Genomic DNA, 144,179 nt, shown 5'->3' on the forward strand with positions numbered 1-144,179 from the left:
ATTAAGTCAATATCCCAAATTATTAAGGAAAATGATTGGGCGAAGGAGAGAAATTACACTTGATTTAAGCCTTTTAGCAGGAAAGCAAAGGCCAATTTTTGCCTTAACATTTCACATTACACATGGAACTAGAGTGAAACAGTCCTGTCTATTACGTTCCTTCATTTTGCTAAAACCTAATTTGTTGACAGAAGTGCTGTTATAATTGTAACATATGGTCAGGACTATTGTTTTCCATTTGAGTTCAAAATTAAAAATCTAAAATAAGGGCGTTCTCATCTATTGAATTCTCAAGAATACTTTGTAGAAACTGGTTATTTTTTATACAGTGACTTCTCACAGACACATTTTTTTCTACCCAGCCCCCAAAGCAACAGAGCTCTCTCAACATTTCTTATATTGCTGTCTTCTATGCATTTTGTCTTGTTTTCACAACACATTTAGGACTCACAAATCTGGGACAACTTCTAGAATTTCTCTTTAAATCCCAAAAGCCAAACTGTTAATACACAACTGCTAGGCTGTATTCCCAGAGCTCTTTCCCCTGGGATTTATTAGTGCTCTGATTTTTTTATTTATTTTATTTTTTTTTAATATAACTGTATTTGATACTTCTGCAGATGTTTTTTGTTGTTATTGTTACATCACAAACATTCCAATATATTCTTTGCCATTATAACCAGTCCTCCAGTTTGTTATTGTTTTTGTGTTTGTTGTTATTGTTGTTGTTTTAAAAGGACAAATAATACTGATTTTTGTCTCCTAAGTTGTTGGCACAATACCTTAATTCTTTAATCATTCTCAAAACTGGATGCAGGAGATAGCTAATGCAAGATAGCTAAGTGTAAGATAGCTAATAAAATACCACCTTATAATTGTAAAGCTAATATGAGGGTTGCAACAACTGTCCTAATAACACACTCTCCCCCTCCTCCTTATGTAATGGTACCTGATTTTGTGACCACTCAACATTCAAGCAATGCACAATACAAATACTGTTTTTCTCATGCTATGAGACAACTAATGGAAAGATGAATCCTGATAAACAAATTAAATTGATTCTTCCATCCAGATTACTTTATCTTAAACAGTGAAATAAATATAATGCTATATATGTCATATAACTACTATAGAATGTAAAATTATTACAAAGAACTGAAGATTACTGTTTTATTAATACCATGTTGCAGGGAAGGTACTTTCAATTTCAATTTCATCTCAAATGAAATCAGGCTGGTATTGAAATGGAACTTCACTAGTTTATTTACTGTCTATATCAAGATATGCTAAACCTACAGAGTTAATATTCAATTTGCTTAATGCAAAAAATTTAGAAAAAGATAAGTGTAATACAGAAACTTATTATTCCAAAATATAAAACCAAAACACACTGATCAGAAGTTGCATTTGAACTGTATTTAAGCTTGTCATGTAATGGATTTAAAAACTGGTTTTCTTCTGAGACAAACATCATAAATATAGTATTTGACACAATTCTGCCTTTCTACCATAGGTTCTCTCCTTTTCTAATACTAATGATTATCAAGGTATGCACAACTGAGACTTTCTAAAAATATATATTTTTTGAATATATTGGTTGCCTACTTTGTGATAGAATGAAATTAAGCAGTGAACCCACACCAACATTTCATTGCAGAGATGGTATTGATAGGTGGCTTGACAACATCAGCCTCAGAAAACAGAATTACTTTGTTGTAAAAGCGCAAATGACATTATTTGGATCTAGACATAAAAACACACTAGCCTGTTCAGCAAGTGCTAGTGAACTGAGCAAATCTCTGATGACAAATGCTTGATGGTTGTTTCTGTCCTTTTCTTCTCTGAATCACAGAAGATAGTTAGAACATAGGATACCGAGAACATTTTGCGCTGCTTGATTCTTCCGTTGTAGCATACTTGCCTGGCAGAGTGGGAGCACTTATAAAAATCAATGTTTCACATATTTTCTGTATACTTTCTTTGAGCAGAAGGCAAAGACTTGCTGTCTTTCATGGTGAGTTCATTCTCTTTCATCTGTTGCCTGTAGAAGGTACAGAAGGAGCATGTTCCCATTCCCCAACCGAAGATGAACTGGTTATGGTGTACTTTGAGTATAGCTGATTTACTTTTCAATGGCTCCTTTGGGGCTCTCCTACCACTGCTGCTTTGCATCAAAATCTCACTTCAGGTAAGCAAACACTTAGAGGTCACTCATAAGAGCTCATTATTTGTGTGTGTATTTAGGTCTCATCGTACTCTGCAAAGTCTTCATTAAATGCTTTCTGGTTCATTCTAGTAGCATCTGGTGTAGCTGAATACCTGGGCTGAAAACCGCTACCTTCTAGAATTTTAAACAAGATTTATTTATTTATTTATTTTCCCCAAAATTGACATTTTACTGTTATCCCTTCTCCTTAACAGAACTAAAAAATTTGTTTCATGATTATTGTGTCTGAGTTAAGTCTGAGTTAAAAGCAAATGCAATAAACTACCAGCACCAAATGGCCTCTATTATGTATCTTTAGTTTACCCTACCTCTGCGGATCTGAGCAGTCTGAACAATGCTATTTTATGATACATTATCAGAAGGAAAGAAACTAACTACAATTTTCATGCAGAATAATGAAAGAAATAGAATATGAGTAGATCAGAAAAGAATTACCACAAAAAGTAGTGGTAGGTAGAAGACACTAATGTAGTGGATTTCTTTCAGGGTTTGGAGTTCTTAATATTCCTCACTCTTAACTGCCACTCTTTCCACCTGGTAATGAAGTGTGGGTGTTTTACCCTGCTGAGCAGCTGAACTGCACCACAACCACTCTCTCACTCCTCCTCGTCAAAGAAAATGGTGCAGAAAATAGAATGAAAGGGCTACCAAAACCTCGACATATAAACCCAATAAACAAGGAAAAAAACAGAGGTACTTTAAGATCTCAGGTAAAAACAGATAGGAAAACAAATTATATCATTCTGAATTAAGACATATTTCTTAGTAAAGGAAACATCACCATACAAAGATAAATGTTTCAAGAGATATCAAGGTTTTAATAAGACAACTATTAAGGTATGGCTTATGAGGTTTGGTAGTTAGGAAAGGCAGTCTATGAAAGACTGTTTTTTAATGAGATTGAATGAGAGAAAAAAAAAATAGCAACTGTTTTACATTGGAAAAAGCTGTCCAAACAACAGAAGAAAACATTTACTGGCACACAACATAATGTGCGAAAAGAGGTGTAACCAGGATGATGACAGGTATAACAAAGATAAGGGTAAAATAGATTTTGGCACCACCCAAGATCAGAGCAATAAAAGAGGCATTTGGAAAGCCCAGATGCATGTAGCTTCATAGCACATACAGATTGTTCAGCCGGGTACAAAGCACATCATATCTACAAGAATGCTACACAGGAAAAAAAAAATGCATACAATTTGGCAAAAGTTCAGAGCAGAGAAATTCAGCAATAATGCAACATTCTTTTATAGCTACAGTCCAGGATCAAGAAAGAAGTAGCGAAAAACTATTTATAAGCCATTTTATACATACAGAAGTATACTTAAAATTTTTATTATATATAAGAAAGAAAGAGCATACAAAAAGAAGTCCTTTCACCATGACTATACCAAAATTTTTTGCATCATCACAACTATATGAAATATTAGGAAATACATAAAGGAAAATGTCAAAATGTAGATATTTAATAAAAACATGTACAGAACCGATACCGCGACAGAAGGATGTAAAATCATTGCATCTTAATTAAAGCAAAATTAGAAGAGACTGTTTAATCTTATGAAATAGCTCAGTGCAAAGAAAATAAAGTTCTTCGTGGTGTCTGAAGGTAGATCATATGATCAAGGCATATGTGCATGCAGTTACAGGACTACATGCACCATTAAAACTGCCATTAGCAATAATGTATAAGCAAAAGAAAAAAGCCCTGTGGATCATGGCTTACATGAATATAATGAACAAGGTGGTGAACTCACTGCAGTGTATTGCCTCAATTACTGTACAAGAAAATGGAGAGGCTGTTGTGATGCTTTTAAAAGCCGGAAAAGAATAATGAGGAATGCTAAAATATGCCTGCTACAAATGATGTCATCGTTGATCTTTCCAGTTCTTACACATTTCATGTACTAGGTGCTCAACCTGGATAGCAGGAGGTCAGCCCAAGCAGAGATTAGTGACACAGTTTTCCGCTCTCTGGAAGACAGCAGTTCAAGAAATGATTTTTATCATAACAGTTGCCCATGAGATTTTTAAGGAAAGTTAAATGATATACTAACAGGATTGTTCAGAACTAGCCGTTATGAATGTCTGAAACAGCAAAATTATGGCAAAATCTTAATGTCGCAGGCAAAAATATGAGGAGGTGCAACCTAGAACAGAATTACAGTTAACAGAGAACAGGTGTGGGTAAGTTAACCATTTTGATTATGTCTAAGAACAGAGGAGTACCTACTTCTGAGTAACGAGAGTTAGTGTTATAAGCAATTAGAAATATTTTTCTTTCTTATAAGAGCTGAAGAACATAATGAAGATGATAACTTAGGCAGAAGTCTAGAGCACCTTGTGTGGGAAAGAAGTAAATGATACTGGGATCACAGTCCGAATGATTTCACAGAGGATGTTTACCACACATTTTCAACAACAACAAAAAAAGGTCATTTACTTGTTTTGCTGTAGTATCACTGGTTCAACACCCCTGCTCAAGCAGGGACAGCTAAAGCTGGTTGCCCTGGAGCATGTCTAGATGTTGTTTATTTTTTTTTAAGATCTCCAAGTTGAGAGACTCCACAATTTTTCTTGGTAGCCTGTTCCAGTGCTCAGTCACCCGCACAGTAAAGCCCTGATGTTCAGACGGGACCTCCTGTGTTCCAGTTTGTGCCCATCACCTCTTGTCCTGGCACTAGGCTCCACTGAAAAGAGGCTGGCTCTGCTCTCTTTACACCCTCCCTTCAGGTATTTATAGACATGCATAAGATTCCACCGGAGCTGTCTTTTCTCCTGACTGAACAGTCCCAGCTCTCTCAGCTTTTTCTCATAGGAGAGGTGCTTCAGTCTCTTCATCATATGTGTGGGCCTACATTGGACTGTCTTCAGCATGTTTGCTTCTCCCAGGTACTGCAGCCTGGACATGGCATTCCATGTGTGGCCTCACCAATGCTGAGTAGAGGGGAAGGATCCTTCAGCCTCCTGGCAACACTTTTCCCAATGCAGCCCAGGAGGCTGTTGGCTTTTGATGCTACAAGGACACACTGCTGGCTCCTGTTCAACTTGGTGTCCACCAGGACCTCCAAGTCCTTTTCTGCAGAGCTGCTTTCCAGCTGGGTGGCCACTGGCATGTACTGGTATCTGGGGTTGTTCCTCTCCTTGCACTTCATAGAATCACTGAATGGTTTGCGTTGGAACATACCTTGAAGACCATCTCCCAGGAGAAGGACATCTTATAGCAGGTCAGGTTGCCCTGATCTAGCCCTTTCTGAACTCCATGAGGCTCCTGTTAGCCCATTTCTGATATTTAATATCCAAAAACAAGGTACAAAAGAAATGGAAGACTTAGATGAGCATGCACATGCCACAGTGGCTATGAATAATGTGGCAAAGAGCTTATCTGCCAGAATTTTTTTTCTCCTCATGCAAGCTACTTTTTTTTTTTTTTTTTTTTTTTTTTTTTTTCCCGCAAATCTTGCTTCTCTTAGAAATAAAACATAGAGAAAGAGTGAATAAGATATGAAACCCATGTAACAGATCTTTTAAAAGAAACAGCCTTAGGAGTAAATTTCCTTGTGGATGAAAGTGGCCTTAACTTTTAACTGTGGAGCAAACAGGGTAAAAGAGAAAGCCACAATTCAGAAGAAAGCCTCCAGAGCTTCTGAAAACATTTTGTGATACATGTGTTGATTGATAGTTTGCTTGTTTATTTCTTCATACTTTAGTCCAAATTCAAATAAAATAAAAAAAAAAAGAAATAATAATAATAATAATATTAAAAAGAAATAGCTACAGCTATACTGAGGTAAGGAGTGCAATGATAATTTCAATGTGCCTAACAGAAATTGGCAAGTAATATATTGGAGCACTAAGGAAGCCAGCACCTACTTAGCAACATGCTAATCAGAACCATGGTGAGTCACATCAAGGACATATTCACTAAATGTGGTATTTGTGACAAACTATTTCCCAAAATAGATTTTGCTTCTATAGGTCTTCAGCTGTATGCATTTTAATGAGCCGAAGGCTTAAATAATTAATAATTCCTTAACAGTCTGCTACGGTTTGTGCTTTAAATCAGGACCCGCTAAGTCAGAGGTAAGAAGTACATTAAAGCCATGTAAAGTCTACTGTGGTCAGTGGCAGCTTAATATGATTGTTGAGTAAATGGAATAACACCAGTCGTATTAAATAAAAATGAGTGGACAGTAATTTGGGCAAAACCATGAATATCTCAGTGCGGTTGCAATACTAGGAACATGACTTAGTTGTGAAAATACTGCTTGTTATTCTGACCCAGTAAATAAGGAAAATGTGCCTGCAACAAGTTGTGCCAGAGTGAGGATGCAGCTCAGTTACAGCCTCTTTGCACAATCCTCTGACGTCCCTTCATCTGTGTCAAGAGGTACAAGAAGTAAGGAATTGAATTGCACAGCAGAGGGCAAAGGTACTAAAATGTCCTAGTGCTTCAATTATGTGGATATTAATTTTGGCATCTACCTTTTCTTCTTAATAATTGACAGATGCTGACAGGTCACAGAGCTGGTGGTTTCAGAGCTGTTACTCTGACGTTGGTTCCCAGCTGATAAACACCTACTGGACTAACTTCGTGAGACTGCCATGTGCATGTAGACAGCAGAGTGGACATGTGTAAAAAATCCTGTTTATTTTACTGTTGGAGAGTAGGCGTAAGCACTTTAACTGTGAAGTTTAAAAGTTCGGACTCATGATTTTTACACATTTGTGAAAAGTAAAGCTAGTACTTACTGGACAGTTCCTCGACCAAGCTGTTTTTCAAGCTTTGTATAGATTGCAGTAGCAGGAAAACAATCAGTCCTTAAGATTTGTGGTTTTTTTTGGACAGTAAGAACTGTTTTGGAGTTTTTTCCCAGGTAAACAGATAACCTAAGCTGCTTTCTATACCATGTATTTCCATCTGTTCTGTCCTCCTCGTTTTATTACATCCTAGTGAATTTCACTGGAGAAAACAATATATTGTTATGTGCAGGTTTGAGTTTCAACGATAGGATAAATTGTGGATAATTTTACACTTCCTACGTTATTATAGACCTGGTGAGAAACCAGTGTTTAGACATACAGTAAGCCTTTCTATATTGAAAACCAGAGGGAATTGGTATACTTTAGGAAAAAATACTGTTGTTTTTTTATAAAACATCAAATGTTTATTTAATCAGGTACCGGGGGGAATACGACTTTTTCCAAGAAAGGTACATTGTGTTTTATACCATTTGTATAATAGAGCTACCTTTTTGTCTGAAGTTCTGTATGCTGTAGAGGGACTTTAAATATATTTTTGGCTTTACAGGCAAAGGTAGGGATTATTTTGCTCCAGGTCATTCAATAAAGATTACACTCCTACATATTGTTCTGTGTCAAAGTTGTGTGTGTCTGCCTGTTTCACAACAGATGGCTGCATTTCAGTATTTTTTTATAGAAGATGTATATAGAAGGTTGAAATAAAACATTCATTGTAATCCAACTTTTTGCAGTTGCTTGTATGTTTTAGTTGTATCTGTCAAGTTTGATGTCATGCAGGAGATTTTAAAAATACATTTCTGTAAATTTGTTTCTGGTTCTTGTTACTGCTGGGTCAGATTTATTTGGAGGGGTAGTACAGCGAATGTAAATCAAGTATATTTTATATTGTAAGGCATCGAACATTTTTTATGAGACATTCCAGTCTGTGAAATATAACAAGATGCAACATACCTTAATAGATGGCCCTTCCGTTCTGAGGGTGAAAGAGCACATGTAATTCTCAGAAGGGAACCTTAACCCCTGCTTCTAAGCACTGAGTGAGTGATTTCTCATGTTAAGCTTTTTTTTGGAGTTTTTTTCTCCATTTTGCAAGGACATGACTAAGATGCATTACAAACCTATTTTGCATGAAATACAAATGGGAGATTATTCAATTATTGTCACAGAAAAAAAAAAAAAAAGATTGTTTCAGTGGTCTTTTAACTGTAGCTGATCATGTCAAAATGATTACAAAATTTAGTATTAGGATTTCGGCATCAGTGATTTTGTATTTTTGTTTTGCCCTTGTGCTGTGTTACTGAGGAGAATGGCTGTTCTCATTTACTCTGGGTTTTTGTCACCAAAGACTCGTTGATAAAACACCTAAGGTCTAACGAGGAGGCTTATGTAAAGTCTCAAAGCTAAAGATCAAAGTGAATAATGATGTAATATACCAAGTGCATTCACTAAAAAAACAGGAAAATAGGCTTGAGTCTCTCGAACTTGCTTTCTCTTACCTGTGAAATGGGCCGCTACTGAACCACAAACTCACTTAAGGTCGTGTAATTCAGCGGTATGATTTTCTAGCTAGTATTTATGAAGTGCTTTGTGCGAGAGAAACAAATACAAAACGCTGGATAAACAGAACGAACGGTGTTCGGGGAGGAAAAAAAAAAAAAAAAAGTTAAAAATCGTGCCTTCTGTTCTCATTTAAAGAGCAAAATCTCGCCGTTCTTGGCTCCTTTAAGGGAGGACGCTGCCCTCACCAGCCGCCCTCAGGGGGCTGAGGATAGCAGGTCCTGAGGCGGGGAATGGGGTCAGACATCCCCTCAGGGGAGCTCTGCCGTGGGGGTTTCAAGGGGACAGACCGCCCCTCGAAGCCCCTTAAAACCCCTCACGACCCCTCAGAGCCCCTCAAAACCCCTCAGAGGCCCTCACGACGCCTCAGAGACCCTCACTGTCCCCTCAGAGACCCTCACTGTCCCCTCAGAGCCCCTCATTGTCCCCTCAATACCCCTCACAGCCCCCTCAATACCCCTCACCATCCCTCAGAAACCCTCATAGCCCCTCAAAAAACCCTCACAGATCCTGAAAACCCCTCACAGCCCCCCAAAACCCTTCATAGCCCCCACCTCCCCTCAGAGACCCCACCCCGCCCGCCCCGCCCCAGCCCAACCCCCGCAGCACGGAGGGGCGGGACAGACCAGAAGGGGCGGGGCTCTCGGACGCGCAGCCACCAATCCTTAGCCGCGGCGCCCCCCTAACTGACAGCCCAAGCCAGCCAATAGCAACCGGCGCCCCCATAGGCGGGGCGGAACACGAGGGGGCGGAACCGGTACCGCCCGTTGGGAGGAGCGGGGGCGGAGCAACGGTCCACGAGGGGGCGTGGCTTAACGGATTATGGGCGAGGATAAAGGGGCGTGGCCTCGGCGGGGGTATTTAAACCTGGCGCGGCGGGGCTCGCCCGCTCAGTCGGCGCAGCGCGGTGGCAGGTGTGGGTCTGGGCGCTGCGCCAGCAGCCTCCGTTATTATTATTTTTTTATTTTAAATTAATTAATTCCCCCCGATTTTTCTCCTTGGGGGCCAGCGCGCTTTGAACTGCTTCCTCCCCCCCAGCCCTAGCAGTGCGTCTCCATTAAAGGGATTTGTCCGTGCCCGGAGCAGGACCGGGGGAGGGGGGCTCGGCGCCCCTTCCCTCCCCGCTCTCGGCCGGGGGCTCGCGGCGCTGCCCTCTGGATGCGTCCCCGCAGCCCCTGGCGGGAGGCGGCCGGGGTTGGGAAGCGCTGCCTCCGAGGATTTACCGCCGCCCGGGACGCAGCCCCGCACCGCCGCCTCCTCCTCTTCTTCCTCCTCCTTCCCCGCTGGGGCTCCGGCTCCCCGTGCCTTCGGCATGGACGAGAAGTACCTGCCCGAGCTGATGGCCGAGAAGGACTCCCTGGACCCGTCCTTCACGCACGCCCTGCGCCTGGTCAACCAAGGTGAGGGGCGGCGGGGGGGGCGGCCCCTGCCGCGCTGCTCGAACTTTCCGCCGGGGTTCCCCACTTATCCGTGTCGCCTCCCTCGCTGCCAGAGCTCCCGAGGGGGGGGTTTGGGGACCCCCCCCTTTCAGCCCTCCTTGGGGTCTGTGGGGCTGGGGGGTCACGGTGGTGATCCCCCAAAGATGGGGGTGCTCGGCCGGACCCGCTCCGTCTCCCTGAGCGGCTGTAAATCCGGCACCGATATCCCCAATTCTCAGCTTTCCTTCAGAGATAGATTTCAGGCCACCAGAGACGGTCACTGGTTGATTTATCCCAAGCCGAGTTGCATAGGACGGCTTTGGGGTTTAGGAGCTTCTGTTTGTGTTAGAAGTTGGCTTCCCTGTTAAATGCCCCAAATGCTTTCCTAGTTTATCTTGCCTGGGGTGTTTCTGCATAATAAATAGTTTACAGTTCATAGATGCGTGATCCTTTTTCAAAAGGACACTATAATCTATATCTTTGCCCATGAGCTTATGGCTCTAAGTATTGGCTGTACCTTAATACTTCAGTTATTTCATTGATTTTTTGAAAACATTCTCTGTTTCAATTATATACCTCCAGATAATCAAACAAAATGCGTTTTTGGTCATGTAGCTCCAGATAATCAGATGTGATTTTGTGTCCTCTGCATCTGGCATGTCACATAAGCTGTAAAGTGCTGGTTCTTTGTTTCAGTAAAGTCCCATGTGACTTACACTCTAATGCCTCATGTAAATTTGGAAATGGGTAATTAGCAGGTGACTTTCAAGTGCAGCTCTGTAGATAGACACTTAATAGAGTGCTTGGGATGGTCAAGTGAAATATGTTATGTTAGATCAGCATATAACCTAAGCAAAATCAAATGATTTTTGCTTCAACTGAAGTGATTGCAGAGCTGTACTCCAGTACTTCACATCACAGGAACAAGTCTCAATCAATGCTGCTTTTAATGCATTGACATACTTTTTGATGTGTAATGGACTGCAAATGCCAATCTCTAAATCTGATGGGGGATCAACTGTTGTGTGAAATACTGTGGAGTTACAGGTAGCTGTCAGTTTCAGCTGTGGAATGCATATGCCATGTGATTTGTAGCTGTGTGCCCTTGGGCTGTTGGTATTTTGCATGTTTTTCCTGATTCTGAATTTGGAAATGTGCCACTGATAGTGGGAGAAAGGGGATTGGATTAACAAACAGATGTTTGTTTGCTATAAGTGCTAAGCTTGATGGCTAAGAATTTAAGGCTGCAAATTACTGAAGTTACTTTCAGTTAGTAATAGTGGATTTTTTAACATGTACAGATTGTAAATCGTAATTACTAAGAAGTTACAGAAGTATGTATATTATTTCAAACAGTGTTTATGGAAGTATATAATGGAAGTATATGATTCTACAACTATTACTAGAGTCATGACTCTGTGGGACACTGAGCTTTTGCAATTCCCACTGAAATTAAATCAAAGGGCAGGAACTCCGCTTGCTTTTTGTTTAATATCTGGTATCTGCATGCATACTTCCAGTACCAAAAATTGGTGTTCCCTGGGAAAAATTTAGATGACATCGATCCAACCTCTATTCTAGTCTTTATTTTTTTTGCTTAGTTAAGACAGTATTGTCTTAAACTGGAAGCATTTTGCCTGTCAAGTAAAATTATTAAACAGGACAGTATCAAACAGTTGTAGTTTAAGATTTCTGTAACTTCTATGAAATCCTCCTAGGCAGATGTACAGTCAAAGAATCAAAGGTAAATTGTCTGTGTAATAGAAGGAGGAGATGCATGAATAAGAAGATGCTTTACAGCCCCCATTGTCTTCACAAAACTTTATCAGTGTCTGGTTCATTCGTCTCAATTGTTATTTGCAGGTAAATTAATGCAATTAGTAGGAAAGTATATGTAATTTTAGTTTGCATTTTGTATGTCAGGTTCAGTGAGTTCTATGACAGTTTAATAAGGCAAATGAAATGGTTTGTCTATTTTCTAAAACCTAGCTTGTGTAGCTCTTCAGCTTAGAGTGAAGCATGCTTCAGTGCCTTCTCCTAGTTGTAGGAGATCTTACCAAAGGCTTTAAGTGCTTAAAATAACTGGCTTAATTATGTAATGGTGTTTCTGATGTCTTAATACCATTGTTTACTGCCTGCATTTACTTTAACTGAAATACTGTAGATAAGCCAACTTTCTGGAGAAACGTTGGATTGATTTGTATGAATTGTGTGGTTGAACCAGCAAATCCTTCTGAGGTGCTGAAGCAGCTGAAGTATGTGCTCTTAGACAAAAGAGCAACATCACTAAAATTTCTACTCTACCCATGTTGGAATTTGGCTTCTAGGGAGAAGTGGTCCTGTGTATAGAGTTCCAAAAATTTGTTAATTATAGCTTTTGCACAAGTGGACACATTTGCATATTATACTTACAATTACAAATTATAATTTGGATACATACAAATTGCATAATTGTAAATGATACAGGAAAAATAGAGCTTGACATGCTTTCTAGTTTCAAGGTAGTCATCTGAAAAAGAGCAATGATGAGATGACTAGGATGCTGCAAGAGTATTCTTTATGGACAGTATTGTTAATCTCTTCGGGAATTGAGGTAACTGTTTCCTTTCCCTAATAAGACCTTTCAGCATCTTCAAAGCTTTAAAATCAAAGATAAGTATCCTTCATTGCCCTGGTATAGTACTGATTTTTCTTGCTCAAAACTGTTCAAGCATTTGGAGACTTGCCTTTTTGGGATGCAGTCCATTGCTGAAATTGTTTTAAAGAATCAATGACATATTTAATGTTTAAATTTTAGAGCAGTAGTAATCTTATGAAGGAGACTAGACTGTATCCTTTCCTGCTTCAAATGAGGTTTACTTGTATACTTGAACAGTAAGTCCCTTTAAAAAGGACTTATTTTTATCTGTACATGATTAAGCATGTTACAGGTCAGAAGCAGACTTCTTCTGCATGTGCAATAATATGCAATAAGATGTCCATGCTAATAGGATTAATCTGCAGCTGGTACCAGACAGTGGGTGCTGGAATGTTATGTCCAGTTACTGTCTTAAAGGTTCTGTAGATGCAGAATCTTGACAAGGATAAAGTTCTCTGAATTAGCAAAAATATAGTAATGTGTATTTTTCCAATTCATAACTGTCAGGTACTCTGCTTTACATAAAAATTTTCTGTATGTAGAAGTGATACTTCTGAGATCAAACCAACTCTTTATCACTGCGAGGCACTGAGCAGCTTTTCAATGTTTTTGATAGCTATTGACATTCTGGATTGCATGTGAATGTTGGTAAGTGCTCAAGTGTAATATAGATTGTAATAACTTAGTTCACAAGTGATGATATAAAATGCAGAAAGATTGGTAAGAAGAGTTACTTTATTGTCATCATTCTCTTTTAGACCTGTGCGTGGTATTGACAAGTATTTTGTGAATGTTGAGTAAAGGATGTGAGATCATATGATAGAAGTTCACTGTGAAAACATGTCAATACCAGGCATGTTTTGTGATGGAAGACATGAGAGCTGATGTCTGGCACTTGCTTTGTATGATGGTAAATGTGTAGGTGAAAGAAACTCTAAGGTTAGGGCAGCTGAAATTTCTACATTAGGAGGTAGAGTCCCAGTATATAACCTGAAAGATGGGTTTTACTTCTATATAGACTGGCCTTGTATAATTCTTCTGATCTCATTTTAGTTATTTTGAGACTGAAGGTAGTGCTTCAGTCACCAAGGCTACCCTTAAACTCTCCTCAAGAACAAGACATAGAGGAATAACAAGCCCTCTGATCAGTAGATGGCTGTATGTGCTAGCTGTATGATGTTGGGTCCCTTTGCTGAGCCATGTGACCAGTTCTGATTAGTACAGGTTTGCTGGAATTTGTGCTCAAAACTTCAAAAGTAGGAGTTTGGTAAACAAACATCTCCTAAAACAGTACCTCCTTAAATGTCAAGGAAGGACTGTAAAAAGTATTGTTCCATTGTGGAAAATAGAAACCTGATTTTTTAAGCAGACAAGATAGCATTGTAAAAATAAAGTAAGGATGTAATAAAGGTTCCATAGATATTAACTTTGAATCAATCCCTTTAGGGATATGAAGGTTGCCAGGTGCTTACTAAGGATTTTCTTTAAGTTTTCATAAATAGAATTCTAATTTTCACAAATCTAAAAGGTGTATTTGATTGCATGTATTGAAATAACATACATAGCTTGTGATATAACTCTGTTAGTGAATAATCTTGCTTTAAGGGCAAATGTGGGGTGGGACAGACATGCATGGTGCCTCCAGTTCCCAGTCCCTCATGGAGTTACACATCCACTACTGCTGTACAACCTCACATTTGCATTCACTTCTCACTGCATTCTCACACATGAGCGAAGAAATAACTCATTTGAGGTGTCCTGCTCTTGGAGGCTGGCAAAATGCTTTTTGAAGGTTGTAAGCATTTTGTAAAGCAAATGAAAAGCTGGAGGGATTTTAAATGTTTCAAGTAGCTTTAAGAGTTAATTCTGTAATACACCCTTCAGACTGAAAGATTTCTTCAAAGTCCCTTTAAGTTGTCATTCCTGGAGGTTAACTAGAAAGCAAAAACTGCTGTTATCTTCTCGTAATCAGACTTCAAAACCCTGCAAGCTTTCATAGACTACTGTTATTTTGCAGGCATAATGCACTGAGAAATTTGTGACAGTAATATGAATGGATGTAGCTTGATGGCAGCCCAGTAAAACCAGACAGGGCTGACCTAGGTTGTTTTGTTAATATAGCTTGAAAAAAGAATTTGAAGCAATCATTGGGGTGGTTGTCCCTCATGTCTTGGTCAGGCCATATATTCTATGCTCTGTAACACCTCATAAGCTGACACTTGTAGCTGCCTCACTGCTTTACTCTAGTGAAATGGCATGGGGAAAGTAAGTCATAGAGCTTGTGAACAATTAGATTCTTAGTCTCTTAAAAGTCTGGAGAAATGGTTTATCAGGCATTCAAGTCATGTTAACAGGGAAGCTGCAAAATGCAGCTTAAGATAATCATGCATACTTCACCCTGGGCTCATCTGCTCTGAAGCATGACTCTAGCCTGCAGCTGCTCACCGATGATCACACTGAGCCCAAAGCTGACTTCTAATTCACTTGCACACTTACTTTGGCAGTCAATGAGAGAGATCAAATTTAAAGGTTTCAAATTTAAGCTGACATGGTTTGTCACTTTCAATCCTTTTCGACACCAGCCATGCAAATTAAAACTCTAACCTTCTGAACACTTATTTACTGGCGAAATTGCAAAGTCACAGCACTGAATGGCTTCTCCTCTGGCCCATGGCTTGCTTGACTCTACTTGTGTGCTCTTAGAATTTATGCATGTGATGTCTCTGCCTCCTGAATTACCTCCATCTGACTTGAACTTGAAGTGTAATTGAGAAATAAGGTAGTGCTTTGATTTAAGAGTTGGTTATTGGGGTTCAGAGTTGAGCAACCTCTGTAAAGGGTTTGATGTGGTACTGCATGCCTTTTTAATTAATATTAAGCAGTTCCAGTAAAAAGCATGTTTAAATGGATTAACTGGTACCTGACATAACTAATAGGTTCTGGTAAATTGACTGTTATCTGAGCTCTACAGGAGTCTTGCAGGCTTAATGTTTGTTATTAATAGTGATAGAGAATGATAAAGGACAAGTACACTGGGTAAGTGGCATATCTTGATAAAGTAGGGGCTGTTGATCTGCTTGACCGGCATAGGCTTGGGGAAGAGTGGCTGGAAAGCTGCCCAGCAGAAAATGACCTAGGGGTGCTGGCCAACAGACAGCTGGCTGAACATGAGCCAGCAGTGTGCCCAGGTGGCCAAGAAGGCCTACGGCATCCTGAGTTGTTTGGGCATGTGCAGAGAATAGAAATGAAGCTGGTGAAGAGACTAGAAAACAAGAGATGCTGATGTGGCACTAAAGGATGTGATTTAATGATGGGACTTGGTGGGTCAGGTTTATGGGTGGACTTGATGATCATGAAGATCTTTTCAAACCTAGATGATCCTATGATCTGCAGAGATAGGGACCTGAAAAGTAAGAAGGAAAGTCTCCAAGTGCATCACTAGGTAGAAAATCCATATGGCCCTGTAACTAAGGTCATATGGACTAAAATGTCAGTCTTATGACATTCTAGGTACAGAATTTTGAACATCTTTATCTTCAAGAATATCATGGAAAGCTCTGCAAAATGCTTTGTAAGCTTGATAAAAGGTCTGTAGGCTGCTTGTTAGCCTGATTCATTTGTGAAAGTGATCATTAACCTGTGGCTTGAGTGCATAACTACCTCCACAGAGGTAAATAAAGGTTCTTAAGAGGTCCTTTGAAGTTACTGTGCAATATGTAGCAAAGAGTGCAAGTGGAAAGTAAAGCACAATACTAAAACTTTGGATGATTAGCTGTTAAATCAAGTATAGGAAATACAAGACTTTTCTCTTGACATATTTGATTCAAAGTGAGGTGTGCGCTGTTCCCTCGGGTCCTGTCAGTATCCCCAGAGAGCAGAGAGCTCAGTGCTTGCCCCTCCACTCCCCTCATGAGGGAGCTGCAGGCCGCCATGAGGCCTCCCCTCAGCCTGGGTTGAACAAACCAAGGGACCTCAACCACTTCTCATATGACTTACCCTCCAGACCCTTCAACCTTGTAGCCCTCCTTTATCACTCTCTAACAATCTTATCCTATGCATCATAGTGGTAGGCTAGATATTTATAACAAAGATGAAGCTGAAGAGTAACAACTAGAGGTTGGAAGGAAAATACTTTAAGCTGAGGAAGTGGTTGTGCCAGCAGAGGTTTAGATTGGGTATCAAGGAGAATTTCTTTCCAGAAGGGGTGGTTAGATGCTGGAACATACTGCATAGTCTAGTGGTTGCCATCCCTAGAAGTATTTAAGGAATGTGTAGATCTTGTGCTTAGGGACATAGTCTAGTAGTGGACTTGGCAGTTAGTGGATGGCTGGGCTCGATGATCTTATGGGTCTTGTCCAAACTAAATTCTGACTTCTGTGCCTTAAGCTGAGCTGTCTCAGCAGTTGAGCAGTGCCTGTTTTGTTCTCCTTGCCTGTTTTGTTCTTCTTGCCTATTTTAAAACATTCCTTTGCTAGAACTCATCTTTCTCATATTTATTTACTGTTCTTATGGCATGTGTTGTCTTTTAATTGTTTTACCTTATTGTCATGGTAAGATTCATAGGAAACTGAAAAGTTAAATTTCTGTCCTTCCTATTCTCCATTTCCAGTTGCTGTTTTGCTGGCTGCCTTCCATTTCTTATTTGATATGTTTATCAGACTTGGCTTCAGCTATCAGCTCAGCAGAAACGAAGTTGCAAGGCAGCAGCAAACAAACGTCAGTTCAATGCTTGTAGTTGGTAATCTTTAATTTTTGGCCTATCTAGGTGTTCTTTTGTAGGTTTTCAGGAAGGATTCCTTGACAAAATATTTGGAAACCTAAATCAGGAATAATTTCAGTAAACCTATTGCTCTTGCACTTAACAATTTCCCCTTTAGAAGTTTGGCTGTGCTGATCTTAGTGTAATATAGTGACAATGAAAAATCTGAAGTTGCAAATCCTTTGAGGATTTACTATTTTCCTTCAACTTTATTAATCCACTTGGAGTGTACAATAGGAATAACCAGTAAGGGAAGGTGCCTTTTCATGGATAAAACAGAATCTAGTGAAAATTGCTGCTGTTGCTCTGACACTGAAGATCCTGCTGCATTCATTGGATGCTCGGAAAGTAAATGCATTTGTAGTCTCAACTGTCTCTGATCATCCAGGCGCAGTAACAGTATTCCTGAAGGAAAGTTCTTTTGAAAGCAGGAAGTTTTTAGATTTCTTCAGCTGTATTTTCTGCTTTTTTTGGGGGGTAGTAGTGGTGCTTCTGAAATGTACAGATACCAAAGAACTGCTCTTAACACAGGAATTCTTCCTTTACAGTATATTCTTGTGTTAACTGATAATGGACAAAACTTTTCCTTACTGGTTCCTTTTGATCTGTATCCCCCTAGGAGGTGGCCAGCCAGAGTGTGCAGTAAAGCAATGATCTCTGGTCAGCAGCTCAGTTTCCATTCTCTGAGCTCCTCAACTGTCAGGTACTGAGGATCTATGATTTTTATTTCTTAGCAGAAGAAAGAAAAGCAATGATGTACCCTCCTATGTGCAGACCTGAATGATACAGCTTGGAGTAAATTGGTGTGAAAAGTTGCCCTTTTATCTTTCACCCTTCTACAAACTTAAGTGATATATTTCAATTTTGCAGCAGTGAAAAACTGAGGTTCATCATAATGTCTGTTTAGTTCTTTCATATTTTTTTGCTGTGCTTAAGTATAGCCCACACAACCAAATTTGGCCCAAAACACTTTTCCCTCCTAGAACTGCCTTCAAATGGTTTGAGCAAATTTCTTACCATATTTGCATAGTTACAAAAGTTCTGAAGCCCAGAGTGCTTTTCACTGTACTAATTACCTGACTGCTTCCAGCCTGCTTTGGTTTTAGGAGCAACATCTGATTTCTGTGGAGAAGGGCACATCACAGCTGACTTTTCCTGTGCCTTACAGGGGCTCCCCAAAACTTTTGTGGTAGGTGTTGGGGTTTCCTAAAACAAAACAGTTTATGAATCATTTGACCTTCTTGCTTAGATCCTGGTTGTTTGGAAGAGAACTTGCATCACTTCCAGTTTGAAGATCCATAGTAACTAGGTTGTGGTGATGTTTCTGGCTCTAGTTAAACTTCCTAGAGCTATTCTAATAATAGTCTGGACAAAGACTGTGGGGTGAAATGTGGTCCTGAAGACTAAAAAGGACTAGTGTGACCCAATTTATCTGGTCTAACAAATTGTTCTTAAAGATTCTTTTCACTTACTATATACACTTGACCTTTTTATTACACCATGCATTCATGGTCTGGAGGAATACGATTTTTTTTCTGGCCAACTGTATAAAAGCATGTAACAGGGTTTAACAGCGTTAAAGCTTACTGTATCTGTTCTTTAAGTTCTCACAGGTACCTGTTAAGGTCATATGAAGCAAGCTTCAGCAATGACAAGAGTATACTAAAATACTTGAGGGAAGGGATGTATTTCTGAGACTTCTTTCAGCCTTATTTTCTTGTGAATTTGGATATCAGGTAATTATGAAGTATTAATTGGAGCAGAATGAGCAGAAGTGTCCCACAATGGGATTTTCTGTCAGATTCCTACAGAGGATCTTAGTGATTTTTGAAATTAAGACAACTTCTGGATACTATCCTTCTGTCAAACACTGCTGTGATAGTGGTAGGTCACTAAGTACTAGAGTCATCATGTGGTTTTTACTTGTAGGTTTTTCTGAAGGGCTTTTCAGACATTTTTCTGAAATACAGCCTGTATCTTCAGCATGACAGCAGTGCTGTAGCTCTCATACTGACAATGTGTCAGCAGGGGGAGCCGGCATTCAGCCTAACGAGCATCTGCTGCTGTGTTGAAACAGAACTGTTGGGAAATGATGTTGCTCCCTTTTGAAGAAAGCTGGTAGCTGCTTCTGTGGGAGCTGTACCTGGCTGCTGTATGTATTCAGTGTTCATTAGGCATAGGGACTTTGTAGCCAAGCATTGTCTGCTTCTTGAAATGCAGGTCCCTCCTGCTGAAAATGATATACTGTAAAATGTAATATTAAATGATTCTCTAAGCTTCAGTCTTAACATGTGAATATGAAAAGTTGAAGGCTTAAAGGCTTCAACTGGTAACTGACCTGTTTGAAAACAGTATTTGCATCTGACTGTTTTGCCATCCCAGAGGTTTTCCTTTTTACTGCTTGTTGCTTAATCAGAAGCTTAGGCTTGTGTGTGCTGTAATTGTAGTAGAGCTGCCTTTGGGCTCAGGGTTTCCAAATGCAATTAAGATGTAGATGGAAACAAATAGATTTGGCCTGTACTGTTCTCCTGATGCATTCCTTAACTAGTGAGACCCAGGATGGTTTGGTAAGTGTTGAGTTTTAAAAGTAACACTTCACTAAGCCTTTAAACTGTAAGCTCTTAGAATATAGCAATTATCACTGATTAAATGGAGAACGCAGGGCAACTATCATATTCATAAGTCACTTATTCATAGATGCACTTAAGAAATTTATGCACCTCCTGAAATAATAGGCCTTGTTTGGAACACTAAGTAATAGCTCACATAGATTAATACAAGGTTAATTAAAAATGCTGATATGTATTTCATTATCGCATAAGTGGCAAAGAGATGGTTGAGGTCAGCTCTGTGAAGAACTCTAGACAAATTATCACTTTGAAATTAATGCTTCAGATAGAAGGAAAAAGATACAATGTGATCTCAAGTAAATTTCTTCAATGGGTAAGCTCAACATTGTTAATGTAATCTATTTTCTGTCTTTAAGTAGCTAGTAGCTCCTCAAGGCATTGATTCCTTTTGTCTATGTGTTCATGGCAATGGCCAGAGTTTTCAGTGGCTGTTTGCGTAGGCTAGAAGGCTCCCTGTTATACTGGCTTGCATGAAGATGCTGAGAAGTTAGCTGCTCTCTATGCTAAGACAGAACCCGCCCAGTATCTGAGCTGGTTTTTGTACTGGTTAAATTAATGGAAAAGTTGGAGTCGGACAGTTGCCTTTCCTGCTTGGATGCAGTGGGAAATAGAACTTTGCTTCAATCTGTACAGTACTTCCAGAATCCCTTGCTTAATTAGATATTATTGTATTAGTGATATCTGGCTGTAGCTCAAACTTGTAGTTTGCGGTGAGTAAATTTTTCAGAAGTAGCATTTATTATTCATAAGTCCTTGCAAATGGTGCTAATCATGTAGATAAGGCTTGTCAGCATTTGTGTGAGGCACTTTGGGCTCCTCATTTGGAAATTTTTGGTGCTGTTATCAAAGATTTGAAGCTTTTGTATAGTCACCTGAAGGAGAATAGCTGAGAGGAGAACAAACCTAGTCCCTCTTCCATTCAGGTTTGGCACTTGAAAACATGGCTGTAGATAACTTGTCAGTAATGGATGTCAAGCTGTGTTGTAATAAAACAAATGCTAGAGAAAGGGTTATTTTCCCTTCATTTTATTGATGACTAATTAGCTATTTGAGCTGTATAAATTAGTCAATCAGCTGTTGGTAATAACCCTTTTCCCCTCTCACCTTATAGCATTTCATCCTCATGACAGCCATCCTGACATGGGAGAAACTTGTGTGCAACTAATTGAAATACTAACGGAATAGTGAATGTGATTTCAAGCTAGGGCATGAAATGAAGAAATAAGAGCAGATGGCCCCTTCAGAAAAATAGATTAAAGAGAATGGATGCTTCTGGCCAGCTACATAGTTAATCCCTTGCTTCCTGTCAAGAGGTACTGCCAATAGATGGTTATTATGCAAGGGGTAAAATGGAAGCTATATGAATTTAATGGAAAAGAAAAATGCTTTTCCTATCTCAGCTCTTTCAGATAATTTAGTGTTCATATTTTTGAGAGCTGTAGTAAATTGGAATAATAACCTATTAAATAATGTGTATTGCTTCAGAAGTGAATGCTATCAAAAGAGCAGCCCTGAGAATGGAGTTTTGTTCATGTACTGTAGAGATTGCGTAATGTCTCTGATATTTTCTTGCTCTGAAACACTGACCATTAGGTCTTTATACCCCCAGTTGGGGATTTAGAAATGTTTATGGCTATTTCTGCTGATGGCTTGATGAGAAGTTAAACTTTTCCCTGGTTAAATGTTCTTTCCAGTTTTAGTATTAATGGACAGTCAGATCCTGTTCAGTTCACTTAAGCACTTTTATTTCTTGGGTTTATATTAAATAGTATGTTTTTAGTTACTGTTTTTAACTAAATCAGTTATCTTTGCACTTGCTCAATGAATCAAGATACGGAAGTGATGTGAAACATTAATTTGTATATCAATACCTACAAGAACAATTCTTCATGAATGCATTTGTAGAATGAAGTGTGATTGATTGTTTTGGTCTTTAGTTCTCAAACATTTTCTGAATGTTTTGCTTCCCATGCATGATACAACAATCTGCCATATTGAGTGTTTACTGTTTCCTTTCAGCTACCATTCATCCTCTGGCTTCCCAGACCCTGCATTTCTTGGGCAGCTACACTTTTCAAATGCAGCCCCTTTTTCCACTCACATCTAGATAATACTTTGATTCTATGTTTTTAGAAATAGAAGCACCAAACTTCCCATTTGGAAACATCTTAAATGAAACTGAACCAAGAGTAATGATGCCTCAGGTTCTTGGTGTTGGTGCTTTTCATAATGTTGGCAGGAAGAAATGGACCAGGAACTTGACTATATGGGTTTATGAAGGCAGGGTAGGCATCTGGTCAGTTGAAGCTTCTGCATTTTCCCAGCATTACTCACTAGATATCTCAAACCAGTGTAATCAGTTTAGCTTTGATCTCTCTCACCTTCAGTGTGGATATACTTCGCTGGTTGTGAATTGTTCCACTAAACTGTCACCTGTCTTGTACATCACATGTGAGAATTACTAGCATAAAGGAAAAAAACATGAGTCATTACCAGGGAAAAAGTTGTAGTGGTGAGGAAAACAAGGTTTTGCATTTAGCTGGATTGAAACCCAAATGATATAATTCCTGAAATTGATCACATGACTGTGCAAGATAATGTGTTTTCTGAAAGTGGTAAACTGAGGTGCATCAGACTTTCTACTTCTGTATAAGTGCTTGGTTTTAAATTGCTTTAAAATAAAGACTGATTGATTTAATACCTTGACTGCTTAGTACTTGGTCAGAACTCCATGTATATACTTTGCTTCTTGCAGCTGTCACATGACTGCATATTGGGGAGAAATCAGACCTCAGATTTCTAAAGTAACTTCTGTTAATAAGCAAACTTACTAACCTGAAATGGCTTTTCCTATAATTTGTTTTATAGAGAACTGCTTAGATTTACTTCAAAACATGAAGACACTTTAGATAAAAATACATAGAGCAAATACAGCTATACCATAAATGCTACTAAAAGTGTTTTAAAACTTTGTTTACAAAATCTTTCAATTTACTTTAGTTAAAGCTTACTGGCAGAAATTGCTAGCTACTTCAGATACTTATGCAGGTATAAAACATTGTGTTGTACTCCTTCAGTCTTAAGTCTTGAAAATTATAAATACTCTGCTAGGGGAATGCTAGAAGTACTAGTTTTATTTTCTTAAACTTGGATAGATGCCATAAAAAAGGAAGATCACTTTCTTTAGTGGAGGCATAGCATAGATAAGCAGGTGTTCCTACAGGGAATAGACTTTTCACAGGCTTGTATCTTGCTTTTTTTTTTGCTGGGAAACTAATGAACAGATGTTGGTGCCCTCCCTTGTGAGAACTGCAGCTGAAGTGAGTCCATAAGCTGAACTTTCAGGTTTGCTATGGTTGTAGAGGAATCCTATATCTTTGTCAAAAACTTCATGAAGTGGCTCAACTCATTGTTACTCTCAAAAAATATTTGGAACAATTGACTGCGGTAGTGATCTGCTTCTCTAATATGTTTCTTCATACACAAATGTTTGGGAATGCCTGATGTTAAGTATGTGGAAGGGATCTTAATGATTCCTCTTCTGCTTGTTAGTTTTTAAGTTGGATGCTAAGTTTTTTCAACACTGAATTTATGTTCAAGCTGATACAACTTAAAACTTTTTGAATTTTAAGTCCTTTTCCTTTGGGTAGCAGATATATAAACTACCTTTGTATGTTGTAACTGCCAAGCATGTTTCTTCAGGTATTCATACTGTAACCTGTGCCTTCCAGGCAAAGATGGAAAAAATAAAGGTAACTTGGCTTTACTGCAGCAAAGGTCAGTAAGAAATAATAAATAAAATAAAATAGTTTTGCTTATTTTGTCTTCTGACAATAGTAACAATGGCCTTTTGAAGGAGTAGAGGTGATTAAGTTAATCAGAATGGTATACTAGAATTAGTTGCCTTCTGCATGTAGAAGTTAGCCTCTGAATGCTTGTTTTCTTATGTATTTAGACCAGAATACATAAATGCTCTAGGACTTTAACTTTATCATGAGGGTAGTCAAATGCTGGGCTGGGCTTCCTAGTGAGGTGGTTAATACCCCATGCTTGTCAGTGCTCAAGAGGTGTTTGGATAATGCCCTTAGTGTTGTAACTTCTGGCTAACCTTGATGTCATCAGGCAGTTGGACTAGATCCTCATATGTTACAACTGAACTACTCCTTTGAACAGTAGGTTGACTCAACAGATATACATAAAGATTACACCAGCATAAGACTTTTTGAACACCTTATAGGTACTGAAGTGGTAGCATTCACTTCCATAGTTTATTTGAGCAGTGTAATATCACAATGTAGGTATTTTCCTTTGACCTCAGTGATGTGGTAGTTCTCACTGGATTTTATTAACAACCTTATTTACTATGCCTTCTGAAACTGAAGAGTGACTTGAAGAGGAGAAATGTTCATATAGCTTTGAACAAGAGTGCAGTCTCAACAAGAATAAGCCTTAATATGCTTCAACATGAAGATAAATGAGTATTGGAATGGTTTACGCGGAGGTGGTGAAAAGGCAGCTGTTGAAGGCAGGTTTTAAGGCATGTCTGCAGGTATCATTGGGTTCAATAGTACTTCTAGTAAGGTACAGATTATGCTTGCTGGTACTGATTATGTTGAATCTAACAAGCATGAGTTTTCTGAAGTCCAAACACTCAAATGTCCACTACAACTGATTTTTGCTGAATTCAGTGGAAGAACTTAAATGCATTACATGTGCTTGTGACAGCTTCATCTGTTCTGCTCCCTAATACTTTGAAGCATGAACAATGGCAAGCTTTTGTGATTTCACACTGGCTCACTAAGCTCTACCGCAGTGCTCACTCCTCCTCTCAACACAACAAGAGGACAAAATAAGATGAAGAAAAGCGCCTGGTTTGAAATGAGGACAGATCACTAACCAATTACAATCTGTAATTGGGCTGCAATGTGGAGATCTGCTCCATGTGGGACCCATGGCCTGCAGGGGGACTGCTGCTGCGTGCCTGGAGCACCTCCTGCCACCCTGCTGCACTCGCCTTGGGGGTTGCAGGGATGGTTCTGTCTCATTTTTCTCACTCTTCCCAGCTGCTGTTGCACAGCAGTTTTTTTCTCCTTAAATCTGCTTTCACAGAGGCACAAATAACATCACTTACTGGTTCAACTCTGGCCAGCAGCGGGTCCCTTTGGAGCTGTCTGAAACTGGCCCGTGTCAAACATGGGGCAGCTGCTGGGCTCTTTTCATAGAGACCACCCCTGCAGCCCCCTGCTACAAAAACCTTGCCACATAATCCCAATACAGTTTTTTAAAAGTTGTTTAGTTTAGAAAACATGTTCTTCTGGGAAATGTTTGGAGGAGATGGGTGACTTGGGCATATACTTTCAACCATGCAAAGCAGTGTAATGATGGGGCTATAGACTGATGGGCACTGGGTTTGTCTGAATCTGTCTAGACTATTTGAATATATATAATCAACTGTAGTATGAGCTTCCAGTGTACTTTTAGGTATCAAATATGGCTTTCTGGGCTATAGTACCATAGAATTATAGAATGGTTCAGGTTGGAAGGGTCTTATCCCTGTCCATAGCAAGGAGGTTGGAACTACATCTTTATATCTTCCCATCTGACATTTATATATTCCCATATCTGACCAGGGACAGGTCATCCATAATCTCTCTAGCAACCTGTTCTAGTGCCTCACCACCCTCTAAAGAATTTATCCCTAAGTTTTACTCTATACCCTCTTTCGGTTTAAAGCTATTATGCCTTGTCCTGGCAAGTCCTTTTCCACCTTTCCTGTAGGTGCCCTTTAACTACTGGAAGACTGCTGTAAGGTCTTGCTGGATCCTTTTCTCCAGGCTGAACAACCCCAACTCTCTGTCCTTGTATGAGAGGTGCTTGAGCCCTCTTTGACTTTGCTCTGATAGTTCCATGTCCTTCCTGTGCTGGAGGCCCTAGAACTGAATGCAGATGGGGTCTCACAACAGCAGAGCAGAAGGACAAACACATACCTTGACTTCATAACTACACTTCTGATGCAGCCCGGTGTATTATGATATGTTTGATATGTTTGGTTTTCTGGGCTGCAGGCATATGCTGTTGCCTCACATCCAATTTTTCATCCACTAACACCCTCCAAGTCCTTTGCAGAACTACTCTCAACCCCCCTCCTTGCACAGTCTGTACTGATGTTTGGTGTTGCCAAGTGCAAGGACCTTGCATTTGGCCTCAAACCTCATGAAGTTCACATAGGCCCACCTCTCATGCTTGTCCAGATCCCTCTGGATGGCATCCCTTCCCTCCAGTGTGTCAACTGCACCACACAAGTTGGTGTCATCAGGAAATGTGCTTAGGGTGTATTCAATCCTGCTGTCAATGTCCCTTCAAAGATATTAAAAAATAATCCTGGTATAGACACCTGAGGGGCACCACTGCTCACTGATCTCCACCTGGACATCAAGCCTCTGCCACAGCTTCTCAAATATGATAGATATGAGTGACTTCATCTGCAAGTTCCTTCAAGACCCTTGGATGTATCTCATTGGGTTGTATGTACTTGTGCATATTCAGGCTCCTTGGTTGGTCTCAAACCAGATCTTCCACAATGAGTGCTTCATCATTCTGCCAGGCCTTACCTTTGTGTTCTGTGAAGTGGGTGGTGTGGCTACAGCACATGCTGGTAAAGAGTGAAGTAAAAACGTTGAGTTCCTCAACCTTTTCCATGTGCCAGAGAATTCCATAGGAAATAAATTTTGGAGGGGGGTATAGAATGGACTGGAATTCATTAGAACTAATGTTTTTTTAAATACCAAGTATCAATAAGATACCTTTATATTGCTGAATTAAATATTACCAGTGTGAAGTTTCACCATAGCCTTCTGTCAGTTGGGATGGAGGGTGCTGGCGAAGCTCTAAAATTGCTGAAAATGACTTAAAGTAGGGGAAGATAATGTTACTTTGTCTTGTTGATGACTGCATAAATCTTGCTTAATGCTATGTTAAGTTGTATATTTGAATAATTGTCAATTACACAAAACATAGGGGTAGAGGATAGCCTACTAAGATGTATGCTTTGGTAGTGTAGGTATTTTTCCAGTATTAAATGTGGTTTGTATGAATCTGTCAGCAGACTGTAGTGGTCTTTGTTAGTCCTCTCCAACTTTAAATATGAGACCTGCTAGTGCTTGTCTCTCTGCTTTAGGCTTCATTAACTGGATATGCTATGGCTAGATAGTAACTGTTTTGACTTGCCAATATTTTTGAAGTGTGATGCATGCATATTAAGAACTGCGGGTTGTATCCACTTCTCAAGTGAGACCTAAATTATACTTTCCTTTCTTGTGAATGGTGCTGAAGGAATCAGTGGAAAAAAAGCGTATTCAATTAAGGTTTTATGTACAAAGTGAGGAAGAAAAGATGTAGGCTCTTGATGACTCACCAAGATGACAAGTTAAATCTTGCATGAATACGATCGGGTAACCCTTACACATGTAAATGTGAGAATTGGAACACCTTTTTGTAAGGACTCAATATAGAATATTAATCCAATTTTGTTTGTGTTCTATGCCATAAGCCTTATGCGACCTGTTTGCTTGATACCCCCTACAAAATAAAATTACAGATTTTCATTTGAAATCTGCACTTGTTATAGCTTTATATCTACTGCAAATAATTGTTTCCCTGTGCTGCCTTTGGAGGGAACTATACTAGGTTGATGAAGAAGTCTTCTAAACCTAAACATCACTTGATATTAATGCATATATTTTATTCTTAGTGTACTCTAGTTCAGAAGGCTTCCAGAGCTCTGTCTTTTGTTAGGAGTTATTTGTGGGCTACCTGTGCTGTTACATGAAAAACAACAACAAAAAATGTATTTACTGGATGTAGTAGATGAATATAAGACAGCAAGGGTCACTTCTCAGACACCTTCTACTTAGTGATCCACTTAGAGGACAGGATCACAGAATACCTGACAAAACCTCAAAGTCAAATCCCCTGCTCTAAACAGAACAAATACCAGTGTTGCCATTATTTAGAAAGCAAAGTTAGGCATTTTTGAAGCAGGAAGGAACATAGGAGTAATTGGTTTTGTCCTGGTAGGGTACAGCATCCCAGTTTGAAATGTGTGTGGGGGGTACAAAGTATTGTTTAACCCACATGTATATTCAAGCTACTTTTGTAATTTCTTATGAAATCATGGAACAAATGAGCTGATGTTTTTGTAGCTAATGGATTACTGAACTTGCAATGTACGATTGACAAGCGTTCCTGAAAGAAAATTGTCAACAGTGGGTAAATCGTATGGGAACTTTTAGCACTTCATTATACACATGCGTTCCAAGGCTCTATTCACAATGAGATAAATAGTAATTTTCAGTGAAGTAGGATGGAAATATAGGGCTGAAGCTTATGTTTACATCTTTTTTTCCTGAGAGGCTGAATGAACATCTGTTAATATCTTAGATGTTACTTCTCTTATGACAGTTCCTACATTAGTATTTTCAACTATTGCTAGTATTAATCAGTCTTAACAGAATCTAGTGTAGGCATTTCTGATGTAAAGGTGTTCAATTAGTTTTGAATTGCTTAAAGAAAAAGGCCTATTCAAAATATTTGTCATATTGGTGACTGAAAAGTATTTTCAGATCAGTGCAGACAGCAGTACTCCGACTGTAAAACTGAATTTACGATGCCTGTAAATGCAATTTATATCAAAATTGGTTTAAGTCCTTCAATGTGGATATTCATAATTTGAGTATGTTGAATATTGCAGACGTTCTAGCATGAACCACTCATTTTATTGTAAATTCAAATCAGATTTGTTGTCCTTTGCTTCTGCAAAGGCAGTGGCATATAAAAGACAGTTATTCTGAATTCAACTGTTGTAATGTGCATTTGTTAAAATAAATTTTTTACACATTGTTCATGCTAACTATTTGTTTTTATATCAATTCCAAATTAGAACATACTGTTGTGGGTAAACTTGTATTTAAAAATGCCTTTTGTTTTTGAAGTATTGAGATGATGTCTGAGGAAACTAGGTGGAATTCTCTGAAATGAATGCAGAAGAATGTGTGTGGGTACAGTAGTAGAGCAGCTGCATTAAACACCAGAAGTTTCATTCAATTTTTCATTCAAGTCTTTTATAACTATTCAGGTTAGATCTAGATATAACCATACCACAAATATTTGTTCATTATTTTTAAGTCTCTGAGGGTAGTTTTGATTACTCTACTTCTCTAATTTGCATTTCTCATGAAAATGAGACAGTATTTGCTTTGGTAAAAGTGTGGGTGGGAAAGATCTGTCCAAGCATTTATTTACATCAGGAAACTCTTGATTGTTGATTATTAAGTGTTTTATTTTTTTAAAAAAGTATTTTATTTACTTTATCTGTCTAGCATAAAAGGTGTATAATCTGAAGCATGGTCAAGATCCTTTTACAGTGTCAATGAGATTAAGCCCTCAAACAATTATAACTATTGTTGGTTTTGTTGTCCTGCCATACTGCACTGTGGACTTAGCAGAATAAGTCATGGTAGGGCTTGTGAGCATTAAATCAACACCTGGCTTTACAGACTTCCTATGGCTTCATTTTAGTGCAGGACTTTTAACTGCCAGCATTTTCAGAATTGGTGAGCTTCAAATGTGAATCTCCTGAGATACAAGTGTGGATTTTGTTGCTGGAAATCTTACAAATAAGAAAAACAGTATGGAATGCTGGAGAACTTTATGGTATAAATGTAGTCCTTTAATCCCAAAGACTGTTCAGAAGTGGTTACTGATGCTCTGTACTGGAATAATTGTAGAAAGCTTGAAACTGAACAGATATTGTCCTTGTTCTTCAAAGAAAAACTGTTCTGAAATTTTTCTAAATCTGACTTAGAATCTACCTTTTTGCTTTGGAAGCTAGCCTTTTCTTAAGGCTTGGGTGTATTCCTTAAAGGGGGTTAAAAAAATAAAATCATAAAACCACAATCTAGTATGCAAAAGTGTTTTTGTAGTACCATTGGTTTTACTGTTCTCTTAATGTGAGAGCATACCGAATGTCCATACCATCAGTTCATCTGGCCAGTAGCAGAGATTTCTTTCAAGAAGTATCTAATGGTACTTTCCCAGTACCTCCTTCAAGCTCCTGGCAATAATTTGTCTAATGCAGCCCAGGGTATCGTTGTCCTCCTTAGCAGCAAGGACACACTCCTGGCTCATGTTCAGCTTGGACTGGGACTCCCATGTCCTTTTCTGCAGAGCTGCTTTCCGGATGGGTAGTCACCAGCATGTACTGATACCTGGACCACTCTGTCCCTACGTGCTGGACTTTGCAGTTCTCATGATTGAATTTCACAAGGTTCCCATCAGCGCATTTCTCCAGCCTTCCAAGATCACTCTGGAAGCTGCATGACCCTGTGGTGTATCAGGTGCTCCTCCCAGTTTTGTCATCAGCAAACTTAAGGGTGTGCTCTGCCCTATCATCCAGACCAATCACTAAACTAGATCTGACACTCCCTTCTAATGCAAACCATTCTGTTTCTAGGTTTAACAAACCCGTGTCCAGTAATGACTCCTGAGGTATGCTGAACATTACTGGCTTCCAACTAGACTTTGTGCCAAAAGGTCCTGGCCATTCAGTCAGTTCTCAATGCACCCCTTTTTTCCCTGTTCAGTCCATACACCAGCAGTTACGAGGCTCTTATGGATTCCCTTTGGTGAATATATGCTGACTACTGATGATTTTCATGCCTTTCATGTGCCTGACAATGGTTTCCAGGATTAGCAGCTCCATCAAAATAATAAAGCAAAATATATTGCTGCTGTTGTACTGCTAGTAACTTCCAAAACAGCTTCAGTATATTATACCATTGCCCTTTATTTAGGAACATTTGTAATATTATTCTTAAAATATTTGCATTTTGAAAATGAATATGAAAATTATTTCCAGTGAAACTGCTGTAGTTCTGTCAACACCATATGTTTTATGAAGTCATGATTGTTTTGATGTCCTAGTTCAGCCTTGAGTTATTTATTTACTCTTCCATCTGAAATAGAAAATCAGTATGAAATCACTTAAATTCATCATAGTGTTTTGGGTTGAAGTGCAACTTTAAAGGCTGTCTAAATCCTCTGCAATGGGCAAGTACAACCTCCCACCAGCCCAGGTTGCCCAAAGCTCCACCCAGCCTGGCCTTAAACACCTTCAGGGATGGGGCATCCACAGCTTCTCTGGGCAGCCTGTACCAGCACCTCAGCACACTGTCTGTGTGAAAAATTTCCTCTTAACACTAAACTAAATTTCCACTCTTTTAGTTAAAGACAACTAGTCCTTGTCCTATCACTACACCCTCCTGACAAATGGTCCCTCCACAGCTCTTTCGTAGCCCCCTTTAGGTAATGGAAGGCTGCTGTCAGGTCTCCCCAGAGCATTCTCTTCTCCAGGCTGAACAACCCCAACTCCCTCAGCCCATCTTCAAAAGAGAGCTGCTCCAGCCCTCTGAGCATCCTCATGGTCCTTCTCTGGACTTGCTCTAATACTTCCATGTTCTGGGGGCCCCAGGGCTGAATGCAGGGCTCCAGGTGGGGTCTCACAAGAGCAGAGTAGAGGGGGACAATCCCTTCCTTTGCCCTGCTGGCCATGCTGCTTTTGATGCAGGCTTAGTGCCTCTAAGACCTCTCAATCTGAGGGGAAAAAAAAAGTACATTTTCTTAAGGATTTCCAGACAAACTTAGCTTGTTCTCATTTCTGTTGATCTTGTTTAGTAAACATCGTATTAAGGATAAATGCAATAAACATTTGTTTACTCTGGCATTTGATCTTGCATTGATTTACAAATTGATTTACACCAGACAAGTACAGAGAGCACTTCATTCTGCATTAAGCGCAGGTACTTGCATTGGTTTAGCAGAGTGACCTGGAATCCTGGCTTGTAGTTCTCCTGTAGGAAGATTAATTCTACCTTGAGATTAACATGAAACAATTCTACTTCGTCATTATCTGATACATCTAGCAATATTGTTTGGTGAATTAACTGGGGAGTAATCATTGCTTAAATCTCTCTGCTATGATTAAATGTAAAGGAGAAAAATCCCTGCAGTTATTTCTTCATCCAGCTAAATTCCTGGACTATTGCATTAGCTGCATCCTTGGTCTGAGAACATGGGATTTTAATCTCTAGCATTAAGGGAAGCTTTAATCACATGTACATTTACTATTTGTGATCTAGGAGATGTTGTTGCTTCATATAGCTAAGCAGTAGAGAATGTGATCTAAGGATTAGGAAAAAGCAAATCTTTGTCTGACCTTGAAAATCTGATTGGATTTCTTATGTGATCTGAGAATTTTCCCTAATTATCTAAAACTGGATGTATGTGAATGATAGAATCATATTTGTACAGCTCATTTGATATCTATGCTTAATTCTAATGCTTAATATTTCATATTCATCTTAGGTTTGAGTGCAATGAAATGAAGAGGAAAAAATCTGATTTTTGGTCACAAGATAACTTTTGTCAGTATTTCAGCGAATGTGCATGAAGTCTTAAGTTGGTTTGATAAACATAAGAATAATAGAAAATTCTTATTTTGTAGTTTTATGCCAGTGCTCATAGCTATGGCTGCTCAGAAGGAAAGTCATTTGGATTTGAAATAAATTCGGGGAAAATTGTGCTCTAGTTTGCTAGCAGTTGATTGGTAGTCTCATGAGTCTTGGTAGCTTTTTCAATCAAATAGAAGCTTTAAACAGTGGGAGTTCATGTAAATAAATGGTTCTTAAAATGGTTAAAGTATACAGCTATCTGAGGTATGTAGATGGATCTTCAGACTAATGAAAGGATTTCTTTCAAAATTTGACTTGGCTGCTTCAAGTTAAGTCACCACTGAAACAAGCAAGACTTTCCATGACCTTTTAAATTTTTGTATTAAGTAAATCAAAATATGACAGAATTAAGTGAATATAATATTGAGGTTGCCATCAACAAAACCTTCAAGTACCAGAATCAAATGATTATGTAAGCTAAAATTTAGGAAATGCAAGTACAGTGTATTGAAGTAATTATCCAGCGGTGTAACTTGAGGAATGTTCATGAGATGTTGTTAGGACCCTACTCTTAACTCTCTAAATAGTTTAATCTTGGCAAGTCTAAGAGCTGGATGTTCCTGAAACAAAGCTCATTCAGTTGTGTAATGCTTTTTAACATTTTGCATGAAAGTCCCTGAACCAGGGTTCACTCATAAATTGACAATTCTCACTTGGCATTTACAGATGTTAGAAATTGTAACTCTGTGAAAATAAACTTTCAAGTGGGCAGGGTAGGGTTGCAGTGTGTATATACTGTTGTGTACAACAGTGTATGGCACAACAGAACAGATCTTGTGTAAGTCTGTTTATTGGGACTCTCCTCTGCACTGATCTGTTTCAAAACTAAATCAATACACTGTGCTGTAGTAATTGGGATCTTGATTGGAGTCAAACTATGTTCTGCTTTTCTGAAGAACTTCTAGTCCTGATCTTAAACTTTGCTGTAATTACATCGCTTCATCCATAGGAGTAGTTCTATTTTTATTACAGTTGCAACATTTAGCGACATTTTATACCAAAATATACTAAAGAACCTCTTACACTTCTGACTGCGTAGTTTTGAGCTTTGAATATTTATATTTAGTGCTGCAGCTTGTACACTATTAAAAATCAATGTCAATTTTTTTGTTTTGCGTATCCAATCTTGTCTCCCAGGAAATATGAGACCTTTGTCATTGCCCTTGTTATATCAGGAAGCAGAGGGTATTAGAAGTAGCTTACTTGTATTAATTTGATATTACACTCCAGGTTTGTATTTGCAGTTCAGAAATTTGGATTTAACATGTCACCTGCTTTCTGTGAGTGGGAATATCATACCTTATAAAGTTTTAGTCTTAAAATCCATTTTCAGATGAAGTTAATATAACTTTACATCAATCTAATTGCTCATAATTCTCCAGTTCATAAAGTGACACCTACAAAAACCATAGTAATTCAGTTGTTCCTGGGATTCAGCTGTTAAAATCATTCATACATTCCTCAGCTGTTGTCAATCTGTGGGGCTGTGGACTGAGCGATTTGGAGGTTTTTCTTATGTGTGTGCTACAACATAAAGGTAACTTTAAAGAAAGGCTGCTTTACAGAATATGGATCCTCCAGAATGTTTATGCTGCTAGAATGCATATGATTAAGTTTTTCTAGGGACTTGCCAAGAAGATTTAAAATCATAACTGGGGAGGACTGTTCTTTCAGAAGTCTTCAACTTAGTCTGAGTGCACAGAAGAGCTAGTGAAGAAATGAGAAAAGACCTGTGAGGTGCAACTGAGAAAACTGGGGTGAATTAGCCTGGAGAAAAGGCTGAGGGGAGACATTATCATGTCCTACAAGTACCTGGAAGGAGGTTGTAATGGGGGAGGGTGTTGGTATCTTAGGTGGCAAGTGATAGGATGCAAAGAAATGGTCTCAAGTTGTGTCAAGGTAGGTTTAGGTTGGACATGAGGAGGAATTTATTTGTGGAGAAGGTGGTTAAGTATTAGAATGGGCTTCTTGGGGAAGTAGCGGAGACCCCATCCTTGGAAGCATTTAAGAGATGTGTGGACATGGCACTAAGGGAAATTGGTGCTGTTACTTTACAGGTCAGGTTGATGCTTGGACTTGATGATCTTGCAGGTCTTTTCCAATCCAGACTTCTGTTACAGGCTCATATGCAATAAAGAATAAAAATAAACTCCAAGCTTGTGATAAATACCACTAAATTGTACTGAAGTAGAATACAAGGTTGCTTACTTTTGCTAAGAGTTTAAAGGTATAGTTGAAGATGGCTGTGGAGGACAAATGCTAAATGCCCATAGAAGAACTTCCATAGTACTTCTAACATTGGGTTTTTCTATGCCCTGTGTTTAACAGATTTGAACCTCTGACTAGCTGGACTCCAATCTAGTAAAGACCTCAAGCAACACTTCTTTAGTATTTGTATGCCCCTTTTATTCTACCACCTGTGAAATGAAATAATCAATTTTTCATTAGCACAATGGAGAGTCAATATTGGCAGGAACTAGAATCAAGAATCAATCCTTTGTATATGTGAAGTATCTTTTGAACGAGCATGATCATGCATCCCGAGTTCCTTTTCGTTGCATTCCTTCTGAAACGTATTCCTGTCATCTTGGCTCATACCTAGAAATCTGAGATTAGTGTTTTACCAAGGTGCTTTAATTGCATTGCTAAGATTTCAAAAGCTTGAATTGACACTTAGTATGCAGTAGATGACCATCATACAACTGTGTGCTTTACAGCTTATAGAAAGTTCTATATATTTTATATGGGAGAAAATAGTCAAGTATTAAACTATGCTGTAAGTTTTTGAACTTGAAAGGACTGAAAGTGTCTTGCTTGATCCATTTTAAGATCCATTTTAATACATAAGCATATTCTGAATATTAAGTTAAAAGTTCATTTAAAACACTTGCAATGCTAATTGAAAGTGCTGATATGAACATAAATATTAAACACTAAAAGAAAAACATGGTTTGCTCCATTCACCTGTGTAATGTGTATTAATTATGTATTATGTCACTAATATTATACTATAAGGTATTATTTTTAAAGTTACTATTTATAATTTATATAGACTTTAAAGATTCTCAGTTTTCAGCTTTTAATATTAAACTGAGAAAATAACAGACATTTTTCCTTTAACAGAAATTGAAAAATTCCAGAAAGGGGAAGGAAAGGAAGAAGAAAAATATATTGACGTAGTCATCAATAAAAATATGAAGCTGGGACAAAAAGTTTTGATTCCAGTAAAACAATTCCCTAAGGTAAGTTCAGTTTTCATACCTTTTTAAGTGCTTATAAAAGGTATTCCACTAATATCTTAAGATAGTGACTGTTCCACTTAAAACAGTCTGTACCAGTGCTGTTCTGTGGTCTATGGAAGTTGTAAGGTAGGAAAGTTTCTTGGAATAAATGAGCAGAAAAGTGTTGCTAGTCTTACAGAAAATAGTAGGTTGTAAACACGTGTTTTCAGTTCCAAAGACCAAAGAGGATCCTACTGCTCTGAAAATGCTTGAAGGAATTATATTTAAACTGATGCTGACATCAGCCTTTGAAATGTACTTACTGTATGCAAAAGTGAAGCTTAAAATCCACTATTAGAAGAATTCTTTGTGTAAATACCTTACTTTCAGCTAGTGTTAGTCTTGAACTAGGTATACCCACGGTGCTGAATTATACAATGGGTTCTAGGGGAAGCAGGGACTATTCCATTAATAAATTTAACCACCATGAATTCTTAATGTTTCTTTATGGTCAGATGTTATCCTGGTTTAAAATATCGCTTCATGGAAGCGTGTATTCAGTGTACAAGAGGCTGTGGAAGCTCATTGTTTTGTATTTCTTTACAAATTTTAAGGCTAATGTTGTGCAAAATCATCAGGATGTTAGTGTTTATCACCTGTTTTAAATAGCTTTCCTTTTCCTATTGGAAATGTCCAGACTGCCTTTGTTTTTACTCATGAGGAAAGGAATGTCTTCAATCCTTCTTCCATTTCACTTGGAGGACTTTTTTCTAAATAGCTTTATTTGCACTACTAGTGTTTTTCTGTTCTGGGTAACTTGCAGAGATTTTTTTTACTGCTGTTCAAAGTTTCATGAAATACTGCTTCAATGAACTTGTGTGCTTGCATGCCCTTTGTATGTGGGTACCTATTTGGAATTCTGCCTTAGAAGTCATCTTTATTTAATGACTGGGAAAACTTATCTATAAACACCATGTACAGTCCTTGTAAAGAAGAGGAGGTAACAAATAGGGGAAGCTTATGTGGACAGTCCTTCTAATCAGGATATTTTTCTTCAACTATTGAGATGTTTTCAAATGCTGAGATATGTGGACAGATGAGCTTGAAGGGAGAAAAAGCAAGGTGGTTATTAAAAGGAGAAAGTATCTTTTGGAAGATTTGGTTTCTTCAGCGTCAACTTTCTTTAAAGATCTAAACATTAAAATTGTTGTTTAGCATAGCTAGTGGGAAAGCCAATGCTGACTTTTGAAAGGGAGGGATGCTTTGCTATGTGTTTAGTAGTTGTGTTCTGTGGGCATTGTTTGGCTGTCTGAGATGGAATTAAGCCCAGTATGTGCTATAGAAAGAAACCTTTATTTATGTCTGAACACAGAGCTTTGTAATCCTGTATGTTCTTGTTTAGAAGACCAGGATCTAGGTGGCAGAGTACAACTACTGTGCAGAACAGACTTCCTATGTGAGTTCCTGTCTCCACTAGTAATTTTTCCACAGAAAGAAGAACATTGGTATCTCCGCTCGCACAAATCTCTTCTACCGGAGGGAATAAAACTAAGTATTTTCTGGTTTAAGAATATTTTTATTTCCTAATTGGTATGGAGGCATTCATTTTCTCTCAAAATTTTCCATTTTATTATGATATTTTTGTCAAGCTTACTCATCACAGACCAAACATAGTCAAAAGGCATTGGGATTTCTCACTGGATAGGAGTAGTTTAGGAGGTGAGCATCAGTTCAAAATTGTGACAGGCCCTCTTGAACTTCTCTGGAGGGGACCCAAACAACAAGCAGTTGCTGCAGTTAAGTGTTGTCTTGTTTGCTAGAACCAGGCTTGTTTTATTTTGGAGCTCTAAGAAGTTTAAATGTTTTGTACAAGGTGATGTAGCTTCAACTTGGCAAACTGAGAGCCTTATCTTGGTGTACTGTAGCCTGCAGCAAGTGACAAGATTTGAATGCCTATACACAGGGTAGCAGTCTTGCATCCTAATGTTTGCTCTAGATACTAATTCTAGTTCTGTTCATATGTTCAGAGAAGGGCGCAAGTGAGGAATGTTTTATCAAGTCTGTCAGGGTACATATGAAATTATTCCAGTCACCTTGGTGAGCTGTATTTATAATATTCAGATTCTGCAGAATTTAAGAAGACATTATGGGGTGCTTATAAAAACCTGAAATGATGCTTCACATAAAAGGTTTATGCCTCTGGGTCATGCTTTCCTGTGCATATGTTGTTTGCTGGATCATTTTTCCTGCAAGAGTTGTTAGAACTCATGCAAATGTCATTTGAAGAAGTTGATAGCTCCTCACAAAAATGGTTAAAAGTTGATTCTCACTTGTGAGTAATTTTCTCCTTTCTGCTGATCTGTGTTAGTGATAAATGCTTCAGAAGCCTGGAATGTAAGACTTAAATATGGATGACAGCTGTGTAAAAAGCTCTTCTGCATGTGAATATTGAATTTGGAGCCATTCTCCTAGCAATTTTTCCTTTCTTTCTCTATGTTAGCAGTCATCACTAAAGTTGACAGTTACCATACAAGTTCCCAGACAAGGATTCGTTCAGTCTTTCAGGTGTAGCCTTTTCAGTGTTAGTGAACAGAGAATCTGGTGTTTAGAGCTGACAAAGTTACTACAATAATTGATAAATCCATTAAGCACTGGGGTGCCAGTTTGGGTTGAATTTGGAAAATGTAAGTATCCAGAAAGTGACAAAAGTGAGGCTTTCTTCAGCTTTGCAAATAGAGCACTGTCTCCCCAAGTAAATGATGCGGGTTTTTCAGCTTAAATGGGATCAGAAAAGCAGGTTATTAAAGTTCTCAAATCCTTAAGGTGAAATATCTAAAAATGAAGCTACAAATGGAAGCGATTTTGATAGCAGAAGCTATTCTGTTAATGTTTGCCAGTGGTTCTCTGGCAAGTCATGATGCTTTGTAGGATATAATTGGGATCAATGAAGTATCAATTATTAGTTTTGGTTGTAAATGAGGTCCCTGAACCAAAGCAGCCCACCAGCATACACCAGCATACTTTTCACTCTTCAGATACCTTACGAAACATTGCACAGGGTTACCTGAATTTGCTTTAAGTATTTCACTGTGCTTTCCCTCTTTAAGACCTCTCCACCTCTGACTCCTTGAATAAATCATACAAACCCCAAAATAAGTCAGTCAGTTCTAGCTCTGATCTGACAAAGCTGTCACAGCAATGCCTGCTTGTATTCCCTGCCCTCTTAGATGCATTCTTGCAGGATCAAGGCTGGGTCCTGTGCATACTGAACCTCTACCTCTGACATACCTGCATGGTGACAGGTTAACTGCAGTAGAAGGTTATTCAACTAAAGTTTGGAGCAGCTGGTTTGTATCTTTGAAAAGAATCTGGACCTCAGGTTCAGAAGTCATCTCTTTTTCTGTCTGGATGTTATTGCTTTCCCTTAAAAAAAAAAAAATAAAAATCTCCCTGCTCCTGGTCTTCTGCTTATTGCTCCAACAGTTGAGTGTTCATTCCTGGGGATGTTAAATTTGCCTTCTACCTGACAGCTCTTGGTTGCTTTCTATGGTACTATGCGTGTATTATTTAGCCATGACTTTGTCTTGCTCAGTCATGATAGAAGTTAGCTTTAATGTTCATGCTACAGGTAGTTGGCCTAAGATTTTTTTTTTTGTTTAATAGAATGTGAGAGAAGATAACAAACTATTTCATAAAGCAAAATAGTCCTAGGTTCAGTTTCAGCTCCAGTTGGTTGTGCATTCAAATGATCTTCATTTGAACTCCTGTACATGCTGAAAAACAGGACAAGTATGTTTTAATGATAGTGTTACTTGGTGAGACAAAGCCTTGTGGAAACTCCTTGTCGGTTGCAGGTCCAGTCAAGTATTTTCAAAATCTGATTGTATGCAATCATGTCAGGAGTTGTTCAGGTTGGTCTAGCTATTGAATTGCTAAGATAAGAAACTAATCTGAAGCATTTAGTTGAGGCTTGAATGTTTTGATAATGCGGTCTGCAGTCCTGTTCTAACTGGACTAGGATTACAAGCAAGGATTAGGTTGCATACAATCCTAACTTTTCCTCTAATTGGAAAAGGAACAACTTCCTCAGGTAGGACTCATTTCCAGGTTTTCACCTTTTTGTAGGATTTCCACATGGATGCTGGATGTTTAACTTGGAGTTGGTGGAGTGAGATCTTGTCAGGTTAGGCATTGGAGTTTAGGGTGACTTAATATACCTTACTATTTGATCAGATGAATATCTTTGACTCCAGGTCAAGTGTGAAAATGCAATCCTTAAACCTGTTGCATTTCATGCTTGAAAAATCCATCTTTAAACTTGCACAAACTTTAAGGTAGGACTAAAGTGGGCTGGCAATAGAAGGTCATGATGTGGCTGTTTGAGAGTGAAGGGACTCTAAATCTATCCTAATACTGCTATGAAATGCCAAGAGTTGAAAGGTGTTTCATAGCTTACATACGTACATATGAGGCAAGTGCTATCTTTCCTCCCACAAGCTTGATGAATATTCACTGAAGCAGTTTTTCTCAAATCTGATTTTGTTTTGGCAGTTTAGTGAACTGAAGTGTTCAGAATTTGGTGAAATAGCTTCCAAGGATAAGTGGAAAGATGGTTTTCAATGAGATTGATCAAGATGGAGAATTTCTTCCATTTCATAGGCTACTATTCTAAAAATTGCTTACAAAGCTATAATTAAGTATTGAGCAGATGTCAGAATTAGTAAGAAGTGGTCCATACTGTTTCACTGAAGTGATACTCTAAATACATATTCTCAAAATTAATGTGCAGGTGTGCATTAATCCCTTAGCTCAACATTTAAAGTTAAAATACATACATTACACATGCAAATGTCATTTTAAAATATTTGCAGTTTTACATAGTCATGGAAAGATTAAAATATTAATTACATGACTAGTTAAAAACAAACTTTCACGACAGCTGGGTTCTAAGGATTTCCTACAGTAGGAATGAGAAATGACATGAGTATATAATCACAAGTGATATGAAGGAACAAGTGTTAGGTTTAATACCAGAGAATTTTTGAATAACTTTATAGTAATTGACGAAGTTTAATGTCAAATAGGTGTTTAGAAGCCTATTACTGTTCTGAGAGCTGTGTGAAGGAGACAGCACTCTGTGCTGGTGTAAATGCATGAAATAGTTCCATTCCTATAGGAACCTTATTCTCTTGAAGTGAGTAAGAAAAGTTTTTGAAGTTTTCCCAGTTTCAGGTCATTCTAAGGGCAAGTGCCCTGAATGTTAATTTAAATATTTTTATTTTTTTCTAGTAAATCTATCACAGAGGAACCGTTGCAGAAAACTAATATATCAAGAAAGCTTTCTACAGCTTTGACATTGGCTGGCTAGAGCTTTACAGCACAGCATTTGGTCAAGCATTTGTATTTTCACTAAGTATTTTAAGCTGGATGAACCATTCTCAGTAGACTTGTCTTGGTGGGGATAAACAAGGATTACTTTTTATTATATCCTTCCTCCTGTAATATATACATTTAAACATGATGCAGCATTGGCATTAATTCTTTTTTTGCTGAAATTCATGCAGTAGATTAAATGCTCACAAAAAGGATGTCTCATTTGTATAATTCCTTTGTAGCAGTGTTTTTTCCAGAACTGTTTTCAGGAAATAGATTTAAGCAGTGCTTTGGTAAGGAAATAAATCTCTAGATAACTGTTAAAGGCATATTTTGATGTGAGGATTCTGAAGGAAATGGGTGTTAAGCAGTAATGTCCATAATCTCTGTTGTACTATATCTGCAAAAATGCTTTATTAAAACGAGGATTTATGAATACCTTTGGCTTAAACAGTAGCTGAAGTAACAATTTCTAGTGTTTTTTCCAATCCCTTCCAAGTCTGTTACTCTGTATCTTGATAACATTTTTACTAAAAATAGTTTAATTCTTTTGCTATAATCCTGTTTCTGTAGGTACCATATCTGGCACAGCCTTGAGAGCAGTCCCAAAACAACTTCATGATGATGTTCATCTTCAATTTTATGTATATAATATATCCATAATAAGATCTTGATTCTTATCTAGGATATTGCAAGCTGTTTTAATGTATAAACAGCCCTTGTTTTAATGCTACAGAATATCACTCATACCTGGCACTTGTTCCTAGTTCAGGTAACTGAAGAGAATTATTTGCAGGTAATAGCTTCCAGACTGGCCTGGGCTGGAAAGCAGTGTGACTGCTTTAATACAGCATTAAGCTGAAGCTAGTGGACTTGAGTACAATTTGGGCTATTTGAGTGCAATTCAGATATGATCATGCTGTACAGGGGAGCGAGTAAAGAGAGGAGCCTGGCATGTCTGATTTTGAGCTAGAGCTGATAAGTGACTGATCAAATCTGACTTGCCCAGACCTGCACCAATACCCTTTTGTTACTATTCAGTGCCTAATTCAGAGTTTATAATCTTGAGTTCAATACTGGACCTGTACTTGTTTTTTTTTTTTTTTCTAGGTTCAGAAGGGCAAATAAACTTTAGGAATGTGAAGCATGGGAAGCAGCCATGAAACTTGTACATGAGCTAACTTCTACAAGAATTTAGATCTGCCAGATGTACTTGCTTCTGCTTCACCAGCAGCTAGGCTGGATTTATTAACTTTGTAATGAAAACTTGTCTGCGTGGGGTTTGACTTAGGTTTGACTCCTACTTCTTGACTACTTGAGATAATACCCTGTGTAAATAGTGAAAGCAATTTACTGATTCTTTTTGATTTATTTCTATATCTTGGTGAAATATTTAAAACTAAGCTTTTGCTGATCAGATGTTTCACATTTAATATAAAAGGGAGATAAGCCAGTAGTTCAAACAACATCCAGTATTCGTTCAAAGTAAATTTTCTCTACTGAAAAGCTTCATTCAATATCAAATAGGTTTTACAGAATCTGAAATATCAGTCAATTTCTAACTTTCTTACATGTGAACAAAGTCTTTAGAAGTATGTAGTAAGCCATTTCTAGTAACCTCTGGTCACAATCCTCATTTTAAGCTGTATCTAGATGTACTGTACCTTCAAATCAGCAAAATTTCAGACTTGCAGTGCAGATTTCTCATGCTTCAGAGTTGTCAAATCTAATATTTGTAGCATGGGTGCACAGGAAAGAATAGTTCAGTGGATCTCAGGATATAGATAATACATTTTCATGTTCATTAAATGTGTTGTCTAGAACATGTCAACTGTGCAGCTACTTGAATAGCTACCATATCTAGCATCAGCACTAGATGTTTTCTTGTATTTGCAGAAAAAAATGCAAAAACATTTGGTATTAGTTTTGTGGGTCAAGCTTTAGATATATTTACACAGTACTTGGTTTTAAACAGAATAAAACTATTTGGTTTTAAACAGCTGAGTAAACAAATCTGCTTTGGATCACAACTCTTCTCTGAGCTCCGAAGCCAGCTAGTTGCTTTTTCTGAAAATTACATGCAAAAATAGAACCCATTTTTGTTGTTGCAAGTGTGCTCTTCCATCTAAGTTGCATTTTTTTATTTTTTAATGGTCAAGTAGTTTGTTTCAGTGATGTGATGTTCAGCCTTATACACTGTGTAGTTAAAATACATGCTTGCCTACTGCTAGATTGTGATAAATATTCACATGGAATTTCACTCAAAAAAACTGAACTTACTAAAATAAGTTTAAGGCTATATCAGACTGTAGGTATTGAACATTGAGAAATAATTTTAGCATGCTCTACTCTAAATGGAAAACCTCATTTAGAAATGAATATAGTACTTGTTTGCATTAAAGTAGCCTTGTTAATTCAGAAAACATAAGTAACCTGAAATAGTAAAAAGCTGACAGTATTCCATTACATGAAGGTTTCCATTTAAGTTTAGCCATAGTCCCTATTCATAAGCAATGATCCTTTATAGAGGTTATTGACAAGGTCTTATATTCACTTTCGGAAGTTCAGTATTTGTTACAGATTATTTCAACTAGTTTAAATGCTTTCATTGCAGGAACACCTTTGTAATTGTGAAGGTGTAGGTCTGTAGTAGAGGACCTCTGGAAAACGTGTAGTACAACCTTCTGATGACCTCCTGACTGTAAATTAGGTGACACCTGAGTCCTGAATACCGTCAGCAATGGAAATTTCCCCCATTTTGGGCAACCAATTTCTAACACTTTTTCTTTGATAGCATGTTAAGACCTGTAAGGACAAAAGCAATGTAATATGTCTAATAAAATGGAGTTAAAGGTATCACCTGAGGATTTATTGAAATTTGAACTGACAGCTTCAGGAAATACTAGTTAATGAAAGGCCTTAAATACAATAGCTGGTGTGGACTAGTCATCCATGGCCATTCATTCAACTGTATCCTGTTTCTAACTCAGGAATCAAGCTCACAGGTTCTAAAGGGGAGGAGAATTACGTTTTCATTTTTAATAAGCTTTTTTTAATGCTTGAGTTTCTTTTGTCTCAAATTGAAGTGGGTTAACTGGAGCTGTAGACTTTCTTCATTGCAGGAGGACCACAGCTGGGCTTTTTTTTTTTTCCATCAGCACTTCCATTGTAGCAACAAAGGAGTTTGTTAGAGCTTCTACTTCCCCATTGTCAAGTGTTATCAAATTCATCTAGGGGGATAAGGAGATCAAATGAGCTCATTGTGGCACTCTAATGATGTAGTACTAGAGGAAGAGTCAACTGTTGCATAAATGAAACCAGAAAAACAAATAGTTTAAATGTATTTTCTCTGTAGCCATTTTAGCAATTTACCGATTGCTAAAACTGTTCTTTTCACGATGAGTGGGTCACTTTAGATTACAACAGTTTGAATATCTTGGTTTTACGAAGTCTTATTGGTGATAGTAAGTACACCTGAATAGTATTTTATTTCATAAACTTATTATTCTGAATTGAACCAATTATTACTTTTAAAAAGTGATAACATTCCATACAAATTTCAATATGTGGCTTATATTTATTGGTGCTTTTTGATTCCGCACCCCCCCCCCCCCCCAACTTAAATAGAAGCCTGTATACTTCAAATGAATCTTAATGTTTTTTCTAATTATCCTTCAAATTTTGTATACCTTCCAAAAGGTAGTACAATGATATACAAAATTGGACTATTGAATTCACACAGCTCTTCTCCCAGTATGTGACTGGGAAAATGCTTTGTGGAGATTTCTTGCCCCTGTGCTCTCCTTTGAGCTCAATTTTGTCTTTAAATGACAACAGGAACATTACTTTTGTTATTTTCCCTGTCTCGGGTAGGGTTTTGTAGTTATGTTCTTTAGCTTATTTCCCCTATGGAGCACCTTCTTGGCTGAAGGAGCATCATGTATTTGTGGTGGCCTGAATTTTAATGTCTTCCATAAATGGATGTGTTTAGACTTTCCTCAAGTAATTTTCTTCCTGTATTTTTGTTGCACACCACTTTTTTCTCCCTAGTTACCTTAACAGTAACGCTGTGGTTATGAACCCCAGATGGTTTTGGTAAACTTCAGTGATAATAGGGGTTGAAAAGCAATTGAGAAGGTCTTAAGAATGTTAATTTTGGTTTGGGAAAAGATTTATATGTTTACATTTTATGGTTTTAATTCCCTGTTTCTGTATTTTAGTGTAGGGTATATTGTATGGGTTGCTGTATTACTTCATAAATCTTAATGGCAGCATAAGGCAATTCAGATTTTTTTTGTCTTCAAAGCTGTGGTTGGTTGCTACTGCATCTGTGAGAAATAGCTGCCAGTTTTGTTTTTATGGTTATGTACCTGATAACAACTGTTGAAAAACTGAATCACAGTTTGACTGAGCACATCTGTTCAGCATTGAATGTGACACTTTTTTATGCTGTTTCAAAGTTCTTTGAGTTCAGATATTTCTAGGTTTCTGTTGGCATCTGGTAGAGTCACTAACTTGCTATTAACTTGTCCAACACATTTGTATTTGACTGTCATAATTTAATAGTTGCACCTAAAACAAAAAAGAACTTTATCCAAGTGTACTCCATTTTGCTTGTTTCTGTGCTTAGAAATCCAATGGGTTTAATGTCTGTTTTCTTACAGTTCAACTTTGTGGGAAAGCTTTTGGGTCCACGTGGCAATTCTCTAAAGCGCTTGCAGGAAGAAACACTGACAAAAATGTCTATTTTGGGAAAAGGTTCTATGAGAGACAAAACAAAGGTAAGACCTGAATATGTTACTGGAAAGTGATTAAAATTCCTGAATCTTTAAACTTTTTCCAAATGTTAGAGTGTTTACTTCTCCAAGAACAAAAGAAAAAGTCTGAGAGCAAATAAACATAGGTTATGCTTGTACTCATTAGATTCAGTTGGAGTCTGTTTTCTGTGAGGAGTCTATTCTCATGACCAGTATTCTGAGGCTCCCGTAAGGTGTACTCTTGGTCCCCAAACTAGAGTCCCTTGGGAAGCAACTGTGGCATTATCAGTGGCCTGTCACTAGATCAGTCCTATGCTACTTATAATGAATAATGCCCAAGTGCTTTCACCTTTGAAAGGAAGTGATTTACAGATAGTCAAAGATTTTCACAGAAAATAGCTTGTAACATTTAAACTTGACATTTAATAACATTTAGTTTTATAGACAAAGAAGAAAACAGCTGATGAAAGGAGATTAATTACAAGTGAAAAAAATCAACCCTGACTGAGGATGATTTATGTGGCTTAAGCAAATGGCCAGTTGTGGTTTTCATTGGAATGAATTTCCTTAAATTGACATAATTTTTAGTACATCTCTCCATAAGCAAAGTAAATGTTATGTGATTTATAGAGTATTTGTTGAATTTGATTAGAGTCCATAAAAGACTCGATTTTTCTGTGCAACTAAATTAAGAACTAATCTTAATTCCTTCTTGAAAACCTTAATAGCTTTTATTTAATACAATTATAAAAAATAAACTTATAAAAATTTATTATCGTATAGTAAAGGCTTGAAAATATGAAAAAGGGTTTATTTGGAATGGGAGCTGTTATGTTTTAATCTACAGTATAGAAAATGCAAGTAATTTTAGAGCACAGTAGTAGTGAAAAAAAAACCTATGTTGCTAGTAACTTGAAGACAATATGCTAGTTTGACTAGAGAATAAAGAAAAGTGTACTTAAAATTCCTACTAAAACATCTTTACAAATAAAGGCTCCAAATACTACTTTAAATGACATATGGTGAACTTTTCAGTTTTTGTGGAATGTGTTGAACTGACATTATTCTGTTACCATACATGCTTTTATATCAAAATGCATGTCATGGAATAGAAAGCCCTCCACCCCCTGAGTTTTTCTAATAGCTCTGCAGTAGAAAGGTTTTCTTCATATTAAAAGCAAAAGCTTAAGTTGAAAAGTTCATATCCTAACTTCAAATCCACAAGCCTGGAGGAGTCTTAAAGGTTTCTATTTGAATCATTTGAACTTTTCATGTTTCTTTTTGGTAATGAAGTAATTGTTCATATCTTTATTTGACTTTTTCCTAGTTGAGATGCTAGCCAAATGTGCTGAACTAAAATTTTTTAAATGAAGTGGCTAGTAAATTTTGTTACAGGTTGGAGAGCTGTTCGCAGATAATTTTAATGCAATTAATATTTGAGTAAGGTTGATACAATTGTAGGTCTGATAGGGCTTTTACAAAGGATAAGGGATGTAGACATTCTAGAATAATATAGGTAGAACAGATTGTTTATTTGGGGTAGTTCTTATAAAGCATGAAAGCATCGTTCAGAACTAAATCAGACCATTAATTACTACCAGTTACTACTTCTGGTACTCAAACCTGTGGAATATGTAGAAGGTACTGGTGCCATAAAGGTATCCTGTTGCTAATAACCTAAAACAGGTTGCATCCGTCTCTAGTTCTTTGGAGGCACTGCTCAGCCAGCTGGAGACTCCATATGTAGAACTTAATAGAAAAGAAACCTTAAGACATTATTTTTTTTTTCTAGCTTTGCTTGGATTATCTGTGCTAATTGTTTCAACCATCTTTTGCTAACAGATGATTTAATTTTGTTTGCCTTGATCTTAATACGTTCTGGGTTAGTACTTTGGAACTGCTATATTAAAACTTGTCCAAAGAACAAGCAAATGAGAGAATATTAACTATATAGTTCTCTTTGTATAAGAAGGAATAGCAGTCTTCAATTCTGGGCTTCTCTTCAGTGTATTATTTGGTGTCAAGTTACTGGTCAGAAAGGCTGGCAAGTTCTCAGATGTGACTACTTTATGCATTCCTTAGAAAATCTAGTTGAAACTTCATTATTTGTCAAATACCAAATTGAAGTCCATCACTCTTGCCCTGTTTGATATAATACTTCGATCTTGAATATGGAGAGAAACTATTTTCTCCTATAGGAGAACAGTGGGTAAACAGACTATACTGCTTTTTCTGTTTAGTAATCCAGGTGCCAAAATAAGCATTTGCAATTTCATCATTGTTATGCTCAAATACAGTAATGTTCAAAGCAGTGGTCTAGAGAAGATGGTTTGGGCTAGAAGCAGGGTATCCCTGCAATAGGCAGGGACACCCCACCAGACGAGGTTGCCCAAAGCCCCATCCAGCTTGGCCTTGAGCACCTCCAGGGATGGAGCATCCACAGCTTCTCTGGGCAACCTGTGTCAGTGCCTCACCACTTTGAGTGAAATATTTCTTTCTTGTGTCTATTCTAACTTGAGAATAGGCACATAATAGACAACATAACCCTGTTGTAGTTTAGAATATCACTCATTGTCCTATCAATTGAGGCCCTAATCAGGGCCCTATTTAGGCCCAGGTGTCTCAATCTTTATGTACTGAAAGGCTGCAATGAGTACTTGCCAAAACATTTTCTTCTCTAGGCTGAACAACCCCAACTGTCTCCTGTCTTCATAGGAGAGGTGTTCCAGCCCTCTGATAATCTTTATGGCCCTCCTGGACCTGCTGTAACAAGTCCATGTCTGTCATATGGTGGGGGTCCCAGAGCTGGATGAAGTACTCCAGGTGGTGTCTCATGGGAGTGGAGTAAAGAGGAGGGGAGAATCACCTCCTTCAACTTGTTGGCAAAGCTTCTTGTTTATTCTCTTGGAATGCACCCATCACTATCTCAGTGAGAAAATGAAAAATATTTGAGGATTGCTGTGAAACAAAGATGGAAATACTGGTGAAAAAAACTTGCTCTTATGGAATATTGGAACAAACCTGTTTCTAAAGACCTTTTAATAAACTTTAAAGTTCATGTTATTTGTTTCTCTGTAATCTCTTCTGTGTGAAACTGTTGAACATGGGGGGAAAAGTTTTTCTCCCTTGTATTGCCATTCCTGTATGTGGATAGAAAGTGCTGAAGCCTATTCTGTGTATTACTAGGCACGGTGTTAAGTAAACTGATAATATTCTGATGTTTTAGCAGATGTTATTGTTTGAAACATGTCAGGAAAATATAATTTTGTATTTTTAGTTGACATCTAAACATGAGCAAACAGTAAATGCAAATGTCTCCAAAGGAATTTTAACACTTGTTTTCCTACCTTCTCATTTTAAACATAATAGAACTCCAACTATTTTCTATTCTCCCAGGAGGAAGAATTGAGAAAAAGTGGAGAGGCAAAATACTTCCACCTAAATGATGACCTGCATGTTTTAATTGAAGTTTTTGCTCCACCAGCAGAAGCGTATGCCAGAATGGGACATGCATTGGAAGAAATCAAGAAGTTTCTCATCCCTGTTAGTATTTTTTTGTTCCTTTATTAGACTTTGATCCAAGTAGCAGTTTTGCAGAACAATTAATTCATCGTGTTTGATCTTATTGTTCATTAAAGTCCTTATCCTAATATTTTGATACTTGCAAGAAAAATCATTTTTAATTCATGTATACTGTGATATTTTTAAATAGAAAGGTCACTGGAGTTAGAACTGTTTTCTCCAGACTGTTCTTTAGTCTCTAAAATCAACTTACTGTATGATATTGGTCAGGACATCTTGCTTCATTTGCTTTATCTTGAAAAACCTTCAAAAGAGTGGTGTGTATAAGTCCTTTCCTTCTGATAATGCAGCTACTATATGAATGCGTAACTGTCTGGATGAAGTCTCATGTCATGATAATAAGAGCTATGTTATTCTTGTTAACTGGTCATGGACAAAATATTTAAGCTCAAATTATAAAAATGTGTTAATATGGAAGTCTTTACAAAACAAAGCTTGGGCACTTGAGGTAGTGTTAACTGTGTGCAGAGGTCCTAACTGTATTAGTTCCACGGTGAATGTTGTATTGGTTATTAAATGAGCAAATGCAGAAAGCAAAACATGCTCAAGGTATGATTTTTGGTTTCTTTTAAGGTGCTGATAATGTTATACAAGTAGTGTTCTTGATTAGTATCAGATCTGGAAATGTGGGAAACTTCAGTAAGGGAACTTTGCTAAGGTGTATACCTCTGAGTGACAGTAGCACAGATGTTGAGTAAGTTGGTATAGGTGTAAGAACCAGTTGGTGTGTGTATCAGCTGTATGGCTGCTACAGCTTTTTAGGAGTACAGCTGCAATTTCTATTCCAGGGTGAAGCAGTTGGTGCTGATGACCTGACAACACTAGTGTGTATATATATTTTGGGAGTTTTATATTGCACTAGTCTAGATCCATGAAACTGGAAGTCCCCAAGTGAGTCAGGTTGACTGTGTGCTCCTTGGCTGTTTGTTCTCACTTGATTCTTCCTGAATGAAAACTGGTTTCTTACAAAAACGTGCCCTGAGTTGGAGGAACAAACACCCAGCCAACTCTGAAATTGTGTGGGATCTGTTGGATGCATGTAAGTTTGTGGAGCCCAATTCATCCCGGTGTACTCAAAGAGCTGGCTGATGTCATAAGACCTCTCTAAATTTTTCAACATTCTTGGGAATACAGAGCTTAAGAGTGGCTGAGGGAACTGAGGCTGTTTAGTCTGGAGAAGAGGCTCAGGGGAGACTTTACTGCTCTCTACAGCAAAAGAAAGCTGTGGGGAGCTGGGGGTTAGCCTCTTCTCACAGATACCTAGTGATGGGACTAGATGGAAGGGCCTCAAGTTGTGTGTGCCAGGGGAGGTTTAGGTTGGAATGAGACATTTCAGAGTGGTTGGGCATTGGAACAGGTAGCCCAGGGAGGTGGTGGAGTCACTGTCCCTGGGGCTGTTAAAGAAAAGGTTGGATGTGGTTTTTAGGTTCTTAGGGACATTTAGTGTGTGACACTGGTAGCAGGGTCATGGTTGGACCAGATAATCTTGGAGGTCTTTTCCAACCTTTATGATTCTACAAACTGGGAGAGTTCCTAGTCAACTGGAAGTGGGTAAATGTTGGCCACATTTTCAAGAAGGGCAAGAAAGAATACCTTGCTAACTACTAGTCTGTCAGCCTTGTCTCAGTGCCTGGTAAAATTATGGAGAAGATTGTGGGAGTTACTGAGAAACAACTGAAAGACAATGAGGACACTGGTCACAGCCAACATGTTCATGAAGGGAATTTCTTTTTATGGCAAGATTAACCAGGTTGGATGAGGGAAACCTGATGATGTGATCATTTTATATTTCAATAAAGGTTTTGATGCTGTTTCTCACAGTGCCCTTCTGTATAAAATTTCCAGACTCCAGCTAGATGAAATGCTGGATGTTTTATAACATGAACTAACACATGGCAAGCAGTGATAATCAGGAGTTTTATTCAGGACTATATCCTGATGCAAAATATAGTATAAAATCTGTGTGTTTTAAGACAGTTCAAGTCCAAAGGAATGTACTGAGTTTCCAGAAGCAGAAGAAGACTGGGGGAATCTTATCAATGTCCATATATACCTGGAGGGAAGGTACAAAGAGAACAGAGCCAGGCTCTTTTCAGTGGTGCTCAATGTTCAGAAAGAGTCAATGGGCACAAACTGGAGCACATGAGGATCTGTCTGAACATCAGGAAGAACTTATTTACTGTATGTGTGATGGAGCACTGAAATAAGTTGCCCAGAGGTTGTAGAGTCTGTCTTGGAGATAGTCAAAAGCCATCTGCACATTGTCTTGGACAACCAGCTGTAGGTGTCCATGCTTGAGCCGGGGAGTTGGACCAGGTGACCTCCAGAGTTCCCTTCGAATCTCAACCATTCTGTGAATGTGATTTATCTTTTAATGGTAAATCGAGCATTACATCATAAAATTGTGAACAAGTTAAAAATAACTTTTTTGATGTATATGAGAGGTAAATCAACATACCACTGTTCAAACGTCTGAACTGATTATGTAGGGACACCCAGCAGAACTTGTAGGAATGCTGGACTGTCATGTTGGTTACTGTATTTACATGATTCATGATTGTGTGAAGCCTTAAATATATTTTCAGTATGAGATAAGGGAGTTGTATTGTCTACTCTAGTGAGCAAACATCTGTTTTTAGATAAAAATGCACACAATTTGACAAATGCATTTTACATTCACTGAAAATCAGGATGTATGTCTGGTGTCCACATGATCTTATTTCTTCATTGAGCTTAGTTCACTTAATGTTGTAATAAATATGCTTATCAAAATCTAGTTATTACTGTACTGCTATTAAGCCAGCAGAATTAGTCTGATAATGAGCAATTCCATTTATTGGTTAGACACTTTTCCTACTCTTTTGATTGCTGCCTTTATTGTACTGAGCTGAACTGCATAATCTCTCCTGAAATATGAGACCAAGTCAACACTGTCTTAATTTCCCTTTGGCTTTTCAAATGTAATCTTATCACAATGGTTCTAAGTGCTGTAATCTTTTCTGCCCCTTCCTTGCGGCAGTAACTCCATGAAGCAATAAGGACTGGCTTTGTATCCTCTAGAAATAATATTGGGTTAAGTGCAGCCAATGCAATTTGATTTTATTTCCTGGAAGATCTGCTGTGGCTTTCTTAGCAAACTATCAGTTTTCTTTGAAGCAAGAAGTCCTGCTCTCAGTACCTGACCTTAATTTGTGTTTTTTTACAGTACAAGCTAACTATGCCTTCTAACACTAGGTGTTGATCCTGACTCATGAACATTGTGGAAGTTTTTCGGTTCCCAAACCAGGCTGAATATACAATCGCATTTGATGCTAGAGTGCAAAATACAAAATATCCTTGTAGCTGAGTAAAGCAAAAATGCTACAGGCTTCTCTAATCTTTCAGGATCCACAAACAAACACCCTTACTCACCCTTACTTGAAGGTCAGCAGCTGCAGCAGTGTATAACTGAAAGCAAGACATAAAAGCTTCTGATACTTTTTTTTTTTTTTTTGGCTGTGCTTATCAAGTTGCCTTGATTCTTACCTGGCTTGTTATATTCTCCTTTAGATTAGGTAGTCTGTTTATTCTGGCAAGACACTGACTGCTAGATTGGTGGATGTTGTGCTTGGCATTAATCCATCCCAGAATTCATTCTGTCAGATGGACAAAAAGCTAGATACTTTCCCCTCAGCCTTGCCCTGCTGCCTTCCATCACCCAATCCTGTGTGCAGTGGGAGTAGTGACCGATTCACCAGAGGGCTCTGCTGCCATCCAGAGGGACTTGGACATGCTCGAGAGGTGGGCAGTCAAGAGTCTCATGGAGTTTAACAAAGTGCCAAGTCCTGCACCTGGAGACATACTCCATGTTCAGAGAATGTTGTCAAGAAAGACGAGATGGATAATGTCTGTAAAATGAGAGAACCTTTGCTTGTTTCAAGTTCACCAGCAGCATTTGACTGAAATGCATTTGACCATTGCCTCTGCCTAAACTCTAAAGGGGAGGAGTGCAGTCTGAGGGGTTTCCATGTCCAAGTGTAGAAAAGGGATGATTGTCTCCACAACTTGGAAGTGCAATGTTTTCCAGCAGGGTATTCATAAATTGACCATCTGTTAGCTTTAATTAAAGAATCCATTTTAGTCTAATGGATTAATACTGTTGCTTATCATGGCTACTTGTATTGTTATTTCCTTGTACAGGCCCATCAATCTGTATCCTCCTGCTGCTTCTGGCCTTTGTGATAAGGACCCTCTCTTCTGATCTGTGCCTTTACATGATGGAGTCCTTGTCTGTAACTAATGCTGCTGGTACATCTAGTATTATGCTGCAGGAAGGAAAAGGACCCAACAGGCTTAGGTTGCCACTATACATATCTTTAAGAAAATAAATTGATACCAAATAATGGTGAAAGGTATTTTTCTAGGAGTCTTATTCTGAGGAGTATGTCTTGTGGAGATGTTATGAAGGTCATCTTTGAAGTATGCTATGTCAGAACTTTGTTCGCTGAATATTGTGTTTGTGGTGTAATTTTAACAGTTCAGTAACATTTTAGTTCAAGATCAAAATTCTTTACTCTGTATTTTGCATAGACTTTTTAAAATTTATTGCCAGATCTGGTCCAAAAAACAAAGTACAAAAGTAAAGCATTTCTGTTCAGTAGTTGATCAGAATATTGTTTATTGCCTCTTTCTAGTCTACTCCTTGTGGTGGTGAAACTGTGCTGGGTCCAACTCTATTTTATAATGGAATCTGCTTTTCAAAAATCTTCAGATACGCAGTTTAGAACAGCACAGTTGATTCAATCTTCTAGGCTTTTTCTTCCTCTTCTTTGCCACTTGGTTGCAGATGTTAAATAGAAAATGATCATAAAGGGGCAGTTGTGAGTTTCAGGGCCTTGAAAAATGGCAAAATATTTGAGTATAGTGCCACATTTTAATGTAGTAGGTATCTTCATAAATGTCATATAAAGGGAAAAAAATGACATCTAAAAGAATACTGTAGTATTTGTGGAAGTCTAGGGGAAGCAATGTTTCAAGGATAATTGATCCTTGAATTCATAGAAGTATTAATGTTCCAATAATCTTCCAATGCAATGTTTTGGAATGAGTTGTCTGATGCAAGACTGCCTCATGTTTTTTTGGTACCTTCACAGTGCATAAATGTAATCAGATTTCTGATAAAAGATCTGTTGTTTCATAAAAGAATTGTAAAGTAGGTAGTACTTAAAATTCTTTGAAATGGGTGGGCTTGCAGAAGATGAGTGTTTTTTATCAGAAGCATTGGCTTATTCATTCTTATTAGAGGGCCTATCAGTATTTTGGTACTTAGTGTGTGTGTATAGATGCTGAATAAAGCATTCTTGATTCACCCTGCCTGTTTGACAGGTTCATTTTTCGGCTCATTTTAAGTGTGGGGGAGAAGTGACAGCAAAATATGCTCTAAAGAGTTCATTATGGTACTTATTTTATTCCTGTGATATGCCATGGAGGATGGCTCAAGGTACCCTGGAAAGACTCGTGTATTTGAGAAGTACCTTATTAATACCATGTAAATTACTTCAACTTTCTTTTCTGTAGACCTTGGGGAAAGGTTTATATGAAGTAAGAAACAAATCATGTCTTCAGCTTGCTCACTCTTGCATACTGTAGAACTGAAGATTTTGGAACTCTTTTTTTTGAGATGAGTGCACATTTGTAGTGAGAAAATAAACATGAAATTTGTTCAACTCCTGAATTTAAGTGTAGGTGTATAATTTATTCCTTGTTCATGAGGGCTGCTCTCAACAGTACATTCTACTACTTTAAAATGCAAGGCTGTAGATTTTTCCTGCTTTTAATGAGCTAGCCATCTGAAACAACTATAGGCTAGATCTCAGCTCAGAGTATGGACCTTGACTTCTTATTACTTTACAGCATCTTAACTTCATCGTTTTAACTGGTAAAGGTATCTGGAGGTAATCAGTAGAAAAGAAAAACATGATCTGAGCAAAAATTGCAATAAATACATAGAATTCTTTTAGAAAATTTTGACTGAATAATATGCCTGTAACTTTCTTCTGTTTAATGGGATGTTTGACTAGGAGGAAGCCTTTATAGGAGTGGCATTTGCTGATTCTAACTTTGTATAGTGGTTGAACAAATTGTTTTCTCTACCTCTGTTCCCCCCCCCCCCTCTGTTATAGGACTACAATGATGAAATCAGACAGGCACAGCTTCAAGAATTGACATATTTGAATGGTGGTTCAGAAAACGCAGAAGTTCCAGTAGTTCGTGGAAAACCATCTATTCGTGCAAGAGGAGTACCGGTTCCTGCTTTGTCCAGGTAAATATCTCAACTGCAGTGGGTTCTTGTTTGAGTATGTATATTCTAAGCTTATTCTTTCAAACACTAACAATAATAAAAACCTCAAAGTACAGTAGTAAGAAATGTGAAATAAAGATCCCAAAATAAGAACAAAGGGAAATTATCTTGATTCTTCAAAGCCAGTCTAATCAGTTTGGACTGAAGTAAGAATTAACAGTGAACTGAGATCTGTCTTATGGAACTTGGCAGGTAGGGTTTAAGAAACACTATGCATCATAAAAGATGTTTAGGCTTACTATGAGCACTTACATGACTGCTAACTTTCACCTGCTCTTTAGGTACGTGTAGAGGCTACATCTTGACCCTGTGGAGTTGACAGCTTTTGCAAAACTGCTAAAAAGTGTCCTGCTTTTACTTAGGAATTTCATAGTGATTTCTCTAGAATAATATATGATGCAATAATACATAATAACATAAACATTCCATTTTTTACTGTTATAGTGGGCTTTCAGGGTTGTGTTATAGAAATGTAGAAGTGTTTTAGAGGTAGACTTACGATTTCAGCTTATCTCAGTGGAACATTTTTCATTTAAAAAGTGGATTTTGTTTGATTCAGGAATAGACAAGTTTACTGCTTCTTTTGCCTTATTTTTCTTGACACAGGAGATCTCTTTACTCTAGCATCCCCTATCTTCATTGAAGTACTGAGATGACAGCTTCAACTCCTTTGAGTGCTGAAGTGTGAAAACAAAACTAAATAAAGTGCATAACAGTTTGTTACAGTACAGAAAGATTGTGACTGCAGCAGCTAAGTGTAACAGTTTTCTCTGATAAACTGTTCTCCTTCAGCTGTAGCTATGTTTCTTTATTAATGCAAGCTTGAAACTAACATTTCAGCTTTTAAAACTTCAAAATGTTTTGAAGTGTTTTAGCTCAGATTAAGCATGTTAGACTTCAGTTAAATATCTTGTTTTCAATTTTTCCATAGATACCTGTAACAGGTCTCCTACAGATGCTGTCAGGGCTTGGTACAGACACTTGCAGTTTTGTTTCATGTTTTTGTTTCTAATGTGTCCTTAAGCTAGTATTTTTGTGATACATAAGATGGTTGTTTACTCTGATCTTGCATCCTTATCTATCACTAAAGTTCCTCATACGTAATTTCCACTATTAATTATGTAGTACATGTGTTCTTAACTTTTTCAGAGTATTAAAATTCTCACACTCATGCTTTCATCCTCTAGATTTCAGATTAAGTTTTCAAACATGCATGTAAGACATGCAGGCTGTTATTCAGCCAAGTCATTTGTAGTTCATTACACTAGCATATTCTTGAAGAGCCTTCAGGGTAAATTTAAATGTTAGCATTTGACTTGGAGATGACGGCTAAAAATTGCTTTTGTCCCTCTGTTTTCTAAAGAAAACTGTAAGGCTGTTGGTTATGTCCTTACTTTAAAGCTTCTCCTTAAATTTGTCTTTTTTTCCCCTCAGAAATTGAGGTTCTACTGTAACATAAAAGATTCCTTTAGTGAGATTTAAAATGTCGTTGCTACTGAGAGGCTACAGCTGTTGGGATGAGATCTCAAACTCAGTTCTAATGCTCTGATTCTTTTTAGCACAGACTGTGACTTCAGTGAGTAATATTTTCATTAGAGGAAGGCTTTGTTTTATGATGAGACAAGTTGGATAACAAGCATCCTTGAAACCTGTAGGAGAGACTGAAGCAAAGCTTTCATATTAAGAAATTGTACTTGAGTATCTTCAAAGTAGTCAAAAGTCTGAGAAGACTGGAAAAATTAAGTCTACAAGATTAATCTGTTTGTAATCTGCAGAATATTTTTAAGGTATCAGCCTTTGATCTTTGGTACTTGACATATCCCAATGAGGATGTGATAAGTGTTAGAGTTCACAAGCCTTTCCATATTAAGTTATTCCTGAACAGTTTCTCTTAAATACTAATTTATGCCTTTTCTTACTCCTTATCAAACATCTTGAAACTGGAGATAATGCATCTTAACAAGTGCCTTCTTTTAAGATGACTATATATATGTTCAGTCGCATACAAAAATTTCACTTAATACATCTGTCATGCTTTCATGCAAAATGCTAGCTTGTACACAGGTATTCCTGTATACAGTAAGTAAACTCCTAGTGGTTTTGGTTTGACAGCCTAATTTTTATTCCAGTGTTTCTGGATTGCTCCAGGCTTCTTTGCCGTAACTTTTTTTAATGACTCTACAGCCAAATACTATTCTGGGGAGGTAAGGGGAGATCACGGAACTTGGGCTTAGACTTGCTTCTTTCCATCTACTACTGACTCCTTTTATATTTTTTTTTTCCTCCCTCCTAATACTGCTAGACATTATGACCTTCAGATACTATCACAACATTTCTGCCATTTTCTGTGGGGATTATGCTGAACATCAACTTTTTATTAAGTATTACTTGCCTTCTCTGACAAAACAGGACAGATCTTCCCTCAGGTTTATCAATTGAAAAGAATTTCTCATAAAGCCGACATACAGGAATTGACCTGACCGGTAAAAGAAATAGCTACATATCTGTATTCCTGAATGTGTTCGCATGTTCTTTATTTTGTTCTATTTACTTTTGATTAATTTTTCTATGTATACAGGGTTAGGATCCTGTCATTCCATCTAGGGACAAATAAAGCTATTGCAGAAGTTGTAGGCTAGAATTTGCTGTCTATATTAAAAGTAATACAAGGTGATGTGGATCACTGCTGTAATGTGTTCACAAATTCAATTGTCCTTTGGTCACTTCATTAAATTTAAGTCATTCCTTATATACTGTCTACAATAAGCTGTTTTTTGAAGAATAGTTTAATTTTGGAAGCACATATATAATGTTGTCCAAAAGCATCTATAAAGGTTGATAAAGCCACATATATTCAGTGTATTCTATTTATTTTATCTTTTAAATCCCCTATTTATCAAAAAAAACACACCACCCTCTGAAACTTCAATGTATGTATTACTACTTGACACAAGAATATGAAATAAAATTTATGTGGGAGTGTTTGCTTCAGCAGTGATTCACACTTTTTTTTTTTTTTAAAAAAAAGAGACCTTCAAGATCATCAAGTCCAACCATCAACCTGTCCTTTCAAGTCCATCATTAAATTGCATCCCTCAGTGCCACATCCCCATCTATTAAATACCTCCAGGGCTGGGGACCCCACTACTTCCCAGGGCAGCCTGTCCCAATGCTTGACCACCCCATCAGTGAAGAAGTTCTTCATGTTCAATCTAAACCTATCCTGGCATGATTTGAGACAGTTTCTTTGCATTCTAATGCTTGTCACCTGAGAAGAGATTGACACAGTCTTTGCTGCAGCCTCCTGTCAGGTAGCTGTAAAGAGCTCTACCCTCAGCCTCCTCAACTCTATACTAAACCCTAATTCCCTCAGCCATTCCTCACATGTATCATTTTCTTGTCTCTTTAATGAGCTTTAAGAGCTTCATGGCTCTTCTCTGTGCATGCTCAGACAACTCATCTTTTTGGGTGAGGGACCCAAAGCTGAACACAGTGTTTGAGGATGCAGTGCTGCATACAAGGGGATAATCCCTGCCCTAGTGCTGCTGGCCATGTTAATTCTGATGCAGGCCAGGGTGCCTTAAGCATTCTTGGCTACCTGGGTGCACTGCATAGCTCATGATGGCCAGCACCCTCAGGTCCTTTTCTGCTGGGCAGCTTTCCAGCCACTCTTCCACAAGCCTATACTGCTGCCTGGAGTAGTTACGACTCAAGTGTAGGTCCCAGCATTTAACCTTGCTGAATGCTGTAGAGTTCGTCTGCCTGTTGATCCAGTCTATCCTGATCACCATGCAAAGCCTGCCTTCCTCTCAAGCAGTTAAATGATACAGTGATTAAAAGGTGGGAAGCGTAGCTCTGTGATGGACACCTGGATATTGAAGTGTTCAGTAGTTTGGTACTCACAGCTTAAAATAATAGATGTCTACTGTAAAACTAAGCAAAAATATCTACTGTTTGAGCAATGTTGACTATGCTTAAAGAAAGAAAACATCTCAACATCTGTTAAAATTTGTTAGTTTACTGAACAGCTGAAAGTACTGCACATGTATGGGATTATGAATGTTAAAATTAAAGAATTCCAAGTATTAAAGTGTTTTTTGGAACTGGTCCTAAATTTCCCAAGTGTTTTTATATTAAATCATTCTTACATTTACTTCCTCTCCTTGAGGAGTGACATTGAAAAAAGATCTTCATACAGTGGATTCTAATTTAATTTGTGTTCAGTAAAACATAAAAAAAAAAATAAAGGAAAGCTGTAGAGTGCCTGTGATTGCATAATCAGAATACTTTTACTAACTCATGAATTCATCCTGTGAAAGAAGAAACTTGAACACACTTGAATAACAATCAGTATATAATACTAGAGAGAAGAAATAGTGGTAATTGATAAGATGTCAGAGCTATTACCCAGAGAAACTGGAGAGAAGGTAGGCCTGCTAGGGTCAAAGGCAGTAACTTTGTTGTGAATAAATCATAGAAATTGCATAGGGCTACTATAAAGTAGCAATGATAATTATTGTTAATAAAGACCTAAGAGGAATAACTGTTTAAGTAGTTCTCTGTGGGTGTATTTAAGTTGTATGAGATAGTAAAATACTACTTCATTGGCAATCAAGGATCATAATAGTACCTGTCAGTTACTTCTAAATGTTTGCTTCTCCAAGCCTAATAAATAATATAACCTGTTTTTGAATGGTACTGGTTTTCTGTTAGTGTTTTTCCCTGTTTTCTTAGTGGTGGCTTCACAGCGAGGGCAGCTGAACTCCACCACACTTCTCTTGCTCCTTCTTAAAGGAAGTGGTAAAGAAAATAATCCTCCTCCAGGCCACATCCACGTGCTCCACGGGGGGCTCCTCCATGGGCTGCAGTGTGGAGATCTGCCACAGAAGCCACTCCTGCAGCCCCCTCCCCCCTAAAGAAAAACTTGCCACGTAAACCAAATACACCCATGTGCCAAGTCAAAAATCAAGAAATTAATAAAGTACAAAATTCAATGCTTACTTAATATTTTAACTGTCTCCAGTAAGGTGCACTTCAGGATTTGTGTATAGTGATCTTACATAATTACTGTTCTATGACACTGTAGCACAGTAAAGTTTTTTGTGAAAGACCCGTTTTTTTCCTTCTTCAATTTATTTATGACAGCAGATTGAGAACACTGCTTTATAGAAATAGCTTCACATTTGATTTGTAATTTTTTTCTCATACTAAATTGCAAGCGTATATAATAAAACAGTGGTATGGGAGGAAGGTTCAGCTTCCAACAAAATAGTTTACATGATACAATTTTCAAGGGGTGTTGTGATGTGATTTAACTTAAATTATTTTCGTGTGCTATTCTGACACAGATTAGTGTGTAAAAAAAAAAAAAAAAAAAAAGCTTCGACATTTTGCTTTATTTGGTCTTGTCCCAGGGAACAAGACTGAAAAACTTTTTTTCCACTGCAGAGTGTATAAGTTAATTACTAACCTCCAGGAGTAAAAGTAATTCTTAATTTAGCATCTGGATTCACTTTGCCCAATTAAATGGTCAGGTTGAATTTCCTTCACTGAATTCACCACTGCCAGATAAATGCATTCTGGAAAATCAAAACTGAACTGATAATAAAATAAGTCCCAGTGGTCTCAAGTATCTAGACCATTGGATTTTTCTTTAAAATTTGTCTAGAGGTCACAATCATAGCACCTGGCTGCAATCTAGGTTTTTGATATGTGTTTAAGTACTTTTTAACTATTACAGATTGTTTAGTAGAAAATATACTTAATAGGTACTTAAAGAGTTGAATTTTCATCATCAGAGAAACTCACAGTTAGCATACTAAGATAAGATTCAAGGGTAGAGTTTTTCTCATAAATGTAGCAAAAGGCAAGCATTTTTTGTCTCCTGTAGTACTTGTTTTTGCAGTATCATAAATCTGAGGAATCACAGACAACAAACATTTTATTTCAGGTGTCCTGAAAATACGACAAACACATTTGTCTCCCATAGTGCTTAAGTACTTGGCATATTTGTAGTATTATAAATCTGAGAGATCATAGACAATGACCATTTTATTTCAGGTGTCCTGTAAATAAGACACATTAACCCTGTTTCAAAGTTCATACGCTGTCAAAGTATACAAAAAGTTTGAAGACATGGAGAGTTAAGTGTCCATTTGTGTACACTGTTAGTCTGGATATTACTGGCAATCTCAGTATTGTAAAAGCTGTTCATATGGGCATTGGGGCAAAGAAGACATTCAGAAGACTTCTGAATGGGTATGAGACAATATGCTACAGAGGAGGGAAAACAGAAGGGCAAAAGACACTTGTATTTCAAAATTCAATGAGCAGGTAGTCAAAGCTGACATCACAGGCTGACAAAATGAGTTTTGTTAAAGTACATCTTTCAAGGTTTGGAGATAACGCTCTGTATCCTTTAGAAGGGAAACAAAGATATTTTCTTCTATAACAAAGAAATGGTGGAAGGATTAAGGAGAAGGCTAAAAGGCAACAAAATGTGTTGATTAAATTTAGATTCAGAAGCATTCTGAATGAATATTAATACAATATTTTTCTTTCTCAAAAGGAAAACTTATTTTCATTAATTTTGCTGTTTGTAATGAAACCATGGATTATATATATTAACTAAAGTTGTGGGTCAAGACTGTTTAATAGCAATATGAATAACCGTGCTATAATTATAATTTAAATAGGAATTTGGTACCTAATTGCTGATGTTTCAGAAAGTTTCAAAATCTACTTATCCAAACTTTCAATTAATATGAAAGAATATCTGATTTTTGAAGGATTTTCATTTTCTTGAAATGTTGATGTCACCTAAAATCTTCATGACAAATAGTTTTACGTAATTAAAAAAAAAAAAAAAAAAAAAAAAAAAAAAGGCTATATTTTAAGTGTTGTTCATAAAGAAAAAAATACAGCCTGTAGGCAATGTGCAAAGACAAGGATATTTGGTGATGACAGCTGAAATTTGGTGTACAGAATGATGTCCTCAATCGTGAAAGTAGTGGAAAAGATTTGGGCAAACTAGAAGCCATTACGAATTTGATTTTATGGTAAAATGTCTCTCTGAAATTGATGGAACAAAGCTGTTTTGGTTTGGATGAAATACCTGTAAAAGGGTGAATTTAAATTTTACCAGATACAGGTAGGTTTTTGGATTTATAAGTGAGATGGTTGTTGTTTAAAAAGGGTAGAGAAAAGGATATCTATGCAGTTTCTGCGGAAACTGCAAAGCAGATGACTGGTGTCCCTCAGTTGTTGATTAGTGGAGAAAAAGAGCAGGAAAATAATATATATAAAAAAAAGAAGCATGAGATCAAAAAAGAAAAATGTGTTTGGATCAGAAATGGCAGACACAGCATGGAATACATGGAAAAGCTCTTTAGGAAATCTAGCTGAAAAGTCATTAGTTGTCCAGTGGGAGTGCTTTCTAATATGTTATGTGTATTTGCACACCAATAAACGTCTAGGGTATAAATGGAAGAAGAAGGATAATTAGCACATAAAATAAACTTAGAAATGGAAGTACAGTGGGTTACATTTAACTATGTGTGAGTGTAGCTTTTACTTAAAAACACAAAACTAGAGAAATACATGAATTAAAATAGGTGTTTTGGAAAAAAAAATAGGCAAAATGAATCAGAATTCAAGTGTGGTAGGATTAACTAAAGCATAGATGAAAGATGGGCATCTTTAAAAGGATGTATTGGGAATAACCAGCCATTGGGCCATCTGTTTTGCCCATAACAGATGTCTGCTGCATAGCTGTAAGTTTGAGATGACTTACAGGAGTCATCACATTGTTGAGAGATGTCAAAGTCAATAAGAAGAGCTTCTGTGAATACTTAAGTACTAAAAGGAAGACTAAGGAAAATGTGGCCCCACTGCCAAATGGAACAGAGTGACACACGCACACACAAAAAAAAAGGCTAAGGTCCCTAATGCTAATGAGATCGTGAGGTCTCCCTTCTTGGAGATCCTTAAAAGCTGTCTGGACGTGGTCCTATGCAGCTGACTCTATCTCAGGTGGCTCCTCCTTGAGGAGGGGGACTGGGCAAGATGACCTCCAGGAGGGTACCTTCCAAAATCCACGATTCTGTGATAACATTTTGTAGGATCAGTCATAGTGGCTGAGACCTTAAGGCAGTCTGGTTTAATATTCCATTTCTCCTACTTGATATGCCCTGTTTCTTACATAGGGAATGACAGGTGAATAATTCCTTTTATATCTTTTCCACTGCATTGATGTTTTTGTTATATTTTATCAAAGTATGTTGTCCTCAGTTTTCCTTTGTAGCCTGAAGTGCCTTAATCTACTTAATTGTTTCTTATATAAAGGTTGTTCTATACTGCTGGTTATCATAGTTTCTGATGTTCTTCCAGTTTTTATGCCCTTTAAAAATGAGAAAACAGAATCATAAATATACATAGTAGTATTACAGCTCTATTTATTCTCTTTTTATATTTTCTATTTTTTTTTTGTCCTGAATACTGGACCAATCTTAATTATGAATGTTCTGTGCGTAGAAATAGCTCAGAACCTATTACTTTGTCTAATGTTAGAATACACACACACTCTCCTACCTGCACCCTCCTCCAATTTTCTGCTTTGAATTTTGTTTGATATTTTCCTTTCCTTTCCTTGACATTCAGTTTGGCATTCAGCTCCAGATTAAAGAGCTAGGCATCTGAATTCATATTACATTTTATAAAGAGATAGTACAATTACTTTTACTTGTTCTTTTTGTTCTGTAACTTGTTTCTAAGTCAGCTGGCCACACCATCCCATGCATTCCCAATAAAAAAAGGTTGTAGCATGAGAACCTTGTCCAATCCTTTTTGATTGTATAGCAAAAAAAAAAAATATATATATATATATACACATATATACCTTAGCATTATTTACTGTTGTTTTGGCCTTCAGACTCTAGGCAACCTTACTGATTTCAGGGTGTTTGAAAGATTTCTAGCTGTTTTAGGCTTTTTACAAATGCCTTAAATTATCTGACCTGCTTTTGTGAGCGTTTCAAACTTATTTTATTTGTGTTTGTCCCTCAAGTTCAAAGATGGGTTCAGCTTTTTAAGTTATACGTGATTAAATACCTCCTGCCCTGCTGTCCTAGTTTTACTGAGCTCCTTTTGCCTTCTCTCATTTATCTTGATTTTTTTTTTTTGACAGTCGTGTATTTGGTGTGATTTCCCTTGGGATGTTCTTGAATGTCTTCCCATACTGTATATATACATTTTACTCTTAAATGAATCTTTTAAAACATAATTTATATTCTAATATAAATTAATTTTTCAAATTAATTAATTTTCCAAAATATGCAATACCAGAACTGTGTTGTTTTTTTGTGAAGGTACGCAAAGGTTCCCATTCAAGTGGTTCTCAATACTATGAGTCAGTTTCTGTTTGTTGCTTCTGCCAGCCAAGCATTAGTTCCTTGATACCTTCTTTAGTTTCTAAAAATTATATCTTACTATCACACCGTGATATGACATTGACTCCATCTGCATGGTGTTAACTGAACTCTCCTGTTTTTGTCTTTCTTGTCTCTGCACCGTTCTGTAGTCTCCTGCAGCATGGTGCAGTAATCATACGAGTGGTGTAACACAGTACTAGGCTTCTCAGGTTGTTCATGCCTCCTTTAAGAACTCCTGAAGAAAAATGTATATAAATGGTCTCCTAAGACAGCAGAAGCATGGTTTCCAACCGTCACCACACCAATCCTATTAACTTTTTTGAAATGCAGAAAAAAACTTTTCATCCCGTGTATCTGATGTTATAATACCTCTTCAAGAGTAAACCTATGCTGGCTCAGAAAACGGTTTTCCTCCCTCAAACGTTTTTCCATGTTTTTCAGCATGTCCAATTTCCTGCTGCTTTCATTTGTACCCTAGCTAAAGGATGCCATGGAGAAAATTACGGCTTGTGATTCTTGAGTTTTTTACTGATTTTTTTTTTTTTTTTTAACTTGGTATTGACTATTGTCTATGCCAATAGGCTCATTTCCCTTTCTTTGGCTTCACTTGGAAAGTGTCACATTTGCTATTTCTTTATATTACTTCAGCAGGCTGTGTCTGGGAACATCTCTGCTCACCCCTGCCCCCACTACAATGAAGTCAAATAAGCAGCTGGTACCCTGTCCTGAGGAGGCATTCTACAGATTAGCCAAAACCAAGTAATAAGCACAGTTTTAAATCACTTACTCTCTAGGCTTGTTTAAAATACTTTGTGACTGTGTTTTGATCAGTAATTAGAAGCAATTAGATACTGATTGTAGCCAGTGTTTACATTTCTGCATTCTTTCATCGCTGGTGCACTTTTTCAGATACTAATAATCTCTGCTAAATTTATTATATTTTTTTCTGATAAGTTAATAAAAATATATGACAGTTGAAATATGAGATATCAAGAGATTTGGGTCTTATTCTGTACCATTGGTTGAGTTGGAAATTTCTACTGAAATCAGGACAGAATATTTTTACTCAGCTACTACTTCGGAAATTATTTAGATAACGGCTTGATATGTAGAAAAGGTTGTGAAGAATTTGTGCTTGTTCATTTTCTTCTATTAACTGCTACATTAGACTAATGGTATGACTTCCTCAAAGCAAGTCTGTATGCCTACAGAGCAGTCATTTAAACTCAGTTATAGTCAGTGGGGGAAAATGGACTCCTTTAAAAAGGAGATGTCTATTAGCAATATTTTAGACATCCTGTTTAAAAGTGGATAATTGATGTAAGCTTCACACAAGTTATGCCTGTAGGTCTCTCCCTTTACTATAGGGAGGCAGGAGGGAACTCTACCTGTAAATGGATCAAATATTTCTGAAAACTGTCCTTGTTTAGATTTCAGATTTTTACATATATTTTTACATATATTAAGTGTTCAAATTAATGTGTTACAGATTAACCTTTATTATTCTTTTAGAATTTTAAAAACACCTATGTATATACTGCTATTTCATGTCTTTAAGTACATATAGAACATGAGGTTATGTCCAATTAATCACCCTGCACATTTATTACGTGTTTGAATGTTTCCTGCAACAGCTGGATACCTCTTCTTTAGGGAAAAAAAAAAAAAAAAAAAAAAAGAAAACTTATTTATTCTGATCTGTTCAATCTCTTACGTGCAACATGATATTTGGATTGCATTTAGGAGCTTGCTCAGGATCAGAAGGGAGTTGCAGCTGATTCCTCTGTGCAGGATTTGAGTATTATGTGTCCTGACAGGTTCAAATTAACATGATATTCTATGATTGTGATTTCACATACTATAAATAAATTGTAGTGAAGATGATTGATTCCAGCAAATTGATTTGGGTGTCTCTGTGTATATGACCAGCAAAAAAGAATGGCTGAAGCTAGTAAGAAGTTCATCAGTGAATCATACGTCTCATTTTTATCTTTCAGTATTTATGGCTTAATGTGTATAATTGGATTCAAACACAAAGAAAAATGCCAAACTAAAATTGCTCTTTCGTAGGGTTTTTGTCTGGCTGTAGCAGAGCAAAACTGTCATATGTGAGGGAGGGAGCTGTTGAAAGGGATACCAGGGAGTTGTTATTTAATGATAAGTGATCCATGTATTCACAGGGGTCGTGGAGGAGTGCCTCCGCCACCAGCAGGAGTACCAAGAGGTGCACCAGCGCCCAGAGGAGTGCCTCCCAGTAGAGGACCAGTCAGTCGTAGCCGTGGACTTCTAGCACCCAGAGCAAGAGGAGTACCTCCACCTGCAGGCTACCGGCCCCTTCCACCACCTCCAGCACAGGAGACTTATGGTGAATATGTAAGTTGAGCTGTTTTCAGAGCTGTTGACATGAAGCGTATTGATTTTTGGAGGGATGAGCCTAACTATCACTTTAGAACTCAGCAGAATTTCTTTAATTAGTACCTAATTAAGTCTTGCTCCGAGAATTTATGGAGAACGTGCTAATCTCATTACTTTCTTAGACTTGAACTGTTTCGTATCACTTCAGGTTGTATGTGCTATCATAAAGACATTTGCAGTGCATTTGGCAAAATATTTATGTAGCTCTTAACCACATTAGGTTTCTGCTTTAAAAATCTGAAAAATCTCACTGTCAGTAGACCTTTAATTCTGAACTGAGAATAATGTTCTACTCTTTAGCCTAGAGCCATATTTATAGTCATACTGCAGTTATTATAATGATTAGACAATTAAAATACTTTTATGAAAGCTTCAGAATTGATCAAAAAATTTTTAACAATTGCACAGTGCATCTCAATAAGCCTTACATTTTTGTCTTGAGTTCACTGCAATAAAAATTAAACATATCAAAATATTTTGTCTGACTGAAAATTACAGATGGTTATGAATTGTATGAATTGTATGAATTTAATATATTCTGAACTTATGAAGCAGAAGAATAAAGAAGCTTATGAAATCAAAACTATAGTCATAAAAATGGATTGTCTTACAGAAAACGTTTTCAAGGATAAAGCTTTTGATGTTTTTGTATATCTTAAAGCTTTGTTTGTCCTTTTTAGAGCCAGATCTGTTGTCCAAACTATGTATTTTTTTATTCAGACTAGCAAAAGAGGAGCTCATGAGTTCCAGAAAAAGTTTTTCCTATTCAGAAGTCTTCTTTTATGTCAAAACCTTTCTTCTATCTATATTCTCCCTCCCATCTTACCACATCTTCCCCCCACAAAAGCTCCAAATCAAATCTTAACCGTTGTCCATTTGATCAGAAACCTAAAGTTCTACGTAACATTGCTTTATGGAGATACAAGTTAAATGTCATTAGCATGAACATTTTTGTACATACCTGAACAATAAAGGACAATCCAATGTAGTTTCTTAACATTATGAGAATTCATATTTGAACAGCATGTTTAAATGCCCCTTGGCTATACCTGGCTTGACTGTTCAAGCTGGGCAAGTAGGTGGTTATTTCATAATGCTTTCAAAGCAATCAACCCTGGTAGTTCTTTCAAATCAATCCAGTCTTTTTCCACAGCATAGGCAGTAGAATGGATAGTGATGTGGTAGAAAGTAAACCTGAGTAATTTCATACTTAAAAATACCTATTTGTAGCATATGTACAAAAAAGTGTATGGTATGGATGTAACCAATAGCATCTTGAATCTGTATCCCGATGTAGGCTTCTGTCCTGAGAGAATGATTAGAAAACACCCACTATAATGAAAAACAGTGCTACGCTATAAAACTGCTAAAATGAATATTCTCTACAACTGGATCACTTATTTTCCAAACAAGATATCTGAATCAGGATAAATATGTTACGCTGCAATTGAAAAGACGAAACTGTGCAAACTGGTCCATTTTAAAATTACCATATTTTGTGTCTTTGTGAGCTTTGTTAGAAAACTCTTTCTAGGACATGAACCATTAGGGTATTATATGTTAGGTGTTAAAGCTTGATACTGTTTCCACCTGCCCAATTGTAGCATACAATCTAAGTGCCCAAACTGTGTATTTTATTGGTTTAGGTTACATGGTGAGAGTCATTAGTAACATTTCTGTCCTTGCTTACTAATTGCTGGTTGCCTATGTCTAAGTATCAAGTGCTGTTTTGCAAACTCAATATCCAAGGATGGTAAAGTGTCACAATTTGCTGAATTGTCGACAGAGTGACAATATCACTCATACTGGAGGTATCGTAACATGTTATTTTAAGCAGCATCTGTGGCATATAGTTTCTGAGCTACAGAGACCAGGATATCTGGAGAAGTTACAGAGCAGCATTTGAAACTTTTCCATTGAACACTGGAATGTCTGTGAGGGTCCATGATGGTTTTCATTCATATAGGCTTGCAAGCCTCTACTTTGTGCTTGTTAAAATAGTGTGCAAATATACAAGTTTAGAAAGAAGCAAACTGTATTCTGGATGTAAGCCTTCGACTGCTTGCTTCTGTAATTCCGTAATCTAAGATGATGCAGTACTTGCATATATAAAATCTTGCCCTTTTCCTCTGACATACTGTTATGTACATGATGTGACAGAAAATGAGGCCATTATTAACTCACATAAACAGCTTCCGCTTTCAGTCACTCCCTTTGGCAACCTCTTTCTGTAGCCCTGAACATCTGTCAGACCAATGAATCTTTAACATCTAAGAGTAATTTACTCAGTTCTGCCTACTGCCTAACATGCTCCCCTCACCCATCCCCCCCTCGCCCCCCCCTTTTTTAAGATGTTACTTTAAAAAACACCAAAATGGAAGATAGTAGTCTGAAAAAACAGAAGGGTTAATTCTGAAGAAAGAGTCTTACACTGGGAAAATAGTGCCAGAAGCAAAAAATAATTTATTTGGATGTAGATGCATTTTAACAAGGACTCAGTGATCAACAGAAATAGGTGATCATTTCTGTCCCATGTTTGGAGCCCATAAGGAAGTTGTCCAGAACATAACTGTTACAGAAGGGTCTACACAGAGGTAGACTGTATCCATCCATCAATCAGCCCTCTTAAATGTCTGTAATGCTGACTCTGGATGCTTGATGTGGCCTTTCCCGCTGAAGTCACACAACATACTGGACTAGGAGCAGTGCCTGCACATTTTTCCAGCTGAGTATGCCTAGTTTTCCCACTCCACTTTTGCATGTCTCACTTACACATCTCATTGAGTCCCACAACCCATTTCTCTGGACTTTACATTATTGCTAGTACCATGATAAAGATTTTGAAGCTACTAAACCACAGTTCCTTATTGTTTCCTGTTAAGTTTTTTTTTTTTTTTTTAATAGCTGTAGCATCAGCTTGGACTGTAGGAAAAATCCCAGCATCATCAGCCAGACAGCTTTATAATCACTTTTCTAACCTCACTGCTCTGGTGTGATAAACTTGTTCCAACGGCTAATATGCCTCCCATTTTTGCATCTTCAACTGCTTGGGTCAGGAAAAAGCCTAGTATGAGATGGAAGCATGGCCAGGATTATTTTTATAATACCTGGATAAGGGAAAACATACGAGTTGATAGATTTATTGAAGCACTTGCAGATAGTCTCAGGGACACTGTTCTCTTAATTATGAGACTGTTTCTATATTTACTGAACCAAACATGTGCAATAGATAAAAGTCAAAATATTTTTAATGTGTTTTTAAACTGACAATTTATTCCATTAAGATAAGGAACAGAAATTGTATTTAACTACTACCTGGAGATTTTAATCGTTTCCATAATTTTCAATAAGCAAGAAATACGTAACAGTATGTTAGCAATTCACTACTTCTTTTTTTAGTGTTGACTCCTTAATCAATATTCAGGTAAACAGAGGTTAGAACATAACTGTTCAATCTCAATTACTGTCTAGTAACAGTTTATGCTTTTTGCTTCTTCTTCTTGTCTCTACCAGCTTTAAACGTTTGGGGCTTTTTTCCAAATCAGTAATACAGCAATGGGGCTGAAGCCTTTTAAGATTAGATTTTTATTCACTCCTGCTCTTGTTTCACAGAAGTGTTTTTCAAAAATTCTCTAAATATTTGAATTCTGTACTCTGCGGGAACATATTTGTTATGATGCCATGCCGAGTCCTATTTTGACTGCTTACATGTTTTAAATGAAATGGGAGATTTATCTGAGTTGATAATCAAATGTTAGGCATTAAGGACTGGGCTTTTAATGTAGATTGTTTAAAGTAAAATGAATTCTTGTGGCAGTGTGGAACTGAAAAATAACTGCGATTGAGCAAGTTATGGTCAAGATTTGCTTCAGCAGTACTTCAGAAAGCAATCAGTTCTAAATGTTCCTCCTAGTGTGTGTGAGTGTGAAGTGGATCTTTAGTTCTGTTTCTGGATGTTTATTGTTGTTTTCTTGTGTCCAGACAAGGGTTACCTAAAGCAGTGACCACGTACATAATGTCTAGCAGTGTTTCAATTAGAGTGCTTCAATGAGATTGCTTTCTGTAATAGAAAATTGAATTATGATGGAACGTCAAACAGTAAGAGACATAGGGAACCTTCCTAATGTTAGGTAAATTGTAACTTGAGAAAGAACATTATGAACAATTTAAAATTACATGTCAATATTTTTTAATTTGAAGATACAGGCTTCTTCAAAGGATGAACAAAGCAGTTGGAATATAACAGATAGTGATAACAAACTTCAAGATCTAAACTTTAAAATCTGTGCTTAGTTATCATTTGATTCTGTAAGATCCTAAAGCTTAGAGATTAAGTTTCTAAGTTTATAGTTCCTGAAGCATACATTTGTGGATATTTACAGAGATACCGTGTTTTTACTGGTAGACAAAGCAATGTTTTCAGACTTAATTCAGATTTAAGATTGTAATTCTCCTACTAAGTCTATTCTACAAGACTATACTTAGACTACATATACTATAAGATATACTTGCTACAGTGCTATGAGACTATGCTCATTCTATTCCATGTGAGAAATGGGGAACATTCAAAGACATCATTGTAACATGCTGGATAACGATATCCTACCCAAAAAATAATCAGATAGGATGTTCTATGTCATGCTTGGAATCTCTCCAGTATACCTCTACAGGTATTCACATTCCTTCAGTTCTCTCTGGAGAGCATGTGCTAACCACCGGGCTGATGGCTGTCCTGGCATTCTCAGGGTCAGGAGCTGTGGTTTCCATCCTTTCCGTTTTGGAAGGAATTCTTAGAATGTTGTGCAAAGCTTAAAGGGAAAGAAGGGGTGAGGTTGGTTTGTTGACAAGTAGTGTGTGTCTGGATGAAGTCTAGACTTCATTTCACAATCTGGTGATTAATATAAAATGTGCATGAATCAATTAATGAAGGAATGAATGCAAAGTCTTACTTTTTACAGGTGAAAGCACATTCAACTGAGTAACCTACAGCCTATTGTTTAGCACATCCTCTTAGAAAGTTCGTTCAAATTCTCCCAGGCTTCTTGTTGAACATTCAGTTTTAATTCTGCAGATGCTGAGTATTGGTTGTAATACAAAGTCCATTTCCTTTGTGTGAGGAAAATACCAAATGCAATAGATGCATTTAGGACTATGGACTCTGAGTGGAGGGGAAAATACTTCAATTCCTAAAGAACTGTTTACCACAAATGTAGAACCATAGAACATCCTGAGTAGGAAAGGACCTAGGAGGATCATCAAGTCCATCTCCTGGCTTCACACAGGCCAATCTGAGAGTTAAAATCTAATCTGAGAGTTAAATCTAAGTGCGTTGTCTAAATGTGTCTTGAACACTGACAGGATTGATGCCACAATCAGTGTATTTTTCATACCTTCAGTGTTACCACTCATCTCGTTAGCTGAGTTGGCCTCAGTCCCTACTGGGTCTCTTACTATCAGTTCCCAGGTGTCTGAGGGCTGTATGGAGTCTATAAGAGTTGATAGTTCAGGAGTTAACCCTTTCAACACAGCATTCTGATTTGTAATTATTCTTTCTGCATCTCCTCACTGAGATCATATTTAGTTTAGAAGATTTTGAAAAACAGAGTAAGGCTTACAAAAAATATATTGTGGGAGCAATTTCTTGGAGCAGTGTTAATGTTGATTTTGCAAGGTAAACTGTTTGTAAACTAGACTGCTTCTTCTCATTAACATTCATTTGCTCACTTACTGTTCCTGGTTGAAAAGGAAAGATCTGTAGGGAAAAAAAAAGGAACAAAATCTTTGTATACCATATGAAAAATACAAGTTCTTTATTTACAAGGTGAATGTCTCCTGGAATGGGGAGCAAAATATTAGGCAAAATAAGGGTTAGTCCAGAGGACGTAAGACTTGGAAAAGAGTTTAAATCCTACCTTCGTTGATTTCCAGTATAATCTTAATCTCACTTTGCAATAGTTGCACCATGTTTAAATTTACCTTGATATTCTGAATACTGATACTTTCCTAAAAACTTGCAATAGCTTTATTCAAAATAATTTCAAATATTCTTGTTTCTGTAGTTATTTTGAGTGTGAAGCTTTGTCTGATTCCTGGAAAAGGGTGTGAAGAAGCTTCATTCTCTAGGAACTACATAAATGATCTTTTTGTCCTTTCTGTCTCTGTTCCCTTCTGTGGATAATGTTGTGGTTTACACTTTTTTTTTAAAGCAACGCATTCACTGAGTTTTTGTTTTACAAAAGTGCTTAAAGTCAGTGTAAATTCTGGTAAGGCTTTTAGAAAGGAAGTTCAAAGCATCAGAACGTTGTCTTTTATTTTTATTTTATTTTTTTTTAAATTGCAATGTTCTGTTTCATGCTAAATAGGTCAAGAAAAAAAAAGAAATGTGAAAAAAAAAAATTTAAAGAGTTTTAAAGGTATTAAGACCCTCAATTCATTGTTTCATTCTCTTTTATGTTTACCTTTGCTTTTGGGATTTTCAAGATGTGCTGAAGAAACAGTGGAGAATCTTTCAATCAGACATTTTAGCTGTGGAAACAGTAGAATTTTTTTTGGAGGAAAAGCTGAAAAGTTTTCATGCCTGCTTATCTTGAGGTTGAAACATAACCTATATTGTGTATATAAAATATTTCTTGAATTATTTCAGAGTTCAAGCAGCTAATCTGAACTGGGGCCATGTTGTGACTTGATGTTATTGCATAGGCCTTAGTTCTCCTCGGGATTCTTACTCTGGCCCTTGCCACTGTATACAGGAAAAGAGAACTGTTTTGGCGTGATAGTCACGTTGATAGTCACTTGGTTTAAATCCTGCTGCCTATATTCATTAGCAACTTTTTTGTTTTGTTTTGTTTTTTAAGTGCACAAAACATAATCCACTGGTACATCTCTCCCATTTCAGAAATACCTTATTTGTACCTTATTTGTTCTGGTTGAATATGCTCTGGTCTCCTTCTAGATGAAAACAGATGAAAATGTACAAACTAAGAGCTTACAGTCTGTACATGTTTGCTGCAAATGTCCTTAATGTTAGCATTCAGACTTAAGATGGAAGTAGCTGCCCATATTTGTTTTGATTGCCCCATATTCCCTGTTGTTTAAGTGATGGGGAGATGTTATTTTCACACAACAAAATGTCTGTTCCTTCCTTTTACAATTCTAATTTGCTGAAAAAATTCTTTACTGCCCTATGCTGATGTTTTCTCTCGTGCTTTCTCCTTCAAGTTAATTTCTGAGCAAAGTATTTTTTTGAGCGTGATCGTTTTTATCTGAAAAGACAAAGTTCCACCAGTATTTGGTGATGAAGTACTGGTTTAAGTATTAATTTCAGAGAATGATGAGGAAAAGAAACAACAACCTTTTAGTTATAGTGATAACAGCCTTAATTATTATTTTTTCCCTTGGATGTATTTCCGTAGTGGGGCAGAGCTGGGAAAATGATTTCTTATTGATTTGATGATTTTTTTTCCAGCACTGCAAATGGCCTTTTTGCTAAAATGAACTTTTTACCCCCTCTTTTTCCTGCTTCTCTGTCTTGTTCTCTTTGAAACATTGTTAATTTCACCTAAAGGGGGGCCAAACACTAGTCTGTCACTGTCACTGCCACCAGATTATAATTTAAAGCCACCATTTCCTATTCCCCATGAACAAGGGTATGTTCAAAGTACTTAATCATTAGAAAGAAATACAGATGAGCAAGATTTAGCTTGATTTAGAGTATGTCGGGCACTGCAGAGGTTTTGGCAAAGATTGCTTTCATTGGTTTTATCATCATTTGACCTGTGATTGTAACTTACTGTTTAATATACTTGGAGGATGCATATTTATGTATTGCCTTTTGTTCTGTCCATGAAAAATGTCTGCACTTTGCACCAAACAATTCCAGCTACCAAACACTGCTCTTCACCCTTTGGATTTACATCAACCGCAGGTGCTATCATTAAGACAACTGCAGGCAAAAGCCCTCTTGAAGAGGAAACGTAATGTGATGCTGGTTTAATAGTGGCATTGTTAAAAAGGTTAGAGATTTTGCAGAACTGTTTCTTTTTTTTTTTTTTTTTTTTTTTTTTTTTTTTTTTCAGAAGATCTCTCTTGTAATTCTAGCCATTCGTTTCCTTTGGAAAAAAAAATCTTAAGATCATAAAGAACGTAAGTCAGGCCATTGCCTCTTGATGTCTTCCTGCTTGGTATTTCAAGTGCCCTGTGGAAAGTACCTGCAGTTTTAAGATGACTATAGCATTTTCAGCTCAGTATTTTTTCTACATTTTTGTATTGTAATCAATCATAAACCGTACAGCACATTTGCTGCCTTTTCTTCAGACTAATTCTGATGAGAGTTAGTTTTCTAAGTTGTCCTGAGAAGTAGAATAGTGAATGATAGAAAGTGCTTCCATTCATGGGCTAAAAACATGATTTTGTTGGGCTTTTGTTTTTTGGAGAAGAAATATGGCTTCACTCATATTCACCGTTTGCCAGTGAATATGACATACTTAAATATACACCGATATCCTATGGTAAAGTTCTCTCCCTTTTCATTATATATATGTAAAAATTGCTTTTATTTAGGTTTGCATGATGTGCTATAGTACTGAAACATATAGTGAGATTGCTGAGAACATTTAGTATAGGTACGAACGAAGGTTAAATAAAACTCTGTCAGGAAAGTGGTCACAGCACCAAGCCTGCCAGCTGGAGTTCAAGAAAGATTTGTACAATGCTCTCAGACATGTGGTCTGATTTAGGGTGGTCCTGTGTGGAGCCAGAAGTTGGTCTTGGATGATCCTTGTGGGTTGCTTCCGACTCAGGATATTCTATGATTCTGTGATTTATTGAATCCACAAGAGGTCTGTTTCAGAAACAAAAAATAGTGGGGTTTTAATTAAAAACTGAAAATACTCTGCCTTGACTAGCCTTAATAATAACCTCCCAAAAGCAAAAGTTTTCAAATGCAGCGTGACTGACAGAAAATACGATGTCAGATCTAGTTCAGGGAAAACTCTGAAACATAATTTGTCTGCCCCTGCCTCCTTGCTGTTTCAAGGGAGTAGTGCACAGTAAATAAATGTGGAATTTGAATTTTTTCTCTCTTAACAAGACATCATAAACAGCTCTTTAAACATAGTCTATTTTCGTATCATGTAGCACAGGAAGTTTATTTTGTTTTTAATGTATATCTGTGATTTTATAAATGTAAATACAGCAATAAAAAGGAAGAATGGATCTATTTAAGCAGATTATGGTAATTGCAACACCACAGGTTGATCTTAATGCTTAAGTGCCAGGCATACTGTATATGAAAAATGGAAACCAGTTATCTTTCCATTTAAAGCTTAGAGTCACCTTCAGCAAAATAATAATGCAAAATTTCATAAATTCTCTACTTTAGAAATTAACACACACAATGGTGAGCAATAGTGAGTTCCAAGCAAAAGTTTTCTGGAAGAGAAAGCTAGCTACATACACACAAGACTGAAAGAAAGCATTGGCCTTCACAGAATAGTACTTTCATTCTGCTGGGCATTTTGTTAGCCTGATAATGCTTTTCCTATTTCAAGTTAACTTTGTTCTTTTGTCTGCAAGAAGTCATAGATACACCATAGCTTCAGGCTAGTCTCTTTTCCCCTTCCTCTTTTTTTCCTCTTTTTTTTTTTTTTTCTTTTCCTTTTTTGAAGTTGTTGGTATAATGTGAAGAATAGGACCGATTGCTTAAGAATTCTCCATGAATTCCTTAGGGCCAGAGTTCTCCTAAAATGTTAAAAGGTTAATTTTAGTCCTCTGCTTCGATTTGTTGTCACTGATGTGCATATACCGCTGGAGATTGGGGAGCTAGGGATGGCTCATTCACAGTTAGCAGATTCTATGAGAGGAGACCAAATGTCATGTAAATGCTCTGGAACAGAGCAAATACATTGGCTCAGACAGCTTCTGCTGCTGATCAATGTCTGTATTGTTAACAGATGTCTGTGCATTGCATCAAGAAGTAATAAAGTGCTTGTTCATAATAACTGCCAGGAGAGAATGGTTTTGTGGGTTTAGTGTGTGGCTCATCAAGGAAAATCCATATCTGTATCAGATGGGCAAAGAAAATGCTAAGACTCTATTTTAGCTTTTAGTTTCAGGACAATGAATTATTGAAAGAGCAAACAATGAATTTCCTTTTTTGAGTGGTACCGTTTATCCATGCATCTCTTTGCGACATGCAATTGGAACAATCTTTGTTCCCTTTTCCAGGCCTATGAATAGGCTGTCACTCCCTTGTGCCTGCAAATATTCATGGACACCCTTCTGTAATCATTGCTGGGAAGCAATCATAGTCACTGAGCTAGCAGTGGCAGAACAGTCCTGGTGGGCTGCTTGCTTGGTTTTCCATATAAGCAATTTCAAATGACATGAAAATATTAGAAAATCTCTCAGCTTCCTGTTTGTTTTGAGGATGTCGTTGGCATTTCTGCTGTAGAAAGCTTTCCTTCTGAGCAAGCCATCAGATACAAATTATTGAAGGTGTTTTCTACTAGGGTAGGACAAGCCCCACCTAACTGACACAAGCAGTAGTTTTTATTATTATCAGTCCTCACTGAAAATTTCTTGAAAAGGGTTCTTTTCCTAGGAGAGAGATTGTTCTTTCATAAGACTTTATTCTTATATTGATACACAGGATTGATAAACACTTATTCAGAAAAAAACATTTATGTGACATTGCCTGATTTTGGTTTCTCTGGGTCCTTATGTTTTCAAAGTGCCTTCTAATTAGAGTTATTTTGATTTGGTGAAACTGGAGAAGATAACTCTAATTATTCATTGAGGCCTTTGGGATATTTGCATAGGATTTCCTAAATCTCCCATGTCAGGGATCAATACAAAGGAGATGCCATTTTTACTCAACATCAGCTTAGTTCAGTTAAGTTTATTGTTTGATCCAACAGTAAATTAGTGACAGTTCTTTGAATTTCTACATTCCATGTTTCTATGAAAGCACAGCATCATTGTCACCTGTTTTTGTATTAAACTTCCATATGGCTTGTGGCTGTAGCTAACACGGTTTGATAACATTAGTATTTAAATGCCGTACTATTTTGGGAAGAGCAGTATTGTGGTATATACTTCAACCAAATTCTTAAATACTTCAAGAGAAACACTATTGGAGTCATTAATTTAGTGTCTTAAATAATGGTTACTAAACTCCTACAGGGTGAAGAGTGTACAGAGAGCATTCAAGGTAAAGTGGTGGTTCTTACTAGTGTTATCTCTAGGGAATTTTTCTTTCCTGTCTGTAGTCTACATAGGAATACTGAATTTAGTGTCCAGAATTAAGAGTCAGCAGCATGAAGCAGTTCACAATCTTTTATTTAGATGTTTTGGTTCCTAACTGAAGTGCTTCCCTGAACTTTCTTGAAGGTCAGTAGCTGACATACCTCAAATTCAAAGATGTGGAGACATGAAGTATTTGTAGTTTTCTCTGCACAAGACAGTAATGTTAACTAAAATATCTGTTTTGAAGCACATTGCTGCCAGTAGCTCAAGATACTTCCAAACTTATTATACAATCTTAGATGTGTGTGGAATTAGTCTCTTAATATCAAGATTTTGCCACTTCAGAGTGTATATATGTCATATATCCATTTCTGGACGGTATTGTCTTTCATATTTAGAACTAAGTTGCTACTTTGTTTCTAGAGTATGCTCAGGGTTAATATTACCTATATTTTATATCCTTTCAGGAGTATGATGATGGTTATGGAACTGCTTATGATGAGCAAAGCTATGATTCCTATGACAACAGCTATAGTACTCAAGCACAGAGGTAAGTCCAAGATCTGCAGTAACAACAGATGAACTATTATTGTACAGTTGGAAAGTTAATTTTGCTTAATTACGTTCTCAGACTCATTTTAGACAGGAAAAATATTATAAAAGGCTTATTAGAAATAACCACTAGTGTTTTGTCTCTAGTAGCGCAGAAGTAAAAAAGTCAAGTTACTTAATGGTTGAAAAGAAACAGTGATATGAGACAAAGAATTTCCGTGACGCCAAATCACAAATCAATGTGTTAGGCTGTTCAAGAAATTCAGGAAAATTGAATATTAATTTTGAATTGATGTTCAAAACATAAGGTGTGGGAACTCTACAAAAGGTAGTAAATCAGCTGAAACAGCTGATTTTTTTTTTCACTTTTCAAACCTCATTATACTGCAGTATTTTACATTTATTTGGTGTTGCTATGTTAAAAAAATAGGCAAGCAAAAAATGAAAGTATATGCTTCTGTGGAATTGTGTTTATGAACAATTTAAATCTCATGTTAATTTGTGTCCCTTTCCTCCCTTTACATAATCAACAGTATTTTTAAGCACTTCTGATTTATTCACTTACAATTTCACTTTCTTAAAGAAACTATTTTATAGTTCCATGAATTGCAAGGAAAACTATTGTGTCCTAGTTCCCAGTGCTGGAAAAAACAATAGAAGCTGTGATGTACAAACTACTTGTATCAGGTTGTAACAAATATGACACATTTTTTAGTAATTTGGCTGATCATCCCCATTTTGGGATACTTCTAGTGGGCACATTTGAAAAATGAAATGGAATTCTTGTGCACCTTTTAGTGAATTTCTTCTTACTCTTTTCTTAGACCCATGCTGATAGTTTGATTAGTAGTAGATTTCCTAATCTCACTGAGAATTTCTTGAAACAATATATGGCAATAAATTTACAATGGTTGAGACAATGCTGAAAAAATGCTAGGAAATACAAGTTATACGTTATTGCTGTGGTTATTTGGGGTGCTTAGGGCTTCAAAATATGCCCACTGGCAACAAGACAGAAGGAAAGGAGAGATTTAGTTGACACTGTTACTGTGAGCAGTATTCATTTACCTTCCACTGAATGTTTAGACTACTTTGAACAGCATAGCCGTATCTGAAATACTACAAAACTGTTCACAGCAAAGTTGAGATCAAAGCTGTTTGCACTTGACATCTGCTTAGCTATAGCGTTGACACATCCAGCATAAATTTAATTGTATAAATGAATATTTTCCTGTGCCCAACAACTCAATGTGAAAAAGCATAGTGGAAAGTTCCAATGTCATTATTATTGAGATCTAACACAAGGAAAATAATACTTTTGTACATATGATACTTGATTCCTATAAAGTCTTGCAAGGTACTGAAAATTGGTTTAAAAAAAAAAAAAAAAAGGCATGACATCAGCAGCGTAGGACCTCCAAAATATGATGCTCTGTAGGCATTTAGAGACCAGCTGCTGGTAATGGATTTTTTTTTTTTTTCCAAAAAAGAAAATTACCAAAATAGTCCTCAACTTTTATGTTGGTAATTCTATTCTGTTTTACTGCTTCTAGTGTTGGTAACAGTGTTTATTGCACACAAACAGTCAGATTTCATTACCAAGTCATTTGACTGAGCCCAAACTGAAAACATTACTAGCATTTGCTTCTTCATGCTAAGCAGGCTTTCACTAGAATGTTTTTTCATTTGAACTAAAATTAGCAAAAAACAAGTTTTCCAAGAAATATATTTGCTCGTGTAAAGAGCTAATGATTATACATAAGAATATGTATAATATTCATACATACAATATGAATGTTGAACTCAGCGTGGTCTGGAAGGAGATGATTCACAAATTGTTTGCTTTACTTTGTCTTTTGCCTGTAGTTTCACAATATTACATATGGGTAGATTTCAATTGCATTATCTCTTGAATAATAATTCATATTTTTTACCGTAATCATATTAAGTGATACATGGTAAAACAAAACAAGAAATGATTCACTTGCTTGTATATTTCAAATGGGGTATGGATACTCATTCTCTGGCATGTTTTCTGGCTTGGCAAAAATAATTTTAGGATTGTATTGGCAGGCAAAAAGTAATAACTATAAACAGCCATCTGAGCTACCTAGAACAGCATTCCTGGCTTTAATTTGAATATCAAATAGTAGCCCATATTGCAAAATGTCATTTTGTAACCACTGAGAGATACTTATCATATTTAGGTGTATTACTATGTTCTTTCTGTGAAGGAAATTACAGGAAATAGAATTATTTGCGTAGTTTAACCTTATATCATTCCTGATATTTTACCCTCATTATAAAGCATGGATAGAAAAAACTTGTGTATAGAGGGCATTTATATGTTTAAAATGCATTAGTGACAAGCGTGTATAAACAACATTTCTTCTTTTCATTTGTAATGTTGAAAATAATCTTTTAAGGGTAATAGTATTTTTAGTATATCTTCTGATACTAATTTCTCTAGAAGATTGTGATATTAAAGACATTCTGTATTAGTGAAGAAAGTTGAGAAATAGCTAATAGACTGAAAAGATGAGTTTGTTCTGTTTGCAGTAGATTTTCAGCATTTGAATCCTGTTTATGCACCTCTTCAAACCTGGTTGATGTTTACAAGTGTATTTTCCTGTGGGATACGCTGGAGACGGTTGAAATATTCCTTTTCTTTTTAAAGATCTCGTATATTTCACAGCTTCCTTTGTTAAAGATGGAAAATTACAATATAATTAAAATACATCTCTGTTTTTTTTTTTTTTTTTTGCATGGCAGCATGTTTTTGAGATGTCTGTGTGCACAAGTATATGTTCTCCAAATTCAGCCGTTCAGTACAGCACAGCAGTACTCTCCTGTACTCTGTATTCTGTTTTTAGTTATGACATGTTTAGTGTATTTTCCAGAAATGGCCAAATCTGAGATTGACTAGGATGGCGTGCTATGTTCAGATATGAAGAACAGCATATTGTGTATTTCTGTGTGCATTAAGGTAGCTGAGAATTTGCATGCGTTTGCAAACAGTTCTTCCTGACTGTAACCTGCTTGCTTCTACCAAATCGTATGTGCTTAAATTTCAATGGCATTTTATTTGACATTGTCAAGTACAAGAAGGGATATAAAAGTCACGCACAATGTGAAGCCTTACTTAAAACCTGTCACAGCACTAATAGGGAGAGAAACATCAGAGTTCTTTCCAGGTTGTCATCCATCTTAATGCCCTGTAATCCCATAGAAGTCGTTTTCATTTAAAACATTTTCTTATCCACTGCTGTTTGTTCATGTAACAAAGCCCCAGATTGTAGTGCTTGGGGATGTTTTTTTATCAGAATTATGTTTTATGGTTAAAGAACCCTTAAAAAATATCCCTCGGAGCTGCACAAAGTTTGGCTGGTTAACAGATTTTTAGAAGAGATGCAACTAAATTGTATGCTTAGTGTTTTTTGTTTTGTTTTTTTTTTTTAGAGAATCCTTGAAATTTATGCCAGTACAAGCTAGTAGGGTTAATAAATGAGGCTGTTCAGTATCTTCATAAATATATATATACATACATATATATATATGGATAATCTAAAATTAATTTAACAAAACATTTCTCAGCTTCTGAAAATCAAATACTTCAAGCAGCCAGGACAGTTTTAACCTTAGTAGAGTACTGAAAGCTGTCAGAAGCTATGATCATTTATGGGAGATACGTAATGCTGAGGTAAGGAAAGCAGCAAGACTAGAATTAGTTACTCGGTCATGCAGGGCAGGCTTCACGTTATGCCATCAGTAATTCCTTCAGGAAATCTGGCCTATATACGTGTGTAGTAATTTAATATTTGCAGTTGTACACCAAAATCTTTTTGGGGTCTTAAAGAAGAATGTGAATTGCAAGTGTGTGATACTACTGTGATACCCCACATGATTCTTGGTGCAGATACTTACATATGTCAGATGCACGTAGATTTGGGAGCTCCCCTTATTCCTGCATGAATGCTTTCTTACGTGACCCAGCTGACCCTTAAAGGACTTCCCAAACCTGTCTAGAACCATAATCTTTGACTTAGATTTACTGTAGCAAGTAGTGGTTATTTTAATGGGCCAATGTTACTGCTATGAAAATTCAGAAAATAATATTGTGGAGGAAACAGCAGAATTTAATTGGGTCTTAATTTTAATTGGTAGATCAGTTTAAACATTTTTTCCATATGAAAAAAAAAAAATCTATTAATTCTAAATCTCTGAAATATGTTACAAATTGAGCAAACATGTTTTCATCCCTTAGTGGCTCCATACATGATGTGCACAAATGTTTGCGAAGACAATAATAGGGCAAAGGGAAACGGATGCTAATAAATCAATTGGTGCTGTCAGTTCACTGTTTAATGTTCTTTAGAATACGTAAGATTTATCACTGAGGAATTGTAGAATAATGGTAGTGTATGGAAACAAAGTCCACCAGGGAGATGTACTACATCATTCGGATTTAGCGCTGCCATCTGCTTAATAGCATTGAGATGACTACAGAGGTACTTATGATCAACCATTCATAGCATTGACAGATGCTGCAGAGAGTTAACATGCCAGAGAACGAGGTTTGTTACTAAAATTCAGATTATGTGACAAGGTTGTGGAGAAGGGGGGTGGGTTTGTTACCTCTCCAACAGCATTAAAGGTTTACTGTTTGCTTTTAAGTTTGCTATCAAGAGAGAAGGGCTAACGTTGTTACTGTAGCACAAAAAAAAAATAATAATCTAGAGAACCCCATCTGTCTGCGTGTGCCACTCAGAAGCTTCTAATAACTTCTTATGCTTTTCTGGTAGCATTTAAAACTGGATTTATTTATTTATTTATTTTCCTGGGGAAAAAATTGCTTTTGACTAGCTTCATTATTTTTATCTACGCTGGAGATCAGCAGTCTCTACTATAAAATAAATAGTTTGTATAACTATACGTCTGTGTCTGTTTAGGGACAAAAATAGTAAGTCACTCATGTAGTAATGTAGTCATTTGGTGTTTAATTTATAACATTTATGATTTTAAAATTGCTTTAGATCTTCAGTCTGGATGATCTTGCCTTCACTCAGTTGCAGAAGAATTTAATCTTAAACACCGATACAAAAGGGGAAAGATTAGCACTTAAAATAATTGCTGGCTTTTCCTCACTGTTTCTTGCACTGTTTTCTGATTTTCACAGTTGCTTCTTAATCCTCCACATTTCTCTCAGCAACAACCATTGTGCTATTGACTTAAACAGTGTTTCTCAGTCACTTTCTTTGCATATTGAACAATAATTGCTACCACTTCAAATCACACCAAAATGTGGTACATTCAAATAACTGCAATTTGCCTGTAAGCCTCAAAGCCATCCTCTCAAGCTAATCTGAACTTTTGGAGGGAGTTTACAAATTCTTTATAGTTCACTTATTTTTATTCAATGCATCTAGTTCACTTTGTTCATTCGTTAATGTGTTGAAGGATAAGTACATTATGCAACTTTAAATCTTTTATCTAAATCCTTGAAAACATAACCATACGTGGTAATTGACAAGCATGTTAAAAACCCAGCATTATGAATGCCATGCAGTGAAGCCTTACTCTTCACCGTTCATCAAGTGACTGTTTCAAGACAATTTCTTTACAGAAGACTACGCACAAGGACCCAGGAGTTTGAAACGTTTGAGTAGATTTGTGGTTAGTAGCTTGTGGTAGTTAACTAAGAAAAAAGTGACTGGATATCACATCAAAAATATTACCTTTTAATAAATAAATACATAAATAAAATCAAGCAATGGCCATTGCTCAACTGATGCCTAAACAACACAGCTAAATTGATGTCCTAAAATTCTCCAAATATGTAAATCCCTGATTTTATACCACTCCAGAAGCACCTTAGTTTTGACAAACTGATTCTGTAGATGTAGTTGTTACCATGGCCCAGAGATGTTGTCCTCCTCATTTTCCCTTAGGAATTCAAATTTTCAGGTATATTTTGAAACCATGCTTAGTAGTCACACAGAAGATGACAATGTTTCTGTTTATGAAAGGAGAATTTTCATACAGCTGAGTATATGGATTTGAAACTAGCTTACGGAGGTGTTGCTGTTGGCATTTGAAAGTTAATTGCTAACATTTTGTTTGTGATGCTCAGTGTTTTAAATTTACATTGTTAAGTTTGTCAGCAATCATGCATTTCCAGGGTGTATAAATATGCATTATATGCAAAACAGTGTCTGTTACTGTAGCTTTTCAGGATGTGATTCTCTGGATTTTAATGCTATTAGCTGCTAGTGTTTCATGCTCTGACTTATAAATCAAATCAATCCACAGCAGTGTGGGGAAAATGGCTACTATTTTGCTATTATTTTATTGTTACATGAAGACCAGGTATATATGAGCTTATTGGAGGTTGTAATTCTGTACAAATAAAGCTTCAAAATCATTAGCATAAACAAGCTAATGTATCTTTTAACTAAAATTCCCTGCTATATGGTTTTCTGCTTAATTTTTATGCTCAAATTTTTGGAAGACATTATTTTCTGCAGTTTGTCAGATCCAGTTCTTCAGGTAAATCTTCAGATAGCTGATTTCCTTTTTTTGTCATCTGTGAAGATGTGATAAGATAAAATATTGAGAAGTGCCTCACAAAAGCACAGTTACTTTTAATTTTTATTCTAGCATATGTGTTTGAACTTTAAAAAAAAGGAGGTTTACAGAAATCAGTGTTCTGAAACCTCAGTAAATGGGAACATGACTAAGCCAATTCAGTGTAGTGATGGAAAATAACTGGAAAAAAAAAGGAAAGGAAAAATAAATTGTAACGCAAGTATTTCACATGGTGTGCTCATAAAATTGGAAAAGTTTTTCAGAGTCCTCATCATGTAGATATTAGTAAATATCACTATTTAAGAAATTAATTTCAAGTTTTAGTAATACTACTTAATAAAATATTCTTTAGATACCAAAACTATTTTTGGTTTCCCTCATGGCTTTGCTACTCTATTTTAACTGTAACTATTCCTCAATGTTTCTGAAAACTTGTTACAAATGAATTTAATAATATATGATTAAGAGACCTGCTGGAAAAATCTTACATAGAGCTGTTAAAGTAGTACAAAAAGAGAGGTAGTGTAAAATTTTAAGTGTATGAAGAATACAAAAAAGGAATTTGTTTTAAAAGCAAAATTATTTTTTTTGATTTACATGAATAGTTTGTTTTTTCCTGGATGGCTATACAGCATTTAAAAGTAGTGTCATTGAATTTCCACAGTATAATTAAAGAGGATGAGTAGGACTCATCTAAAGGATGAGTCATCCTACTCATCCTCCTAAGTAGGACTTAGGAGGTTTCCTTGGTTGACTATACAGGTGAAACTGTAAGAAAAAGATAGGATAAATAGGATCTTTGAAGAAATGCTTAATAGGAAGATAAAATTATTAATGATAAATATTTTTTGAATATAAAAGGCTACAATGTAGGTATTAATGGTTACTTCTGGAATTAGATTAAAAATATTTTAATTGTGAGGGCTTCAATTTGATTACAGTATGATTTCAAAAAGAAGGTAGTTTAAGTTTGGATAATGAAGATTACAAAGATGTTACGTTCAGTAAGAGGAAAAAATTAATATCCAATTGCTAGGTCTCAAGATGCTGCAGCAATGACTCTGGATGTATGGTCTTCGGAGAAAAAAACCTGGATAATCAGGCTTCTAGAGTTTGGAATTTATTCTTACTCACTTGGAATTAACTTTTAAAATGTCATAAATAGGAATTCACTTTCTACCAGTTTCACTAAAAAAGATAATCAGGGAAGGAAGAGAGACAACATAGTCCTTCTACAACTAGAGAAAGGATTGCATCATAAATTCACACTTGCAGTAGACAGTGAAAAATATATAGGGAGGATTTATTTCCCACATCTGGGGTGGAGAAGGAACTTCGCTGGAAGCTCACACTGTTTTGGAAGCCAGTGTCTATTAGTCAGATGACAGAGGCATAAGAAACTGGACTTCATCAGTTCAGAACACTTTATTGTGTTGATGAATTTGTGTTGATGAATTGTGTTGATGTTGTTTGTAGATGACAATTTGATGCTGTTTTACTGGTTAAAAGTCCATGTATGATATGTGCTTACTAATAGTTACTGAAAATTGCAGTTTTATTTTTTAGAGAGCAAGCTGGAGTATTTTCTTTTCTTTCAATGAAAGAATTTTTTTTTTTTTTCAATTGGTGAGGGAATGTCTATTTTAATTGGGCAAATTTTAGAAAAAGGAGATGGTTGCAGTAAAACCTTGCAACTTTCTTCCTCTCTCCCCCCACCCCTACTCTTCCCAGTTTTTATTTTAGAAGAAATAACTGGGAGCTGGAAATTGTACTTTTAAGCACAATTTTGGCACCAGATGCCACATAATATAAAATGTTCATTTCATTAGCCATCAGAATTTAAAGTTTATTGTCATATAGTCCCATCAGATGAGAGCAGTATGCAATGCAGTTGGAACATGCATGTTGATACATGTCATAGAGTCCACAGGAGACCAGCAAGCAAGTCCTAGCAGTTAAACAGATTGAACTGTGTTTTTAACACAAGAGGAAAAGGTCTGCCTTATTGTACTTCGGGAAACATGACTTGAACCTTGCTGGTGTAAGGGGTGCTAGGGAAGCACCAGAAATATCTCAGACATGGCAATGCATTGCTTTTAAGATCTGTCAGATTCTTATGATTATGCAGTCCTGAAAACACTTAAATGTAGTCTGCCTTTAACCAAATACATTACTTGATGGCACTTTTATTATTTTGAATTCTAATCATAAAACTGGGATGGAATGATAATTCTTTTCTCAAATGCTCTTCAATTTCAGCTGATGAGTAAGGCTATCAAATTTATGGGAAACTGATGAAAGTTGTACTGTTCCTTCAATAAATTAGAAAGACAAGAAGGTGTGATGTATATCTTACTGAACAGTATTTCTAATGACAGAATGGTGACATACCGTCTGTGCAGTTTTTGTGGATGATAATGTATTATAGACAATGTTATCTTGTACTCCAATATGTGACAAGGAGTCACATATCTCAGCTCTCCAGCAGCATCTTGTGCAGGATTCAAGAGGGAAAGCCAGGAATTAGAGATGGAACAGTTCCCACAGCTGCTTCTGGGATTGCAGTAGGTAGTCTAAAAAGTCTGACTGACACCATTCAGATCTTTGTTATCCTCACTGCTTCCATCATCCTGAGTAGTCTCTGTCTGGAAGTGAGGGTAAGAAAACACATCCTTCAGTGTTATGTTTATATGTTTCATTTCTCTGTCCTCATTTAGCTTTTGGAACACTCTCGGTACACACCTGGATTATTCAAGACTTCCAATTTGGTTTCCTGTGATAGCAGCCTCGTTCACATGTGTCCCCAGACTGCTTTGTGAGCCAGACAAATGTCATGGGGTGATGCCAGGAGTTTGGTCCTATTTCACAGACCAAACCAAAATGCCAGTGTGAGGCAGCTCAACTTCTTAGTCTCTCTATTAGTGCTTACTTGTTTGGTGTGGCAAACTGTTGGCATTTTATTTAGCAACTCCCATGCTGATGAATGATTATTATGGTAGTCTACTGATAGTTTCCAGATAAAGCTATAGGTTCCTGCTGCTGCTGTTCCTGAGAGGAAGTACTACTTTGTGCCCCTTGGTCACTTCTGCTACTTCCATCTTGGGAGATGGAACATGATGAGAGTAGAGTTGAGGGAGAAAAAGCTGAATGAGTTCACAGACATCAGTAAGTGGACATTTCAGATGGTAAAGCTTAGCTTTACAGCAAAACTTAGTTCTTAGAGTGCTTAGAGTTCTGTTAGAAATACATAGAAATACTTCAGTGCCTGGTTTGAAGAAGGTTCTGAAGACGTTTCACTATTCTTCAACATAAGTGAAAATTATTACAACTCTTACCATAAAAAATAATTTCTAGAGATAGCTAAGGGAATCCTTGAGAGGGCTCTCTGGTCATCTTTTAGGATTATAGGAAATAAGATTTGATATTTGTACTATGAGATTAAAATGGGATGTAGTTTAAGGATGATTGCATCATTTGCTTGTATTTTATAAAGCTTTCACTTACAGGTGTCAGCTGCTATCTGCGATCATTATCTCTGTATTACAGACATAAACTGAGATGCAGTGATAAGAGTATGTACCAAAGAAACTTCTGCCAAAAAGAGGCAGAACTGAGCAGTAAATAAAAATCTTCTATCTGTAAGATGCAAGGAAAGACATGAATTTCCTTCTGATGTCCCAATTTCATGCTATGCTACTGAAAGCTGGGTTACAGATTCTATTTTAATGATCCACAAACGCATTAGAACAGATACTCAACTCAATGTTCAAGACAATTGTGGAGATGAGGAGCTTCACTACTGTGATCATTGTCTTGACAATAATATTTGGGACATTCTTCTTCCTGTTTACTGTTGACAGATGGTTTGTGATCTCAGAAGCAGCTGAGCATGAAGATCTGATAGGAAGGCTAGAAAGAGTCTTGTCCTTGTGGAAGAATTCTGTTCAGATACAATCATATCAGCCAGGGTCTATCATACAAGTTATCTTGCTAGAAAGATCTTTACTTGTTCTTTCTACTTCGCTGCTTTTATGTGTAATTTCTATAGGACAGAGGTGACATTTGTGAAGCTGCAATTAAAATAAAAGGAAGTCTTCTCTGTTCAGAAGTTTTCTGAGACTGCCCTGCTTTCTGTCAGTCCCCAAATTAATTCTGATACCAATTTGTAAAATAAAAAGCAGAAAAAAAAAATCCTTTTTAGCCATTTTTCCCTAGCAAGCATTACAGATGGCTGAACTGGTTGGGAAACCAAAACCAAAACCAAAACAAAACAAAACAAGCTGGTTTCCTCACTGCAAAGGAGGAAAGTGTTCTACTTTACTTGGTGTTTAGAAACCCAGTAACCAGTGCTAAAGTCTGGGCTTTTGCACTGAACTCCCCTTACTCCATTTATTCTCCCCTTAGTGATAAGACTTGTTACCATACCACTTTTGCTTCACGTGTAGAAATAACAATGCTCATTATTGCAGAAACTTCTCACAGCATAGTGGTTCTAGAAAAATGGCAGGCAGCTTCTCAGTGCTCTGTTTTACGTAGTAAAACAACTTCTCTAAGACTTTACTTCATCAGCGTTGCAGTGCTAGAATCTGAACATGCAGATTCTCAAGATCTCTGCCTTCTTCTTGGACAGAGAAAACAGGCATTTCTTCATGGCCATACATAAACTACTCAAACCTCACGTTACAGTTTCTCTAAGCATCATAGGTTTAATGTCAAGCCCACACCACTTTGAGGCAATATACTTAAGTTTATTGCTGTGTGCTATCTTTTTTTCTTTGTCTTCTCCCTGACTTCTCTCAAAGCTGAAAGACATTGTGCTGTTATGGGAATACAGACAAAATTAAATATGAGTAGATGTAAAAATGGACTCTATATGTACATGAGATCTGATTCACAGCTGATACACCGGTGTTGATTGCACTTGCACTGTTTATTCCAAGATCAGGAAAATGCCTGAAAAGCTTACCTGACTATGTGCAATTACCCATTTACAAAGAAGGCGCTGCAGAATTTTCAGGCACTGCCCACATCTGCTAGGGAGAAACTGCTTGCAGACATTTGGACAAGGAAAAAGTCAGGAAGGAAATTTGTAGAAAATGGCCTCAAGAGGACATTTCAGAACTGAAAACGTAATAACTCAAAGCAGACTCCCAGTTTAGTATTGCCAGGTGAAAAGAGAAGGGATCCTGTAGTGTTTTTTCCCTTGTTCTGAAAAGAGGGAGGTACATGAGATGAAAAGGAATAGAAAAAAATGGGTTTCCCTTGCAGAATAAATCAGTTAAAAGGAAATATAAAACATGAGCAGTCTTCAATCAGAATTGCTAGGATGCCATAGAACCTGCATAAAATACTGCAAATATCAAGGATGCTTTTAAAACAAAAAAGTCACACAATGTTTTTACTATTGCCTAAAGATTTTTAAAGTGTGTGTACTTCAAAAATGAGACTTAACATCATACTTTCTGTCCAAAGGGAAAAAAAATAAATTATAGTTGACATAAATACTTAAATTCTCACAAAATAATTGTCCTCAACTATCTCAGTTAATGACATTAAATTCACACTTTAGGAACTAGTTTGATTCTGTACTGTAGATTCCTTCGAAAAGTTTTCCTATGAGAAGATTATTGCCTTGAAATGATAGAACTCTCTAAATTGCAACTTCATGTATAGTACTTTAGTACTTTTGTGTAATACAAAGATAACTTTGGCTCTGAATGCCACAGCGTATTAAGACTCTACAACAGGTGAAACATATCTCTTTAATGCTTTTTGTTTCTTTTCTTTAACACAGAACTCCTTAAAGCATACATGTCTGTAGCCTTTTCTTTGGGTCATAGTCTCTTGGTTGCCTTCTTAGAAGTTTTGCATCTGTCAGTTGAATTGAGAGAGTCAGTGTTGTTACAGAGTACTAAGGAAAGCAGTCAAAACAGAAGGTATTGAATATCACTGGGCAGCATTATTTCCCATTACAATTTGGGCTCTTTTTTACACGGGTTATTAATTTTGAAGGGTCTGTCCATTAATATAAATAAGTCATAATATCATTTTAGTGAAAGTAAAAGATTTTTCCTTTCAAATGTTTATTCATTTTGCAGTTTGCATACTGTAAAATGAGTCATTTTTTGTTTAATATATATTTAGGTCTGTGAAATGAAACCCTGCAAAAGTCATTTTGACAGGATTGACAGATACGGGGATAGGGCTCAGCTGCTATAGGCATCTAAACTTGACAGTCTTAAAATAAATAATTATGTACCATGTGGAAGGATAGTGAATGTCAATTTTAAGTTGGTTGTCAGAATAAAGACTTCTATCGCTGGCTGCTGCAGGGCAAAATTGTGTTATTTCTTAGGCTTCAAACTTCGACCTTGTTATTCTGGTCTGCGCTGCATGGGCTGGCAAACCACAGATAGCATTTATGTTGGACACACATACTTTTTGGGGGGGTTTTCATAGTACATTCCTATTAACTTTTTGTTGAGGAAGCTTTATTTAACAATTAAATACTCATCCACAGTTTTTGGATATGTATTTGCACACATCAGGGCTTTACGGTGTCTGGCATGGATTATTTTGTGGAACTTAAAAATTGTTAGTTAAAAAAAAAATCTATATTGCAATTTTGCTCATTTTAGAAGTGATTTTTACTTATGTGTTATTTGTGGTAAAATAAATGCTTTATCTGCTAGTTCATATTAAGACTATAAATTGCCTTTTCTCTCTGGTTTTAATTTTGTTAACAATCAATCTAATTTTGGAAGCATTTTGTCAATATTTGCAATTACTTGTTAGTGATCATATTTTACAAGGATTTCGTTCTCACTCAGCAAGTAAAGATTTGGTGGCATCAGTTTGTGGAGTATTTATTTTCCAATTATCATCAGCCCTGGGTCTGTCTATCATTAGAAAGAAAAGGAGAGAAAACCAGACTTTCTTTTGACATCCTGCGGACATGTCTAATGGTCTTCTGTTACATATTGCCTGTTCCATCAATTATGTAAAAGACTATACATAGCTACATTTCTATAAAATATGAAAACATGATGGAAAAGGAGCGTGTAATAAGGCTAATCCTCCAATTTCCATTCAGTGGTCTTAATAGAAATAGAAATGTCATTACAAAATGGAAGACTGTTTTAGTCCATGGTTATAATATTCGTACAGATTTTTGAATACTAATGACTTCAGGTTTCTGCTTTTAACTTTGAAATTTCGATTGCCGTTTCTTGTCTACTTGTTAAAATAATAGTCTTTGAATATGTGTGTATCTTTCTTGTTTTGAAGACATTGGACCTTACAAACACATAGGAAGCATCTAACTCTTGTTTATCCTTTATTATGTTTTCTATCTGTCAATTCAAAGATGCATAGGCAAAATACTAGACAGTAGTAGGCACTGATGGCAAAGGAATTGGGTTCCATACATACACCAGCTATTCTTCTTTCATTGGCAGTCTTAAGATCTTCAAGCTTCCAACCTATTGGCATAATTTTAAATACAAAATTCCCACATCCGCATTTACCGCTATGGACCAGGGTCTCAAAGATGAAAAATAAACCTAAATGGATATAAATACATCTTATTTTCCCTTCTCATTAAAGAACAAAGAGGACCTCAGCTGTCATTGTCACATGGTTGCTTAGTTTCCTAAGCTTAGGACATGTCTACATCCTTCAAGCTTTCTCCTCTTCACAGGCAGAATGTATAGTAATTGTAAAAACTGCTTCTTAAAATTTAACTTCTTTATTTCTTGTTCCCCTTCCTGCTTCCCTCCTCCTATACAGTGGAGCAGATTACTATGACTATGGCCATGGACTGAGTGAAGAAACATACGACTCTTACGGTGAGTAGCTTTGAGCTGAATGAGTACAGTAGTAAAGTCTTCTGAAAAAGTAATATAAACATAGAAGAATAATTTCCCTAAGGCTGACTTCAGTTCTGTGGTGGTTAACAGCTGTTCAGGGATTCTTGCGCTGTGACAGAGCTCCACATGTGGTTATTGAGAAAAATACTGTAGGAGGCTTCTGTGGTGTGTTAGCTAACGTAGTCATCTAAAACTAAAACCAAAGAAATAAAAAGCTAAAAGAGAAAAATCTAATTCATGCTGCAAGTACTCCTTTCATGTCACATGCAATTAGATTTATGGAAAGAATTGGTGTGTTTGGACTTACTTCAGAAGCTGTTTGCTGCTGAAAGCAAATGTTTCTAGTGTGGCATAACTGGTGTGCAATTTGATACCAGCCAGGAATATGCTGAACTTCTGTACTGAGTCAGAGCCTAATTGAGAGTGCTGTGTATGGTCCTCTTGTATTCTTATCATGCATCAGTCTTGTGAAATCAAGCAGGGAGTCATTATGTAAAGGTTGTAAAAGTACTTTAGGTGGCTAATAGACACGAGGGCAGTGGGTTGCTCATACAGAGACAAAACAATGCATAATGAAGCAAAACCATATGCCAGTGGTAAAGATTACACTTTTTTGGGGGCTAGAATTACAGTAGTGACAGGTTTAATTAAAGAAATCTGTTACGGATTAGAAGCATAAAGCATGTTAAAAGGCACCTTTGCTTAAGGGATCAATGTTAAATCTCTGGCTAGAGATCAGAGAAATAAAATCTAGATCACTCAAATATCAAACATTTTAGGATTGCTAGTACATAGTGTGAGAGTTGTGACTCTGGGTAACGGGTGTTACAGTGGTTTCAGAACTCAACTGAAAATATTCCGTGATACATTTCTTGGACTACATTTTGAAGTGTTTCCTGCTGAAAACAAAAATGATCTCAACTAAGATGTTTGTCTTGATAAATGAACCTAATACAGAAGTTTGCTCAATATCATCTGCTTAAACGAGTTCATTTTGCTTAAGGGAAAAGTCAATTTATCAAAAGAAGAGGTCATTTGAAATTCCTCTATCCCCCAGCACTTTCAGTTGGTCTTGATAGATATATAAGTGAAATGTTTATTTCAGTATTAAAACAAATGCTTTGCCAATATAAGCATGATATTTCTAAGAGTATTTCATGAATGCAAAATTGATAGGGGGAAAATGTGCTAAACTGCTCAATATAGATGGAGTTGACTGAGGGGGGAAATGCGGATTGCAGTATTTAAGGCTGAAAAAAATATTTATTGTTTTTCCCATTTAGAATTGGTTTTCTAAGCACTGCCACTCAGAATATTAAGTGATATATTTATTCATGTTGAGAGGAAGACTATAAATACCTTGTATGATTTGGGGTTAGAGCCAATAAAGCCTTAGTGACTACAAGTTACATACTTTCTTAACTAGCTCACCCTCAAGTACACCCTTAAATGTGGAATCAAGTACTAATAATCATCCTTACGTTACACAAAGAACATCAGTTGCCTCAAAATAAAATTCATAAGACAGCTCACTGAGCAGATGGCTGCCTAATGCTGGCCAGGATGAAACGGTGTCCCAGGAACTGAATTTCTTGTTCTCTGAATCTGAATTTATTGTTCATATCTGAATTTCAAGAATCTGAATTTCTTGTTCTCTGAGAAGCTCAGGTGTCAAGTCCAGAGGATATAGGAAGAATATTTTTTAGAATTCTGGGCTCCAATGGCACCAAAAGGAGAACTGATGAAAAGTAACTGTGGTGACAGGACGAGGGGGAATGGGCTTAAGTTGCACCAGGGGAGTTTTAGTTTGGATCTTAGGAAGAACTTCTTTACCGAAAGGGTTGTTAGGCATTGGAACAGGCTGCCCAGGGAAGTGGTGGAGTCACCATCCCTGGAAGTCTTTAAAAGACGTTTAGATGTATAACTTAGGGATATGGTTTAGTGGGGACTGTTAGCGTTAGGTCAGAGGTTGGACTCAATGATCTTGAGGTGTCTTCCAACCTAGAAATTCTGTGATTCGGTGTGTGTTTTACCCTACTAATTTAGCCAGGTGCTTGAAAAGGAGCAAGTACTCCCCTCAAGCTGTTCTTGCTACTAAACCAAGATTGATTTTTATATTTAAACTATTATTTGCAGCAGTACTTTAAAGCTAGGATATTATTTAATTCTTGTCCCTTAGCCAGCTGCCTTTACTGTCTGGATAGGGTTCTCTTCCTTAATATGAACCTTGTTCTCATTGTAATGAAGAAGCCCATGACGTTGCTTCTCATTTATGTTATTATGTTACCAAATAGCTGGAGAACATGCCTAAGATAAAGTTTATTTCTAGCCTTAGAGCAAAATTTGAACTTGTGCCTCTTGCCTACTAGGCAATTGTTCTGTCCACCTCAGTGTGATACGTAATCTATGCTTCCCTCATCTTTTTTTTTTTTTAATTTCTTATTTATTTATTTAAATAAAGTATCTCGGATGAGACTATTATGAAGAGACGATGAAACCAGACCAATGAGTTTATGGGATCCCTGCCACCTAATTTCAGGTGTCTACCATCTGAGGAGGTTACCTTACCATTCAAAGAAATGCAGGGGGTTGCTTGATTGTTGACTCTGATACTTTTTTTCTGTTGACTAGAACAGTAAATAATGATGCCTCCATTTTAGATTACCATATTTATTCATTTGGATTCCACAATTTGTTTCTGAATTGCATTGTGTTCACTTGTACACCTGCATGCTTAGGGCAGAGCAATTCTCCAAAAACAGATTTAGAAGCACATTCACTCTTTTCAGGTTGCTTTTGGGATTTATTTTTTTTACCCTCTTGGTTTCTATGGTACTCTTATTTGTGTTCACATGATTAAAGCACACCTAAGTCCTGTTTAGTTATACTATGCATTTGGTCCTGAATCTTCCCTCACGTTGTGAATGCCCTGCACAGTAGGTCTGATTCTCCTTTATTCGGACAATATGTTGCTACCTTTTATTTATATTTATTACCATTAAAATACAGTAGGATTTCGAAGCATTAAACATAGCACATGTTGTTTCACAAACTTCTTTTACTTTCAAAATTCAAACAAGCAGTGTCCCCTACTTTTTAACGTTTTTATAATCTACCTTCCAATTTCTTGCATGTTAAAGAAAGTGTGTATTTAAGTGAAGATCAATATCGCCTTTATATTGTTAGAAGCCACAGGTGTTTGTAGTGAAACTTGAGGCTTTTCACTATTAGATTGCATATTTGAATTAAATCTAAAATGGTGCTGATTCAAAAAAATTTCTTTCTGAGGGTTGCTTATTTATAGCTCAGATGCTTCATTCATTTCATTCTAACATAATTATTTCTTAGTCTGTTAGTATAGCTGGCATTTCTATATATATTGAGTAAGTAGACTCAGCTGAATGACAGAGCCCTAAATAGTGTCCCTGTAAATCTGTCACACTCCATGGTGTTACAGGCTGAAAGAGCATCATGGGGTATCTCATGTAGGTGCGTTGCTCCCTCATTTTGTGGTTCAAGTGTTAAACTTCAGTTTGGACACTTTGGTTTGAGTTAATAGTGTTGCCATTTAAATCACAAATAATAATAATTTTTTAAAAAGCACAGCATCTGAGAATATTGAAAGGGGTCTAACTATATTTTATTTTCCCTTCTTGTAGGGCAAGAAGAATGGACCAACTCAAGACACAAGGCACCTTCTGCAAGGACGACAAAAGGAGTCTACAGAGACCAGCCATATGCAAGATACTGATTGTACTGTCTGATGTTGTGAAATATCCAATCTCCACCAGTCCTGTATACTGTTCAAAGTAATTTTTTCTATGAACAATCCCTTTTTATTAAATCAAAGCGCTTAAAAATCTGAATGGATGGACTGAACTTAAAATATTTTGTTGAAAGAACAACCTGGACAGAAAGATATGTAAAACAAGGAATTTGTTATTTCCAAACTGTATTTGAAAAATAGGTGATCAAAAAAATAACCTTTGATTAACTAGTGTTAAACTAGGTTTACTAAATATGTTAGTCCATTCTTTTAACATAAGCGTAACCTTTTATTTTAAAGGTTTTCAACAGTTTAGTTTTTAGTCTTTATTTTCAGCCATTTGCTAGTTTTTCTCTTTGCAAACATGCGTAAAAAGGGAAGCAAATTACAAATGCAAATAATGTGGTATTTTGTAACTCAAGTCTTGAAATGTTCTGTAGTGTTAAGCAAAGTTTTACCCTTGCTTGATACTAAATAAACTTTTGAAAGAAAATCAGTGTGTGTGAGATTAATTTTATGCTTTATCTTATAATAAAACTCCATAAATAGTAGTAAACAGGGAGAAATCCGTTTAACAATGATCAGCATAAAAGGCTCATATTAAACATTGCACAATTTCTTAAAAATGGTATAAACCTAAATGTACGTTTATATACTCACAGTAGATATAAATGCTGTTTAAAGTATCCAAATGGTATGGATCTGCTTGAGTGCCACATTAAATCAAAATATTTTTGTAAAAAATGGTTTAAAATAGCTAATGAATTTTCTGAAAAAGATGTGACTAGTTTTCATCTTGTTGAGCATTTTTTCACTAGTGCAACTTTGGAATTTTTATGAGAATTTTGGTACGTTAATGACCACCTCGCTCCGTGCTGGAAGCAATAAACACAAAGCTTTTAAAGACTTTCTGACTTGACTAATTGAGGTCGCTTTCGTCAGAGGCAGAGGATGTGTAACCCTTAAAACGGTCTTCATTTGCAAAGGTAAATAAATCAAATAAGATTTTAATCTCACTAATTTATCGTAGTATAACCAATAAAAACAGGGAGACTACAACTTAGAAAGTTTCATTTCAGAATGTAGGAAAGGCTTTAAGAACACCTAAATTCTCATTTTAAAACGTTTAATTTGTGTTAGTAATCTAAAATCCTTAGTTTAGCTAGTTAAATTTGGACAAACTATTCCCTATTAAACAACTGTAAAACCTCATAACCGATAGTTTGTAATATATTATTTTTCCATAAATTCTAGTAACTTAAACATTACAAATGTTATCCAAAGTTTTTTGTTGATCATTAAGTTTCTATTAATTATAGTTTGATTTACATTGTTTTCTTTAGTTTTTGTTTGAAAGTCTTTCAAATTTAGTAAAAGTATTTTGTTTTCTCTTGTCAGGAAACCTAACTCTTTGGACAGCCAAGAGAACAAAAACCTTAATCTTCTGATGCTTTGGTAGGTATCTTTACTCATCTGTGAAATTATTAGATAAATAATGGAGCTTTTGATCAGGTCCTTAATTTTTTATACACAAGGCTTTAATTACTTAATGGTTACAGGCATTGAACTAGAGCGCAATCAAAATCACTGCCTATTTTCAGTTCCTCTGGGAAAGGCCATAATTTTAAATTGTCATTAAACAGGACATTAAACTGTGCTGGTGTGCAGACACTGTCCTCTGGCTGTTTGCTTATTGTGTAACTGTATCTGAGACTGGAAATCAAAGGTATACCTAATTCTGACAGCATTTCAGCCAATTAATTATTTCATCACATAGAGGAAGGTGAAAGAAAATTAATGTACTTTTATGCTCGTAGTGTTCAAATAGCTTAAAACTCTTATCTAGTCTGAAAACAGATCTGAAATGGTTTTACGAAGCTGAATAAAGCATTTTGTAGAGTGATTTTTTGAGTCAAGCATTTCTGCATGAAAAGCAAATTTGATTTTGGCACAAATGGAGGACAAGTCCATTGAGAAACATTAACTATAGACCTAGCTTTACTGTTTCTGATGAATTCAGTACATAAAGTTTAGTGATGGACTTGGCAGTGCTAGGTTAACAGTTGGACTTAATGATCTTAGAGATCTTTTCCAGCCTAAATGATCTTAAAATTCTATGAAGTAATTTTACTGTACTTTGTACAGATTTGTTATTTGTTTTTGTACTTGGAATGGAAATTCTTCCTGCTAACCTCATGATCTCAAAGTCTGTAGTGGACTTTAGATCTTTATACTTCAAAACATTGCATACATTGTACTGCTTCCCTACAGAACAGTAAATGTAGGAGTCTGCTGTCACAGGCCAAAGGATTTTTTTGTACATACAAAATGGCTTTAGAACAATTTTGACACTACTGTAAATGTTTACAGCAAAATACTTTTAAAAAGGTTACGAGAGCTTAGAGAGGATTCCTGCCGTCTGGGGCTCAAAGGGCAAAGATTAAATAACCAAGAGTAAGGCTAGCTGCTAGAACTGCTAGAGCAAATCCTAGAAAATGTATCTTTTTAAAATACATATATACATACATAGTGACCCTGGTTAAATCTTTCTTTCTATTGACAACTTCTAACTCACTTTTTATTATGAGTTGCATAAATCATTAAGTTTTCATCTGCAAATATTAAGTTGTATATTTGCGATATACAATGAAACAGGTTGGCATAAAACTAAAATATCTAGTAGCAGGGATAGCTAGTAGATGCGTGAGTGAATCAGAAGTGAATTCAACCTTTTGGAGTGCTTATTTAACTCATAGCTTTGATGCCATCTTTCCTTGGTGCCTTCTATGTGGAGGATGGATGGATCAGCAGAGATATGTGCAATTTCTCTTGAGGGGGCGGATCAGAAGTCCCTGTCAAATCATGCAGAGGATGTTTGCAACTCCCATTGTTTCTCATGTGACTGGATGTTGCAGGTCATGATTTAATTAAAAAAAAATTCCTCACATGACTAAGTGCACACCCATCCCAGTGTAGGCTTTGAGCGCGTGCCAGATCTGCATCTGACAGAAGACAGAGTAATCCCTGGCCTTACAGTGTTCCTACTGAGTAGCTATGACCCACCTTGCCAGAAAAGTTAATAATTTGAGTCCTAGTTTATTTGCTCTTTTAATGAGATGCCAGATCTATATTTGGTAAATGTCAGAAAAAAAGTCTGCGTAGGTACTGAACATAATAGTGGTATGAATTTTAAATCCAGTAAGTCTTCCTTCTTTCAATGCTCACATTTTATTTCTTCCAAGAAAATAAATGTTTATATCACTTAAAACAGCTGATTCTAGATATTCATGGAAACTACAAATTTGCAGTATAAAATTTGATAGTTCTGAGATAACATGCACTAGCATTGTGTTCAGCTATTGCATTTTTGTTTCTTCTTTCTTTGGAGTAATCTATGAAATTAAATTTGTTGGGTTTTGAACTGAGGGAAAAATAAATCTAAAAAGGTCCCTAAATCAGAGAAGGAGGAAGGTAGAGAGCACCAGGGGAGAGGGAGAGAGAAAGAGAGAAGGCAGCCTTTTATCGTGACAAACTTAAATCTAGCAACATTTATCCGTTCTACTAAGAATAGTATTCTTACACTAGTCAATTGCTGTGTTACTGGTCAAGTAATATGATTATAATCACATCATTAATTTACCTTTATTGAAGCTTTTATCACACTTGCATTGAATTCCAATGAAAGCAGTTTCTGCAATGGTTTCCATAAATCTGCATACGTTTGTTTTATACATTATTGCCTGATTCAACTGCTTGTAATCTGACAGTCTCCAGAGAATTAGTAGTAGCTAGTCTTGGGATGTGTACAAATAAATACTGTTTTTCTCTTTTTCAGGAACTTCTGCCATGTTAATTACGGACTGCTTAGAGCATTGTACTTGTCCGTGTGCCTAGGCAACAATGAGACAGGCTTCGGAGTATGAAAATCCTGTTCTGTATTTCTTGTATTAAAGCCTTAAAGTGTATAATGTTATATACTTTTTAAAATAATTGTATATATGAACCATTAATTGTTTAGTGACTAAACAATGTTTTATTTGGAGGTCAATAAAGAATTTCAATTTAAGTTCCTGTTACAAAGCAATAATGCAACTTCATGTTCCTTTAGTGACTTCTCTTAGCCTTACACAGCAAGTATAAGCATGTGTGAATTCTCATGACTTAGAGTTTAAATATGCTTTTCAAAATAGCTTGTCTGATATATGAACATCATGGATAAATTAAAATGAAGATTGGTGTTTTATTCTGAAGCTTTTCATATTAACTAATCATAAACAGGTCTACTTAAAACAAGACTCATGAGTAGAAATTATATTCCAGCTTCCATTTCCTTCAGAAACTTGTTGTATAACATGAAGGTGTTTCAATTCCTGTCAATTATATTATGCTGCTTATTCTCTTTCACTTGGTGTTTGCATAGAAATGTTTTCTCTGATACAAAATCACAGTTTTCTAGTAGTAGTATTGGATGAGGCTTTTACACCTTGATTAATCTTGTATCTTACAGCTATGTTTCCTCAATGCTTTCTCTGTTTTATATTTATATTAATCGTGACTGTGATAATTTGTAACAAATAAAATTCTGATAATTTAATTTCTTTCGTTTTTTTTTTTTTTTTTTCCTAAATATTTCTTGTGGAGTGTGCGTCTCATTCCTTGGTTACGTTTTCATCAGATGTATTTTTCTTTTTGTATTTACCGAAACTCATTCATCCTCAGAAAAACAGTCTGGGCCTACCACATTTATTTTTATTTTGAAAACAAGCAATACCACTTAATAGCTTCTTCACACCAAATGCCTCCTCTTCAGCATATATTGTTTTCTAATACTGTATACTGACTACTGAAGGATGGATTGGAAATTTATGGGAATATGGGAAAAATTAAGATTTCATATTAAACTTTACATTGATGCAAGTATCATGAGTAACATACCATGTTTAATAAACTGGAAAAAACAAACAAACAAACAAAAAAAAAACCAAAAAAAAACACAACAACAACCAAACAAAAAAACACCCTATGATAGTGTAAAAAATATTTACTTTTAACCTTTGAACATTTAAGGTGCTTTTATCAGTTTCTCTCACAATTGAGAATATTTTCCCTGCCATCATCTCTCACTGTATTACAACTACATTTCTGCAATGTTTTCCACAGCAAGCTATAAGTACGTAGTAAATAAATAACATTTAATAAGTAAGAGCAAAATCCAAAAATGTTTGAGTAAGCACAAGAGACATATAATAATGGATTCCCTTCATATTGACAGGCAGGAACCTCTGGTGTGGAACAGCACCTAACATTTTAAATGCTAGCCAAGTGTAAAAATTGTCTGTAGATCCTGGGCAGGGAGGGCTGGAATTTAGATAAGCAGAATGCAATTTCACTTACTACAATTTAGACTGGACAGTGGGATTACCAACACAATCTAATTTGAGGACTGCTATGAACTATATAATGAGTAAGGTATTGAGCTTTCACTCTGGAGTCAACAACAAAGCTTCCTAGTGTTGATATTGAAATGTTTTGCTAGCATAACTTATTTTAATATGTGGCACTGTAAAAGCTACCTAGAATTTCCAATAATGTTGATATATTTCCTAAATGCTAAGTAGACTAACATAGAAACTGATAGTCAAGCCAAAGTGGACTAACTGCAGGCTATTTGCCTATTTGTCTTGCACATAGTTCGCTTGATTTCACTAAAAACTTGTGTTTGTACTCTGAATGGTCTTCATTTCTGCTGGGTTTTATTAGTAAGTGGGGTTGTGTATTTCTTGTGATCTCCTTTAAGTGAAACTTGGGTCTTGTTGAAAGGGGGAAATTTTTTGTCTCTCACTTCAAGAGACCATGTATGTGTGTTGGAAGGGAAGGCTGCATCCTTCCTGGGGTTCTATGATAACCGTTCATACCATCACCTTTTTTAAAGGTTTGGAGCAAGGACATGAGCCTTCAGCTTCAGTCTGCTTCACAGTCTTTCCAATAGAGTACTTGGACATCTAAAAGTGGGGGTCTCCCACCATTACTTAGGTACAAATGTTTATGAAATAATAGTCTAAGACTGTGAATTAGAACTGTGGTCATCCGTCTTTCTAAAGAATGTTGCAGAGCATACTTTTCAAGTTGGAACTTCTCATCTTTCTGGGTAAAATAATGGAAAATTTAAAGATGAAAATAGAAAGTTATAAAGCTAAAAATAATATGCAGATAAAGGGGATTGCATCTGTCATTGAATGATAGAATTTCCAGGTTACCAATATCCAACAACCTCAGGGCTGTCACAGCCAAGTAAATTCACAACCAAGAATCAGAGTATCTTTGGCTTCAAGTTTATGAAAAAGATTAATTGGTTGAAGGGGCTGAGAATTATTTTCACTAGCTCAGCATTTTTTTTTCCAAGACAGCTGCAATTGTTTAATGGGGAGAAAAACCCCTTTGGTAATGGAAATTATCGAAGGTAGTTAGTGTTAAAGCACATATTGCTAAGATGATAAATGTTTGTGCACTCTCAGATACTGGAATGTGTTTGCAGTGCATTGACCCTTGTCTTCAGGCAGGCTCTCTCTACAACTGCAAGCTGAGAGAACATCTCTGCTAACTTGGATTTTTAAAATGCTTAAAAACTTTAGCCAAGGGCAGAAATAAAGCTGCTGTGCTGCATAGTTCTTTTTTAGCCTCCTTATTGGAAAGTATTAAGTCTGAAATGGTGACATTACTAAAAATATCAAATTAGGGAAGAAGCTTAACGGAAATTTCCAGCTTTCAGTCAAAGATGTACTTGGGATTTATGAAATTAAAATAATTTAGATTTAATTAGGATATGGGACAAATTTTCTCAGGAATCTTTACATCCACAAATCAAAATAGCTCATGCTATTTCAAGATAGAAAGCTGCTGTGCTAGAATTCCTGACTGAACAAGGTTTCACTCTTACCACCCTGAGAGAAATCAAATGTGAATCAGTCCATAGAGTTTACTTTCTGCTTTTGCAAAACTAAACACTTATCCACAGTTCTTTATGCGTAGAATCATTTGGCGTAACATAGCTTAAATGGTATTATCTTTATATTATACTAAAATTTAAAATCAAGAGAGAAGTATTGCACCCGATGTGAAATGATGGCCCTTCTGTGGAGTCAAAAGGAAGGGTTTTTACTGATCCTAGAATGATTTTTCCCTCCTGTTCAAAACCCAGTGAACTGCTCCAAATGCTGACTCAGGCAGCAGCCTACAAACTCAGCAGTTCATTGATTTCTGAGGCAAAAGAGTAAGTGGCAACTTGTGCTAATACTGTTGATCTGCTTGTGAAAGATCCTGACCCTGCAAGCATCTCACAAAGATGGAATACTGACTTTTTTTTTTTTTTTTTTTTTTTGGGGGGGGGGGGGGGGGGCTGTTTTGCTTTGTTTTTCTTTCTTTGGTGGTGGTATTTTTTTTTTAATTTTTTTTTTTTAATGCTGTTTCCTGTTTATTTCTTAGTGAGAGAAAATATGCAGACTTCACCTCCACAGAAGTCATCATTGTATTAAAAAGAAGGAAAATTCATTTGTTTTGAAATTTGTTCACATGAGCTGGCAACTGCCAGCTCATAACTCCATAGATATGGATTACCTTGCCTGTGATAGTAACAGACTGCTATAGAGTTACTCTGCTAAACATACATTCACGGACTTTGGGCTTCCACTAGACGATTTTGCAATGTTCGTATTGCAATATGAATATTTTCTGTTCTAAAAACTCATTAGGCCAGTTGATGGCCTAAAAACTTCAGGACAGTTGATCACAGACTCAAAAGCAAATGAGAGGACCAAGTATTAACTATGTTGAATACCACTTATATGCATTTTGGAAGTCATCTGACTTTCATGATCAGAAATATACAAATGTGAAAATTAACCTTATTTTATTTAATTTATAGTTTCCATTTTGTTTACTCAAAAAAACTTTTGTTTTGAAACTTCAGTTTCTTTGAGAGTGAGAAGTGAGAGTAAGTAACCTCAGTTTCTTTGAACAGAAACTTTCATTGGACATTCAAAATATTCTAGTGATTATTTTCTCAGATGTACAGCATATTAATAAGAAAAGTACACTTTTTTCTTGATACACTTGCAGACTATGTTATTGTTCTATTAGCAATAGAAACTCTCTAAGACTGATATGCTTCAGTAGAAGTTAAGAAAGCAGAGATTATCTTCTAGTCCTCTTGAATGAGTTGTAGGATAAATGTGTAAGGAATTGTGGTGAAGTTTCTTGATATGCTTTATGGTGGCGACTGTGAGTTGCACTTACTTTTTTATTATATTTATTTGTGTTGGGTCTGTCTGAGCTGGAGTCACCTTTTCCCTGCAGCAGCCCGCACAGTGCTGTACTCTGCACTTGTAGCTGGAACAGCACTGATATCACTCCAGTGTTGTGTCTATTGCTGCGTAGTGCTGGCACAGCATCAGGACTCCTTCCAAGCCCCCAAGAGCCAGCAGGCTGGGGTTGGGCAAGTGATGGGGAGGGGACATTGCCGGGGCAGCTGACCTAAACCAACCAAAGGGATATTCCGTAACACCTGATGTCACACTCAGCAATAAAAGGGGGGGGGGGGGCTCTCGTGGGGGAGGGGGCTGTTCCTCCTGAACAACCACTACGCGTTTGAGGCCCTGCTTCCCAGGATGTGGCCGAACGCCGCTCGCTGATGGGAAGTAGAGAATAATTTTTTCTCTCTCTGTGCTTCCGCGCGGACTGATTGCTTCTTTTGTCTCTGTTTTTTCCTCCCCATTCCCTTTCCCTTTAATTAAACCTTTTTTATCTCAAACCTTGAGTTCTCTGTGTTGTATTTTCTCCCCCTTCCTCTTTGAGTTACTCCACCAGCGGTTGTGGTGGAGCTCGGCTGCCCACCTGAGTAAAACCACCACATTACAGATTTGAAGAAATGAAAGTAGAAATTAATAGTATATTAAACAACAGGAAACTCTAGATGGGGAAAAATAGGTTGTTAAAAGAATCAATCTAAATACTGAAAGCCATTTTGTATTTCCAACTCTGGAATGGAAGAACAAAGCCCCCGTGTTGTAGAGCACAGCTTCTCTGAGCCAGTTTGGGAAGCCATGTAATCAATAGTTGCTAATCTTTAAAATGCTGTAGTTTTTTTTGGCACACAGTATTCCAACAATGATTCCCTGGAGTTCACTCTTGATTTAGACATATTTGATGTGTGGAAGTTGGTGTGTCCTAGGTCAGAGGGGGATATCCTGTAAGAGTAAAACGTAAGGCCCAAGTATGGTGTATGATAACTTACCCTATTTTTTTTCCTAGCTGGTCTGGCATTGGAATCCCTCGCATAGTAGTAATAACTTCAGTACTTTTTGGTGGTAGCCTTCAAAGGTATAAGCAGATAATTTTTATAAATGCCACAATCAGTATCCCTTTGAAAGGTCACTTTGTGTACTCCTGAATAATATTTATATGCATGTGTACATAATTTAATGTATTTGGTAAGTGCTCTTCAGAAGAATAATTCAAAGGATAGAAGATATCTTACTGTGAAAGACTTAAAAAGCTTGATTATGGTTTATAATTGCTTGCACAAGGATAAAATAACAAGTACTAAATGACTCTAATCTAGTAGTGAAAAAAGTAAGAACTAATGCTGGGTGTAAGCCCTGCAGTTTTAAATGAGAAATTAGGCTCAAATGAGAGTGATTAACCACAGCAGCAAACTACATAAAGGAGAACAGGATTCTGCACTTTTTCCTACATAGGACCCTAGATTGAATGATCTAATAACTGTGTCTGAACTAAGTTGTGGATGTGTGATGACGGTATAAAAATTAAAACCTTCACAAATTTTTTTTTCCCTTTCTTTTTGATTTACAAGCTGATGGAATAATCTGAGGTTTGAAATGATAAAAATACATTTTATTAACAAAAATGAATTCTCTATTTCAATATATTTAAAATATAATATTTCCACGTCTCTTACTGCTTTTGCAAATAGTAAAAGCCACAGTAAACCAGTATTTACCGTTATTAACATACCAACAAATCTGCTGTTCCTCATGCAAGACACAATTAGAAATATCATACGCTATGAATTATGCTTTTTAAAATTAAAGGGGAAAAAAGCATGTAGTTATTAATTTAACAAAAGTCTGTAAAGTTTGTTAAAGGAAAGAAATGGGGCAGGTTTTCAGTTCTGATTTATGTATCTAAAACTCAGATGACAAACACTAGACTGGTTGCTCAGGCTCCCCTTATAGTCAACCAAGAGAAACAACTTGAAATGTTAACTCATCTTATTTGAGACAGAAGTACATTGGGATCAGGTGTCTCATCCTCTGAAAGCACCTGTCTCTTTCCCCTTGGCTCTTGTGGGTGGTTAAACACATTTGGATGTTTAAACTTTAGATGTATGAAGTGAAGCATGGTGATTCCCACTTACATTTCTGTTCCAAATCCAGCTTTGTTGATACCTTGAAAACTATGGCAATCAATGCAGTCTGGAAATAAACAGAAACTTGGAGAAAATCACAAAAGACAGCTCTCATAGTAATGTGGGTGGAAGATGTGGTTTGGTACACAGTATAGAAGGGTCTTTTCCAAGTAGGAATATGTGAGAGATGTATATATAACTCTGTTGTTGCCTCCCATCCTTCCTTTATTCTGTCCTTCCATCCAAGGTTTATGCTCTCCCTATTGTAAGCAGAAAAGGGCTGTCTTTTGATCGTTTCCACTCTGAATGTTCCTGTGACATTGCCTTCTTGGCATATGTATGTATCAGGACATTTTAATACCCAGTGTTTGTTTCTAGAGCCTTCTGTTAAACATGACTACATCTCTGAGCACCATAAATCTAAGGATTAGCTAGAATATCGGCCAAGTTGACTCATACAAGAGGAAATTTATGGTTGTGTATAAACGTTAGTTGCTGCTTAAAGGGAAGTTTTAAATGGGATTGGTTAAAGTCTAGAGACTAGAAAATGTAGTTGAATTTCTATGCATAAAACTTAGCACTAAGAAAGTAAAATATTTCCTCTTTCAGCCTAGTGCCTAAAATATTAGTGTCTAGCCCACAGTAATAACTATTAGATGCTGCATAGAAAGAAAATAAAAACCTTCATTGTACTTATCCAGATATCCAGAGCTGTATAAATAAGATTAGTTCTCCATTGGAATATGTATAGGAAATCTTTTAACTAGGAAGCAGAAAACATGCAGCGCTTCCACTAATGGAAATCTAAGACTGTATGCTTCCATGGTTCTTAACATCTGAGGAATTTGCAGACTTTCAAATTCTGATGTGTTAAGAAAGAGGTGATGCATGTAGATCATTTTGTACTATACAGAAGAGGAGCCAAAACAAACTTGAAATTTTCTATCAACACAATTTTCCAGTGATTAATCCTGTATATGCCAATAAGACTTTTTCATTTTATTGAATTTATTGAATTTTGATATTCCTCAGAACTCAACTTTTATCAGAAAAAAAAAAAAATAGTTTGGAAGTTTGGAACAGTTACTACTTCATTTCAAAATAAACTTATTTAAAAATCTTTTTTTTCCAAATATATATGTATATATTTAAAGTATACTCTTTTCTCAGGATATGTCTGGTGTTCCTAGGCCATTCAAAAGATGAGAAAATTATTTTGACCAAAAGAGAAAAATGGGAAAAAAAATAAGGTAGAAACAACAAAATATGATACTGACTCAGAATGCCCTAATGTTTGCACAAACTGTAGTTCTCTCTATTAACATAGTCCTAGACAACTTGTTCAACTTGCTTGAGGTGACTGCTTGAACAGGGAGGCTGAGCAAGATGATTTCCAGAGGTCCCATCCAACCTCTCTTTTCAAAGTGCATGACATTGGCTGCACTTCCCAAGACTACCATGCCATCTCACCACATAAGGCAACCAGGCTGGTCAAGTGTGATTTGCCCTTGGTACATTCACACTACTCTTCCCAGTCACCTTCTTGTCCTTGGCATGCTTCTGTGAACATGTACTTCTGCATGGATTTACTCCATAACCTTCCCAGACACTAAGAACTACAGGCCAGACAGCCTGTAGCTCTCCAGATACTCATTCTTCATGACGGACATGTAGTTTGCCTTTTTCCAGGCATCAAGAAAATAACTTTTCTGCTTTATATTTTCAATTTTGTACATAGCAAGGGGAAAAAAAAAAAAGGGGGGGGGGGAGGGAGAAGGAGAGAGGGGGGCAGGGGAGACAGGATCTTCCCTCAGATATTCCTATAATCTTCATTACCTACTGCACTAGACTAACCAATTACTCAAGGTCTACCCAACTCAAGGTAGTTGGGAGGAATCTAAAACTAGAGAGGTCCTTCTTCCTTTGATTTCTGTAAAAATATGTAAAAAGGTTAAAAATATACTACATGCTTTCTTGTTGTTACTTTTTCTCCTCAGGCCAGTCATTGTAACAGTCACATCTTTTCTTCTCCCTCAGCCAACAGGCATGGGACCATTATTACAGCTTTGATTAGTGCAGTTCAGATTGATTCTTGAAGGATGCTATAAGAATCTGAGGTTTTCAAAGGTATTTACAGTGTCAGGGAATGTAAATCCCTCCACTTTATAACCAGGCTTATGTGCTTCAGGTGTTTTGGACCCACATAATATGATCTCAAGTTTGAACTGTGGTTGGTTTTGTTACCTCTATAGACAGATGTGAGAGGGAGCTGTGGAAGAAAGGGAAAGACAGGACTGCCTGGTATGATTTGGCTAGCAAAAGGAATATGGGAGAACTCCTCCTATGCTAGAAGCCTAGTTTGGTTGCCTGAGCTTAGCTGACACCTCCTTACTGACCCGTATGACTGCTGTTGAAATAATTGAAGTTGTTAGTTTAATAATATAATTAATTTAATAATGAATAAACACACTAAACATGAAGTCTGTGCTCCCTCGTCTGTCTTCTCTCTCGTGCAAATGCAGACTGTAAGTGAGCTGATTATAAATAAGTTCCTGATAATCAGATTATGTTAGCAGGAAAGGGTTGACTTCCTTATGCTACTCCACCACCAGTCCCATTAGTGTCATTCACTGACGATACCCTGTTCTGCTAATTCAAGTGGAGTATTGTGTAAGTGGGAATGCTGTTAATCAGCTAGTGCTTGAGAAACAGTGCTACTTATTAATCATCCCTACAGATCTTTTGTTCTACTACAGATACATCTCAAGAGCAGGCAACATTCTCAATTATACACAAGCATTTATTTTTTCAAAGAGTTTCTTAGTACATTATATATATATATATATATATAAACCTAGCCAACTGCAATTTATTATTTACTTTCTTTCTAGCACCTGCAGCATTTCATATCCAGTGAGCAGAACACAACACTGCCTTATTTCATGTATCTGTGAATGTATTGTTCCTATTAGCCCTGTGTAATGGGCTTTAAAATTTAAAAAGCCTCAGCTATATTTTAGGACAGGCATCATGATCCATCTGTATCTTTCAAATGAACAATGGTCAGAATTTTAAGTACCTGGCCATAACGCGTTATAGGTTGATTAGGACAGGGCAAATCTGAAAAGATTTACAGCCTGGATTTAGACAGTTACTTGCCCAAAAGTACAAGTCTCCAGTCTTGAAGCAGAGTTCAGGATTTTGCCACAAGAGTCCTATTTGCAAATCAGGGCTGCTGTATTTTTCCATAAAAAAAATCTCTTGAGCACGGTAACTTTTGAAACAAGATGTGGTACTTTTTTTCTTATTTGTCCCATTGAAAGGCATGAATCAAATTCTGAGGGTCTTACCAGCTGGATTTATCGGAGTATCCATAGACAAATGAATTGGTGATTTCCTGGTCCCATGTGGTGGGTTAGCCTTCACTAATAACAAAACTCATGCCCAGCTGTTCTCCTCAATAGGACAGAGGGAGAAAATGGGATGGAAAAGCTTGTGGAAAAACTTTGGGAAAAATTAATTTAATTTATTGGCAATTAAAAAAAAGATCCACATAATAAGAACAAAGAAAAACATTTAAAAACACATTCCTGCCCCTTCAGACGTTTAGATGTAGAGCTTAGGGATATGGTTTAGTGGGGACTGCTAGCGTTAAGTCAGAGGTTGGACTCGATGATCTTGAGGTCTCTTCCAACCTAGAAATTCTGTGATTCTGTGATTCCCCAGGCCCAACACCCCCTTTTCACTCCCACCCCCTGCCCCCCCCAGCAGCACAGGGGATGGGATGGGATGGGATGGGATGGGATGGGATGGGATGGGATGGGATGGGATGGGATGGGATGGGATGGGATGGGGGCTGTGCTCAGCCCCCCCAGCCCCTCTCTGCCTCCCATTCCTCCTCACCCATGGCCCTGCCCCAGCAGGGGCCCTGCCCTGGGCTGCAGCTCTTCAGGAACACCCTGCTCCCGTGGGGGCTCCCCATGGCCGCAGCTCCCTCAGGAAATGTCCCCCTGCTGCGGCATGGGCCCTCCCCGGGATGCAGGGTGGAGATCTGCTCCAGCAGGGGCTCTGCAGGGCTGCCAGGGAGTCCCTGCTGCCTGTGGGCCTGGAGCCCCTCCTGCCCTCCTCCTGCTGGGGCCCTCTGCTGCTTCTCCCTCACCCTGGGCCTCCTCCTCGGCCTGTGCCCGCTCTGCCCTTTCAGAAATCTGTTTTCCCCGAGGTGCCACCAGTTTGGTGCTGGGCTCAGCTGGGCCCTGGCACAGGGCTGTTGGAGCCGGCTGGAACTGTCTGGGTCTGACATGGGGCAATCCCTGCCAGGACCTGGGCATGGACACACAATCTATCACCTTAAGCATATTTGCAGTAGACTCAATCTTCTGTTAAAATTACATTTTCATCACTTTGTAATCTACAGTAGACACAGTCTGGCTGTTTCCAACATGGAAACAGAACAGCCATGAACAGTGTCCCATGGCCTTCTGTGTAAACATCACCTGTTGGTCCTACAAGTGCCCTGCCTAAGGGGACATCTATTATTTCTCAGTCCTCTGCTCTACTGCTCTGAAATTACTTTTGATCATGTGTTCATCTTTACTTACCAGCATGCTGTACTCCGGGATCAGTACTGTGCCATTATGGTACTACTATGGTAGTGTACAACACTATGCTGCAGTAGTATCGGGGGATGAAATGAGCTATTGACCTCTGGATGAGTTTTGTTTGGATCAGTCCATGCTTCCATCTCATGTACTGATGTCTGATTAAGGTAATGTAAGTATTACTTACAAAGCAAGACTAGAGATGGCTGGTGTGGATGCCAGGCCTTGACTCCATATGCACTAGAAAAGAGGAGCAAATCTGACTCCCTTATTTTTGCAGGTGCTGGATTTGGCCTTGCTATAGACCAGATCTCCAGTGGGACTCACAAGCATCTCCTTACCTGGTTCTAAATCCTTGACTTAGTGAGGGGTTGGTATACTCTTACTGTCAAGGCAGATCATACAGAGGGTGTCTGTGCAAAATCAGCATCTCTCTGATGACTCAAAACCTATGGAAGGTCATAACAGCTCACTTGCCTCCTGTTGATAGCAATTATTTGTGAACCTCAGATGAACTGCCTGGGTATTCTTCTTTGGATGCTTTTTACATTTACTAATGCTCTAAGCAGATTTAACAAAATTCCTTTATGGGCAAACCGATCATCTCCCAAGCCTCTGGCAGGGCTATTTGTTTGTCTTTTACATTTCCAGTAACTGCATTCAGTTTTCACCATGTACTTTCCCCCTTGGAGAAGTACGTAAACCATATTGCTAAGCTCTCTAATGTCCATCCAGAGTCAGGTATTTATTATCTCAGTTCAGGTCCCTGTTGACTCAGTGGGTTGTACAGCTTTTGAATCATATTTAATCATATTTGGATTGCTGCTTTTTTTTTTTTTTTTTTTAACCTTTTTGGAAACAGCTCATTGTAGGCACTCAATTGATAGGCACCAGCAAAATCAGTCTATAACCAAATGTTGCTTCTCGGTGAAAATCTATGTGCATGTATGACACCTGTACAGCATAAGTAGCAGCAGTTATCAGAGCAAAGGGCCCTATAGGTGGTGGGCAGCCTTTAAATAAGATATCAAACTTCAAACTTTGCCACACAGGGGTATTTAAAGACCCTGTGGTACAGGAAGTTTAATTCCCATCTCTGTCCCAATAATCTGAATGGGTAATGACTGCAGAGTTTTCTACCAAGCTTCCTGATGCTGCTGTACTTTCACATGCAATTTTTCCTTTCCTGTCAAGTTCCTCTGTGGCATCTCTATGTGGTGTTGCACAGCTGCTTCTCTCTACCCCAGAGAGAGCTGCATTTCAGCTGAAGACAAAGCAACTGCTGTTCTTCAAGCATGTGAAATTCCCTGGGAGTAAAGAGCTCCTACTCTTCTGCCTTATTTGACTTTAAAATCTTTTTCAGATATCTGTAGATTTAGGAGTCATGTTTTAGATATTGGTACGGATATGGCCTTAAATTATTATGTCCCTGCCAGAGGACTAGTTCTTTTCATCTCCTCACACCCCCAAAAAATAATGCAGTGATCTTTTCTGGAAGAGGCAGACTTTTTAGATTTACTAATCAGATTGAATGTTTGCAATAAAATTTCAGTGTTCTGGAGGTCATTTGTATTTGATATTGATAAAAAAACAACACCTTAATATTTTACCAGATGTGTTCCCTTTGCCTGTTCTTGTAATGAGTTATATTTAGTATGAGTTTGTGCTTATTCCTACTGTAATTTTTAAGCTGACTTCCACAGTTTATACAAGAAGGTATGACCTAAGTGTTTTGGTAGAATTAGGTAGTAAGCAAACAATCCCTATGTATATGCAATTCATCTAAGAAGAGCTCTTTACACACAGAATCTCTGTGCATATGAGATTCTCTTTCCTGCTCTGTCATCTCCATAGCTCACTTTATCTTGGCAGCCTTACTTATTTAGTATGAGATCTGCTGCAAGCAGGGATCAGAAGCATCTCCACAGTGTGGAACAGATACCTGATGTGAGAAGGGTTATGTCTCACAGACAGGGCAAGGGATAGTCATCACTGTCTTGGATAAGGTGAAATACCCCTCTAAATGGTGGACAACAAATAATGAATGCAAATGAAACAAAGACAAATTTAAAATGGGTCAGTTAAAAGTCATTACATTTTATATTAGGTCCTCTGATTCAGAATTGAACAAGCAATTGAACATTGTGGAAGACGGCATGAGTTTCTTGTGTGAAGGTTTCTAATGGTTTCTTTTGTTTCTGTTTTGCAGTGGTTAATTCCACAAACTTGAGCTTCACCTGGTAATAAGCTACTAAAATTCTATGAGATAGATGGTGCCTGGTTTGGACACTCAGCTACACTGGAGGGTGATAGTATTATAGCTAGGAATACTTAACATCTCCCAGTGACAGACAAAGCAAATTGCTATTAACCCTCAGCTCACTTGCATGCTTTCTGCTTCCTACCTGCCATATTAAAGTCTCTGTCTACAGGGCTTGTCACTTAATGTGTATTTTTACAGTGTATTCACCTATGTGTAGAGAGGCATGTCCTGAGTTTATTTTCTTTGTTCTGAAAATTTTAACTGATCATTCTAACTCTCATTTGAACTACTGCTAATTGCAGTTTGCTCATTATTATTTGTAAAAGCAAACACTGAAGGCAAGGGTTACACCAAGCAGAGTGGTTCTGTGGACACAAACCAGTGGAGCACAGTACAAGATGTACTTCTGATGCTTTTTTTTTCTTCTTCTTTTTTTTTTTTTTAAGTACACAGTTGAAAGAAAAAAAAATTCTTCTGACCTCTGTAGGTGATAATCTGACATGCAAAGTTCAACTGCAAGAAATAACTAACCATTAGCTAAACTAGTGTGTCATAAATACATTGAAGGCAGCACAAGAAATTCCATTCCTCCTAGCAGCACCCATAGCCATTGAACAGAGGAAACTCAGCTGCCCTTTCTCTGACAAAAAATACAAATCTAATAATTCTTTTCAAAGCTGGATAGAGGGATCTCAAACCTTTCTTAAAAGGCCACAGAAGCCCTTCCTTTTCTTGTGTAGGCATTGTATCAGCTCTTAGCAATACTACTTCTAGGAAACCATCACTGATTTCAAGGTTGGATTTTACCATCTCCAGCTTATAGCTTTTGCTGTGCTCTCCTTAACAAGGTCAAAAAAGTTAAGGTGTTTGCATGCAAGTCTACAGAATGAATTAGCCCAGATCTGTTACCAAGTGTTTTCATTTTGTACTAGAAAATTGCAGATGATGAGAATGTGACATTGTTTGAGTAGTAGATGCAAATCTAGAAGGTTGTACACTGATATATACTTTCTGAAATTGCATAGCATGCCATTCTACAAGTGCCAGAACTGACACAGAAAAAAAAAAAAAAAAAAAAAAAAAAAAGTTTATTAAAATGGTGTAAGGCTAGCAGAGTCTGTCCCTAACAAGCCAAAATGCTACAGGGAGAATAGCTAATAGGAAAATAAACTGTAGTGATAATACATGCAAATATTTCAAGGGACAAGAAAAATATCAAAAAACAAAGGGTGATTCAGATAAAAAGGTTTCATGATATTTAAAAGTCCCTGAATCGTTCATTAGCTTGCATGTTCACAGAGCTGTCTGTACATAGGAATGGATATACTGTGCTCCATCACAGAGAACAGCACAGGGGAAGAGGGAGCAGCTTCACTATTCTAGTGGGACTGAGAGCTGTGCTTAGCAAAGCCAGTTCTTTTGGTCTTTTTACTAAAATGACAGTAATTTGACAGTAATAAACATTAGGCTGTCACTGTAATGTAGCAGTTTGCAAATAATGTTGACATTATCTTATGCTTCATGTCAGAATGTGGGTCCCCTTTATCGTCTGATTAATGGGGAAATTGGATAAAATTCTTTAAATCTGACAAAAAGGAGCTTGGATTGCACTGGGAATAAGCTGTCTTTTGTTTTCCTCTCTTCATTTTAAGCTTTTTCATTTCCTCATTTGAGCATTTGTGCAAAGCTGTGACAAGTTGAACATAAATGGTAACGTTGTGTAAACTACTGGAAGTGTCATTTAAAGAAGTCCTAGTTTGAAAGCTGAACCATTTTTTTTTTCTTTCTCTCTCTTTTTTTTTTTTTTTTTTCTTTCTAGAAATATACACTTCTGATATATAGAAGTTGTTCTGTTGTTGGTTTTTGTTTTGATAAAAATGCCTTCCTCGTTAATTTCTGTCCTTCTTTCACAGACTGTCTATTCCTACATGCTAATGATCTAATAGAGATGATGATTAGCCTTCCAGAATTCATTTTAGGGCTGAGGGCATTACCAACACAGAAATTTGCCAATGCCATGCCAGGAATTTCTTCTGTCACTGCAGTCCATCTTTATAAGTCAGGCAGTCTTCCATACCAGAGCCCTGGCAAACACATTCTTCTGGTCATGTACTTTTTCTTTCAGGATTTCCTTGAAATGTAGCTGACTGTTACTAAATGGCACTGGGAAGATTTTGGCTTTGCATGCATTCAGTAACCATGTGTGATCCCAAATCATTTTGTGCCATTGAAGATGACAATCAGAAGCAGGTTATATGTATGTAAATGCTAAATGAGTTTATCAACTGGCTTCTTTACAGAAGGGAAGGTATTACCATCTAGGCAGAGGTCTCTTTCTCCAGAAACAATAGTTTGTGTTTCAGTTTGTGCCCATTGCCTCTTATCAGGTCACTGGGCACTACTAAAAAGAGTCTGTCCCCATCCTCTTGACACCTTCCCACAAGATACTTGTATACATTGATAAAATCCCTTCTTAATCTTCTCTTCTCTAGACTAAACAACACCAGCTCTCTCATCCTTTCCTTATAAAAGAGATGTTGCAGTCCGCTAATCATCTTCGTAACCTTCCTCTGGACTCAATCCAGTAGTTCTACATCCCTCTTGTACTGGGGAGCCCAGAACTGGACACAGCTCTCCATGTGTGGTCTCACCAGGGCTGAGCACAAGGGGGAGGATCACCTCCCTTGACTTGCTGACAGCATTCTTCCTAATGCACCCCTCTAAGTACTCCCAAGAGGCACTTGACACCCTCTACAGGAAAACCAGCAGCCAATATTAAAAATCAATTAGCATTCCCACAGTACAGCCTTTGCCATACAATGCATAATGACCTTTACAGGCCAGAGAAGAGTCAGTTTAATGTACTATATAATGCCAGATGGTAATGTCTTTCCTCACTTAGGTGGCTTGTGATTAAACTCAATTTTCTCAGCCACCAATTGACCTTTATCTATCTCCCGCAATTTAGTGAATGGAAGTTGGTTAAAGCTAACAGGGTATATAGATCATGTTCTGACAACTTCTCCTTATAACAAGATACAAGTGGGCAGTGAGGCACATCTGAGATGCAGTCATTTTAAGCACATTTTTTATTTGTTCAGGTAAAGGAGAACTGGTTGAGGTGCAATCAAGTTACTTTTGTGTCCATCGTGTCCTACATGTACATTTTCCATCCAGTGAGAAAGTGGTTATAACTAGTCCTCTTTTCACTGCTGAGCTATGTTTGAGGAGCTCAGTAGATAAATATTTTCCATGTAATAAGAGAAGGATCAGACATATGTCATATCCCAAAAGCTGTTCCTTTAAACATGGAAAGAATTTGTGGTCTACCTTTGGAGTTCAGTCTGTTTTCAAAGGACATCTCGTACTTGATAATGGGTGCAAGAAATGGCCTTTGCACAAGTTGTTTACCTCCTAGCTGATGCAGTGGTTTCTCATGATTCAGTCATTTGATGGCCTTAGGCTAGCAATAGTCAATAGTGTCATGGAACAGTTTCTTCCTCCTTCCATGTTCCAGTGCATGTGCTATGCCAAATAATTGTGACAAAAAGACAGATTACTTTATTTATCTGGGAAATCCATGCTGGGGATAGGACTAGTTGATATTAGTTCTAAAACACATACGGTTATATTTATGTGTCTGTATAAAGAAAGTAGTTCAACCTGAAGTGGGATTTATTATTTACAGTTGCCATTTTACTCAAAATGTTTGGCTTTTACAAGGTCCCAGCATGTCTGTGGCGCACTTGCCTTTCTTGGTGAGATTTCTTAATAACATTCTTTTTTCTTGTAAACATTCCTCACAACTGTGTCCTGGACACAGTCTCAAGATACCAGATCTTGAAATTTGCTTTAACTGGAAGCTGATCTGAACTCTCGCTATGGAATAGGATATGGTTAACTCTCTAGTCCAGTAATCCATCAAATCCAATACATCATTCAAAGAGTGTTATTAAAGGAAGCATCACATCTTTGTAACTGAATGTTTTTCTTTTTCCATTCTTTAACGTATTTCCTTTCTATTGAAATAGCAAGGAGGGAAGGAAGGGTAGCACAGTTTTGTCATACCCTATTCTTATGGACTCATTTTCCTTCCCTTGCTCATTTTCATGCCTCTGACATTGTCATAAGTGATGTCTGAAATTGTTTCCCTATTGCAATTGCCTTTCAGAGCTTTCCTTTAGTGAAGTTTTCCTTAGGATGGTTTTATTTTCTCTCCAGACCACAAAGATGCCAACATATGGCAATGAAACACCATCACTGAATTACTGTCTCTTTTCATGGTAATTAGTTTAGACTTTTGGACTACATCTATCCTAGCTAATTGAATGGTGCCAGGGAATGTTCCCAGGGATGGGAACTTGATCGCCAGTCCTGTTAAATGGTTCCTGTTATAGTTTCAGCTGCAGCCAGCTGGCACTCTCCCAGACACATCCTGGACACAGCTCGGGAATCAGCACAGACCGGGGACCATTCCCAGTTAGCAGTTTGGATGTACCCACCCTGTTTTTCAGGCTAGGAGAGTTTAATAGTACAAATACAGGCCACTGTGTGCCAAAGAATGATCCCAGGCATGTATACATTTCTAGCATAACTGCCTAACCATATTGTAACCCAAAAGCAAAGTCTCCCTTTCCCTCTTTCACCAGAAAGAATCCTGTTTACTGCTAGTTTACTGCTAGTTCTTAAAGAAGCTTACATGTGTTTTTTAAACATAGATAACACATAGCATGAAAATCACTGGAACAAAAAATTTCTGTGCCACCTGAATTGGTGGATCGGTGCTGTTCATAAATATATATTACCTTCCAGATATTGATTATGCAAATATATGCACATATTTTGTGTGTGTGTATATATATATATACATGTATATATAAATTTCACAGATGAATCAGGGCTGTGTAGTGAAGGGGCTCCTATGCCTAGAGAAATGGCTTCTTGAAGCAATTAGAAATTTATGATGAATAAAAGAACAGAAGAGGGGAAAGGAAGGGAGGATTTATTGCTTACCATGGCTGAGTATCAAACTGCAGAACTGGACACTATCTTTGCACCCACTGTGGAGTTCCAAGAGATGGTCCACCAAAGACTTAGAGTCACTAGATTAGCCTAACTTCCATGGCAACTTTTAATAAGTTATCATGACATCTCAAAGGAGTACCCATTGTCTGTGTCTGCACATCGTAGGCAAATTCAATCTGGACTACAAAGAGGTGACTCATTCTCTTCTTTAATAAAAACGGGTGGAGGAGAAAGAGAAAGAAATTATGTTACTGTGAAGTGCTCATATATGGCTCTATCTAGTATGATTCTATGCGTATTCAAGTAGATTGTATCCTGTGGAATTTTCTGTCTAGTCAGAGGGCAGATGTTTTCATGAAGAGACCTTTCCTTCTCTTGGAAGACCTAGTGAGGCAGTTGTCTTCCCATGTTTACAGTTCCACATGGCTTTTCTAGGTGACTACATATTCACCCTTTGATAGTTATTATTCATAGTGAAAGCCTGCTGGGAGTATGCAGATAGTACTGCATCAACCATGCTTTTGTACAGATAGCAGTGAATGCAGAAGTTGCCTTAAATAATCTTATTCTGATTGCACACTATCCTTGTTTTAGTGCACTGACAGAAAATTTGCAATAATTCATATAATTTCAATTCAAATTTTGGAAGATTCTGAAAATATTTCAATTTTCATAGAATGTGTGGATCTGAAGTTCTGTTACATCAAATGAGGACCAACTCTTATATCATTAAAAATTGAATACAATTTTGTTTTTTCATTTCAGCCAGCTAATAGTATTGACATGTTTTTAAAATACCCCTGTGCTCCAGAGATGTACAATTAAGTATCCTCGGAATGTAATATCAAGGGTAGCAAGTAGTATTGATTAATTTCATGATAAAGGTTCCAGTATTCACTTTAAGAGAGAGTCACTCAATGCTAGTTATCAAAATATATGCAGAGGACAGGTGAAGGTTATGGAATTGTCTAGTGAACACAGCTAATAAAGTAAAGTCAGCTTTGCTGTGTTCTGTGCATGACATTACTTTTAATGTAGAGATGTGCATATTAGGGGCCCTATTGAGCTTTAGTAGCTATATTTCAAGACAGAATTAACACAGGTAGTAAGACAAACACAAAAAATAATAGGTCATTAATATAGGTAACAGAAATGAACTGTGAAGCTTGGCATCTGTTTGAAAGTCACTAGTAGAACAGAGTTTTATTCTGTCCATTTAGTCCAGAGGGGAGAAGGAAAAGCATTGGCTTTCTTGTATGTCTGAGACTGGTATCATAACTGGTATTACTACAAGCCCACATAGTTTCTCGTTAATGCTTCCAAAATTTTTTTCAGTGTCCATAACATCTAACATATATATATTTGTTTTCACTGTAACTCCCACTACAAGCAGTTTACTAAATGGAAAGCAAACTGAGGGATTTTCTTTGACACAGATAGGTTGTTTGTAAAACCAAAGGCCAATGGTTTAATCTTTCTCTGCTTCTGTTGTTTCTTTTATCACCTTTCCTTTGCATTGCAAACAGTTTGCTAGAATGGCTACTTATCTTTTCTTGTTCCGAACAGCTGGTCTTCCCATTACATCTGCAAGCTCTAAAGCCCTATTGCAAAGCAGTTGAATAACTTCTAGGTCTAGTAAGAAAATTCAAGATGACCTTACTTTTTGATAAAAACAAACAAACAAAAAACTCCTTTAATAAACATATAAAGAAAAGCACCAAAAACACTCCCTCAAAATCACCCCCCAACCTTAGCATAAGTAATTAATTTTGAAAGCTTCATAGAGCTTTCAAAACACTTTCAAAACACTTTCAAAGCTTCATAAAGCTTAAACTACAGAGAAAAATCAGACCATCTGGAGACAAAAACATTTTTGTACATGATAACCTTAGTCTCAACAATATCAATTTCACTGAATTTACATTGCTATTTGCAGTTATTTGAGGAGATCAGGACAGCAAAGGAGGTGGACTGTATCAACCAGGTGGTGAATGTGGTGATCACTCAAGTCTCCTCCTACCAGCTGAAATGAGAATCTGCTTCTTTCCTCACATGGATGTGATCAGCCAGCCACCTGCAACTGTGGGCTGTTACACCAGCTCGAGCACACCAACTTGCAGTGCTCACAAAGAGTTAGAAGTCCTTTCTTTATTGCTAAAGAGAAAACGGAAGGAAACATGGACTGTAAAGTGGAAATTAGCACACTGATCTCCGTCACTGTGGTGACCATCTGTCTCTGGCAGGCTCGCAGATTCATTTAGCTGGTGGAGACACACGATGCACTGAATTACAGGAGTGGAGAAGACAGAAACTTGAACCCACCTGAGCCCTGTAAAATTACTTTTCTCCATGATGTGGCAGCTTTGTCATCTTTTACAGTGACTTACGGGTGATAACAAACACCCTCTATGCAGAGGCTAGTCTAAGTCTCCTATTGATTTTTCCCAGTCCTGTGTGCTTGTTTAATAAGAAAAATGTTGCTTGAAACTGAGTCTGATAATCTTAAAGATGTTATTTACTTTTTGAAAGGTGAGCTGGATTATGATTAATATGGTGAATAGCTAAAACCTAATAGAGTCAATGCTTCTTTATATCTCACAGCGGTCCTCACTCTGCACAGCTCTTGTGCAGAGAAGAAAGTAACAGTCAGGCCGGAATTAAACACTCTAAACTCTTGTGTTTGCACAAAGGATTTTCATTTATTTATTTATATCTGTGCTTAGGCCTCCACTCAATCACAGGAGCTAATGCCCTGCTACTGCACAGAATGGGGCTATCTGCTGGTACAACCTACTTCCCCCTTCCCCTGCCTCTTTACAGGGTTGGGCTCAGTGCTGGTCTCTTTAGGTACCCCTCCCTTTTCACGATCATCTGAGTAACACTACATAAATTTTCCTCAGAATGAATAAGAGACATTTTTTACAGGGCTGTGCACTGATTCAGTCCTTCTCTCCTGAGCTGCTTCTTGGTTTTCATATCTCTCACATATCTGTGTACCTACCCGTGTCTTCTCCACACATCCCTTTCCTTCTTCCTTCTCCCACGGGTGTGCCCAAGAGTCTCAGCAGTTCCCTTAGGAGTCATTTTAGGATGAGACTAGCCAGCTGCCAAATGTCTCTTGCCTCCTTCTACTGTAAATGGGGGACCATTTGTCAGCATGATGTGCAGAAGACACAGCATCTCCTCAGCAGGTGAGGAAAGATGTATCCCCACCTGCAAGCTCTACTGTTCCTTGCTGGCTCTCAGAAAGGGGCTCCAAGGCCCCATCAGCCACGAACATGCTGTAGGTCTGCATTTAGTCTTTCCCATGGAAGACATAGGAACAGGAGTTCTTGGTAATGATTAACAACAGCTCAATATAAAAGCATTGTAGGAAGGAAGCAGAGCTTTACTGGAACTGCAGTTGCTCCCGGTGCTGCTGACTCTCAAAGACAGAGTGCCATTCATTACACACTTCCTGAGCTCATCTTCCTTTCTCTGGAGATCACAACATACATTTGTCATGTTGTGCAGAAACCTACAAACACCAGTGTTTGCTTTGATTTTCCTCTTGGCATCCCAGCTGGGCAGTGATATGTTGTCTTGTCATGCTGAACTACCACTTAGTTTTGATACTTTTTACACAGTGGCATAGTATTTCCCATCTTATCTTGAAATTGGATCTGGGCCTAAATGGATGGCAAATTTACTGGTAAAACTTATTTGTTAAAATGCAATTATACATAAAAGTATTAAAAAAAAAAAAAAAAATGAAGCCCTTATTTGTTAGTTTGCTAAAGGAAATTTATCTAAAGCTTTTTTTTCTTTTTTTCTTTTTTTTTTTCTTTTTACATAAAAGTTTAAGCTGGTGGTAGTTGTTACATCATTGTTAAAATGCACAAAGTTAACAAAATGACTTTAATAAGATATTTACTTAGTATAGTAAAATTTCTGCCATGGTTCAAATAAGAACAGAAAGAAATTCAGTCAACCCCCCAAAAAAAAAACCCAAACTTTTTTTTTTGTTTTGTGCTTTTTTTTTTTTTTTTTTTTTTTTTTTTTTTTTACTTTTGCTGGGAGGAAGTTGTGAGATGTTTTGTGTATTCTCACTAGAGATGTTTGGCTTCTCAGCCAGCAGGAAGAGGAAGAGAGCACATAATTAAGTTATGTGAAGCATAAAAAAACCTCACAACAACTCACAATCACTAGTCATTACTCAATAAGAATTACAATCAAAAACATAGATTGCAGGGGGGGGGTTGTTTTTTTTTTTTTTTCCTTCTGTTTTCTCTCTTTTTTGCTTTAGTAAGAATTCAAATAGACATCAAAAAAGGCACCAATGATATTTTAAGTAATATGATTCTATTGTTTTATTAAGTACTGATGTGAGCAGTAAAACATGCATGGTGGAGTGTCCACTGCTGTGGAGTTTCATGTCAAGATAATTGTTCTCATTAAACACTATTTCTATGGGTGGAAAATTTGTTACAATCCCTTCCCATGCGGAGACTCCAATGCTTAAATTATAGCTGAGGTCAGGGTTCACCTTTCCTTAAAGAGGACAATTTTCTGGGCCTTCCTTTACATGTTTCACAAAGAATGACAAAATATAGTAGTTTAAATGTAGGTGTTTACTTATAGTTGTGCTAGATTTCTCATTCTCATCACTGGAGACAAGGACTCTGTTCCATTGCTTAACATCTCAAATGCATAGGCCTTTTCAGATGTACTAGGCTTGTCCTGACATGAATGAGGCTGGCTGAGATGATTCAAGCCTTACTGCAGATTGGTCTCCTCAGTTAGCCACTACAGGCCGGGTAGGATACCTTGGGGAATAAGGCCATAGTAGGTACTTCTGTGTAGACAACCAAATCTAGACCAAAGTCAAGGCAGAGAGATATAGCGCATTGCTGAACTGACCAAGGATCAAAGGATCTGTTGAGTTGACTTCACAAAGACAGCTAGTGCTTGTTTTGATGCCCTCTGGTATCTCACACATACATGCAACATCCATGACAGCATTGGCTAGAGCTCTACACCTATCTAAAGCAATAGCTGGAGACTGGGCAGTTGTCAAGTGGTTAAGTGTGTGTACATTCTTGCAGCTCCTGCTCCCTTCATCTTTCCCATTTTTTCCCCAATTACTGAGGCTGAAGAATCTCATCCAATTCCCTTCTACTAACTCTCTTCTTACCTCACTGACTCTCCCATCTCTCAAGCTTTTCACCCTTGACTCATGTGCTCCTTTACCTCACATATTTTCAAAGAAAAAAAAAAAAATACCAAGCAAACAAACCTGATAAAAACCTAACTGACTGTTCAACGTCTGCCCCGTGTCCCTTTCCTGATCCTGTTAAAGGCTGTCTACAATCACTTTCTGAAATGGTTTGCTACAGATAACCCCACTGTTCTGCTGTGCTTGCAGGTCCTTAGCTATCTTCAAATTTATATTGTCGTCTTGCCTATGCTCTCTGATGGACATTCCTAAGCAAAGTGCTTTCACAGCCATTCCTACTTTTCTGCCCATGTTTTGGTCAGCTCTTGTTCTGATTCATCACTTCTCTGTGACCCCATCATACAGGAGCTTGTCTTCTTCGTATCTGTGTAAGTCTCTGCTGTCAGGATTGCTCTCCCAGGTTGCCACTTTGACCGTATCACCCCTCTCAAGCAAGCTTTTTGCACTTTTCCTCAGTATTTCCCTTTTCTTTTACAACAAAAACAAACAAACATTGAAACAAATGAAACCACTTATTTGTTTTAATTGAGCTAACTGAAATTAGATGAACTACCCACCTAGCCTCTTTCATTCAGCATCACAATATCAAATCTTGTCTCTGCTCCACCCATGATACCAGCTTCTACTTATTGCCCTCACCCTTACTGTCGTGTGTTTCCATAACAAATGGATACGTAACCTTAACTCACCCAAATACCCTTAAATTTGATCCATGAAAGCTACATAGGGCTTAACCAGGTTGTGCAGCCAGAAATTCTGCCTATGTTTTCATGTGTTCCCCACCTCTACTCAGATGTTTGGTCTTAGTTGTAGTGTGAACGATTTTGGGGTAGAGGACATCTTTTTATTCTCTTTCTATGCAGTATGTAGCATAACAGGATACCGATTTATCACAGTGGTGAGGGTTCCCAAGGGCTAATAATGATAACGATGAAGAAATGGTATCTGAGAAAAGTAGGTACTGCAGAATGACAACTAGAAGAATGCTTCAAACTTTATTCATATTTTTTACCTGGGATTGATGATTTATTATTATACTTCAAGGTCAAAAAGAACCACTTTCATGATCTTGTACCTTGAGGTGCAAAACTTCAGATGTACAGTATAACTGTATAACTTCTTTAAAATAATCCTACTTTGAAAATTTTCACTTGGTGAAATATGCTGATGTTTCACCACCTCTCACATTAAAATTTGGCTTCTTTTTTCAGCTTTCATTTTCTGCTGTACCATTTTCTGCCAGATGAGAAAGACCATCCCTGGTGCATATTCCACCTCCTGGCACTCAGCTCTTGAGTTTCTGTTCCTAATTCTTCTATCATTTGCAACATTTGAATTGTAAATCTTGACTAAAGAGCAGATTTAAAACTTTGGAAGATGTGGGCCTTGGTTCATCCCAGAGACAGGAAAGTAGCTGCCTTAGCCTGCCTGGGGCAATTCTACACTTTCTCCTTCTACCAGGGTAGATGGGATAGATGACAGATGATGAATGACTGGTTTTCTGGTGATAAGTTTAAAACTGTATTTGCGTTGTGAGAAATCATCCATGAGTCTTCCATTTGTTTCCTGGAGCCAGATATAGGAACATTAGTTCAAGCAACTAAATGATCCAGAAACTAGCAACATGACAGCAGTTAGGTTTACAACCATTAGGGTTAGGGAAACTGTTCCTGGAGGGTCCTGAGCCTTATTGGAGCACCAGATAAACTGGAGGACCCTGTAGCCATTAACATATTTTGATTCATGTCTTGACTCGATTTACATATAGAGTATAAATAAAAACTGTGGCATCCAATTGATCCCAGTTCAGTGCCTCTGTCTTCCTTAAATTTATGTTAATGAACTCACGTTTAGAAATCATAACTTAGCCTCACTCTTTCCCTTCTCCTTCCCCTTCCCCTTCCATTTCATAGACTATTGTACCTATTAAACATAAAGACAAATTAAGTGAATATTTACATCTGGGAATATTTAGGAGAATTTGGTTTCAAATATGCACCAAAGCACCTACATTGCCTATGTGGTTGGAAAGCAGTCTGACTTCTCAGAGTGTGAGGTTTTCCTCAAGTGTCCTCAGTCTAATTTAGCACGAGTTTGCACTATTTCAAGGTGTTTTGTTGCATAGTTTTAATTTCAGAATGCTTAACTTAGAACTGGATAGATTACACAAACCCAGAGTCACCTAAAGGTCTGTTCCAGATGACTAAGATAGCCCCACATGCCTGTTTCTTACTTGTCTTGCTCTTTGTCAAGCTTGCAGATGCTTTCCAGATAATATGGGATTTCCCCAAATGCGGGAAATACCTCCAAATCAGAATTCATAACCTTTGTTCTTTTTGATATCAGATCCACTCAGCCAGTGCCTGCTCTCCTTTTCCCACCCCTCACCTGTTTGAATGGCTCATCTATCACAGCCTTTCTGGCATCTAACTTCCAAGATGTCTGGACAGGGACTACATTGTTGTGATTCAGCTTTTTAGCATCTAGTATTAAGGGGCTCTGGTCCCCAGTGAGAGGCTTTCAGCATTCCTGCTTTCCCAGTAATTCTGTCTCATATAACAGGCAGCTCTGGAAATACCTGAAAATACATCAAGCACATAGCAGAATGAGAATCCCAAGAGAACCCGAGTTAAGGCCAAATCTTTGTTTTTACTGTATACTTTCTTGTTGAACAGTTCAAGTTGAGGACACGATGTCAGCCTAAATTTACCATCTTTGGTTACCTCATGTCACAGTCTTCATGTTATTTTTATGCAGTTTACTACTCAGACATGCAACAAATAAAGGTCATTTCCTTCTACTTAGAAGAAGTTTTATTTCTTTATTTTTTAAGAGTGACCTTACTGCTAGCAAAGATGCAGACAGACAAGCAGCCCAGGAGCCTGGAATAGCTTACTCCAGAGTTTATTGCATGTGGTATGTATGCTACAGATAGTGCAGAAGCTAATGCAAATGTAACAAGGCAGGTGCTCCTGGTGGCTTTTTCAAAGAGATATACCTGAGCTGAGGGGTGAGAACACATTCACTTCCCTCTAAATACCTGCTTGGCCATCATTATCAGAGAGCATGGCTGGGAAATAACTGGTAGGGAAGGCTGAGGAAGGGAGTACTGAATGGGTGTTGCAAGTGCAGGTAGGAAAAGTAACAGGATGGAAGTGGTCACTGTAGATATATGAGAATGTATATCTAGCTCCTTTTCTAGATTGTGGCAGGCTTGAACACAGGTATAAAGCTTTGACTGAAGAGAAAGATAGTGTGTGCTAATATGTGGGTGGAGAATGCAAAGGGTTGACTCTTCTTATGCATGTAAATGGTCCAGAACAGAGCTGAGAATGGATCCTCCATCTACGGTGGTACAAGCAATTTCTGAGAAGCCCTTGTTTATGTGCAATATCCTTCCAGGTCATACCACAAGCTTAATGGAGAGATATCCACAGCTCTATCACCAGATGGGGTCCACTGATGAGTGTTATCCCTCAGGGGTCTGTCCAGGGACTGGTGCTGTTTTATGTCTTTATCAAGGACATAGACAGTGGGATTGAGTGCACCCGCAGCAAGTTTACAGATGACACCAAGCTGAGTGGTGAGGTTGATACCAAAGAAGGAAGAGATGTCATTCAAAGGGACCTGGACAGGATGGAGAAGTGGGCCCATATGAACCGAATTAGGTTCAACAAGTTCAAATGCAAAGTACCACACTTGGGTCAGGGCAATCCCAGTTATGAGTACAGACTGGGAGAAGAACTCACTGAGAGCCCTGCAGAGAAGAACTTGGGGGTTCTGGTGTACAAAAGCTCAACATGAGCCAGCAGTGTGCACTTGCAGCCCGGAAGGACTACTATGTCCTGGGCTACATCAACAGAGAAGTAGCCATCAGGTGGAGGGAGGTGATTGTCTCCCTCTTCTCTGCCCTTGTGAGGCCCATCTTGGAGTGCTGTGCCCAGGTCTGGGGCCTGCAGCACAAGAAAGACGTGGACCTGTTAGAGTAGGTCGAGAGGAAGGCCATGAAGTTGATCAGAGGGCTGGAGCAAGAAAAGCTGAAGGAGCTGAGGATATGTTCAGCCCCAGAAAAGAGGAAAAACATGGATCAGGGGAGACCACATTGCAGCCTTTCCATGCTTAAAGGCGGGCTTATAAAAAAGATGGAGAGTGACTTTTTGCTTGGGCAGATAATAATAGGACAAAAAGAATGGTTTTAAAGTAAAAGAGCGGAGATTTAGATCAGATGTTAGGAGGAAATTCTTCACTCAGAGGGTGGTGAGACACTGGAACAGGTTAACCTTTTGTGGATGCCCCATCCCTGCAGGTGTTCAAGACCAGGTTGGATGGGGCCCTTGTAAGGGAATTGGAATTAGATGACCTTTAAAGTCCCTTCTAACTCAAGCCAGTATATGATTCTGTGATGCTGTTACACAATGACTTAGGAGTCTTCTGTTAATCCATTTCAATGCCATGAAGGTGGAATTACACTTATTTCAGAAAGGTAAACAGGCAGAAGGATAGCTGTCTCTGGGAAATTTTAAGGCAGTCTGGCATGAAAGCTGCACCTTGCTCCTGCAGGAGATGCTTCTGCAGAAGGTCCAAGTGGCTTGAAGTAAGAGAGTGCCAGAAAATCCGAAATATTTAGCACTATAAACTTTTAAAATTAAAAATGGCAAAAAAGATTCATTAATAGAAAGTACAAGAAGATACACAAAATAATCAGCTATTTTTAAGTACCCTTAGGGGTAAGTGAAATGCTGCGAGCTTCACATAATGAGATTGTACATTGTCAAAAACATAAGGGAATGAAATAAATATGTAATGCCAGAATTGTAAACAAATGAAAAAGGTATTGAGCTGTCCAAGAATGACCTCTTCCATTTTTCTTTTTCTTTTTCTTTTTCTTTTTCTTTTTCTTTTTCTTTTTCTTTTTCTTTTTCTTTTTCTTTTTCTTTTTCTTTTTCTTTTTCTTTTTCTTTTTCTTTTTCTTTTTCCTTCTTCTTCTTCTTCTTCTTCTTCTTCTTCTTTTTCTTCTTCTTCTTCTTCTTCTTCTTCTTCTTCTTCTTCTTTTCCTTTTCCTTTTTCTAAAAATCTGTAAACAAAAGGGTTAGTCAGAGAAAGACCTGCACCAAGACTTTGCCTGTCCCACACATCACCATCTGTATGCTTGGTGACAAATGTGCTAACTGCAGAACAAACATCACTTGCTATTTGGCGCCTGCAATATTGGCAGTGAAATTTACCTCTTTATCTTTACGGATTAGCTGGAACTGTCAAAGTTCTAGAAAAGGATGACTTTTCACAAAATTAATGAAGTAGTTAAGTTTGCTATGTTAGTACTTTTATCAGTAGAAAATAGTTGTAATAATAGTACTTGCACAATGAGGTTGTTATGGTATAAAATACAAGATATGGGTTCTTTAAAAAAGGGCCATATACACCCTTAAAATAAATAAATAAATAAATAAATAAAAGAAAAACATGAAAAAGAAACAAGAAAAATAAAATTAGAATTGGTTTGATATGGAAGTAAAGAAAAATAAATGTTTTTCAAAATAATTATAGTGGATTCAAGTGACATAACCTGCAAAGAGTAGCACAATCCATACAGAGTGTCACAATAAAATTTCTCAGCTCTGTACATTGAAACATTCAAATTCATTCAACATGATGCAGTACAGACGGTCCTGCAAAACAGAATTCTTTTTGCAATTTCCATGGCATTGAACCCAGTAGATTGATGATTTAAACAAGCCATCTAGATTTCCAAGTAGATATGTAATCAGAATGGAAATGCACTGGAAATTTTTTTATTCATGCTACACTGGATTAATCTCACCATAAAGACACTTTGCAATGTCCTTTTCTCAGGATCAGTGCTGAAATGTCATTCTAGCTAATGCTTTGCATTAAAAAGGGCATATTCTATGAAACGTGAAGTTGGCTCTCCTACTAGTTAAAAGAATCACCCCTGACGGAGGATAAAATGATAAAGAAAAGAAAACTATGTTTTTGCCTTGGAAATGCCAGTAGTGTTTTTTGCTTTGTGGGCATGAAGAGGGGTGGGAGAAGCTATATGAAATTACCCAACTGAAGAAAAGGAAAAATGAGCATGCTGGCAGCAGTTGTGAGACAAGGATGTTGTATATAGGCATTGCCATCTACCCTCAGCCCCTGCCCATAATGCATTTAGAGAACTGTTGCCTGATAACAGTTCAGGAGACAGTATGGTGTGAGGGATTCTAGTGTTTGTTTAAAGATTGCAGCTGCAAATTCTCTGTACTAAACTACTACTACCACTACTACGGGTATTGATTTTGTTACCCCTATCTACTTGCTTGCAATTTGTAGGCCTTGTTTAAGTGAATAAATGATATCAAGCGATAATTAAAAACAAACAAACAAAAAAAACCCCTGCAAATTCCTACTTGGACACTCCCACAACAGCTTAAACCAAACTTATTTCACATTGAGGCAGCTAGGAATAGTCTCTAATGAAATGCAATTACTGTTGTTTTACTTTACAGTAAAGAAGTTGATGTAGGTATATGTATATTCAGAACAATTCATTTATAGGTGTTCCCAGATGTGTACATGGGCTCATATTTGATCAGAGTAAGATGTTACTGCTTTTTGGCTAACAGTTGCTGTCCCCTTAGCTGAGATGTGTAATTCGTTTTGTGAACCCTCCATGACTGTTACAGTGCAGAATAAATAAATATAGAAAAAAAAATAATAATGATTTCGTCCAGTCTGCTTCATATTGCATAGAAATAGACTTGAAGGGCAGTAACTGGAAACTGAGAAATGACCACATCTGAGATCATACAATTACATTTCTCTGGCTACACCCTGAACGAAACAATATCACTTTGCCCAAGTACCAAAGCTGGTTCAGGCCAGGCCTTGGATTAAGAAATATGGGCAGAGAAGTCCTTTAAAGAAGATCTGATTTTTATTTTTATTTTTTATTTTTATTTTTTAATTTTATTTTTTTTTATTTTTTTTTTTACTGTTTTCCATAGGAGAAATAGGAGAAATAGCAATTGAAAGCTACCTCTGAAAGGGGATGTATTGCTGACTCTGGAGCTGATAAAAAGGACTGGAAACCCTGGAGACCCTGACTGCATGGCAGTCTGCAAGTGAGCAGACTGGGAGTTTTGGCTCTTGAGGCTCTGAAGCTACTCCCTGACTCCATCCTTCTTGTCAGCAGAGTTGTCAAGAAACTCTGAACTATCAGAAACTTTGGTACCCTGGTGGACCAGCAAGTGGGATGGAATGTTTGAGATAGGCAAAGTGGTAAGGTGGATGTGAGAAACTTGTAAAACTAACCATCTCTTTGAAATTGCACAATTCTGTCAAATCAGCAAATTCTGATAATAAAGAAAACTTCAAACTTATGCTGGTTATACTTTTTTTTTGGTCTTCTCCTCATAGAGGCAAGAAAAAGGAGTTTTCATTTTATCAAGACATTGTCAATGATATAGTATTAAATAACATTATCACCCAGACTGATGTCCTTGAAGTTAATGGAATAAAGCATCCATCGGCTTTAATGGAAGTAAGTTCAGAGTCATCTGTAGTTTTCCAATTTCTATTCACTGCTTGTTTCACCCACAGGAATTGCTAAAATGTTGCTAAGAGGTTAGATTAGCAGAAGGGAAATGGAGACACAGAAGATGAGATCCCATATGGGTGAGCTTGACTCACCAGAATACATAATCATGTGTTTATCTGCTTTTGCTGGCTACAAAGTTATTTCTAAGTATTTAGGATGTTCACCTAGGTCCCGATTAATTAAGGTAATCAGCTAAGGTAAATCAATTAATCAGTCAGATTTTCATTAATGGTGATACTGATAAAAGAATAAAAAAAGGCATTGAGGGCTCAAATCTGATTGATATAATCCTAATTTGGCTACAGGCATGTTTCACACAAATATCTGACCCTAAGAAGATGCAAGAAAACCATCATATTATGCACAGTCTCAAAAGAAGGCTTTTTGCTTTCCCTCAAGAGACAGTTACGGTGCTTTATTGACCATGAAGTTTTATGGCCCTCACGTTTTTTGTTCCCCCTCACTTCTGCATGCAGATTACAACCAAGGCTCAAGAGCATGGAGCCAGATCAAACAGAAGATGTATAATTTATTTTCCTTTAGTATTAATAGGACAATGCTTACATACGCATTAACATAATACAAGATATCGGAGCTCTAAGTTTGATGTACCTAATTTTGAAGAAAAGGGGTAGGTGGTGCAACTAGGTGGTATTTATTGCAATCTTATGGACACTGTCTGCAGGCAGCTCCACCTCTACTGTTAGCTATGTGCAGCTTTGATGATTCTCCGTAGTCTTCCTGTACAAGATTAATTAGTTGTCCCCCAGAAGATTTCTGTTTTATTTAATTTAATAATACATCCTTCTGTCAATGTGTACTTTCTCTGACATCTTCTGCACCTGTGAACTGTCCATTTTCAGATAACCTGCTTAACTGTGGATCATCTATTACCTTATATTTTACTTCAGATGCGGATTAAGACCTAGTATATTCCATTTTCCCCTCACTTCCCATAATGCACTCTTGGCCACATATACATTTGTTACATTTTCAAGATTTCTCAGCATCCCTAGAAATACAGGTTACTCATCCATAGAAAAGGAATGTTTGTATGTATGGATGTATATGTGTAACACCCCTATAATTAGTTATTACTAGTGTAAAAGTAATTATAACTGTTAGTATTTATCAAACTTGTTTAATGATTTTTTTTTTTCAATCTCTTTGGGCTTCAACTTACTATAAACAAAAACAATCTCCTTATTCCTTTCTTTTTACTTGGAAAAAAGCTCACCCTAACCCATTCCTCTCCCTGTCCAGGGCAGCCAGAGGCTGCTGCCACTGCCTGTGTGCAGTGGTACCTGGTCTCCCATCTGCTCAGGGTTGCTGCTAAGACATGCCTACTGCAAATAACAGCAGCACCTTCCCCCACCTGCTCCCATGGCAGCTCTGAGGGCTTTGCTCCCTCTCCTTGACTCCTCAGACAGGGAAGGATACTGCAAGGATACATGGAAGGTTTTTTTCTCTCTTTTCCCTCCCAATCACTCCTTAAATCCTTCAGAATTTAAGCACCTGTTGCCATCCCAGAAGCAAGCTTTTATCATGCTCCCTCCCAAACATGTTGTTATAAAGATAATTGACAATTTTTAATTGTCAGTTGTTATAGATATTTTTCCTTGGGCTCACTTCCTTGCCTGCTTTTCCTTGATCCAGTGCAGTACATCTTGATTCAGGCCTTCAGACCGAAATTATTTGTGCGTGGATTTACAGCAAAAGGGTGAGAATTCTGGTAGCAAGTTCCCTTCACCTTCCTCTTCCTACACACATGCATGAACAAGATCTGTGATTTGGATTTCATAATTCATGTATTCCTGGAGGGAAGTAAAAAAGCATGTGTCAGACTACCCTCTTTAATGATTACTCCATTTGAATTAATTATACTCCTCTTGGTGTTTTTGAAAGGTCTGTGGCTGATGGTATGAGATTTGATTTTTTTAAGAACAGGCAAGCTGACCAGTTGTGTGATTATGAATTGATATACAGTTGAGCAAAGACTATCTCTACTAAGAGCTAAAAAAAAGTTTATAGGCAGAGCACCCTACTATGAATAATCTTCTTATTTCTAATGCCATCCAGCCATGCAGACTTAAAGATAAGTACAGATGAACTAAGAGAGGCTGAACTTATTAAATGTAATGGGAATGGACTTTAAATTTGGTGAATCAAAATTTTGCATTAGCTTTTTACTTTAATACACTTAAATTGCCACCGTAGCAGTTCCATTTCCCTCATCAAATTAGTTAAGTGGGAGATGAAGTGATGCAAGATCTGATCTATCAAGGAATCACAGTCTTCAAGCTGAAACAAGTGAAATATGGAAATGGCTGTTGCAAAGTCAGGCCTGGTGCCAAGGGAAATGGACTCCTTTTTTGTCTTCAGAGATTCCTCTGATAGTAAGCCTGTCCCTCCAGTGACTACAGTGTTACCCACCGTATTCTGGCATTTCTTCTTGCACCAGGTCCTCCAGGATGTTTTATTTCTTACTTTGGGCAGTGCAAAAAAGGTACTTGAAACATTCATCAGCTGAGAGAGAAAGAGGCTTGGAGGAAACATGATCTGTGTCAGAGCTGTTGCAGCAAACTTCCCATAGCTGGTGATGCATTAAGCTACTTCCCGTAGATGCATTAAGCAGTTCAGTTTGACTGGTACCGCTGGCCATGAGGAAAATTATGGCACACCAAGGACTTTGTCTGCAAAGACTATAGAGGGAGGGATGATTAGGTCTCTACATGTCCTACCAGAGAGGGCCAGGAGGGATGCAGCTCTACCTTGGAGCAGGTGGTCCTACCAACTGGCTTAGGACTGTACCTGGAGACTCATAGCTCTTGAGCAGCACATCATGGAGTAAGGCAAAACATGGGCAATCCATGAATAAGATAGCTAACTCTCCCTCTTGATCTCACACTTGTGACTTACACACTTATGAAAACCTTTTTATTCCTTTTGTGAAAGGCACAACACCTCAGCAGCAGCAAACAAAACAAAACACAATGAGACTCTCAAACATGAACCAATAATGTACAGGTTGCAAAACTTCAGAATCCAAATATCATTTTCATAGGACAGACTGCATTAAAGAAATCACAAAGTTTTTGTTGTTGTTGTTGTTGTTGTTGTTGTTGTTCTTCTTCTTCTTCTTCTTCTTCTTCTTCTTCTTCTTCTACTACTACTACTTCTTTTATTTCATTCCCATTTACTTTCCATTTCATTTTGAAAGCAAACATCAAAAAGCTCAAACCTTTATTCATTTTTTTTAAATTAATTTCTCTGTTGTAAACCTCCCCAATTACCAAAGCAGTGCAAATTTAAAAGGTTGTTGAAATCAGCAAAAATATGCAAAAGTTTTGGTCTTCAATAAAAATAATTATCTATTTAAAATCAGTTCAATCACAGCTGGTATGTCCAAAGTCATGATTCTATGAAAAATCAAGTGTGTGAATAGCTTGCCTCTGGCTACTGCCCTCCTGAGGTCAAATGTCTTCATGTATTAGCAGGTTTGGGGGCTATAAATACTATGATTCTTTGCTTAACTGAATCAAGGGGAATTCTGCTAGTAATTTCAGTCAGAATGAGATTTTTTTTTTTTTTTAAATGAAACATTTCATATATTTAGGGTTTTTCCAAGTCTGTGGGATGATTCTTTTCATCCTGACTATAGCTGAACTTAGCTCTAGATTAGACAGGTGAAACAAGTACATCCCTGAAGAAATCTGGTAACATGTAAAGTACCACCTTTTAACCACTGAAAAAAAAAAAAAAGAAACAAGACAAATTTAAGCATATCTGCCAAAATGTCTGTTACATGGATACCCCAACTGGCCCTGGAGGACTGAGATGTAGACCTGAGGCTCTGGAGCACACTGCATAGAGATATCCAGGCTGGTTTGTATAAGCCAATTTTATACCCTGATCAAGATGACAGCATTTTTGGTACTAAGCCAAAGAAATTCACTGCATTAGTCTCTGCTCAATGCCATGAAGGTGCGCTGAGCGGTCATTTACTATGGGAATCTCTGCACTTTGCTCCATTGCTCTGGAAGACATGCAGTTTCTTCATTTTGCTGCTGATGTGGTTTCTATTCTTTCCTTTTATGCTTATTGCAGCTGTTGCTATTTTGATGTTGTTGGAGATTGGGGAGTTGGGTGTTACAGTTCTTTGTCATTTGTTTAGTTCATTCTTCTTTAGGATGTATTGATAATTTATACACCAAAATGGCTTATCTGTTTAATCCATATGTTCTTAAACTTCCTGGTGCCCAGAGACATTTGTGCCTGAGAAAAAAATCCCAACATTTTACACAAGGAAATGTGAAAACTTCAGCTAAAATATCAATCCAGGAGGTTGGTGGGCCTGTTCCAGCTCATGTCCCACATTAAACCAGAGTTGGGGCTTTTGCTTCTGGTTGCTCTGATCCCTCTTCCACTATTGCAAGATACAAGACAAATTAATTGCATATTAAGGCTGCCAGCTCTATATTTCCCATCCCTAACTAAACCCCCTTAATATTCATGTTAAGGAAATGATTATAGGGTATGCTGTTGGTAGTTTTTTTTTTTTTTTTTTTTTTTTTTTCCCCCCTTTTTTTTACCATCTGTCTGCTGTGAATACATCTGAAATCCCTGGCTTCACCAGCTAAAATGTACTCAGCTACTCAATATTTTTTTCTCTTCTAATTATCCTTTTAATTTGCTTCTGCTCAGCTCCCACACCTCCTCCCCCTTACCAGATTGTTTATATTTTTCTGAAGAGCTTCTGACAATTGCTTATCCTGCTCTTTGCACCCTTTCCCTGCTCCTCATTCCAGAAACTGCAGTCTCTTGTCCCCTCCCTTGCTGTCATCTTTGAGAAATGAATGTGGATCACAGTCTTTCCAACTGCTACTGAAAAATTGCCCCACAGGGCAATAACCTATTATATTAGGAGTATTTTCCTGTTACTCAGCCCTCACTGTTCTGCATTAGCAAGTGGGATAGACTCTAGTGATTACACTGAGGTTTGGTGCAAACCAGTAGCACTTTATTTCTGGAAATAGATACTTCATCCGGTGACATTATCAAGATACAGAGGCAGCTGCTTACCAAGACTCGACTCAAAACACACCCGTCAGTTAGGTAATATTGAGAGGATGGAAAAGTTCAGCCTTGAAGGAAATCATGGGACCAATCCTGGGAACAATGCATCAGAGAAGGAATTAGGAATAAAACTATCAGTCAGCTTCCCGGCCTAGGGCTTGATCCAGGCATGGAGGCAGACAACTAGCACAAGGTCTAAGTGAGATTGATGTGTCTAGCTCCAAAATGGCATTCTCATGACACTTTTTCAGGCACTGTTCAAGGCCTTGTTTCCTCCGAGCCACTACCTCTTGTCTAAATGTAATCAGAAAACAGGAACAAGGCAGAGAGAGGCTGGTGACTCCTGAGGAGTTCAATGTAGTGTTTCAGATCTTACCTAACATACAGTGACAGAACTGGGTTCCTCACGAAGCTGTTGTTGGCGGTTTTATGTAATATCTAACTTCATAAACACATTTAGAGATAACTATAAAAAGCATTTTCTGTAGTGTCTGCATATAAAATACTATGAATTTCATGTTTGTCATTCATAACATGTTCGTCATTCATAGCAGACTATATAACCAATATTCTAATTGTATAAAAATCACTGTATTTTTATAAAATACTATTATATGTTTTATATAATATAAAACCTAAAAACCCCCTACTGATTGGAAAATTTGCCAATGAAGCCGATCATAGAATGGGATTCAAGTATCCAGTCTGTGTCTCCAAGTATGGTCTGTCCTTTCCCTAATGGAAGGGCAGAGAATGGAATACAGCAATGACAAAATCCACTCCCCTGTTGAAGCTGAGGTACTATGCAGTTAAAGACTAATTTCACCAGACAGGGAGTATGCAAATGGAGAATACCTTTGTACTCAACGGGGTGGAGAAATCACTGGCAGGAAGTGGAAAATGAGAAGGATATAGCCCTGGCTGTAATTTTTTCTTTTTCTTACATATTTTACCGTGTAAAATATGGATGCATTCTCTCCTGCAGGTTCTTCCTTCCAGGCTGTTGTTGTAACCAAGATGCCACAGTTCTTTGACCTTCATCCACCCCTGAATCTTTTCCCCTTTTCTGAATAGTGCGTCTCTGCATCTGCAAGAATAACAATGAAATCAGCATATATGGGCCACATATTTTGTTATATTGGTACATGGATAGAAATGCTGGAGAAGAGAAAAACCCAGCAATGAAAGATATTGACTATAAAACGGAATTGGCTGAAGGCAGAGAGTTTCAAGACTGCAGAGAAAAAAAATAAAAAAAGGTAATATGGATAACAGTAGGGTAAGACTTAATGCTATTATAGAATGATGGCCCTAGTGGTTTGGGTATATGTCAAGAATAAATCCAGAAGGAGTATCTTCAGTGCTGTAAAGATAAACAAAACAAAACAAAACAATAAAAAATAAATAAATAAAATAAAATAAAATAAAATAAAATAAAATAAAATAAAATAAAATAAAATAAAATAGGGAGTCAGTCCAAAATGCATTGAATAATTGAATAGATCTGGTAAATACATCGAAAGAGGTTTAAAGAAGCCATCTGTGTCTATCACAGGGAAACCCTGGTCTCTGCAGTCCCCTGCCAGCACCTGGGTGTAGGCACCAGTTACAAACATCCATCTCCCTAAAGTCAAATATCTTTGTCAGGCAGGAATTGCCTGTGGTAAACTCATGATGGCTATTTCCAGTCACTTTCTTGTTCTTCATGTGCCTGGAAGTGGCTTCCAGGATGACTTACTCCATGACCTTCCAAGACTGTAGTTAGGATGACCAGCCCTAAGGTCCCCCAAACACTTCTTCTTGACTTTCTTTGAAGGTGAGATGATATTGGCCTTCTTCCAGGTATCGGGAACCTTACCTATCATATATGACCTTTCAGAGATGACAAAGAACCTCTTTTCAGTGATATAAGCAGGCTCTCAGTGCCCGTGAATCTACCCTCTTTTTCAGTTGGCTTAAGTACTCCATAACTGCATCTTCTAGAGAAGTTCATGATGTTTTCTCACAGGCTGCTAGTAGGACTGGAGACCTGGGATGCCACAGAATAGACCTTTTCAGTGAAAATGCAGAGTAGAAACAGAACATTGCTTTCAAGTCCACTCACTCTGCATCCAAATGTGTTGTATTTTGTCAAAGTGATTCAAATTATTTCAGCTCTGAGATATTTGCCATTAAATGGTGTCAATTTAAGCTTTCATGGTATGAAAGAGGAGTCCTGAGGTTTCCTCTCTGCCTCATGCTGATGTCCTCATCTGGCCTTCATTTTCCATGAGGCAATATGGTTTCCTTAACTGGAGAATTGTCCCAATGACTCATGTGTCACTTTTTATGAACAGGAAGTTTTGCTTTTTGAAAAAAAAAAAAAAAAAAAAGATGTTTTAGATATAGTCTTTAATTCACAGAAGATCACAGAATTTTCTAGGTTGGAAGAGACCTCAAGGTCATCGAGTCCAACCTCCAACCTAACGCTAACAGCCCTCCACTAAACCATATCCCTAAGCTCTACATCTAAGCGTCTTTTGAAGACTTCCAGGGATGGTATTAAAACAAGCAAACAAAAACAAAAAAAAACAAAAAACAAAACAAAAAAAAAAAAAAAAACAAAAAAAAAAAAACAAAAAAATTAAAACAAGCAAACAAACAAAAGCAGTAAAAACAAACAACTAAACAAAGTAGACTTTTCACTGACTCTATTTGATGGTATATCCACTGTCTCTTATGTTCAAGCTCTGGGTTTTCGTCTACATTCAGATCTGTTCTTGTGAAAATGGAGCAGTGCAACAGAGTCCTTGTTCTTGGTTAAATCAGTGGATACAAAAGACCACAGGAATCCTTGTAACTGACAGGGTAACAGACTGGCCTGAGCAACGAATGGAAGACAGGTGAAAGACCCCAGACCTGGATCTCTTACAGGAACAATGAAAGGCAACCGAGGTGAAGAGAGGGGCAAAATGTCAGCTACATAGGGATGCAGATTTTATTGCAGTACGGCTACTGACCCAGGATCCTCCTGCCAACCTCTGATGTTGCGGTATTGGCTGTACAATCAGATTTTCAGCACAGCAAAGACCCTGACTGCACAGTTGATCAAATGGGCCATCAATCAAGTGATTCACATTATGTACTTAAACCTCCTGCTCAAAGTCAGGTTATAATTCATACAACTGATGACCTCCCAAAGCAGCCGTGAAAAACTTAAGGCAAGAGCTGCAAAAGGAGGTAAAGCAGCAGTAAAATAATATCTATAGTTACTACTAATAAACACCAGAACCCCTTCTCCTGACCTCCTCCTAATGGGTATCTCATAAAGTCATAGAAATGAGTTTTTTTAGCTCACTGGGGATTACGCTTGCATGGCAATAAAAGGAGGGATATTAAAGAGATTACTGGCACAGGAAATAGCTGACCATGCAAAGAGTGGGCAGTGAACAGGGCTTTAAAGAGATAGGACTAGCCAAGTGTGAAAGACAGGTATTGTTTTCTTGTTTGACTCTGCACCAACTAAATGCCCTGAGGCTGGCTGGATTTTCACACCTTCAACGAGTTCAACATTCACGACAATTTTTATGTCCCACTGAAAAACCATCACATCCTCTCTGTCCAGCAGTGGTGAGGCCACACCTGGAGTAGTGTCCAGTTCTGGGCTCCCCAGTGTAAGAGGAACATAGACATAGTGGATAGAGTCCAATGGAGGGCTACCAAGATGGTGAAAGGACTGGAGCATATTTCCTATGAGGCAAGGCTGAGAGAGCTGGCACTGTTCAGCCTAGGGAAGAGAAGGTTCAGGGGGGATCTTACTGCTGTATATAAACATCTGAAAAGAAAATGCAGAGGATGGAGCAAGGCTCTTTTCATTGGTGCCCAGTGGCACAACAAGAGGCAATGAACACAAAGCGAAACACAAGAGGATCCATCAGGAAGCACTTCTTTAGTGGGTGGATGATGAAGCAATGGCACAGATTGCCCAAAGAGACTGTGGAATCTTCCTCCTTGGAGACCTTCAAAAGCCTCCTGGACATGGTCCTGGGCAACCTGATGTAGGTGTCCCTGCAGGGGGTTGAACCAGGTGACCTCCAGAGGGCTCTCCTAACCTCAACCACTACGTGGTTCTGTGATTCTGTAGATCTAGTGGAGTGAATTAGGTCTTTCTATCACTAAGAGTTAACATAAAGGAAGAACCAGAATTATTTGTTTTAGATATATATATTTTAAATCTGATTTAAGGATGTTTATCTGCTGTTTGCTGGCATCATGGGCTGTATACAACTGCAATGTCAAAGTGCAAAGAAGCCTGATAAAATGATCCTAAGTGCTACTCCAAAGAAAACACTTCATCCCATGGTCTGACTGTACAGTCTGCTACGTAGCATGAGAAATTTGCAGCACTGTATCAGACAAGAGATATAGAATACAGTTTTACTATGTTGCATATTTGTGAAAATTTTCTATGGCCTTTCCTCTCTTTCTGCAGAAACTCCTGCTGAGACTCCTGCAAATAAATGTTGTGCCCTTCAAATCTTATCATCTTTGTGTTCTTTTAAAGCTGAAACTACTCTGGAAGCTGATAGAGTAGAGCTTTGTAGCTGGGAGATTGATCAAAAATGTGTCCAGTACTTGGGGACTGATCCTGTGGTGCAGCACTGTCCAAAAGTTCTGTATCCAAGGATACCTTTTTTCCTTCTTTGGAAGTCTCCCTTCTTCACAGAAATCCTCTCTGCCACAGAAGTTTTAAAGGAGGAGACATGGTATAGCAAAAGATTGTGTAGAGCAGCCCAGTGTTTTGTCTGTTCTTGGAGATTTCATGCCTTGCCTGTGGTTCTTGAAGGAAATAAATACAAAGACTCCATGTCTTGAAGGCCCTTTTTCTGGTTCTCAGTTCAGCCACAGACTTTCATTTTGACTTTTGGCAGATGGCATTGTCTCTGTTAAACAGCAGTTTCCCATTTATACAACATGGCTGCTATGTGGGGAATGGGCAACCTTTCCATCAGAGAGTGCCAGAATGTATTTTCCTTCCTGAAATTAAGCATAGCAATGGAAACAGGGCCTGCTTGGGGTGATTCTGCCTCTCAGATGGAATATATGGCTCCTTCCTACTAAGAGATTCCAGTTCTTGTTTCCCACAAGAGTGTCAGGCCTTGCATACCAGAAGCTGAAAGGCACTTCCAGATGCTCCTGCTTCGATTCCCCTGAGCCCCTGCCAGTAAGCAACTCCCCAAAACTTCCCATGAAGCCTCAGTGACATTGTTTTCAGCCATGCTGGCATTCCTGTATTTGCATGGTAGCACTAAGAAAATGTATAAATAAATACATATAAATGAGAGAAAAGGATAATTGCTCCTTTGGGGAACTTTACCCAGGGAAAAACAAGACAAGATTTCAGTGGCTGATCTTGCATCATATTCTGCTCATATACAAAGTAGGTATAATTTAGCAGGTCTGTATATCTGTCTGAACTGAAGAGAGCTATTGCTTCTAAAATAAATTTTACTTTTAAGTAGTGTTGGTCACATCAAATCCTATGTCAATAATAGCTAGCCAACTGTCATGAAATTTTGAAACCTGGTAAAAAAGAGAACCTTTCAAAATTGGTTGTCAGTAAAATCACTGGAGAAAAAAATAATGCATGTCAATAAAGACTTTAAGATACTTTAAGAGAAAGAAAAAAAAGAGGATTTTTCCTTTACTCTGTTTTACTCTGGACTGGAATCAGATTTTAATATGTAATTTGGATTTATGGGCTTTTTTGATAGTTTGTACTACAGATTTGACACAAACCAGCCATGCAGTGTATTATTGTAAAGAGAAGTGGGAGTCCAAAATGGCTTTGCAAATGTTATTGTCTGGAATGGGGGAGTACTTTTTACTGTGTTATCTGTATTTATTGTGATTTTATTTTCTGAAGTTTTATTAAGAAAAAAAAAAAGGGAGAGCTAGTGAGAAACAGACTAACAATTTTCTGCCTAGTAAAAGGGTTGGTTTTGTTGTTGATGGAATCTCTGGGCCAGGATCTTCTCTCATGCTTCTGTAAATAGATCAGCCAAGCTCAATGGAGAAGCACTGATGTAAAGTGCAGATCTTTTATGTACTGTCATGTGCTGCTCCTCCCTCCCACCACATTTTCTTATTATAGAGCCAAGAATTTAAAGAAATTTTTAAATGCTGTACAATAATAATTACATTTTGCTTTTGTGTACTTGCTTTCAAGATCTTTACATTCTTTCTGTGGCAGTTTCCACTTTATCGCAGGGAAGATCTCATAGAAAGATCAAGGATGTTTTTCAGA

At 37.3% G+C, this 144,179-nt stretch overlaps 1 protein-coding gene and 1 long non-coding RNA gene across 4 annotated transcripts in view; both read left to right on the forward strand.

Annotated features, from left to right (window-relative positions):
- Nucleotides 1–9,454: 9,454 nt before the first annotated feature.
- KHDRBS3 (KH RNA binding domain containing, signal transduction associated 3) lies at nt 9,455–102,263 on the forward strand. Of its 3 annotated transcripts, XR_014690607.1 has the most exons (12): nt 9,455–9,951; nt 35,686–35,804; nt 45,821–45,937; nt 49,310–49,456; nt 55,657–55,796; nt 65,912–66,022; nt 67,444–67,636; nt 79,390–79,472; nt 93,848–93,906; nt 97,587–97,736; nt 99,092–99,148; nt 101,529–102,263. XR_014690607.1 is itself a non-coding variant. In XM_084512102.1 (10 exons), exons 1-10 carry the CDS (start codon nt 9,864–9,866, stop codon nt 97,676–97,678), a joined length of 1,149 nt encoding a protein of 382 aa, XP_084368228.1. In that variant the 5' UTR covers nt 9,455–9,863; the 3' UTR covers nt 97,679–98,186. The 3 variants fall into 3 exon arrangements, 2 of the variants coding, with proteins under 2 accessions (XP_084368228.1, XP_084368229.1); XM_084512102.1 differs by lacking the exons at nt 99,092–99,148; nt 101,529–102,263 and having other exon boundaries at nt 97,587–98,186; XM_084512103.1 differs by lacking the exons at nt 65,912–66,022; nt 99,092–99,148; nt 101,529–102,263 and having other exon boundaries at nt 97,587–98,186.
- Nucleotides 102,264–143,130: 40,867 nt separating this feature from the next.
- The window catches only part of LOC311432489, a 5,220-nt gene continuing 4,171 nt past the window's right edge, over nt 143,131–144,179 (forward strand). Inside the window, exon 1 of the long non-coding RNA XR_014690079.1 lies at nt 143,131–143,312. This is a non-coding gene — a long non-coding RNA (uncharacterized lncRNA). The remainder of the gene's footprint in view (nt 143,313–144,179) is intronic.

This window comes from Aythya ferina, assembly GCF_964211825.1.
Source record: "Aythya ferina genome assembly, chromosome: 2".
Taxonomy (NCBI): domain Eukaryota; kingdom Metazoa; phylum Chordata; class Aves; order Anseriformes; family Anatidae; genus Aythya; species Aythya ferina.

What these genes read in the sequence shown, in the direction of transcription:
- KHDRBS3 (XM_084512102.1), top strand. Translation starts at nt 9,864, where the DNA reads ATGGACGAGAAGTACCTGCCCGAGCTGATGGCCGAGAAGGACTCCCTG. An exon ending in TACAGATTAGCCAAAACCAA is followed by an intron (nt 66,023 to 67,443) that starts GTAATAAGCACA and finishes ATGTATTCACAG; the next exon opens with GGGTCGTGGAGGAGTGCCTC. An exon ending in AGGAGACTTATGGTGAATAT is followed by an intron (nt 67,637 to 79,389) that starts GTAAGTTGAGCT and finishes ATATCCTTTCAG; the next exon opens with GAGTATGATGATGGTTATGG.